The 144,179-nt window shown below is 41.3% G+C and overlaps 3 protein-coding genes across 10 annotated transcripts; 1 reads left to right on the top strand and 2 right to left on the bottom strand.

The window, feature by feature from the left end:
* Positions 1 to 4,130: 4,130 nt before the first annotated feature.
* On the bottom strand, positions 4,131 to 20,504 carry fam107b (family with sequence similarity 107 member B). Of its 2 annotated transcripts, none has more exons than XM_010883818.4 (4): positions 20,315 to 20,504; positions 9,598 to 9,772; positions 7,233 to 7,389; positions 4,131 to 5,120 (listed from the first exon to the last, which is right to left on the bottom strand). In XM_010883818.4, the coding sequence occupies exons 2-4, from the start codon at positions 9,723 to 9,725 to the stop codon at positions 5,001 to 5,003; spliced, it is 405 nt and encodes a 134-aa protein (XP_010882120.2). In that variant the 5' UTR covers positions 9,726 to 9,772; positions 20,315 to 20,504; the 3' UTR covers positions 4,131 to 5,000. The 2 variants fall into 2 exon arrangements, with proteins under 2 accessions (XP_010882120.2, XP_010882119.2); XM_010883817.4 differs by lacking the exon at positions 20,315 to 20,504 and adding an exon at positions 10,551 to 10,981.
* A 19,759-nt stretch (positions 20,505 to 40,263) lies between these two features.
* Positions 40,264 to 59,587, top strand: si:ch211-233h19.2 (uncharacterized protein LOC565175 homolog). The gene is made up of 22 exons (XM_010883820.2): positions 40,264 to 40,548; positions 43,425 to 43,548; positions 48,074 to 48,263; positions 48,367 to 48,514; positions 49,397 to 49,486; positions 49,686 to 49,791; positions 49,930 to 50,082; positions 50,416 to 50,504; positions 52,188 to 52,368; positions 52,453 to 52,581; positions 53,853 to 53,943; positions 54,010 to 54,112; positions 54,264 to 54,401; positions 54,479 to 54,742; positions 54,906 to 55,079; positions 55,169 to 55,355; positions 55,612 to 55,708; positions 56,905 to 57,006; positions 57,319 to 57,445; positions 57,921 to 58,099; positions 58,184 to 58,358; positions 58,583 to 59,587. Exons 1-22 carry the CDS (start codon positions 40,444 to 40,446, stop codon positions 58,649 to 58,651), a joined length of 3,021 nt encoding a protein of 1,006 aa, XP_010882122.2. The 5' UTR covers positions 40,264 to 40,443; the 3' UTR covers positions 58,652 to 59,587.
* Positions 59,588 to 60,849: 1,262 nt separating this feature from the next.
* On the bottom strand, positions 60,850 to 137,791 carry grm3 (glutamate receptor, metabotropic 3). 7 transcript variants are annotated; one of them, XM_020040445.3, is made up of 15 exons: positions 137,774 to 137,791; positions 130,010 to 130,110; positions 114,408 to 114,493; positions 109,211 to 109,276; positions 104,482 to 105,060; positions 104,070 to 104,213; positions 95,611 to 95,880; positions 94,837 to 95,458; positions 72,490 to 72,732; positions 71,304 to 71,493; positions 70,884 to 71,193; positions 69,594 to 69,787; positions 69,350 to 69,482; positions 63,270 to 63,447; positions 60,850 to 63,157 (listed from the first exon to the last, which is right to left on the bottom strand). In XM_020040445.3, exons 5-15 carry the CDS (start codon positions 104,800 to 104,802, stop codon positions 63,081 to 63,083), a joined length of 2,682 nt encoding a protein of 893 aa, XP_019896004.2. In that variant the 5' UTR covers positions 104,803 to 105,060; positions 109,211 to 109,276; positions 114,408 to 114,493; positions 130,010 to 130,110; positions 137,774 to 137,791; the 3' UTR covers positions 60,850 to 63,080. The 7 variants fall into 7 exon arrangements, with proteins under 7 accessions (XP_019896004.2, XP_010882123.2, XP_019896007.2 ...); XM_010883821.4 differs by lacking the exon at positions 137,774 to 137,791 and having other exon boundaries at positions 130,010 to 130,119; XM_020040448.3 differs by lacking the exon at positions 137,774 to 137,791 and having other exon boundaries at positions 104,482 to 105,057; positions 130,010 to 130,119.
* Positions 137,792 to 144,179: the final 6,388 nt, after the last annotated feature.

Here is a 144,179-nt window from a genome sequence, read left to right as displayed (position 1 = left end):
GGGATTCCATTTCTCTATAAGCAAACTGCTCTAAAAACAAAGCTACACAGTCGATATTGAATGTCCAAGAAATATATGGAGTGGATTTTCCTTCATTGAAACTGCAGACATATCTGTCATCAACCCTTGGAATCAAAAAGGATTTTTCCAAATATAACCGAGCTTAGATTGACTTTAGCAAGATTTGAACAAACAACATCAGGCAGTGGGCATATACTGCTCTACCAACTACATTTTAAAGTTAATTTAAAGTCACAAGGAAAGTATTTGCCCCCTTCTTAACTGAAAGGGATTTCCCAAATATTACTTAGACTGACTCCAGAAAGATTGGAACTAAAAACAGCTGGCAGTAGACACACACTGATCTACAAACTGAGCTACACAATCTACAGTGATCATGCTAGATATCTATGAAATAGATATAGAGTATTTAGTGGGCACAGACTCAGACAGCCACCGACTGGTGAAATCAATGTCCCCTGTCAATCCACAGGGATTTTCATTTTTAATTACAAATACTGTTCTGTATCTCTCCCTCCCCAACACTTTCAACAGGTTTTTGACATTCTGTTAAGCAATAGGGATTTAATAAAAAATATATATAAATGTATATGACCTCCTGTAAGATTTTAACTAACAACCTCTGGCAGTAGAAGCACATTGCTCTAAAAACTATGTTACACAGTCAAAAGTGGCCACACAAAAATCATATGGAGTAGAAATGGAGTATATAGGGAGCACATATTCTGCCAGCCGAAAACCTACAAGATCCATGTCCCCTGTCATTCAACAGTGATTTTTCCAGAAATGACTTACACTGTTTTGTGTATGTCCTTCACCTACACATGGAACAGTAAGTTGTTTCATTTAGTGCATCCTATGAGACATCCTATGGGACATCGTATGGGACATCCTATGGGACATCTTATGAGACATCCTATGGGACATCTTATGAGACATCCTATGGGACATCCTATGGGACATCTTATGAGACATCCTATGGGACATCCTATGGGACATCTTATGAGACATCCTATGGGACATCTTATGGGACATCCTATGGGACATCTTATGAGACATCCTATGGGACACCTTATGAGACATCCTATGGGACATCTTATGAGACATCCTTTGGGACACTTGCCTTTATCATCCAAAATATTTTTATGGATGCTTTTTTTTTTTTAACAACCGGAAAGGCAAGAGAAATGTGGAACATTTCAATACGCACCTACACCAAACCATTACACATATGTCGGAAAATACATCTGTCTGATATTTATTTCTAAACAGCAGATGTCCCTCTCAGGTAAATGTTTCAAGCATTTCTCTCAACACAAATGCTTCAGTTGTCTCAGTGTTTCGGAAAGCCTCGTTCTCCCCATCATAGTTACAAGTGGAGTGGAGCATGGGAGAAGTCAAGTGATTTTAGGATAATTATTTATTTATTTCCCATTCAAGTATTTCCCATTCAAGTTAGCTTAGCCAGTACAGGAATACAGAATCCATAATCGCTGTTGAAGTTCACACAAGAGACAAGATTTACACAGGTGTTAAACACTCAGTAGGCCTACTAACCCTAGGAATTCATGCCAATAGAGGAGAGCTTTTTCTCAAAAGGACAAAAACGCATATAATTCTACTCTATTTGGGAAACCTAAAATGTCATATTCTCCAATGGCACACCATTCTTCACATAGAAAACAGATCTCTGAAAAGCACAGACACTCAGGATTATAAAGGGAAAGCCTTGTCTTGACTACAATAAGCTGCAACTTACTGACAACCAAGAGAGTCAGTGTCCAGAGATGATGAAATTAGTCTTTCACTTTTTCTGTTCACATATTAAACCTATCAAAGTGAATGTCATTGTGAGTAGAGAAAGTGATGATTTCTCTCTACATTTCTGTTCGTTTTCACAGGTGGGGTCACCTAGAAATAAAACTTGTGACAAGGGTTACTTGATGGTGTAAATGTATGCTAAACTTGAGTGCCAACACCTACTCCAGAGTCTGGCTTTTTATGAACTTGCCTGTTTCAATGTTTGTTTCAATGTTAATAGTAATTTGCATAGAATACAAAATTGACAAACTGTATAACAAAATTCGACAGTGCGTTGTCAAGATTGTATGATCAAGGCGGGGATTTAGCACCAGAAACTGCCCAAACCATGATGTTTTTTATGAATGTTGATTTTCAGTAGATTTTGTCCTCCATCCATCCATCTTCTTCCGCTTATCCGGGGCCGGGTCGCGGGGGCAGCAGTCTAAGCAGAGATGCCCAGACTTCCCTCTCCCCAGACACTTCCTCTAGGTCTTCCGGGGGGACACCGAGGCGTTCCCAGGCCAGCCGGGAGACATAGTCCCTCCAGCGTGTCCTAGGTCTTCCCCGGGGTCTCCTCCCGGTGGGACGGGACCGGAACACCTTCCCAGGAAGGCGTTCCGGAGGCATCCGAAACAGATGCCCAAGCCACCTCAGCTGACCCCTCTCGATGTGGAGGAGCAGCGGCTCTACTCTGAGCTCCTCCCGGGTGACCGATCTTCTCACCCTATCTCTAAGGGATCGCCCAGCCACTCTGCAGAGAAAGCTCATTTCGGCCGCCTGTATCCGGGATCTTGTCCTTTCGGTCATGACCCAAAGCTCATGACCATAGGTGAGAGTAGGAACGTAGATTGACCGGTAAATCGAGAGCTTGGCCTTGCGGCTCAGCTCTTTCTTCACCACGACAGACCGATACATCGACCGCATTACTGCAGAAGCTGCACCGATCCGTCTGTCAATCTCCCGTTCCTTCCTTCCCTCACTCGTGAACAGGACCCCTAGATACTTAAACTCCTCCACTTGAGGCAGGCACTCTCCACCAACCTGAAGTGGGCAAGCCACCCTTTTCCGACTGAGGACCATGGCCTCGGATTTGGAGGTACTGATTCTCATCCCAACCGCTTCACACTCGGCTGCAAAACGTCCCAGTGCATGCTGAAGGGCTTGGTTAAAAGGGGCCAACACGACAACATCATCCGCAAAGAGCAGAGACGAAATCGTGTGGTCCCAAAACCTGATACCCTCCGGCCCCTGGCTGCGCCTAGAAATTCGGTCTACAAAAAAATATTAACAGAACCGGTTCTGATTTTGTCCTGTTTCTATTTATTGTCTACCACTAGCAGCACATTGACACTAATTCTTTATTTTATATAGGCACATATGTTCAATTATTTGATACAATTGATGTCACATCAATTACCTCTTAGTATATTTTGAAGAAATCAAACACAAATAATCTCAAGATGTTCAAATATTTTTTGTAATTCAGAAGCAGCCCTGCAGTAACTTGAATCACCACCAGAGGGCAGTTACTGACTAGAATTACCCCTAGAATGTAACGTAATATCCATCCTTAATGATTTTCTTTGGTTATTTAGCTGATGCTCTTATCAAGGGAGACTTACTAAAACAACTGACTGCATATTTTACAATTTTTGCAACGGGAAGGAGAGGGGAATAACAAGCCTGTGAAGGACTAGGTGGCCATTGGGAGATCAGAATCGACTCCTAAGTGCTTAAGTGCCATGGGCCTTTAGTGACTATATTACATCCCATCCAAAGGAGTCCGCTGCCCTGGAGCAGTGGGTTTAGATTTTTAGAGTACAGTGACACTACCTCCTATGGGCCAACCAGGAAACAGGTATAGTTGTTGAAGTTGTTGTATTTACTGAAACCTTGAAACCTGAGACAAGGCAATGCACAGAAAAAATGTCATTGTCATCGGTACAGGTTCACCACATCAGCTCACTAACAGCACTGCTGACAACTTCATTGGTTGCAAAGTGGCAACAGGAGATCTTCTACTCAATAAGACAATCTGGTCTGGTGTTAAAGCATTCATGTGTTGATGAATATGTCCTAATGCAAAGCATGAACAAAGAAACATATTTTGAAAAACAACACAGGAATTTGAACATTTGAAATTATATTTATTTAAAATAAGATTCAGAGGAGACTTTCAGATTTTCCAAGGAGCATATGAATGCAGTTTAGAACAAAATGGAATTGTTGGGAAACGTGTTACCCTCTGTGAAAACGCTGAACTCAATTCCAAAATAAGATTCATAAAACATTGCTTATTCAAAAAAGAAAAAGACTAGAACATTTGAAATTATTATGCTTATACAAATAAAAGACCTCTCACACCTATGGGCTTTTTAGTAAGGTTTCAAATAGCATTAGCTGAGGAAGTGGCATGTTGGAGATAAAAATAAAAAAACTTTTTTTTTCCTTTTGTTTTTTTTCCCTTTACACACACAAGCACTCATCCTCATCCTGACCTGTTCAGGCTTTAGACACTGAGCTGCAAAAGTAAACTGAGACGTCTCTCACGCTCTCCCTACATGGAACTAGAATTCTACAAACATAAATAATAACAGCACAGTCATTTGGCATTTTTACGAAACACAGCTTGAGTCCATCCAGTGTCGGTTTTCCCATTCTGTGCGCAGAAAAAGAAAACATCGTGACAACAATTACCAACTACAAGGGCAGCTCTCTGTGGCTTGAAAGAGGGACAGGCACAAGACAGAGGGAATGGAAACGTGTGTCAGACCTCTGCAGACTGACTGTCCTTCACATGCAGCACGTCCTGTGTTAGTTCACCTTTCCACCCATGGAGAGGCTGAGGTGAGGGGGGTAGAAGTGGTTTCTTCTGGCTGAGGTGAGGGGGGTAGAAGTGGTTTCTTCTGGCTGAGGTGAGGGGGGTAGAAGTGGTTTCTTCTGGCTGAGGTGAGGGGACAGACGAAGTGGTCCGTTGTACTGGCGCTCTGTGGTGGACTTACAGAGAGCCTGTAGTCTTCCTTTCAGTCTTTCTCAAGAGGGTTGGAGAAGTTAAGAGTCCACCTCGGATGACACACACCAGACTCTGTACACACACAAACACACACACACACACACACATACCCCTATGTACACAGTTGCTCTCACTCTTTCACACAAAGACAGCGATGTGGTCCCTAAGTAGTACGCTCCTCCCCATCGGCCTCCTGTTTGGTCCTCCTCAGGTTGCTTTTCATCTTCACAAACTCAGGGGTGTTCTCCTGTTCCTCCTCATCTTTTTGCTGGTCCAACTCCAGCTAAACACACAGAGACAGGTACGTTAGATGACATGCTAGTTACAATTCCACACAGGTCAATCAGAGCCTTGAGTATTAAAGTAAGAGATAAACAACAACATTCTGTGCATTACCTTGGAAATAGTGTGACAAGACAAGGCGTAGCCTGTGTCCCTTCACAGAGTTCCCTTTTCCAGGAATATGTACAGAACAGAGGTGTTTATCCTGCTTAAACCACAGTATTCATGCAGCATAATTATGACATAAGAGTAGAAATTGTGGTTTTGTGTAAATTTGTAAAAAAAAAAAATATATATATTATTGAATTAATGCTTTTTCATGTTTTGGTTGCTACAGAGGTAACCTGCTCGTTTGTTTGATCGGTACTGAAGTAGAAGTAATGGAACAAACTGTCTTCTGAGGCAATTAAAACACGAGAAAGCATAATCACTAATAAAACATAAATACTACTCATAAAGGGTTCAATAGGTAGTTGTTGGTTCCTTTTAAGCTTATAAATTGATCAAATTGTCAACATAAAGAGCAACATAATTGGTTTTAGTATCAATTGTTTGTTTCTATTTACATGTTTTAATAGTGATTATGCTTTCATGTTTTGGTTGCTACAGACAGCACCTGGTTGTTAAGTCCATTTGTTCAGTTCTTTATAAATACAGAATCAATGGTATGAATATCTGAGTGGTGTCTGTTGCACTAATTGAACATGTAAATATAAAGAAACCACATTAATTCTACTAATGTTTCTTGATGTTGTTTGTTGGCAACGGTGGTTGAAGCAGGATAAATGCTCCCATCATTTTTAGCATGTAGCACTTTCTGAATGTAGTGCTTTTGTAGACTATAATGGCATGATTACGTGTCCCGTATGTCTGTCCTGAAGACATCCAACTTTCCCGTATGTCTGTCCTGAAGACATCCAACTGTCCCGTATGTCTGACATGAAGACATCCAACTGTCATGTATATATGTCCTGAATACATCCAACTGTCATGTATATATGTCCTGAAGACATCCAACTGTCATGTATATCTGTCCTGAAGACATCCAACTGTCCCGTATATCTGTCCTGAAGACATCCAACTGTCCCGTATATCTGTCCTGAAGACATCTAACTGTCCAGTATGTTGTCCTGAAGACATCCAACTGTCCCATATGTCTGTCCTGAAGACATCCAACTGTCCCGTATGTCTGACATGAAGACATACAACTGTCATGTATATATGTCCTGAAGACATCCAACTGTCATGTATATATGTCCTGAAGACATCCAACTGTCCCGTATATATATCCTGAAGACATCCAACTGTCATGTATATCTGTCTTGAAGGCATCCAACTGTCCCATATATCTGTCCTGAAGACATCCAACTGTCCCATATATCTGTCCTGAAGACATCCAACTGTCCCGTATATCTGTCCTGAAGACATCCAACTGTCCCGTATATCTGTCCTGAAGACATCCAACTGTCCCGTATATCTGTCCTGAAGACATCCAACTGTCCCGTATATATACGAATAACATTAAGTGCATGTTTCACATTGAACCATGTAGTACGGCTATCTCAGTGCACATGTAAATTAAGAAAACACACTGGCCAGTTAACACAAGCTCCTCCCTCAGGGACCCCAGGGCCAGTTAACACAAGCTCCTCCCCCAGGGACCCCAGGGCCAGTTAACACAAGCTCCTCCCTCAGGGACCCCAGGGCCAGTTAACACAAGCTCCTCCCTCAGGGACCCCAGGGCCAGTTAACACAAGCTCCTCCCCCAGGGACCCCAGGGCCAGTTAACACAAGCTCCTCCTTCAGGGACCCCAGGGCCAGTTAAAACAAGCTCCTCCCCCAGGGACCCCAGGGCCAGTTAACACAAGCTCCTCCCTCAGGGACCCCAGGGCCAGTTAAAACAAGCTCCTCCCCCAGGGACCCCAGGGCCAGTTAACACAAGCTCCTCCCTCAGGGACCCCAGGGCCAGTTAACAGCCGTGTGTGTTGGGTGTGTATGAGTGTCCCTGTCTGCATGGAGCTGTGCGTGTTGGATGTGTATGAGTATCCCTGTCTGTATGGAGATATGTGGGTGTGTGTTCACCTGTTCTGGAGATATGTGGGTGTGTGTTCACCTGTTCTAGTTTCTGTTGTCTTTTCATGAGTTCTATCTCCAGGTCGCTCCTCTTAGTGTGGGCCTCCTGCTCCTCCCTCTGGGCCTTCAGGACCTGCTCCCTCTTCCTCTTCTCCAGAACCTTCTGGAGCTCTGGTTTGTTCTGGGGAGCCAAACCCCTATGAAATGCAACAATCACAGCAAGCTATTAGAACAACCATTAGCAGAGACCTTACTTGTTCCCCCTAAATCAGTTGTACGTACAGACACACACACAGACACAAAATCAGCCATTAACCTGATTACAGTATGTACTGGGACAGTTACAGTCCTACATTAGAACATCAACCCCTTCATAATTCAGAGAAAGTTACATAAAGCTGAACCATCCCAGATTAGCCCACATCCAGTAATCTGAGGCAGGCGTGGTGCCTTGGATGGACAATACTGGACATGGATGGATTGACACTTGGCAGGGGCGTCGCTAGGCCTGGGTGTCCGAATTGACAAAAAAAGAAATATTATTATTATTATTATAATAATAATAATAATAAAAGCCCCTGATCTATTCATCTATAATTCCGATCACACATGATGACAATGTAGACATGGTGACAATGTAGACATGATGACAATGTAGACATGATGACAATGTAGACATGATGACAATGTAGACATGATGACAATGTAGACATGGTGACAATGTAGACATGATGACAATGTAGACATGATGACAATGTAGACATGATGACAATGTAGACATGATGACAATGTAGACATGATGACAATGTAGTGTGCAGCAGAAGTCTCGTTGACGTCTGCTACACACTATAAGCTCTTCCTGAGTGAACAAGACACAACTGGAGGTTTTTACAACTGGGGCTTCTGAGTCAGATATTAAAACTGAAAAGAGGACAAGATCCTAGGAGTATTAATGCCAATTGAGATGAACACAATACTGAAACAGCTGCCGTTCCATAATCACCTCACCCACCCCCTGCTGTCAGCTAGTTATCCAATAAGGGGCCGCTGTATGTGGTGATGTCTGTGTGCACGTATTGTATAGCCTGACCTTCACCACAGTCCATTTTAAATGTGTGTTCAGTCAGAGACCCTCTGCGGGGGATGGTGTTCTAATCCTCCTTACATAATGTTCTCTTCCTTCCCTCCATCCAAACCATCCTCTCTCTCTCTCTCTCTCTCGCTCTCTCAACAGACCACTTTTTTCTCTCTCAAGTTTAGAAATATGGGATTATTGTGTGTTTTCGCACTAGACCACTACGCTCTTGTTAAATTGGATCACTTCAATCAGTTATTCAAGATGCAAACAAGGTATAAAGAGCTTCACAAGTAGGTTTTCCTCCCCAACGTTTGTCTTGCAAGCTGACATTTTATCATTATTGACCTTTAACCCTCTACCCATATTTCTAAAGAATTCCTCTCGCCTTCTTGTTCTTTCTAAACCATCATCACCATAACTAATCCAACTAGACGATCTCTCTCCCCAGAATCTCTCATCCTCTTTCACTTAACGTTTTCTCCCCCACACCCGTCTCTACATTGCCCTAAACCTTATCAACCCCATCACTTTTAAATCAATAGGGGCTGCTTTTTACTTTCAACCAACGCTGAAAGACCTCTAGTGCCTTAGGGCGCTTAGCTCAGCAAACAGTAGGGATAAAAGGGATATATACATATTTTTAAATAAGCCCTAAAAAAAGAACCACCCCATCTAGTTTCCCCACTCGCCACTACAGTATATCTCTGCCCCTCCCTCCGTCCTCCAGAGGCCTGAGGTGACATCTACCCATGATGCAGAGGAGCCGCTAATAGCCATGGATAACACCAGGAGGCTCTGTTACATTAGGTCATGAGGAATCCTTCTGTGCAGTGGGAGGAGGCTTTTATGTAATAAAACAGCAAACACCTCTATATTCACACAACACCAGTTACGACACAAGACAAGCACATTCTGCTACTGTAGGTTAGGACAAACCGCTCTCTACATTATGTGCAGGTCTTTATGTAATAGTCCTACAACAGTAGAATGCACTAAAAGGTTTGGTATAGTCCTTAGAACTTGTTCGGGCTTTAAAGTTTACATAACACCACTGTGATGCAACTCCCCCCCCCTGAGGTACCCAGATGAAGGATGTTAGAGCACAGTGACAAACTGCTGAGTCAGTTGGTTTATAATACCATCCCATTCCCAAAGAAGTTGGGACACTGTGTAAAATAAAATAAAAAACAGAAAGCAATGATGTGGCAGGTCTTGGCTATCCATAAAATATGTGTACAGTTGAATGTGAGCATTAAAATGGGAGTAGGAACTGAAAACAGAACAGGGATTAAGAGAACTGTGTGTGTGTTGCCTCCGGTCCTCTCACCTCTTCTGGTTCATCATGAGTTCTCGATGCAGGTCCTGGTGGTTTCTGGAGCCCTTTACAGGGTTTAGCAGCTTCTTTGGCTTGATCAGCTCCTCACAGTCCCCCTCCAGATAGTCCGGCTCAGCCATCACACTCCTGCCCCGAGACAGAGACAGACCTGGGTCCACACAGCGATCTGGTCAGAGGAGAGGTGGGCATCATTAGGACATAGGATTTCTGTACTATACATTTGAATACTTGCACACTGTGATGGTTAACTAGACACATACACCACATACAAAGACAACATCAATGCCTCTACACTAGACAACATTATATGTAGCCGTTTTAAGGCTCTGTGTTTGTGTGCCCAGACATTATGACTCCCACCAGACAGTATAACCCCCCCGCTCCACCAGAGAATTCTTACATTTCTCCACAATGAGACTAACGCCTACATACACACCAACTGCAAATCACTGCCAAAGCTGGGAACAACAAACCAACAAATAATCAAAATCAAACTGAATTAAGCTACACAATTTGACACACACACACACACACACACACACACATTTTAGTATATTGTATATTATTATTATTACTACTAATACTATTATTATTATTATTATTATTATATGATAAGCAAGGTATAAGATTAAAAGTTAAATATAAAGTTAAAAGTTGTCAATGTGATTGTTTAATGGGATGACTACAAGATGCCAGTTTGTTATAGGCTACTAGTTAAATAATATGTGCACATTAACGTAAACACAAAGAACGATAAGTTATATGTAGTTATCATTAATGTGCAACACAGAATTACTGTTAATAATTTTATAAAAATGAATATGTGAACATATTTCTGACTACAAAAATGAATCACATTGTCTATTCACCAAGTTCCACATCAACCAGTAAAAACATTTACGCTTAAAAGAATTGGTAAAAACGAAATCTAACAGTCAACTTACCCTGCAGGTGAGGGAAAACTGGTATTCTATACATTGTCGCCATGTCGACTGAAAATGTTTTGCCAGAATAAGACCAATTCTGCCGTAGATTTCTTACTTCAGAAATATCAGCAGTCTAAATGATCTCTGGAGAGAGGATAACTGCTGCTGCGGTCGCACAGATGCCCTGGTACTGATGAGCGAGCAGCTATTGAATGTGTTTTGATGCGCTGCCCAACCGCAGCTGACAACATACGCTCTACCCCACGCACACAATCTGAGAACGGTTTACAACGTTGCTAATTATCAATTGATGGAGGAATCAAAGCTACTCTTCCTCAGATTTGAAAAGTGAGTGTTCCACATCCCATAACCGTGTTAGTGAATGGTTGTAGCTGGCCAAAAGCGGCAAAAGTAAGACTACCCAAAGACATTATACCTAGATGAAGCTTATTTAGTTAGTGGTAATGTTGTATATCGCCTGATAAAATAAAAATTCTCAGCATTTTTATTCAGTATTATTACTCGGTCAAAAATGCCCAGCATCTGTGATATAAGCCTGCTACATAATAAATATAAAATAAGACAATGTAGCCTACATACAAAATAATTCGCTTCGATTTTGTCTGAGGAACTATACTGATGATTCAACAAGAGTACTAATACCACTGACAATGGGATGGATACAGCAGGCATGTGGCTGTCACATTGTATGAATTCAAAACAAGTGCAATGTTTCTATATCACCACTAAAGGGCGCCATTGCCTCGCATCCCAAATAAGAATCATAACAAAGAGTCAGTTGCATAACAAAGAGACCGATAAACAACCAAGGCAACCACACGTTTTGACTGGGGTCCTTTCAATAACGCCACGGTATACAGAAAATGTGCCTGTTTTCAGAAAGGTACATTAAGCAAAACAAAACATGCATGTTCTTTTGACCTATTTATGTCAAACACTGTGGCATCTATTGTGTTTAACAGCTTGGTAAATTTTTTTGCTGTCATTTTACTAAAACAATGTGATAGAGGATATCTTCGTGACAAAGTGAGCATATCCCCTAGTATCTTTCCTACTGATGCAATACGCTGTGTGTTGGTGTGTGTGTGTTCATGCATTCTGTGTTTAAGCGTGCGGCATATACAGTACGGGCTGACTGGGTACATCAAAAGCAGTACATACAAGTCAGAGCATCAGGGGTTAGTGTAGGAAGCATCCGTTCGCATAACACATCTGGTGCCAATTCCTGCTTGCCTTAGGGTTAAAGGAAGTAACATAGGGAGTTAAAAGGATATGCCATGTCCCTTTTCGAAGTCACAGATGATCTGCATTTGAATAAACTAAAAGTCAACTGTCCTCATGTCCTTCTCATTAGGACCAGTTATCAAGCGCCACCTGACCTGGCTGGGACAAACCACGGGAACCTTTTACACAGAATACAAGCAGTATAGAGGCTTGTTGCCTGGGACAGACTGACAGAGGTGTGACAGGACGGATTCCCTTAAAATAGTGGGAGAGGTATGTTTCGCTGTTTCTGTTTCTCCTGAGCAGTGACTGAAAATGTTTTCGCTCCATGGCCCCCCTTTTTTTTTTTTTTTTATGTATATGTGGTACATTTCTATAACAGTAAATTGAGTTGTGGACCAGAAGAGGGCAGTTATTAAAACACCTATTACATTATAGTTTCTACATACTCGCAATCTAGTTTTAGACATTTAAGAGTGAGCTGAAGTGTTTTTTTTACATCCCACTCACAGGTCTTAGTTTTCCCATTGAGGAATCCATTGGCTAGGGAGAATAAACACTCACATGCACCTTATCTGTCAACATCAAGACCTAATCACTGAGAGCTAATGTAAACAGCTTTCAAAGATGTGTGCGAGTTTGTACAGTACTAGACAGGAGTGTTTCCAGCTTTACAGGGCATTCCAATTAAAATAGCTCCATGTTAGAGGTTGGAACCCAACAGCTTTAATGAGTCGCCAGTTAGCCTCGACTACTTCAACAGAGGAAATAACACTCTGCTTCTCTACATCGAAATGCACAACCTAGATTCAAGCCAATGTCTTAGCTGAAACTGACATTACTACAACCATGTGAAAGTTAGACTGACATTTTTATTTTTGTAAAAAACTATTATAGCCTATTTGACTTCATTCCCTATTCAAGAGGAAACAACCACTAAACTTAGATTTTTGTAGATTTTTGTGCATGGGCTTAGCCAGCTTAGTTGCCCTGGACCTAAACGTGTGGTCAGGGATTTCTATTAGAGACACGTTCTGACCGTCTTCACACTAAACCATATTTGCCTCAAAGGCCATGACTTCTAAGAGACATTGGCTAAATTCATTTGAGATTACATGGAAACCAGGAGGTGGAAGAGAGGAGTGAAAGGTCAAAATGAGGAGATCAACAAGGCCAAAGAGCGACGAACCAGGCCATTTACATAGCTCAAAGCAAAGTCAACTGATGTGGGAGTATGTTCCAATTAGGTGTTCGCTTGTGATTCTAGTTCAAACAGAGAAGGAAATGGACACACACCCACACACACACACACACACACACACACAACCACACCCACAACCCCACCCACCCACTCTTCCTGTTGTTGGTCTAGAGTCTATACGGATGTAATGCAAGTGATGACTTCAAGTATCCATGACGAAGGACAGAAAACGTACAGTTGACAGGAAGTTGCAAGAAGATTGAAAGACAAAGAATGAGGGGAAGTACACTTTCTCCTTGCAAGGTCGTTGGTTAAGAGAAGCCCATCTCTCCTTGTCAGTTTCCCTGTCGCTCTAGGAACAGACGGTCTGCTTCACCATGTCATCCGTGACCACCATAACACATAATTAGCCCTGACGAAAACCCTGAAATGTACAGCCTTCTAACAGAACAAGAAGGTGTGCAGGGAGGAGAATACCAGTTTAGGACATTTTGTTTCTCACTCAAATCCTCACATAACACGCATCCACCCAGAATAAGAGTTTCTGAGGTCTGGTTTGGATTTCCTGTCCCAAAGCGGGAATAGGGGGGCGTGCTGGAATACGAGGGTCTCTGCCCTGAATAACTGCTGAGAGATCGTTCACACACACACACACACACTCACAAAAATTCAAGGCATGCTCTCTCAAGAATCCCTTCCGTTCCTAAGGAGACCTGGAACATCAGAACATTAGTAATATCGAAACACTCAAATGGAACGTCTGAACCCTAATCAGCCCTGATGTCATCCCACAGGGAACAGTGAAAACACTGAGAAAGTCCAAATCCAACAAACCCTGATGATGGGATGCAATCATCCCATGCAGCTACGAGCCAGGACACACACACACACACACACACACGTCTTTAGGAGGTGAAAAACACAGATCTTGTCACATGCAGAGTATGGCAAACTGGTGTTTCCTGGGAACAGAAAGTGCGGCGGCAGCATTTCAACCAGGACCTAAGCACATAACTCCCCATGGTCAGCGTGGACAGCACTTGATAGGAGATTGGCTCATTAAACGTATTGTATACTCAGAGGGCTGGATCAGTAACGCAAACAGATGAAGCCTTGTCTGTCTGCACTGATATGATCGCTCTCTGACTCGCGGTCACACCCTGGACTCATCCTGTGAGCCAATCTACAAACCATCGCAACTTCCTGTGGGTAGCAGCTCAACCCATCTTATACTAAGCAGTTAGCCTTTTCGGAAGTATTCAAATAACCTACCAACAGGTCCATCAGTTCTCCAAAAACACACAACATTACTCTGGACGGAAATCAGACATTCTTGTCTGTCAAACTCAGCATTCTGAAGCACTGAATGCGGTATTTGACTGTCATTTCCCTCCCCTGTCCATTAAGGGATGTAAGCAAGCTGTTTTCTAACACAGACAGACATGTTGCGGCAGGCAGGGCGAGAGGCAGATTACACACTGAATGGAGCTCATTGAAAGAGCAAAGACATCAGATTGAGTCACTCCATAGGAATGTGATGAACCTGCAGAACTATTCTAATAGGATTCTACTCCCTCCAGGGACCACAGGAGTGACATTTCCAGCAGGCTGTCTAACTAATCAAACCGCCCACCTGTCTTGACGTCCAGACACACGGGAAAATCAAAGCAGGCGCCCAATATCTAGCACGCACACACCCCTAACCCCCACTCCAACCATGCCTGGACACCTGCCTCTTCACAGATAATGGGGGTGGGGCAAATGGAGCAGTTTTGGTGACAGCTGCCCTCTCTCCTGTCCTCCTGACACAAAGACTGTTGTATGAGCCAGATCCATACCCTCACAGCTGGGACCAGCACATGCTCACATAGGAATGCTCAAGGTATCCGACCAACCACATCCCTTCATTTAGGTGAGATGACGGACATAACTTGAACACGCACACATACCAGACCCACCCACTGTCCCCTGCTGCTCTCTTATTGGCTGACGCCGGCGGCGATCCAGAGCCTGATTGGATAGAGAATACAATAGCGCGGATTAGATTTCTTTTGTTTACACACGGCGCTAAAAACCAACAGCAACTGTTACCTCTAGCAACATGATTGATATTGTTAAAGAAATACAGATATATACACATGGACCACATGGGCACGTCACACACAAACACACAGTCTAATAACTATCATCACACAAAGCCTCTTTTGTGGTTTCTTTGTCTAAATTGCAGTAAAAATGAGGAGCTGTAGCATAGCAACAAATACATGCCATACTTTTTGAAAACAACGGATTTGCAACAGACATACTACAAGACTGAAGCCCTTCCCATCACAATAAACACGGATGGTTAGCTGGGTCGCAAACGGACATTAGTTTCTGCAATCATCTGGTCATCCTAAACATTGACTGTGTGTGTCTTCATTCAGCCTCGCAGCACTTAATCCAATTCTAGTAACTCTGAATCCTAATCTCCTGCATACTTTATCCTGAGAGGCTCTCTTACAGCAGGGAGTGGTGTTTTCAGTCTCTATGCATGTGAAATCCATTTTCTTTGAAACACAGACCGTAATGGTCCTCTCCTCTGACTGAGGCTCCTGGCCGTATGAAGGGAAATCAATGCAAAGCTGTCGAGACAAGTGACTACATCTTTTTCCCAGGCTGCACCACTCACGTTTGGTTCGAGCGATGTAACTGAACAACATTCATGAGGTCAGTGATAGAAGACACATATAGAGCTGAGCGCTGGGGCCTATGAAAAACTATAGACCAGCCCTTTACACCAGACAGAACAGGCGGTTGCCATGGACGCACATTATGGGCGCAAAGCTCAGGTAAGATTTTATGTTTTTAAACAGCAGAAGCTCTTCATTATATGTTCTAGATATTCTGTCATAGTTTATTGACTCTGCAGCTTAGACAACACTCTTACACAGTCACAGGACAGAAGTAGGCGCATTCATCTATTACCTTTATTATTACATAATCTACATAATGCCATTTATCCAATGCGACCTACACGCAAACATGTTTCACATGCGTTTCCACCAACAGGAATTCAACCAAAGTTCACTGGCATTTAAATAGCCATGCTCAAAATCTGAGACACACCACGCCAGCAGATTCGTTTTCTCCAATGCTAAGTATGTGGACCGCGTAGCCGCCCAACTCAGTCATGTGATTTGATCTATATACATCTATATCTATGTATATATATAGGCATATAGATCAAATCCTAAAATAAATACCCATTCTATGCATCATATCGGAAAGATAGATGATCGAGGGCAGAACATGGCTTTACCAGCATGCACACCCCAACCACATAGACATCAAACACAGACGCACACAGACCCACACATCAAGATCAAAACGCAACAAAATGCGAAGATGGAAACATAGATGAGCAACAAGGTAGATTTCACCGCTCAAAAACAACTATGTGATGAAATAACTGGAATGGAGGAGAGATACAGGCGAGCAAGTACGGCAGTACAGAACTAGTGTGTCAGGACACAATGCTGACTAATAAACAAGGTTCCCCCCACCTCCACAGAGGTTTCACATTGACAGAGCAAGATGAAAGTCCCCGAAAACGCACGTGCACTTCAGGGATGTATCGAGTTACACAGGGACACATTCCAGTCCAAAATACCCCGACACAGACATCTCTTTGTAGGGTATTTCTGCGCGTTGTAGTTGGCAATGTACAGCTCATCACGGTGGAGGATGTCTGCATTCCAGGGAGAACTCCCTACCTCTGCGTGTCTGTGGTGTCCCTTACGGGAAACATGACGAACAGAGCAAGAGCAGCACCAAGGGACTAAAGAGAGAGCAAGACAGAGAGAGACACTAGAGAGAGAGGGGTAGTTCAAAGATCAGAAGACAGATGTAAAGCGTTTGTAAACTCCCTTGTAAATGACTACCACATGTGTTGGGTCTTTCCTCCCTACTCTCTCTGTTCTACAACACAGTGCTACCCACTCCTTCTTGGCTCACACACTCCCTTCTTGGTCACTCTTTATTGGTCTCCTCTGTTCCTCACCAGCAGTCACCGATGACCGAAAGTGAAGTTAAGAGAATTTCACGAAAACAATTACCTTTGTGACCCAATTACTTATTTACTTGGACTGAAGTCTATCTCGACGGACTGTTAACATGAACGTGAGATTTGGTTCTGGGTTTTTCGGTTATTTGTAGAACTTATTAGTAGAACTGAACTCTTCATGGACATCGGGATTGAAGCTCTCCAGTACCCATTAGGCGATCCCACAGGAATCGGGGTTCCGACTATTTTATCAGTATAGGAAACTGCACAAATGTTGGAGGCAAAGAGGTGGCCAAGTCTCACATGAGGTATTTCAGTCAATCGTATATAATGTCTAATACGGACTGACAGACTGGAACAGGCAATAAAACGACCATACAAGGTCTCAGTACAACATGCACCTTAAATGGAGACATACTCCAAAGAATATTGTGTCAATACAAATTTCATCAAGCGTTTGCAGGATCTATTACGGTTTCATTTCCACCCATTGTCAGTGTCTTTTTTAGAGGAGTTGTGAGTGATATCTGTAACATCGGGAACAGTTGCGGATGTGATTAATAATGATCTATCATACCTTCCGTTCAGAAGCTTGAAGAATAACCTCTTCTTTGTTTTTTCTAGAATTCATTCTTTACACTTTTACTGAAGGATTCTTGATATTTTGAAATGTGTATTCTAGTTCTTCTAAGAAAAATATGATGATGCTGGCAGAATATTTATTTATGAGGAGAGCACTAATAATGAATACTCAGAGACTTATTTTCAATGAAATGTACTGACTCCATCCATTCGTCAGAAAAGAGAATTAGCAGTATAGTGACAATATTTCAGAACAGTTCTATAAACAACTATAACAGGTGACATACAGTGTCATTGAAACATATTCAGACCCCTTCACTTTCTCCACATTATGTTGTGTTATAGACCTGCTATAAAAAAATTACCAATCTACACACAATAACGAATATTGACAAAGTAAAAACCTATTTTAGAAATATGTAAAAATTACAAAAAGGATTTCTAGATCTCATGTACATATGTATTCAGACCCTTTATTCAGCACTTTGTCGAAGCTCCTTAGACATCGATTACAGCTTTGCACACCTGGATTTCAGCAGTTTCTCCCATTCTTCCTTGTAGATCCTCTCAAGCTGTCAGATGGGCCGGGGAGTGTCAGTGAACTGTGATCTTCAGGTCTCCATACAGATGTTCAATGGGGTAAAGTCTGGGCTTTGGCTGGTCTACTCAAGAACATTGACAGGCTGGTCCTGAAGCCACTGCAGTGATGTCTTGGCTGTGTGCTTCGATTCGGTTGTGTGCTGAATGATGAATCTGTGCCCCAGTCTGAGGTCCTGGGCGATCTGGATCAGGTTTTCTTCAAGGACTTGTCTCTATTTTGCTCCATCCATCCTGACTGGTCTCACTATGCTTCACCATAGGGATATGAGCCAGGTGATGATCAGTACCTGGCATTCAGGCCTAATGGGTGCATTTTGGTCTCTTCCCACTAGAGAATCGTTTACCTCATGATCTGAGAGTCCTTCAGCAAACATGTCATCTGTCTTTTACTGGGGAGTGGCTTCCATCTAGCCACTCTACCATAAAGGCCTGACTGGTGGAGGGCTGCAGACATGGTCTGTTGAGAAACTCTGTTAGAATGGCCACTGGCTTCTTGTTCACCACCTGGCCAAAGGTCTTGTTGCTCAGTTACTTACCTTGGCCAGACGGACGGCTCTAGGAGTCTTGGTGCTTCCAAACTTCTTCCATTTCACAACGACGGTCCCATTGAGTTCCTGGGAACTTTTCAATGCTGCAGTTCTTGTTTTTACTATGCGTCTTTCTAAATCATGTCCAATCAATTACGTTTGCCACAGAAGGATACCAATCTAATTCTAGAGACGAAGGATGATCCTTTCTGGAATGTCATGTCAAAGGGTCTAAATACTTAGGTAAATGAGATATTTTAGTTTTACAATTGGAAAAAATTGGCACAAATTTATATACATTTGTTTTCGTTGTTATGGGGTATTGTGTGTAGATTGATGGCAGAAAATATTTCATCAACTACATAAATTGTCTTTAACAGAAAGAAAGGTAGAGAAAGTGAAGAGGTCTGAATACTTTCTGAAAGAACTGTATGCAAGTCTGCACTCAACGGGTAAAGGTACATATATACAATAGAAAAATAAACATTTCTGGTCTTGTATACAAGTTTTTGCCCTAAAAGGTCACACGCCTTCTAATTACCTTTTCAAAACTTTTCAAAAGAGCAAATGTGTTATGACATATTTTGAATGTGTTTATTAGTAAAGTATATCACATAAAATGGTTATCTCTGAATGAATAAAGGAAAACATTACAATGCTGTTTTTGTTTCATTTTGAGAGTTTGCATGCACATGCAATGCCAAGAATGCTGGAAGGGCCCTGGTAAACTGGCTGATAAAGGTCAAATTTGAGCCTGGTTATAGTTTGACTAATGCAGCCATGTTATTACAAGTTATTATTCAACTACTGACTATAGAGACAAAAATGCTTGTGTTGCGAGTGTCACATTACTTTTGGAGTAGCACCACCCTAAACCGAGCACAACCTAATGGTTATTGGCTTCATAACACACCTGACCATGGGTTGAACCACACAAAAAAGTTGATGTCCTCCACGACATTAAAAGTAAATTGTGGAGGGGATTTCGACATGCAGAAACACTGGTTGTCAATGACAGGCCTGTGTCAGCATGACTACGACCATGTGTTGCAGCCAGCAGAGCTGAGTGGTCCATCAAGGCCAGTTTTGTCACACAAGGACTGAGACACAACCCCAGTTGATTACTTAGATTTCAGCTATCCATATCAAAATTAACAAAAGGCAAAGCTGTAGGTATCCCACATCAGAAAAGCTATAGGCCTGTCTATGACTTCAAAAAAGTATAGAAAACACACACACACAATGCTTCATAAGATTTCAATATGCCATTAACATTAACTCAGATTCCACAGACAGATGGGCGAAACAACGGTCAGATTCTGAATCTCTGTTTCTTTATTCACCGTCCCGTTGGTAAGCGAAACATGCGCTTGTAGAGCACGAGTTTCTGTTTCGCAATCTCTCCGTTTCTATAACTGCAAGATGAACACTCCTTATCAGGGCGGCTTTGTTTCAAGAAAAACAAACAAAAGTAGATAGATAAATCGGGGACAACACGCGGCCGGTTCGATAGGCTGTAGCCAAAGCCTGCTTTGTGTGTGCGCTCAGAACAGACAGACAAAACGAAAACACTCGCACATACCTAAACTCGATCCCGACGCTACTTCTCCAACTGGGCTACTTTAATAATTAAAAGGACAAAGTGGTTTTCAGCCTCATCAGTGCGTCTCCAGATCACTTTTCCGTTTAGGTTTATCTGCGGTTCTGCTTTTCTTCTTGGAAACTGTTCTACTGAACACACATACACACACGGGACCCATAGAAAATATAAATTAATGGTGAATGGGCGGGACAATGTGATGTCATGCTCCTCCCTCACTCAGGCTCTTGACGGGCGAGACCCCTCACGCGCGGGGCGGGGCGTGGCAGAGGAGCGAAGGGCTGTGGCTAGGGGCGGCGCGCGCAACAGACTATACTGAGAGGAACACACAAAAAGAAAGGGAGCATCAGCTATTTCAGCCATTTTTTAAATCCATTAATCTTTTATCAATCTGCACTAAGTATATTACATGTGTTCATCTGAATATAACAACTACCAATATCTGAACACATTTGTATTGTGTCCTACTACTGAGCAGACTGGGCGTAGGGCTGGAGCAGGCCTAATCTTACATATCATCCAGCACTAGGTCTGCTTACAGACCTCCTCCAGTTAAAGCTGATGTTTGAAACCACTAGTTTTACTGGAGATATCCAGTGGCCACATGGTCAGCCACATGGATAGAGCTTAGGGGTCCTTGATTTTGTTTGTGTTGGGAGGGAGAGCCAAGGACTAAACATGTGGAGGGGGTCGAAGAGTAATTCATTAAGTCAAGTCAGACCATAATACCATGATGCTTTTTCACTATGGGTAGGGGGACCTATGACAGTCTGTGTGTGTCTCTAACTAAAATTGTTTTCTCCCACCTCTAAAAATTCCAATCGATCGCAATGGTTATATATTCCTCTGTATAAAAGAGACCATATAAAATTGCAAATTTTTTATTAAGGAGAATGTAGAAGGGATATAAATCTACTCCATATACATCTTTCTCATACATCTATCGGTTTAGCCTCCATGGTCATGTCCTTATATAACCCTTTCTAAGTGTCTCCTGTGAGTGTATAGTATTGTAAGTCTGTATTATACTGTATGAACCTGCTGGCTGTAAACCCTGTTCAGATACCCCTGCTGTTGCCTGGCTGACTGGATTTCTGTTGCGTGTTTGTGGGCCCTGTCTGTCTATCTCATAGGGCAGCTACAGCAGCTATTGCTGTTATCACATGAGTCTTTCCCAAAAACGAGCTGGACTATGTGTGCATGTAGTGTTCCTTACTGGAAGTGTGTGTGTGTGTGTGTGTGTGTGTGTCTGTGAGTGCATGGGTGTGTGTGTGTGTGTGTGCACGTGCGCACGTGTGTGATTTCAGCTCTAGCCGTTGCTCCTCTGGTTCCCAGGGGCCTTCTCTTTAAACAGGAATTGGCAGTTATCTTGAACCATGGTAACAGGGTTGTCTTCCTGACTGAGAGTGACTGTCTCTATTTTAATTCTAGAACCGTTCAGCTGATTTGTCAAAACCATAATGGAGTCATGACAGTTTGCATACCACCTTTCAAATACCACATTTCAAATACCACCTTTCAAATATCACCTTTCAAATATCACCTTTCAAATCAAATCAGTGTTATTGGTCATATGCTTTGTTAGCAACCCCTGCAGACAAATGGGGAAATGCATGCTAGCAACACATAAAAAAAAATCTGGCACAGGGGCAACAAAAGACTAGAAAGGTTTGTAGTGCTAAAAACAAAATGTGGTGGGACATCTTACAACTAAGTAGATCAATTGGCAACTGTTCAGTAGCATGATTGGGTATTAAAAGAGCATTTCAGAGATGGGAAGGGGTTCACCAATCTGTGAAAGGATGTGCAGGCATAAAGTGTAATCCTTTTAAAAGAAAAAATTGCAAAGAGTTTGGTGATATCATCATCTACAGTATATAATATCATTAAAAGATTCAGAGAATTTTGAGAAATCTCTGTACCAAGGGGACAAGGCCGAAAACCAACATTGATTGGCCATGATCTTCGGACCCTCTGGCAGCACTGCATTAAAAACAGACATGATTCTTTAGTGGAAATCATTGCATGGGCTCAGGAACACTTCTGAAAACCATTGTCTGTGAACACAGTACGTCACTGCATCCACAAATGCAAGTTAAAACTCTACCATGCAAAGAAGGAACCATATATAAACAAGATCCAGAACCTCCACATTCTCTGAGCCCAAGCTCATTTAAGATGGACTGAGGCAAAGTGCAAAACTGTCCTGTGGTCTGATGAATCAAAATGTGAAATTATTTTTGGGAATCATGGACGCGTCCTCCAGATTAAAGAGGAGAGGGACCATCCAGCTTCTTATCTGCGCACAGTTCAAAAGCCAGCATCCGTGATGGTATTGCATTATGAAACGAAAAATATGACAAAAGAGACCCAAACTGTTAAGCAGCTAAAATCCTATATCAAGGAAGAATGGGAAAACATTTCCCTTTCAAAACCACGGCAACTTGTCTCTTCAATTCCCAAAAGCTTACAGAGTGTTGTTAAAAGAGGTCATGAAACACAGTGGGTAATATGGGTATAAATCCTCATTGCACCTCATTGCATTCTATTTTTATTTGTATTGTACGCAACTTTTTGGGAAACAGTGATATATGTTAAAATCATACGCTCTCATGAATTTTCCATGAGAAAGTTTCTCAGGAAACTGAGGCAGCCTAAATGACCAGAGCTGAACACAGTAGCTTCACATAATGACTCATCATTTATGGGAAACCATTTTCTGACCGTCCCTTTCTGCTGTAGTGTCCCATACAACTGTGTGTGTATTGCAGTTTATGTTTATACATAGACAGTAAATAATGGTACATGCAGGGCACACAAACAACATTATGTGTGACCTACTTGTGATTGGAGGCCTGTTACATGGACATTATGCTTTGTATCTGATAGGGGCTCAATAACCCTGAGCTTCCCTTTTGACCATTTGTATAATACTTTAATGTTCTATACAATAGCAAAGCTTCACCACAACTTCTCCTCCCTCCCTCTTTCTTTTTTTTGTCTAACTCCTCTCAGACTAGTTCTTCTATGTCTATTTCAGTTATTTCCATCCAGAAATCCTTCCTCTGTGTCCAAACATTCTTTCCACAGCTTTTCCTCTCTGGTGTCTCCTCCTGCTCTAGTCCTGACATATCCTCCTCGGCATACTGGGAATTACAACAACACACGTCTGTGTTAGTCGGTCTGAGTATGTGTGTTTCCATGCATGTTGCCCTTCCATGCATGTAGTTTATCGGCTCTGTTCAGAGTTCTATACCTTGCCCTCTCTGTCCTTCTCTCTGCTACACTCCTCTCCCTCAGACTGTGCCTTACCTCTAGGACTTCAGCTAATTCAATCACCACTGGATGACTCATGCCACAAGTCCGCATCAGAGTGCACACTCAACACGCGCACGTACGCGCTAGCACACGCTCGCACACGCTCGCACACGCTCGCACACGCTCGCACAAACATTTGCAGGCTGCCACGGGCTGCAGTTACTGGTTGTGATACGGACACACAGAGTGAGAGAGAAATAGAGAGAAAGACTTACAGAGCCACACCATCAATAGCCCGTCCACTTAGCTTAATGGCTGCCCATGCATTCTAATGAACAAAGTCATCTCTCCGTGTCACTGTATTTCAAAACCACTGTACCTCACACAGTCCAGCTTAGACACACTAAAATATTGTTACTGAGGATAAAGTAAATCAATACTTACTGTCACAAAAAGGAAATAAACGTTTGGAAATTCTGAATATATATTAGACACAAAAAAATTTATGTTATATTAAAAGATATGTACTGTGTGCTGTATTCTTTTAGAATTATTTAAAGAATCAGTGACAAGGGAAAATATATAAGCATATATTAATTATTGGTTGTTTGTGCTTTACTGGCTGCCATTTTGTCATTGCATACCTAGCTGCGGTCCTCACATTGAATATACATAAATGTTTCACTGCTTGATTTAAAAAAATCTGTAATCTGTGAAAATCTGTGTTTATGTAACATAGTTAGTTATACTACATAGTTATCTGCTCCATATTTTCACTGCTGTACTTGTTGACTGCATTTTTTAAAATCACTTGAGACTATTTACCACAGAGCATTTCTGAATAGTCCTCGCTTCAGTAATAGGTTAAGATCTGTCCTTCCTGTGTTTTGAGGAAGAAAAATATTGTTTATGTTAAGCGCTGTCCTACCTTGTTTTGAGGAAGAAACACACTGTTTATATTAAGCGCTGTCCTTCCTTGTTTTGAGGAAGAAACACATTGTTTACGTTAAGCCAAAAGTTCCCAAACTAGGGGTCGCAACCCCACGTGGGTTCACCTGATATGAAAATGGGGTCGGGGGAGAATGTTTTACAATTGACTCTTATAGCCTCAAATAAAAAAAAATACGATTATATAATTTTTCTTCACATGGTTGGGGTCGTGGGAATTTTAAGAAATCGTTATGGGGTCGTCGGACAAAAAAGTTTAGGAACCCCTGCGTTAAGCACTGTCCTTCCTGTGTTTTGAGGAACAAACATTAACATTAGCTGATACACTTAAAAAACTAATTATTGTGCATTTACTGAATAAACTTACATTTATTTAACCTTTAATAATTTTGATTAATATTTTACTTATATAGGGGTAAATACGGGTGTTAGCCACACAGCAGGAAGCAGCAGAATAACACAGACTTACATACATGATCACAGTGAACTGTCATGATGGTAGTTAAATGTGAAAGGAGAACAGTTGAAACCCACAGGAGATAAAGAACAATAGTGATTTCTATACTCATCTGTAGTTCTGTGTCTGTGTGAGTGTGTGTAAATAAGCTGAATAAGCAGGATTTCCAACACAGGAAGGAGTTCATGGAGCAGCATTCCCTTCACATACGTACACCATGACCACAGGAAAAGACACGGGGAAACAAGGTCAGTGTGGGAATGGATGTCTGTGTGTGTATTTATGTATGTCAAGGTCCCTTTCAAAACGCTGTCATTAGCAAATGGGGAACACACTGTTCTAGTAACTTCAGGAAATAAAGAAATCCCATTGTGTCTTACATGAACTCACAACCTTTGAGACAGATGGGTCAAATAACCAACACACCCTATGACAGGGATAGACTCTTCATGCTGGATTTATTGTATGCTAACAGATGTACCATCTTTGAACATCTTTGTGTGTGTGACATACACAAATGTTAAACATCGTAATGTTAATACTGGCAGTCTGACCTGCTCTGGTAATTGCTAAAAAAAACACTTTAGGCAGCAATGCCATGCACACATGCATGCACGCACACAAACAGACAAAGGCTCATTTTGACATATGCCAATCAGTGTACCTCCCTTTGGATTGCTAATCAGGGCAAGGTGACGTCATCAGAAATAGAGAACAAAGAACAGCTGGGACAGCCACAGCCCAGTCATGCCCAGGCTTCATTACCTCTCTGTCCCTTGGGTACCGCTGGCACACACACACACACACACACACACACACAAGCACGTGCGCACACACACACACACACTCAATGATCAGCTTCCAATAGGCCCCACCCAGACATTGCCTCAAGACCCATCTCCTAGGAAACCGTCAGTGGTGCCTCCCTAAGACATCCTGGCACAGTACAGTACTCAAACACACACACACACACACACACACACACATGCATGTTTCTATTCTTGAGGGGACAGAGAAATACATACCTCAAAAACAAAACCTGTATATCTAAACTGAACCTAACCCAACCATTAATGTCTAAACCCAGGAGACCTCAAAGCCCTGTCTACTCTATTCTTTCACAGCAACCTAATCAGGGACTTGTTTGGACCTGGGAGACCAGGGTGGGTCCAATAAACCATGATGTAAAACAGAAAACCAGCAGGCTCTGGACTTGGTAGGGTAATTGTTGCTCTAAATATAATACTAATTCTAACTCTTTGCCCACATTTTTTCCCCTAATTCTAACCCCTAAGCCTGAAATTGTATTTTGTCTAACAGAGATAACTGCCCAAAATAAACTAGTGAGGACAGATTTGTCAGGTATTACTGTCTTTGCGGGGACTACGGATATTTCTCTCTTTCTCTCTCTCTCACACACACCCACATACACATGCACACACACACATGCACACACAATCTTTATGAAGCAGAGTCAGACAGAGACATCCAGTGACAGTGTACAGTGACTTCAGTTAGACTAAAGCTTGACATGAAGGCAAATGGACACTGCATCTGTAGTGTTTTTTTCTCCATTTTGACATTGACAGTAAACATTATCAACAACTTCAAGGCTCAGATTTACATTAATAAATACACTAAAACTGGAATGTGCTGAACTTTTGAATCAAAGCCAGACTGTTGTGCATGTTACAAATACAAAGACTCAAAACTGCATGATTTTGTGATGACACCATGAAAAGCAGTACACCTAAGCTGAGATCTGGTATTTAGAGGGTGTTCTTCTTCAGTCTGGATGTTTATATTGTAAAAAATCTTGTGGAAACTCCTTTCATGGTTTTAGTGTATGTAAAATGCATCACAGAGAAGAAAAACTATCATATAAAAACGTTTTGGGTGAAGCTGCTCTTTTTCAGCCTGTTCCAATAGTCCCTGGTATGGTGTTGTAAAACAATTGATTAAGTGGTATTGCAACACCATGTAATGTTTTAGGTCGTCTCTGCGTAATGGCGTGTTACAGTACTCAAAGTATAAGAAAGTTTTTTCACTTTTTAATTAGTGGCAGAAAAGTTGCCTTTCATTTTGGTGTTTCAAAGAACTTTGTTTTCACTGTGTGGTTTAATATAGAGAGGGAAACAGATTTGTTTTGAGGGACTGATTTATGCCTATATTTTCCACTGGCCTATCGCTGCACACACACATTTCAAGTAGTTTTTCCATTATGAGATCACAGTACGTGCCAGGGGTTTTCCTCCCGAATATGTGTCCAGGACTGAGGAGGATAGGAGGAACCAGAGAGCAGAAGAACAGACATGATGATGAAAGGAAAAAAGAAAAGGAAGTTGGAGTTCAGTACCTGATAACATCCTGTCCTCCAAATATTCCGACCTGTCACATGAAGCTTCCTGGAATTCGGGTTCCTGATGTGAAAACAGAAAAGGAACAGAAAAAAAAAACAACGCCAGTCACCTCCCAGGTCACACAATGAATATCATCAAAACATGTAATTAATGAAACAACAGCTGAAATTGTACTGGTCTGTTGTTCTGAACATTTCATAGTATTCCTGTTATTTGGAATAACATTTGTTTAAACAGAAATTGAAGTTTAAATCAATCTCCAGATGTCTTTTCTTTACCGGCCTATTCTGACCATCCAGTTTATTTTGATTACGGTACCAGTTAGACAGATAAAGCAGGTGGCCTACAAACACATACAGCTTTGAGGGTGGGTCAAAGATAAACCCTGGCACAAACAAAAACCCTGTCAACCACACACAGACACAGACAGATTGGCAGAGGAACGAACCCACAGGAAGGGTTGGGGTCACCAGAGTAACATCTGTTCTGCTGATGGCTTAGCAAGTATACTGTACAAACGATTCCAAAACTCACAAACATCTAAACACATTACAGGACAGCCTGTAACAAATTAAATCCATCATTTAATATTTTAGTAGTAGACATTTCAATCTGTACAGTTAACACAACGGCAAAACTGACACACACACACACACACATACTCCTATCTGGCCAATCGGATCTCTCCCTCACAGTGACACTCACTGAAGGCATTGAAGATCTAACAGCCTAATAGTGTTTTTACACTACCAGTAGATTATTTTGTGGTGCAAAAATGTGCTAGTGCTTTAGAGAAAACACTGAGAGAAAAGCACATACGGTAGCAAACATGTTATCTGTCTGTGCCTGCCAGTGTCTTTGTGTGGTTATGTGTTCGTGTTTGCGACAGGGTTTATCTTTGACACTCCTTCAAAGCCGGATGTGTTTGTAGGCCACTTCACGTCTGTGACTGAGGAAGTGACATATCGTCTCTTTAGATTATTACACCAGTTGGACATTGAGACCAATAAATAAAATAGTGAGCTGGAGATTGATTGAAACATCATTCTCTGTCTAAACAAATGTTATTTCATGCTAAATTAAGTGCCTCATCTTGGGTCCTTGTCAGAGGAGGTATTTATGGACTCCCAGAGAAGATCGGGGCCGGGGCCTAAAGTATCAGAAGCGATGCGTGATCAGGGAAGGCTGGATGAAGTAGATGAAGGAAGATGGTCAGGAACTGGGCGGTGCTGGCGCAGCCATCAAAGCTACGGCCATCAACACGCATTCTTCCCAAACCACCACTGGGACGCTATGCTAGAGTTGACGCCACCTCCCCAGAAACGGGGTTTGTCCTTCAGTTTTCCTTTCTCCCTCACCTTCACGACTCACCCTTCTGTTTCAGTTAATAAAATACTCTCTGTGGTCCTTACAACAGTGTTGGCTGTAGCCTTTTGAGGACCCTAAGCAGCCGAGGACATAAGCAATTGGGGGCCCTAAGCAACCGCATATGTCACTTATGCCTAGAACCGGCCCTGCCGGAACACAACCTTGTCACAGTTAATAAAACGCCCTCCAGGGCCCTGAACACAAGCTCTGTGTCTGTTCCCTGTTTCTCTCCCTGTCACAGTTAATAAAACGCCCTCCAGGGCCCTGAACACAACCTCTGTGTCTGTTCCCTGTTTCTCTCCCTGTCACAGTTAATAAAACGCCCTCCAGGGCCCTGAACACAACCTCTGTGTCTGTTCCCTGTTTCTCTCCCCGTCACAGTTAATAAAACACCCTCCAGGGCCCTGAACACAATTTCTGTGTCTATTCCCTGTGTCTTTCCTTGTCACAGTTAATAAAATGCCCTTTAGGGCCCTGAACACAATTTCTGTGTCTGTTCCCTGTGTCTCTCCTTGTCACAGTTAATAAAACGCCCTCCAGGGCCCTGAACACAACCTCTGTGTCCGTTCTCTGTCTCTCCCCGTCACAGTTAATAAAACGCCCTCCAGGGCCCTGAACACAACCTCTGTGTCTGTTCTCTGTCTCTCCCTGTCACAGTTAATAAAACGCCCTCCAGGGCCCTGAACACAACCTCTGTGTCCGTTCTCTGTCTCTCCTTGTCACAGTTAATAAAACGCCCTCCAGGGCCCTGAACACAACCTCTGTGTCCGTTCTCTGTCTCTCCCTGTCACACTTAATAAAACAACTTAACAATAAAACAACTTATTATTAATAAAACAACTTAATAAAACAACACTTAATGAACAACTTCTGTGTCTGTTCCCTGTCTTTCCCTGTTACAGTTAATAAAACTCCCTCCAGGGCCCTGAACACAACTTCTGTGTCCATTCCCTATGTCTCTCCTGTTACAGTTTTTATAGACTACAAAAGTTTACATCCAAATAGGTTCCATATAAAATCAAAATGGCTTATTGCTTGCTTCATGTCACCTCTAAATTTTCTCTAAAGATTCCTTGTGTAGGTTTGATTCACTGCGTAAAATAGCCTTTTTCCAAATGTATACTGGTGTGTCCAATGATCTTCTACTGCATATACAGTTAGGTCCGGACATATTTGGACACTGTCACAATTTTCTTAATTTTGGCTCTGTATGCCACCACAAAGGATTTGAAATGAAACAACCGAGATGCATTTGAAGTGCAGACTTTCAGCTTTAATTAAAGGGGTTTAACAAAAATATAATTTGAAACATTTAGGAGTTACAATCATTTTAATAGTCCCCTTATTTCAAGGCCTCAAATTTTATTGGACAAATTAATACAATTATAAATAAAATGTTCATTTTTAATACTTGATGACTGCTTGAAGTCTGGAACATATGGACATCACCAAACACTGGGATTCCTCCTTTGTGATGCTTTGCCAGGCCTTTACTGCAGCTGTCTTCAGTTGTGGTTTGTTCGTGGGTCTTTCTGCCTTAAGTTTTGTTTTCAGCAAGTGAAATGCATGCTCAATCAGGTTGAGATCAGGTGATTGACTCGGCCATTGCAGAATATTCCACTTCTTTGCCTTAAAAAACTATTTCACAGTATGTTTTGGGTCACTGTCCATCTGTAAAGTGAAGTGCCGTCCAATCAACTTCACAGAATTTGGCTGAATCTGAGTCGACAATATATCCCCATACACTTCAGAATTCATAAACACTGGTGACCCAGTGCCATTGGAAGCCATGCATGCCCATACCATCACACTGCCTCCACCGTGTTTTACAGATGATGTGGTATACTTCGAATCATGAGCCGTTCCAAGCCTTCTCCATACTTCTTTCTTCCCATCATTCTGGTACAGATTGATCTTAGATCATCTGTCCAAAGAATGCTGTTCCAGAACTGGGCTTGCTTTTTTAGAGTTTTTTTGACAATGTCTAATCTGGCCTTTCTAATCTTGCGGTTTATGAATGGTTTGCACCTTGTGGTGAACCCTTTGTATTTGCTACCTCCTGGAGAGTGTTCTTCACTTGGCTGGATGTTGGGATCATCTGTAGTCCCACTGTAGTCTTCCGTGGACATCCAGACTGTTGATTTGGCCACTCCTAATGTTCCTGCTAGCTCTCTGATGGAATTTATTTTCTTTTTTGCAGCCTAAGGATGGTCTGAAACTGATAGTCCTTGGGTGATCCCTTGAATCCCTTGATAGTCCTTGGGTGATCCCATGTTAAAGGGCTGTAATTCCTAAACCCTTTGTCCAATTTGGATGTAAATAACCTCAAATCAAAGCTGAGAGACTGCACTTTAAGCCCATATTCATTACTTAACTGTAAATTAAATATTTTTTGTAAACAGACAAAATAACAAAACTTGTGTCAGTGTCCAGTTATTTCTGGACCTTACTGTGGCTCTTATAATAATATTTAGCATCAATGTCAGCAGAATTACTGTACTAAGGAATTCATCATGGTATGAGGACCATGGTTTCTTTAAATACTTATCATGTATGAGCTTGTTTAGTCAGACTTGGTTTGGTAAAACAAAGAAGGTTAAACATTAAGCCATAACCATCTACCACATGTTTTGTGATAATATGCTGATTACTGCTCTATGCACTGTATGTCATTGAAATTGATGGTTTAACCTCCTAAGACCTGAGCTTTGATAATGTATGCATTTTTAATTTCACTTAAAAAATGCATACATTGCACTCTAAGCCCAATATTCATTATAACTGTAACTTGAATATATTTTGGTAAACAGCCAAAATAACGAAACTTGTGTTATTGTCCATTACCTTCTGGTTCCATTTGTAGGTTCCATAAAAAACAATTAGGCTTATAGCCTCATATAGAGCCTCTAAATGTCCTATTTAGATGCCTTTTGTAGGACTGTTTCACTGCATGAAATAGCCAGTTTTCCGATTTATACTGGTATGTTCAAAAGTCTTTTGTCATAACCATTTAGCCCGTGGCAAATTGTAATGAGCAAGGGATAAAAAAATGTGTCCATGTGTAAACACAGAGGATATACTTTCCGAAATGTCTGAAAGAATGCTGAAGATTATTGAAGATTATGTGGTCAATTAAACAGGGTAAATGAAACATACTTTCTCAAGGGAGACACTTTCAAATTCATCTGAATCTGAGAGCAAGTGTTGCTGTCATGGAAACAATTTGCAATGCAACACTGCCTGGCCATGGGTGTGGTTGTTTATGCAGTGGTTACAACGCATTACTGATTGGACTTGCTCATTAATGTTTTGCAGAAACAGGCGAATTTGCTACAGGGACAACACTTTTTGTGGACGACCCAGAGAACAGGAACGGCTGGTTGTCTTAAACCAAGAACATGGCTCATGTGGATCATTTGCGTGGTTGGTTAGGGGTTATTAAGGCAGAGGAAGAGCAAGTAGCCTGCTGCTTCTGGTCACCTATGTGTTAATAGGTGTCTGGATAGTGAATAGATATAGAAGAAATTATCAGGTAATGTTCACACAACACACTGTAGCCTTCTAAATGAAATACTCAAAATAGACAACACGGTAGTTACTTTAGGGAGATGCTAATGTGTGTGAGTCTATATGTCAAGGCCAGTGTCATGGGCCACACAGATCATGTAGAACATGAGCTGAGACATTAGCATTGACACACTATCCGCAGCTACAGGCAAGAGGATATCTGTGTGTGCGCGTGGTGGTACATCACACTTCAGAACACCCATAGGTCTGATGATGGTGACTGCTGCACATACAGCAGAGTATAACATTATCTCAGACCACCACAGTGATATATGGATGTCTTGCAGGCGTACACAACATACCTTGGGTTGTCTGATAATGATGGAGGGTCTGGGGATGATGGGGAACTTCACCTCGACCTCTAAACCAATCACAAGCTCAGGATCATCCTCAGAGCTGTCTGATAGGCTACACAAGGTCGGAGACGTCTTAAAGCTGTGATTCTCTCTTCCTGGTGGTTGGCCGTTGGAGTTGGTTCCGTTAAGAGTTCTAGTTCTGTTGTGTGTTGAGATGCAGCTGACAGTTCTGTGGTGCGGCTGGTGTTCTAGAGGGGCATCTGGTTTGGGAACCGGCTGGCAGAGTACCGGGCCCATCACCCCAGGGGTTTCGAGGTGGGTTCTGCTGCGTTGGGATGGGTCTGGGTCCAGGGACTGTGTAGAGTTGGTTGTAACATCTGGAGCACTGCCGAAACAGTGGCGCAATGCAGAACAGGGAAAACCATGCATGATGATGGTAGGTAGACACAGTGAACAACCAAATGCCCGGGAAACTCTAACACCACTGTCCAAGCAGTTCCCCACAGTGAGACTGTCACGAGTCCGAGTTGTCACACTTTAAGGCCTCGACACATCTGTCCTCATCTTTCATGCAGGTTCAAATCCTTAGTGCCAGACGAAGAATAATTCTAAGGCCATTCTTCACTTGCTTTAAAGTATTGTGGTACTCCTGCACATAAATATAAAGAGAGTACACGTGCCCAAAATAAGTACCGGCACCAATTTTAGTCCAAGTCAAGAACTAGCCACAGCACACCTTTATCCTCATGGGCCAGTAGATGATCTAAATACTTTGTAAAAAAAATATTTCTTCGAGTTTTAGTCTGTCCCAGGGTCCTGTTCTCAAATCCTCTGACTGGTTGGGACTAGTCCTTCTCTTCCTTTCTCTCGGGGACAGTAAACAGGCTGGAATGACAAAGTCTCTCACCAGCCCTGCAAACCCCTCTACCTGCCTACCTGCTGTGTACGATGCTGTGTGGCCCGGGTATCTGATTACCGTTTCATGTACTCCCCCTGCATGCCAGGTATTTGACGGGACACTGGGGATGGGCCTCTGGTTACCCAATGATTCAGAATCAGCTAGTTTAAAATCCTATTTCAATAATAAATATATATATACAGCTCCGTAAAAAATTAAGAGACCACTGCACCTTTTTCTTTCCTTCCCAAAAAAGTTGAAAAGGAAGGTTTTGAGTGAGGAAAAGAAGCGTTCAATTTGCAGTGGTCTAATTTGAACCCTTCTGTTCCTCACTCAAAACCTTCCTTTTTGGCTATTTTGGAAAGGAAAGAAAAAGGTGCAGTGGTCTCTTTATTCTTTCCGGAGCTGTATATATATATATATATATATATATATATATATATATATATATATAAATAGTTGTACAAATAAACACTTATCCAAATAAAATACTTTAGTTTGACTTTCAGGTGCCTAAGTCTTTTGCGAAGGACTGTATGTCTTGTGGTTGTGTGGGTATGGAGGTCAGTGACAGCTCAGGTTACAACAATGAAACTGATAGTCCTTGGGTGAGAGAGAGAGAGAGAGCTTGGCATATCTCCCCACAGAATGAGAGAAAGGAGAATACAGGGTCTGTTGCTATAGGGTGACTGACTGCTACTTAAATATTCATACAGGCGAATAAAGAGTTGGTTTATCAGTTGCTAATCCAACCCGACTATCGTCACTCGTGTATATTTTATACCTCCTTATAATGCTTTATTATGATGTGGGAAGAGGGAGATAGCTTCATATTACATTTCAATTTGGAAAAAATAAAATAACAGGGTCAAAATGGGTCCTTGAAAATGTACAATTCTATAGAACTTCATCCATTTTGTGAATAGGATGATTACGATCTGCAAGACAAATATGAATATGTTACAGATATGTAGTTGTTTAAGATCTTGTTCCATCTCTTTCACTAATTAAACAGCAAGTAGAAAGGATATACAGGACACACAGAAAAGTCAACAGTCATCACAGAAGACCAGATCTAATATTACACACTGACCTAAGTTAAAAGGTTTTCAAACTGTGGACCACCCCTGGTGGCTCATGGGGGTACAGCAGGTTATATATTTGAATGAAGTCTAATACGTACACTACCATTCAAAAGTTTGGGTTCGAATAGAAATGTCCTTGTTTTTGAAAGAAAATGGTTAGGGTTTTAGTGGAGATTTTGTGTCCTTTGAAATAACATCAAATTGATCAGAAATACAGTGTAGACACTGTTAATGTTGTAAATGACTATTGTAGCTGGAAACGGCTGATTTCCAATGGAATACATCTACATAGGAGTATGGAGGCGCATTATCAGCAACCATCATTCCTGTGTTCCAATGTCACATTGTGTTTGCTAAAAGGCTAATTGATCATTAGAAAACTTTTGTGATTATGTTGGCACTGCTGCAAACTGTTCTGCTGATTAAAGAAGCAATAAAACTGTGCTTTTTTAGACTGGTTCAGAATCTTCAGCATCAGCATTTGTGGGTTTGATTACTGGCTCAAAATGTCCAGAAATAAAGAACTTTCTTCTGAAACTCATCAGTTATTCTTGTTCTGAGAAATGAAGGCTATTCCATGTGAGAAAGTGCCAAGAAACTGAAGATCACATGGAACGTTGTGTACTACTCTCTTCACAGAACAGCGCAAACTGGCTCTAACCAGAATAGAAAGAGAAGTAGGAGGCCCCTGTGCACAACTGAGCAAGAGAACAAATACATTAGAGTGTTTAGTTTGTGAGAAACAGATGCCTCCCAGGTCCTCAACTGGCAGCTTCATTAAACAGTACCCGCAAAACACCAGTCTCAACGTCAACTGTGAAGAGGCCACTCTGGGCCTCCTAGGCAGAGCTGCAAAGAAAAAGACATATCTCAGACTGGCCAATAAAAAGTAAAGATTATGATAGGCAAAACAACACAGACACTGGATAGAAGAAGAACTCTGCCTAGAAGTCCAGCATCCCGGAGTCACCTTTTCATGTTTGACTGTGTCTAGGCACATTGCAAGGCATAGTGCTGAAGAATGTGGTATATTGGCAATATATTACACCGCCTTCTACCTTATTGCTTACATATTATATATATACACCGATCAGCCATAACATTATGACCACCTGCCTAATATTGTGTAGGTCCCCCTTTTGCCGCCAAAACAGCCCTGACCCGTTGAGGCATGGACTCCACTAGACCTCTGAAGGTGTACTGTGGTATCTGACACCAAGACGTTAGCAGAATATGTTTTACTGTAAGTTGCCAGATGGGGCCTCCATGGATTGGACCTGTTTGTCCAGCACATCCCACAGATGCTCGATTGGATTGAGATCTGGGGAATTTGGAGGCCAAGTCAACACCTTGAACTTGTTGTTGTGTTCCTCAAACCATTCCTGAACCATTTTTGCTTTGTGGCAGGGCGCATTATCCTGCTAAAAGAGGCCAATGACATCAGGGTGTTATCATGAAAGGGTGCACATGGTCTGCAACAATGCTCAGGTAGGTGGTACGTGTCAAAGTAACATCCACATAAATGGCAGGACCCAAGGTTTCTCAACAGAAAATTGCCCAAAGCATCACATTGCCTCCACCGGCTTGCCTCCTTCCCATAGTGCATCCTGGTGCCATGTGTTCTCCAGATAAGCAATGCACACGCATCCATCCATCCACATGATGTAAGAGAAAACATGATTCATCAGACCAGGTCACTTTCTTCCATTACTCTGTGGTCCAGTTCTGATGCTCACATGCCCATTGTAAGTGCTTTCGGCAGCGGACAGGAATCAGCATGGGCACCCGGACTGGTCTATGGCTACGCAGCCCCATACAAAACAAACTGTGATGCAAAAGCATGAACTTTTTCAGCAATTTGAGCTACAGTATCTCGTCTGTTGGATCAGACCACACGGGCCAGCCTTCGCTTCCCACATGAATCATTGAGCCTTGGCCGCCCATGACCCGGTTCACCGCTTTTCCTTCCCTGGACAACTTTGATAGGTACTGACCACTGCATACCGGGAACACCCCACAAGGGCTGTAGTTGTGTAGATGCTCTGTTCGATTCATTTAGCCATCACAATTTGGCCCTTGTCAAAGTCGCTCAGATCCTTGCGCTTGCGCCTTATTCCTACTTCTAACATCAAGTTTGAGGACAGAATCTTCACTTGCTGCCTAATATATCCCACCCACTGACAGGTGCCATGATAACGAGATTATCAGTGTTATTCACTTCACCTGTCAGTGGTCATAATGTTATGGCTGATCGGTATATATACATGTGCACAAACATATGCACATAGTTCTCATATTATTGTACATAATATGTTACTTATTTGAAAGATATATGAGAGCATTTAACTGTGATTTGGCGGTTCTGGAGCAAAAAACATTTGGAACCATGATTCTAGCATTCCCAAACTGACAGGCCATTCTGTTTCAACAGGCACATTGACAAATCTATTTGACTTTCTGTAATATGATATACTCTGCAAACAAACTGTACTTTGACTGAAATATCCTGATCCATAAATATGCCTTTGCACTCTCTCACCTTTTCTCTGTCCATATCTCTGTTTGTCTTTCTCGCTTTCTCTTCTTCCCTGCCTTGCCTGGTTAAGGCTTTGTGACAGAGGATTTTTCTACACGTGGACAAATTGAACAATGCCCTGGTGATGAAACATGCATGAGCTCTTTTGTCTGATGATGTAAACAGAGCTTTAGTTTACACTCTCTACCTAGCAGACTCGATTACACACTCGCACTAACACACACACACACACACACACACACACACACACACACACACACACACCATAATCTATGCCTAGGCTTTACTTCACATTTTTCCTAAAATAAATTAGTGTGGTTAAGCAGACGTGGAGCAGCAAAGGATTGCTTTTTGTTCTTATGATCTAATGTTAAAATGTGCTACCCTACAGTTGAGATGAACTTGGTTCTCTGTGTACTCAATGACTTGACTTCAGACTAGACTTGACTGACATCTAGTGGACAAATTAGAAAAGGCACTTGTCCTGTTAGTTAATCAGAAATATGTATTTATTGTTTTATTTATTTTATTTAACCATAATATAACCCGGTAAGTCACTTGAGAACAAATTCAAATTTTCAAGGATATCCTGGCCAAAGGCATTTACATGCAAGTCAAGACAGTACACAGACCAACATGAATAATGGAAGATACAATACCAGTCAAAAGTTTAATTCAAGGGTATTTCTTTTTTTAAACTATTTTCCACATTATATTACACTATTGAAGACATCAAAACTATGAATAAATGCATAGAGAATCATTTAGTATCAAAAAGTGTTCAACAAATCACTACCTATACCTTCATCCCTGATCTCATCATGCCTTCAGCTCCTACCACTTTTCATATTTGGACACTGACCTTTTTTGTCACCAGGTTTGTATTTTTTATTTTTTTTTTAGAATGCAGATAAAATAATAATAAACAAATAATAATGATAATAAAAAAAAGGTTGTACTCTAGGTAAAAAAGAAAGTTCCAATATATCCAGTACCAGTCATAGGTTTGGACACACCTACTCATTCAATGGTATTTCTTAATTTTTTTATATTTTCCACATTGCAGAATAATAGTGAAGACCCCCAAACTATGAAAGAACGCACAACATCATGTAGTAAACAAAAAGAGTTCCCACATATGCTGAGCTCTTGTTGGCTAGTTGGTCAGTGTCCAAACCATCTCTATTGGGTGACTGTGGCGGCCAGGACATCTGATGCAGCATTCCACCACTCTCCTTCTGGGTCAAATAGTCCTTACACATTCTAGGTTTGTGTTTTGGGTAATTGTCCTGTTGAAAGACAAATTATATTCCAACTAAGCACAAACCAGATGGGCTGATGTATTGCTGCAGAATGCTGTGGTAGCCATGCTGGTTCCGTGTGCCTTGAATTCTAAATTAGTCACAGACAGTATCACCAGCAAAGCACCATCACACCTCCTGCATGCTCACGGTGGAACCCACACGAGCAGAGATCATCCGTTCACCCGCTGTGCATCGCACAGAACTAGAAATCGCAAATTTAGTCTTATCCACCTGTCTTATCTTGTCCATTTCTCCTGTTTTTCTCAGCCTAAGCAAATCACTTCAGTGGTTTCTTTGCAGCAATTTGACCATGAAGGTCTGATTCACGTAGTCATCTCTGAACAGCTGATGTTGAGATGTGTCTGTTACTTGAACTCAGTGAAGCATATTTTGGGTGGTCCTCATGAGAACCAGATTCTTCATAGTGTTTGATGGGTTTTGTGACTGAAATGTTTTAGGCTGATCTTCATGTGTTGAAGTACAGATGGACGGTTGCTTCTATTTTCTTATTTGAGCTGTTCTTGCCATAATGTGGATGATTACAGTACAGACATGATGATGGTCTTCTGTCCACTAACCAGAAATTATTACAACACAACTGATTCCACAAATTAACTTTTAACAAGGCGTTCCTGTTAATTGAAATGCATTCCAGATGACTACCTGGTTGAGAGAATGCAAAAAGTGTGCAAAGCTGTTAAAAAGGCAAAGGGTGGATACTCAGAAGAATCTACAATATTTTATGTATTTTCATCTGTTTAACACTTTTAACACTCCTAATTGTCTCATTCACTTGCTTTTTGTCAGAACAGCCATGGCTAGATTATAACCCTAACACATTTTCTAATGGACTAGTCAAATATGATATTTTTCATTTTGAAAAATATATTTATTAAACACTAATATGTAGGCTAAATTGACAACGATGTTAAGGGCAAACGTATCGACTAGGTAGCAAGTGGCAGCAATGAAGAATTCAGTGTGCGCGTTCATGCAAAGTTGGGTAAGAATCTGGCAGGGAGTTGGTTTTCCAAACACCACCAATGCATGGTCACACCAGAAGATGCCAACAAAAACTAATAAAAAGCTTGCCAATACAACCGCGAGCCAGAATAGAGGATTCATACGGTCTCCTCGTGTCGCCTTAAAAACTAAAAGTCTATAATTTATTTAAGTTATGAAAATGGATAAAAATATTTTTAACATTACACATTTTCCCGATTCGGGAAGGTAGTTAAATATCGATAATTAATTACTTTTCAGAGCATTTTAATTGCACTTCGAATGTGTTAAACTGCATGACTACATTAACCGCATAATCATATACAATGAGGATTGAACATACAGAACATGTTGGACTATACAGCCTCAGCTACAGATATTGTAAATATGGGTTAAGCCCAATCTTTAAACTACTGAATAAGATAAATCTGCTAATTACAAAAGTTCTGTCTGTTAGCGCGTCATCAAAGGCCAAATTAAATTTCTAGGGTCCGTGTCTAGGCTGTTATGGACAATCACCTGTAAATTATCAGGATTAGGCTCTTTAGTTAGCCAATAATAGAAGAACCACTATTGGGAAAACATGTTTATCCAAAAGATCTAGCATAAGGCCTGGGACGCTAATTATATCTTCAGTCTTCAGATATTCCTGCAGTGTCACTGAGTACGCTTGATACCTAATTTCATGGGTGCACAAAAAAATCATTTTGTTCCGTAAAATAATAATCATTATTATTTAACAACTTTCCTAGTATTAAAAATGTGTTACGTCACAAATATTTTACAATCTTCATTGCTATGAATGACCGACGTTTATTTTGAAGGCGGAACTGGGAGACGCTAGGAATCCACAATTATGTCTCACGGCTACTGTGGCTAGCTTCATATACATTCAACCAACTGGAACCCCAAGCTGTTTATTAGCAGGTGGAACGGGGGAAAAAAACATTTTGAGCCTAGACGTGATTCGGATATCAATTAATTAATTATCACTTCTTGACTATGATCCACTGAATCGTTTGACATTGTTTTATGATTCCGATAATGCCGCCCCCGTCTTGGTTTATCGCTGGTAGCGTTTTATTCCTATCTCTTCCGATAGCATTCGGGGCGAAGGGACCACATCAATGCACTGAGGTGAGATCAGGACGCGGATGAAGGCTGCTGTGTGCTGTGCTGTGGTGTGAGATTTTTTTACGAGTTGTAGTAGGCTTATGTCCTTTACACATACAAATAGTAGCCAACATATAGGCCGGTAGAAGAAACACAAGCTCATATTTAGCAGACTGTTAATTCAATTACTTAGAAGAGGAATATAGCAAGCATGACTAATGTAGTTTGCATGTCTCAATGGGGCATGATAAGTCAGGCACATAATGGTACCACGAGGGCTGAACAGATTTTATTCCGTCGAATGGCTAATATTATTAATACTATTGACAGTAACGGACACGTATGTGTGTCTAAATATAAAACGCCCACATTTTACTCTCATTCTGTTTCTCGGGGCACCTGTCAGTGAAGCAATCAGCAAATCTTTTGGAATTCTTCGGGATTGTTGGTGGGTTTAAGAAACTTGCACAGTTTAATGACCGAGTAAGGTAAAGGTTCCAGAGTGTGCGTGCGTGCGTGCGTGCGTGCGCGCGTGCGAGCACGCACGATCGTTCTGTTTTGTGTTCTCTCACCAGGACTCCAGGGCTGTGTTATCAGTTTCCTGCATATGGAGCTGCCTTTCCTTCCTTTCATCTTTCTCGCTCTCTATCCTCACCTCTGTTCTGTAGTACACGGCAGGCACCAGCATAGCCTGGCCTCTGTTAAAGTCAAACTGACACCAACTCTAATTGTCTGCCCAGACCCAATCTCACCCCTTCTACTGTACCATCAAAAATAATTTGCAATGGTCATAATTATTTTGAAATTGAAGCTTTTTGTTCCTTTGGCTCTACACTCAAGAGTTTGGGTTTCAAAGCAAACAATTACGATTATGTTAATGTTCGTTTTCTAGCTTTTATTTAAGCATATTCATTTTGCGTATTGAATTTACCATTAAAAGATAACCCCATAGGGAAATGTTCAGGTATTTCTGAATGTGGAAGAAACGGGTGTGGAGTTTCTAATTTGTGAACGCCGCTAGGGGTTTCCCTAGCTCTGGGCTGCGGCGGCAGTGGTAACGAGACTTTAACAACACAGTTCTGTGGTTCAAGCCCTGGGTGGGCAGACAAAATGAAGTGGTTACATTGGTGCCGTGACCTAGATAACTCAGCTGCTTGGGTTGCAGGAGAGATCAAGGTCAAAGGGGGGTGAATATATAATGGCTGTGAAAAGGCTAGTCAGTTAGCGCTGCGGTTGGCACCGATAGCATTTCAATCAGTTCCATCACTCGCTGTGAGACCTTGAAGTAGTTGTTCCCAAGAGTCCGAAGACAAATGTCTGACGCAAATTGTGGCTTTGGTTCTACAGCTTCCTAGACACCAATCAAAAATGGTAAAGTGCAACATGTAGGCCACCAGCTTTTTTTTCCTGAGTTGGTTTGTTTAGCAAAGGAGAAATGCTCTCTAACAGGGATGTTTAAAAAAGCGCAACATTTGCGGAAACAAGGGGCCAAGTTGTTTGTATACAATTTGTATTCATTGTATCTGCCATTTTTGTATGTATCTGAGGCCCACATTATGATGCCGTGTGTGTGTGTGTGTAAAAAAATTAACACTCCATATTTCATTCGCTTGTTTGGTTTGGCAATCATTGATTTCAAATTCAACAGACATCTAAGTCATACTCTCTTTACATGTCGGTAACCCGGATGGTAAACCATGTAACCCACAGAATATTTGTGTGTGAAATTACACTTAAACAATGTTCTCACTGGGAAAATTATAAACTCAAAAATCTCAAGTCCCCCAAACTTCACTGCTATTAAGGACTGAGCTTAAGGACTGCATACAGTTGACAACTTCTACCTCCTACTTCCTTCATGATGAATGTTCTTAAAACAATATTTGTATTTAATTTTTTTTATTTTTTTTTATTTAAATAGCCTTGGAATGTTCCCATGACATGCAATACATTTTATGCAAAACAACCACCCAGAACAATACCCTATGATTCTTATAACATTTCCCTGGTAATGTGATATTTGGTCTGGACATGTTCTTTCAACCATACAGTGTTTTATATCTATGCTTTCAACATCAGGCAAATATTTATGTATATTCATCAGTAGCGCTACTGGAACTTTTGTCCCAACCTAATGAATGTTCTAGGAACAGTGTCAGAATGCATTCTGATTTGCTGGACAGGGACAGTCATCTACTGACCCACTCAGTGTTTTAGTGGAGAGTTTGCAGTTTACCAAGCTGTTTGTTTTTCCTAGCAGAATACCCAGCTTTGTGGAAAAATGCATTGAGAGTATAGGGAGCGTTACTTTTTCACTGCGACCACCTACTTATTTTATTAATAAATACTATTATTCTTTTATTTTTTTACCACTCCACCATTGGATATGAGTGGTTCCTTGGTTTTCCGTATCCATGGTGATGGAATGTTATGTGTACCCACTAGGTCAGGATGGTAGGCAGTGGACGTGGCCTGAGAACCTAGTGGAGGAAAGTGGATGATGACTCAGTGCCCTTGTGATCTTGATGTTTGCCGACCAACCTATCCTTATTTTGTCTCACTGTTTATCGCACGCACTGATTACTCACGCCCTGAACACTCACTCAATCAATTGGAAGGCTTTATTGGCATGGGAAGCATTTGCATTGCCAAAACAATTGTTTTTCCTACTTGTAGTGGTTTGTTACTGTGATTGTGTGTTTTGCCACTGTGTGTCTGTTAAGGGAAAAATATCATAAGATTTATTTTGTTCATTCCAAATAATTTTTTGTTCTGCGTGGCTCTGTTGGTCTTGTTTGGTTAATAAACAGAGCCCCAAAACCAACTGTTTTGGAGCCTCTATCTCTTTCTTTTTCCCTTCCTCATTGTGTAATAATTTCTGTCTCTCTCTCTGGTTGCAGAAGGATTATTACTATGAGTACACAGAATGTGACAGTACAGGGTCTCGATGGAGAGTAGCAATTCCTCAGAGGGGCCAAGGATCCTGCACTAGCCTACCAGAACCTGTAAGAGGAACAGAGTGCAGTAAGTATTTTCTGGGGTGGGTGTGTGTTTTCCGCACCTCTTATCTCATTGGCTCTCTGGCTCTGCTCCAACCAACCACAGGCGCAGAGCTGGCTTCATGTTGGGATAACAGGCCAATAACTTCAGAACGTTACAGACAACCACTTAATCCCAGTCAGAATCCCACCGCCACAGGACAGGAAGTGAATGGGAAATGGGTGCTGTATTTCGGAGGGGGCGTTTTACAGCGCTGTTAACCCTGGTGTCATTCCCATCACAGCTACCAGGGCCTCCCCTCTCAACCTCATGGCTAATGTCTGGTGTGTGTACTGCTGGGCGGATGACAGGAGTTTGCCCCTAACCATGCCAAAGCTCAGTAGAGCGGTGCTATATACGGCGCTCCAAGTCCTCATCGGTCATTATAGGTCGCTGACCGACTCTTGCCTGAAGAGATACTCTGGTCCTCCTCAATGTACTAAACGCTAACCCCAGGCCAAGGCTGCATAGGACAGCATGCATACTTGAATTGCAGTGTAGTTGTGGTCGTACTGTTACTTGGAAGGTTTTTAAGATTCTGACCTGTTTGTTTGATTGAGCCTGTGGGACAGACGCTGAGGGAAACAGCTGGAGAATTCTGGACAAGATTATTGTTTCGTGTGACGAGGTGGCTGTACTGCTGCACTGCGTTTAAGGCTGTGGTGTTTTACAGTCTTACCCAGACACCCAAAAACACGGGCATTATGCACACACACCCCTTCAACAGGATGTAGAGATTAGGGGTCTTGTCTCCGTGGAAACGTTGGGACATCATTGAAAGGCTGTCGTGCATCTCTGATCAGTTACCAGCCCAAATGTGGGCACATCCACTCGTGAAGGTGTTAGAAACTTTGGTATAAACAAAGGATCTACCAAATCTCTTCCATGATCTCGCATAAATGCCATAATGTGCTGCCTTGCCCCACCCTGACTCCTGGCAAGCTGCATTTCCTCTCTGGCGCTCACCCAAACTGTGGGAGAGTTTTGAAGTGTCCTTGTCTTTATTCCCCCGCATTGGAGCAAGAAGAATGGACAGGTGAAAAACACTTACAGGAGACTGTCTCTAGCTTTATGGAGGTGCCACCCTAGAAGTTGAATGTTTCCTTTCTGTGTGTTTATCTCTCTCTGTCTCTTTGTTTCTCAATTCAATCTCTCTCTGTCCCTTTCTCTCTTTCTGTCTCTCTTTCCCTCTCTCTTTCTGTCTCTATCAAAACTGTTTTGTGCTGAGTTTTGTCCTGGTCTCTGGTTGGTTCTCTGTTTTGGGTGAATATTTTACTTCCCAACTGTTTATATTTAGACCTAAGGTGTAGTCGTTTTGCTTAATTTTGTGTTAGGGGCAGCTAAATTGGCAATTTGGAAGACACAGAATAATAGAATTTTGGGCCTGGGATATATGTTTGAGAGGATGCTGGCAGCTATACTTCAATAAACTGGTTAGGAACCTTGAGCTGTTCATGGGCATCTGGGATAGTCAGGGATTTTTGTGATGACTTGGTGTTGTGTTACTGTGGTGGATGACTTGGGGTTTTTATTGTGGTGGATGACTTGGGGTTTTTACTGTGGTGGATGATTTGGTGTTGTGATACTGTGGTGGATGACTTGGTGTTGTGATACTGCGGTGGATGACTTGGTGTTGTGATACTGCAGTGGGTGACTTGGTGTTGTGATACTGCGGTGGATGACGACTTGGTGTTGTGATACTGCGGTGGATGACGACTTGGTGTTGTGATACTGCGGTGGATGACGACTTGGTGTTGTGATACTGCGGTGGATGACGACTTGGTGTTGTGATACTGCGGTGGATGACGACTTGGTGTTGTGATACTGCGGTGGATGACGACTTGGTGTTGTGATACTGCGGTGGATGACGACTTGGTGTTGTGATACTGCGGTGGATGACGACTTGGTGTTGTGATACTGCGGTGGATGACGACTTGGTGTTGTGATACTGCGGTGGATGACGACTTGGTGTTGTGATACTGTGGTGGATGACTTGGGGTTGTGCTTTTAAATTGTGCTTGTACTTGTTGTTTAAGTATTTGATGTGTTGTGGGCTCTTAGACCCAATAAAGAGCTTTTAAAACTCAAACTCTCTCTGTTTGTCTCTGTCTATTTCTCTATTCAGTTCAAATCTCTTTGTTGGCATGGAATGTGTTACTACATACTGTACATTGCTAAAGCAAACATAAAAATACAGTACTTTGCAAAAGTCCCAGGCACCTGAAAGTCAAAACAAGGCCATCCACCTGGGTAGGATGTTTTAATAAAAAAATTATAATATTATATTCATATAATCTTTTGACTAATAAACTCTTGCTATACAAATAAATGACTCTATTTTGACTCCCCGGTGCCCAATACTTTTAAACAGTACTGTATATTGAAATTAAAGGCCAAACAAACAAAACAGATCCAGTTCCAGGTATTGGAAAGGATGCAGGCATTCATATGATTGTCCTGATTCATTATTCAGTGTGGGAGGACGCTATATATTCTGAAGCTGATGTGGCACAGCTGGGTTTTTCTCCTAGAATAAGGTGCATTTTCTTGATTTCTGTTGTTCTTAAAAAGTATTTCATTTTGGTAAACATAGTTCTTGTATTTAGTTGGTGTTGGTGTTTTTCTAAGTCTTCTGTCTGTCACAGTGGTCAGATGGTCTGCTACTGTTGTCTGTTTAAGGCCAAATAAAAATGAAGTTTGCCTTGATTTTTATGTGTTTTTCCAATAGGCGATGTCATATTCTTTGTGTTTTGTAATAATTTGATTGGGCCAGATTGTCTGAGTGCTGTTGTGATTTTTTGTTTGGTTGGTATTGGTTTGTGAACTTCAGTATCAGCTGGCTGAGAGGGCTGTTCTCTATGGTTTCCTCCTGGCATTGGAAGGCTTTGTAGTGGTAGGAGTGTGGGTGGCTTGTTTTGATTATGATTATTAAATTTGGTGGCTCTTTTTTGGATTGTAACCAGAAGAGGGAATTGGCCTAGTTTTGCTCTGCATGTGCTGTTTGGAGTTTTTCTCTGGTCTCTCAGGATGCTCTTACAGAATTCTGCATGTAGGCTTTCAATGGTGTTTGTCCCATTTGTCAAATTCTTGTTGTCAGCAGGCCACATACTTCACTGCCATGTAATGAAATTGGTTCAATTATACATTCAAATATTTTGAGCCAGATCCTAATTGGTATGTCTAACTTATATCATCAAAACTACCTGCTCTCTGGATCCCCTTCTTGTGACTCTCATCAAGGCTTGCCTTGCTGCTTTCTGTCCATATGCCATTTAAGTGAGAACCTTCTAGTTAAAATTGAACTAATCTCTCATTTGAATTGTCAATAATGAGTTTATACCAATTTCTGATGTTTCTTTTGTTTAATTTGTCAATATGTTGAAAGACTTGGGCATAATGTTTACCTGATGTACCCTTTAAGCCCATGGGTGTTCCAAATTAGACCACATCAGATTTGTTGCTGTATGTGTGTGTGTGTGTATATATATATATAAAATAATAGTCTAGCCAACTGGTTGAAAGTGCAGATGTTTTTGTGAAGAGCGAACTGACTAAAAGAACAACAGTTTGCGGGTTCCACGCTAATTTTCTAAGGAGCGTAAATGAGTCAGTTTCAGGATTTCCATTTAAACAATAACTTATTGTCACTCTCCTTGTCTTCCGCTGGACTTGGGTAGATCACAATGTCCCTGTTGTGCATCGATGCTCCGCTGCTTCTTCACTCTGCCTCAGCCTCCTGTCTATTCCAGAACGCTTTGCCAGAAATGAGAGGCTGTTAAATAGGCTTGAGCTTAAGTCGTTCCCTTGTTTTATTCTGCACCCTTGAGAAAATAATTCTGGCTGTTCATCTCAAATTTTGGATGCAGATTTGTTATTTGTGTACATTGATTTAATAATATAATGTTTTTCCCTCCACACCACTTTCAGTTAGTTATAGTGAAATCCCTTCATGCCAAATTGAATCTCATGCTTTTTCAAAATCTTGAGAAAATCGTTTTGTTTTTATTTGTGTTTATTGATGAGGGTGTGCATGGTAATACAATATGATCTGCTTTTCGATGATTTGGTAGGAATCCAATCTGACTTTTGCTCAGGGACAGTGTGTTCACCTAGATAATTCATGTATTTGTTGTTTATGATGGCACAGAATAGTTTGTGTAGTTTGTGCAGTATGGTGGTGTTGAATTTCTAATCTTATCATTTTGTTTAATATCCCATTAATACCGCAAACTTTGAGTTTAAGGGCCTGTATTTTTTTCAGTTATCGGGAAATCTATTCGATTCTGGTTTTCTTTTATGGCATATTAAAGTTGTTTGAGTTATTCATTTCTTTTTGTTTCAAATTTATTGTCATGTTTCTGTATAGTTCTTCAAAATGGTTCTTCCATATGTCACCATTTTGCATAGCCGATTATTCTTGATCAGTTTTAGTAGGGAGTTCCAATTTTGCCAGAAAATGTTTGAATCAATATATTCTCTTTGTCTGTTTGTCTCTCTCTCTGCCCTCTAGCATTTTCCTGTGAGGCAGGGGAGTTTCTGGAGCTGTCTGCTCAGGAGTGTACTCAGTGTGCAGCAGGGACCTACTCTTTGGGCAGTGGTGTTCGTTTTGATGACTGGGAAAGCCTGCCCGCAGGGTTCAGTTCCCTGGCAACTGACCTCGACAACGGTCCCGGGGGTGACGACAACCTCAGCTGCAACAGGTGTGTGAGAGGGAGGGGTTTAGCTCATGGTTTGAAATAATTGTAGCCTTGCAGTTCTCACGTGTGTGTGTGTGTGTGTGTGTGTGTGTGTGTGCGCGCGCAGTTCGTCATGGATCCCTCAGGGAAGTTACCTGGAGTCTAATAGAGATGAGTGTACTGTCTCTCTGATCTATGCCGTCCATCTGAAGAAACAGGGATCAGTCAGCTTTGAATACCAGTACCCAGATGACAACCTCTTCTTCCAGTTCTTTGTGAGTCTTCACTCATTACTGTTAGATTCTTGTGAGTCTTCACTCATTACTGTTAGATTCTTGTGAGTCTTCACTCATTACTGTTAGATTCCTGTGAGTCTTCACTCATTACTGTTAGATTCTTGTGAGTCTTCACTCATTACTGTTAGATTCCTGTGAGTCTTCACTCATTACTGTTAGATTCTTGTGAGTCTTCACTCATTACTGTTAGATTCCTGTGAGTCTTCACTCATTACTGTTAGATTCCTGTGAGTCTTCACTCATTACTGTTAGATTCTTGTGAGTCTTCACTCATTACTGTTAGATTCCTGTGAGTCTTCACTCATTACTGTTAGATTCCTGTGAGTCTTCACTCATTACTGTTAGATTCCTGTGAGTCTTCACTCATTACTGTTAGATTCCTGTGAGTCTTCACTCATTACTGTTAGATTCCTGTGCGTCTTCACTCATTACTGTTTGATTCCTGTGCGTCTTCACTCATTACTGTTTGATTCCTGTGCGTCTTCACTCATTACTGTTTGATTCCTGTGCGTCTTCACTCATTACTGTTTGATTCCTGTGCGTCTTCACTCATTACTGTTTGATTCCTGTGCGTCTTCACTCATTACTGTTTGATTCCTGTGCGTCTTCACTCATTACTGTTTGATTCCTGTGCGTCTTCACTCATTACTGTTTGATTCCTGTGAGTCTTCACTCATTACTGTTTGATTCCTGTGAGTCTTCACTCATTACTGTTTGATTCCTGTGAGTCTTCACTCATTACTGTTTGATTCCTGTGAGTCTTCACTCATTACTTTTCCATGGTCTCCTCCGTAGCACTAGTAAACTCAATATATGATGAAAGTCTCAAACCAATTGTCAGATGTTCTGATTGCTCGGCAGATCCAGAACGACCAGTGTCAGGAGCTGGACCAGACAGCTGATAAGAAGTGGCTTCAGCTCACCACTCAAGGGAATTGGGCCACACACTCCGTAAGACAGGCCTGGAGAACACCAGTCTATTACTTTGTCTAGGAGGTTACAGCACCACCTTGTGTTTGGTCTTGGGATTCTCTCAACGACTAGATGGATATTCCAATTACAGCTCTCTACTCTGAAATGGATGGTGTAAAACACTGGTTGGATCATTTTGTGCGTTAACCCATGAGTTGATTGTGTGTTCTTGTTCCAGGTGAATCTGAAATCTGGCACTAACATCTTGTACTGGAGGACAGCTGGGATTGTAATAGGAACTAAAGTACTAAAACCTGTTCTGCTGAAGAACGTGCACATAGAGGGTAGGACCTGTCGTTTTTCACCTATCCAGCTCAGGCATTAGTTCAGTTACAGGTTAGATAATACAATCAAACCCGCCTCCCCAGATAGGGGTTCATTCCTGTTTCCCGCTGTGCGTCTGTGCTCTTCTGTCTCTGTAGGAGTAGCCTATACGTCTGAGTGTTTTCCATGTAAACCAGGGACGTTTAGTCCAACCCCAGGGTCCTCCAGATGTCAACCCTGCCCCAGGGACACCCACTCGGGTCACGGTGCCAGCTCCTGTACCCTGTGCAATACCAGCACACACTATGCACGTAGGTGCACGCTCGCGCGCACACACGCGCTTCTCACACACACGCTTGTTTCACGTGTGGGCACTTTTGTGGGACCAAAATGTATTAATATTTTCCCCCAACCCCTGACCTTAATGGTAACCCCCCAAAATCTCAACCTAACCCTAACGTTTTAATCCTGAACCTTAATTCTAACCCTAAAACTCACAAGAACAATAACACACACACACATTTTGTACTAGCATGCGGAGCGGTACAGGTAAACGCACTCACACACGAGTTGAAACGTGAGTGTGTAAAACATTCTCTCTCTCTCTCACACACACTGTCCCCCTCCTTCCCTCTGTCTTCCAGCGGAGGGATCAAGTGGGTGTAAAGCAAGACCGCCGTGTTCCACAAAGGATTATTTCCAGATCCACACCCCCTGTGACAAAGAGGGCAAGGTGAAAAGACCCTCCTCAGTTTACACGTCACTAGACGTTTCACACATATCTAAGGTTGTTTTGGGGTTCTCCAGAAGGGTCATAGCCAGGGTTAGTTGCTTGCTCCTGTGACCATTTAATTTCCAACTAAACCAGTAGCCTTGGGGTTTGTCTGCTCTGAGACAGAGGGTTTGATCATCTGCTTCAGTGTTTAATAAAGTCTAAAATAAAAAAATGTTTGCAACTGATTATGAAAAATGTTGCTTTGAAGAGGTGTGATTCAGTGTGAGTTGCTGTATTTTACACTGTCATGTGAGTCACTGTACAGTAGAAACATTTCGCCCTCAAAACTATCAGAATTATATCTAAATGGGGTAACTCAAGGAAGTCTTAGTCACAACATGTTATACCTTGCTGAGATGTGTGGTAAAGTATTTGTCAACTTTAATGTGTAATTTCAGTGCTGACTATGTTACCTCAGTAGATCGTGTATCTGTTTGTCTTTGTTTGATACCATGTCACGTTACATTATTAAGGGCCTTCAGAAAGTATTCTGGGTCCTTCACTTTCTCCACATTTTCTAAGTATTCAGTCTATAACAACAATGAACACAATATTGAATATAAAAAACAGAAATATCTCCAGTTTTCAGAACGTTCATGCAGTATTTAGTAGAAATGCTTTTGGCTACGATCACAGCCTCTAGGCTTCATGGTCATACCTGTACAAACTCCAGTATCTGGAGTTTCTCCCATTCTTCCTTGTAGATCCTCTCAAGCTGTCAGATGGGCTGGGGAGTGTCAGTGAACTGTGATCGTCCTGAAGCCACTCCAGTGTTGTCTTGGCTGTGTGCTTCGATTCGGTTTTGTGCTGAATGATGAATCTGTGCCCCAGTCTGAGGTCCTGGGCGATCTGGATCAGGTTTTCTTCAAGGACTTGTCTCTATTTTGCTCCATCCATCCTGACCGGTCTCACTATGCTTCACTATAGGGATATGAGCCAGGTGATGATCATTACCTGGCATTCAGGCCTAATGGTTGCATTCTGGTCTAATCCCACTAGAGAATCATTTACCTCATGATCTGAGAGTCCTTCAGCCAACATGTCATCTGTCTTTTACTGGGGAGTGGCTTCCATCTAGCCACTCTACCATAAAGGCCTGACTGGTGGAGTGCTGCAGACATGGTCTGTTGAGAAACTCTGTTAGAATGGCCACTGGCTTCTTGTTCACCACCTGGCCAAAGGTCTTGTTACTTACCTTGGCCAGACGGACGGCTCTAGGAGTCTTGGTGCTTCCAAACTTCCATTTCACAACGACGGTCCCATTGTGTTCCTGGGAACTTTCAATGCTGCAGTTCTTGTTTTGGTGTGTACCTTTCTACAACCTGTCCAACCAAGTATGTTTGACACAGGTGGATATTGTATTCATGATTGTATTGTTTTCAGTACATCTGTTTTCAATTGGTCAGAATGACTTGATCATGTGACTTATTTCCATTTTATGTTTATTAGCTGATCGCTCCTGATGGCTCAGGTGGTCATGTGATCATAACTGCTACTGGGTCTTATGCAGGAACCCCTGAATTAATTATACGGAAATGTAGTACTTGAACACGAACATGGTATAATGGCGTTGCCCATGCTGGAACAGCTGCTATGATGATGTGGATACACAGATGAGACCTCTTTCCATCTCTGTTACAGACACAAGTAATGTACAGGTGGGTTCAGCCTCAGATCTGTTTAGTCAGTGTGGCCGGGGCTGAAACACTACCCCCCTCTGGTGCCCGGGAACCCTGCCCCCCCTGCAACCCAGGCTTCTATAACAATGACACAGCTACCTGCTCTCCCTGCCCCCCAGGGACTTTCTCTGACGGGGTCAAAGGTGACAGTCTTTCTCTCTCATTACCAATGGCTCTGATTTGTTGTATTACCTACATTCTAATATGTGTTTGTTCCTCCCTGCCAGCGTGTGAGTCTTGTCCAGCAGGTACTGAGCCTGTTGTTGGTTACCAGTATAAGTGGTGGAACGTCCTTCCGGCCAACATGAAGACGTCCTGCTTCAATGTGGGGAACTCCAAGTGTGACGGCATGAATGGTGTGTGGGTGTAACTGCTCTCTCTGAGACCTAGGTGCTCTAACTGTTTTGTTGTCACTTTGGCTGCCGGTGCTACTGGAGTCTCAACGCCTTGTAAAACAGTTCATGTTTCGTCATGTTGGTGCCTCAAAGTTTAATGTATTTTAATTAGGACCCCCCCCCCCCCCCCCCCCCCCCCCCACCTTTCTACACACCACAATTTATTTTATTATTATTATGAAATTATATTGCATATTAAATATACAGAATTGAAAAAAATCAACATTAATAAATATAGAAATCTTAAATTTGCGTAACCTCTAACCATTCACCATCAAAATAACATGTGAGTTGGCCTCCCCCTGTGTTGAATTCGAGTGATTCACGCGATTTCAGGATAACTTCATCAGTTTCGGTGGGTTCCCTCTGTTGGGTTGTGAATCGCAAAGCGAACGCTCAACAATAAACACCATGGAGCTTTCAAAGTAAATAAGGGACAGATCTTTAGAGACACGGATCAGGGGATGCGTAATAAAGGTTTTAAAGGGTTTGAATATGTGGAATTATCGTTTGAATGTACGCTTTGTTATACATCAGAACATCCGCTTGTATTCGTTCACAGGAAGTTGCATTCTGTCAATGCTCGTGACTGTAATTAGCCAATGGGCTGAGATTAATTTGAACACCTACGAGACTACACATACTGCGATAAAAAACGATCTCCCTTGGCTCCCGGATACGTTCTTAGCTAAAGTGGCCACTATACATAATGGCTAATATCCTACAAATATTTCTTGCAACGCTGTCAAAACAATTATTAAGATGTGGAAGATGTTTGGCACCACGAACACCCTGTCTTAATCATCCAAACTGGATGAGAGACTGAATCCAAAGAGGGCAAAGGCACCTTCCCGCAAGACAACTATCCAAAGCACCCAGCCAAAGCTACAGGCAAGTGGCCAAGGATTCATATGGTAAATGTCCTTGGATGGCCCAGACGGAGACCAGACTCAATCCCAACTGAACATTTCTGGTATAACTTGCAAGATCGCTGCCCATCGAAACACCACAAAGAACCAGATAAAGCTTTAACCATCTCGTAAAGAAGAATGTAGCCTCCCTCCCCCTAAGATATTTCAGTTTTGTCTTTGTAATATATAATGTCATTTCACAATAATAAGAGGTCCGATGTGGGGCGGATATGGTTCTCTGGTGCAACAGAATGTGTAGGCTTCCAATAGGCTTTCTGCAGGCTGCATTCATGATGGTTTTGACATGTTTGTGTCTGTCAGGCTGGGAGGTAGCTGGGGACCACATCCAGAGTGGAGCAGGGGGCTCTGATAATGACTACCTCATCCTAAACCTCCACGTGCCTGGCTTCAAGTGAGTTATTACCTCACCACAGCTCGCTTTCCCCATTTCCCTCCGTTAACATGTCTCCCCCCGCAGGACTCCTACTTCAGTGACAGGGGGAGCCGGGACGGAGTTTGGCCGTATCGTCTTTGAATTCGAGATGGTGTGTTCTGCTGACTGTGAGCTCTACTTCATGGTGGTGAGGACAACAACCACGCTCCCTTCTAACTGTATGATAACGCGCTGACGTATGTGGGTGTTTCGAATCCTGTGATGCGACTTTTGTTATTGGCACCTGGGAACTAGCCGGATATATGCACGCTACTTGGGAATGTTGTCACTGTGTGCAGGATGTGAACAGGAAGAGTACCAAAGTGTTGGAATCCTGGAACGGCAGTAAGGACAGGCAGTCCTACACACACATCATGAACAAGAACGCCTCTGTCTCCTACACATGGGCCTTCCAGAGAACCAACCAGCCCTCTGACGTAAGTACACACTCACACACACTATACACACTGGGACACCACCCTAACGTATACACAATGCTATTTTCTTCGTCCAGGTGCGTCAGAAAGTGAGCGATGTGGTGCGTATCCACTCCATCACGGTGAGTAACAGTGTGGACGGGGTGTCGTCGGAGTGCCGTGCCTGTGCCCTCCTGGCCCAGCCCTCTGGCTCCCTGTGTGTGCCCTGCCCCCCGGGCCACTACATACACCCACACACCAGCCAGTGCACCGAGTGCCCCCCCAACACACGGCTGACCTCACACAGCTCCCCGGGTCCGGAGGCCTGCTCGCCCTGCGGGCCGGCCAGCAAGAGCACCAAGGTACGGTGTTACCGCAGACGTCCTGTGTGTGTGTGTGTGTGTGTGTGTGTGTGTGTGCGCCGTGGTGTAGGGCAGTGAATAAAGTGTGTAAAAGTGTGTGTCCATTGTCTTTAAACAGAGAGGCTGGGGCTCGGCTGAATAATGTTTGTGTGTGTTTTTACAGGACCACAGCCGCTGCTTTAATGACTGTGTGTTCTCGTACTCTGAGAACAACGTGTCTCTGAGGTTTGACTACAGTTCTCTGGGCTCGGTTGGAACACTGATGAATGGGCCCAGTTTTACCTCCAAGGGCACCAAGTACTACCATCTTTTCAACATCAGCCTCTGTGGAGGAGAGGTACGCGCGCACGCACGCACGCACGCACACACACATTGTATTTGTATCCACTGCTACACTTTGATTTGATTTTGGCCTCAATTCCTCAGGGTAGGAGGGCTGTGTGTACAGACAACGTGACTGACCTATCAAGTGCTGACTCGCCGAGGGAATCGGGGGAAATAACAAACGTGGTGGATACTTTCATCTGTCAGTCAACCATCATTCCTTCCAGTGGGCGTGGTTTTCGCACAGCATTGTCCTCCCAGTCCATCAGCCTCGCAGACACCTTCCTGGGTACAGACATGTCCAATGTTTTCATGACTAACATCATTTTATTTCATTGAAATCATTTTCTTAATAACACATCTTCTAGGCCTAAGCATTTACTCATGAACCTTATCTTAAACCTATAACCCTATGAAATAAGTCAAGACTGATAGAAAGTCCAGGCTTCTCACAATTTTTAAAAATCTTTTCATGTAGTGAATTTTAGACACGCGCGCGCACACACACTTAAGCCTGGTGTTAATGGATCGATTGATGTATGTAGGAGCGACTGTGGCTTTGAATCTGGATGGAGTCCAGGCGAGACCAGACCTGTTTCCGCAGACCAGCAACAAAATCCCAGATGTCAACTTCTACTACCGGTATGTTGCTCTAACAGCCTCGCATTATCGACACAGACTATAACATCCTTATCGCATAAATGACATTTCAGTCACTACTGCAGTGCTCTGTGTCTGCCTGTTGAAAGTCCTCAACGTTGATCCAGTCTAGGGCAAAAACGTCTAGAAAGGATGACCCAGCCCATCTCAAACCTATCATTGACCCCTTCCTTGACCCACTGCTGTAATAGAGTTAACAGGTCTATGGACCATCAACGTGGGCCTCCACCACATCCACCATCACCTCAACGACCCAGAGATGGATGCAAGGATGCTGCTTTTTCTCTCTCCCGACTTTAGCTTTGTATTCGACGCCATCATCCCAGAACTACAAGAGAAAGTGTTCGAGCTGAACGTGTTTAGCTCCGTCTGTCAGTGACTTTTTGACCAGCAGTGATCACGAAGAAGGCAATAAGCTGAAAAAATGAAACATCTCGCACACGAATCATTAAGTCCATCCTCCCCTCCTCCGCCACGGTCTGGTTTGGATCTGGGTCTGCCCACTGCACGGCTAAACTGCTAATTAACAGGACGATGCGTAGAAAATGTCAGCCGCCACCGTCCCTCCATCAATGTCCAACGTGACTCCAAGGCAAGGAATCGTGTAGGATAGACCTCTGACCCCTTTCACCTCAGTCACCCGCTTCTTCAGACATGATCCTCTGGCAGGCAGAAGGAAGACGGCCAGTACAGGTCCTAATAAACAAAACGGTCCATCCCCCATGCTGGTGCAATCATCAACCGGCCATCTGTCCCATAGAGATTAATAAGACTTAATGGCTCTGCATAGGGCCACCTCCAGACTGAAAACTAAATAGCTGTACTTAATCTCCCGGCGTCGAGATATAATCTACTGAAAATGTCTACATCAGCTGTAAATCCATGTATATTTTACACTCCCCGCTGATCACAAATGTAAATGTGTTTTCCTTGTTTTTATTACTGTGTGGTGCGTCATCCAAAGTGGTTGACTGTAATTGTATATCAGCTATGTGTATTGTACCTGTGTTCTGTCTCTATAGTTGTCTACCACTAGTAGCGCCCAAGTAACACACATTCAATGTGTGTAAATGTACTTGGAGAATGAATGCGGTTCTGACTGAGTTAATTGTGTTCTTTTTGGCCAATTGAAGGTAAATTTGGGTTACATTTGAATAAAAGGTTTTTTTATTGGTTAGTTCCCTGGAGGCCACCTCGTCATGTGATGCAGGCCGCAGTGTGGTGGTGGTGCTTCGCTGTAACCCAGACAGGAGCACACAAGGGGAGCTCACAGTACCAAGGTAATATGTCTGGTCTTTCCTCTTCTCTGCCCCCCCCCCCCCCGTCTTTCTCTGTAATGGTGGCCTCAAAGGAGATTACTACTCAAAGGAGAAACTTGAAAGAACTTCAAGCCTAAATCGAACGGCTAGCTGAATTCTCAGAATTCAGAGAATCCTCTTGCGACTCTTTTGTATGTAGCAGTTTGTTTTTTGCTTTCAAGCAGCTACTGTAGTTATCTGACTCTATGAGGTATGTGTGTGTGTGTGTGTGTGTAAAATAAAATGTAATTGAGACTGATGAATACATGGTAACAGTGTGCTTCCCTTTTGTAGTCAGTGCCCGGCGGGGACGTGTGATGGCTGTACATTCCACATCCTGTGGGAGAGCTCAGGAGCGTGTCCTCACTGTAGCCCTCAAGACTATCACCAGATAGAAGGAGCCTGCAAGGGCAGACAACAGGTGTGTCTTCTCGTCCAAAATGAATGGAAAGAACAGTGGACCTTATTGGCAATATGGGCAGTGTTGTACGACCCAGGAATGCATAACCTTTAGAGTAAAAGGAGAATAATAACCCGAGGAGAATTAGATGTAATCTGTGTGAAAGAAAATGTCTTCTACTTTGACATTGCATTTTGAGTAATACATGTTTGTGTTTTGTGGAGATTGTTGACCAAGAACCCCCAATTATATACATGTAAATAACAATTTGTAACGCTACTTCATATTAAAAAGTCTTTGGTGGGTGAGTTCTTTTGTAACGGTGTTCTTTTTGAAATATTTGTAGTTTTGTCCTTGAACTGTTGCTTGGTATTAATGTTGTGTATTGTCATGTTTTGCTGCTTTGGGAACACCTCATGGGGATCCTAATGAAAGACAACCTACAGTCATAATTTCTGTTCAGCTCTGCTTCATGTTTGTTTTTCCCCATCCCCAGGACAAGCTGTTTGTGTGGAACGAACCAAAGCGTTGTGTAGGAGGGGTGTCCCTCCCCGAAAAGTTGACCTTGCCCTGTGAGAGCCTGGATTTCTTGATAATGATGGGGGCGGTGATAGGAGTCTTCGCTGCCGCAGTGCTCCTCTCCATCACCTGCTACTTCTGGAAGAAGAACAAGAGGTTGTTTTTCTGTCTGTCTCCGTCTGTTTGAACTATAGATGTATTGTATATATTTTTAACCCCCCCCCTAACCATCTCTGATAGACTGGAGTATAAGTACTCGAAACTGGTGATGTCCTCCAATAAAGAGTGTGAACTACCTGGGGCGGACAGCTGTGCCATGATGGAGGGAGAGGAGAATGAGGGAGACATGGAGGACGAAGTGGTGTACTCCAAAAAAATCTCTCTGATCCGCAAACTCAAAGCCATTGCATTGAGGGTAAGGATCTGATATGTGTAGGGCTAAAACCAGTACAATGACCCATGGCAATTCTGGACATGTGAGGACCTCTTTCAGGTTTTATGTCAGAGGTTCAGGAAAGTAGGATTTAAATGGGATTTGTTTTGTCTCCAAAAGTACCCACAAATACAGTTACTAGTTAGTGTGTGCCCATGTTAATGCTAGGCCATGGACTGATGTGTGTGTTTGTGTTTTATCCACAGGGAAACCGAGATAACTATGAAAATGTCCAGTTGAACAGCTCCCAGTCAAATGGATTGGTGTGGGGTTGAAGAAGGAGTGAAGAACAGAGTGAGGGAGGTTAGGGACCTAGCTCTACAAAGACTAGTAACAGATCTCCACTGTTGAGGGATTAAACACCCCCTGAGAATGCACATTCAATTACCTCACCAACATGCCAAAGGTCTGGCCTTCTCTCTGGGTGGGACAGAGTAGTCCATCTGAAGGCAAGTGTGCATGGGGGTGGTGTAAGAGAATGTGGTGTACATAGGGTTGGTGTAAGAGAATGTGGTGTACATAGGGTTGGTGTAAGAGAATGTGGTCTACATAGGGTTGGTGTAAGAGAATGTGGTGTGCATGGGGGTGGTGTAAGAGAATGTGGTGTACATAGGGTTGATTAAGAGATTGTGGTGTGTATGGGGCGGTATCAGAAAGTGTGGTGTACATGGGGGAGGTGTAGGAGATTGTATTTGTCTGCTCAGGTAAAGAGAACATATCTTTGGAATGTTTTTGTTTTGTTGCTTTGTATTCACCCACTAAGAAAATTGTGATCTGAGGAAAGGCCCTTGAGAAACAGGTCCCACTGTTCCCTCTGATAGACCAGGGGATGATTTTAACCATGGGGGCACCTGTCTAATCCATTGAGATCTACAGAATTGCACACACAGCCCTAAATACCCAGCATGCACGCACACACATTAGTACAGTCTCATCTCAGTCTGACCTGCACCCCCCTGTGAGCCTTAACACATTTCTCTCCTCGTTAAGCGGGCTGTTTGGACTTAGGGTTGCCATGGAAATAGTCAAGAGGCAATGTCCCTTACCTGTCTGTTTCCATTCAGGAGTTGTGAAGTTACATTTTGCACTCAAAGATACAATAACATTCTGTCTGCCTTTCTGTTATTTAATGTGAAATAAACAAATTTATTTGTGTACAATATCAACTGGTACTTTCCCTTATAATAAAATGTCTGCACACACAAAAAGCATCAGAGACCGACATATATTTTGTAATTTTTTATTATGATGTCATGTCTTTGTTATTGCATACATCATAAGCTGTATTGCTTTTTCCAAAGAGGTCAGGTTTTACCTTTACCCCAGAGCAGAAGGGTTAAATTGTCCTTAACCACTCATCCAGGGTCAGATGCATTGTCTTCCTCTAATCGTTTAGACTAGGATAGAGGATAATGTGTTTCTAGAGCTGTGGGGATAGGACCAACTTCTATCTTAACTCTAGAATATTCTAGGTTGTTCTATTAGAAATCTGGTTACCACTGACGGATGCCAGTTAAGAATACGCTGTGAAAGCGAGCACATCATTAGTTAACATTATTAGACACCTTTAGACACACTTGGTACCATTACCATTGATACTTATAATGGTGAAACACTTAACTTCACTGTTCTGTTGTACTAGTCTACGTTGCTAGTAAATGATTAGTCACTTTCATAGCCTACTCCAATACTGTATATACACATTACAATCCCTGTCATTTGTTGAAGTTAACCGGCGCTGTAGTCTTTGTCCAAGGGGATAGGCACATGCCACCTCATCAGTATTTTAACAGGACGCCACCGCTTTAGATTGTGCACAGCTCACAAACCATCCCATTGCAAACCCAACTGTCTATCTCGGTCACCTGCAGTGACGGGCCATGTATCTTTCAGGCTCCGCGTCTGTGTGCTTGGCGTGTTAGAGTAGGCTCACAGAACCTTTGGCATGGGTTTCATTATTTGTCTTGGCTCAAACATAAACCAGTAAATGTGAGCGACAGGAGCCTGCTGTGGATCCCGGAGAAAGATGGGAAGACGGGTACATGATAGGAGAGGGGGGATGTGGTGACAAGGTCTTTTTGATTGGGACAACTTTTGTCAATCAGCATCTCCCTTATTCATACGACACCCCATTCCCACTCCATCAGCGCAAAAGGGAATCATAAAAGCAAGACGTGGTTGACCGAAGCAACATGCGGCCGGGTACAGTCTCAGATGGGGGTTGTGAACGCTTCGGGACAGCTGAGCCTCCTGGTCTCTGGGCTGTGAGGGTGTTACTGTGTGTCTGGGCTGAACAAGGCTTCTGTGCCTCTGGGCTATGGGACAATTACATTCTCCAGCTCCCAATGCAAAACACACTTTAGAATCTCTCAGTCACAGAAAATTCTCTCTCTGACTCTTTCACGCTGTCTTGTCTCTTTCACCATTACTAAGTCTTTGGGGAAAGGTTAGGGGCGGGGGGGGGGGGGGGGGGGGGGGCAGTGGTTTTCACACGCCAGTAACACCTGCTAGAAGAGAGAGATTTGACCTCCTTCTGCTGGGTAGACCCCACTTCCTGTGAGTTATACCACACAAGGGTTGGATTAAGGAAGGAGACAAGGAGGTGAGGAATAAACCTAAGACATTTGAGACGTATTCAAAATATCTGTTTTCACTCCCATCTGCTCTTATATCCACAGTGACAAATGAGGAAGCTTAAATTACAGCTGGATGACTTTAACCATGGGAGTCCAAGGTCAGTCTTTCAGTCTTTACCCCCAATGGTTAAGTTCAGGGTTTTGTGGACGGTAAACTGATAGTGGATCGGTGGCCTTAAGCACAGCCTTTATCTAGAGCGTTCAACCGGCAGACATGTTAAGGCACATAGCCATTAATACAACACCCTCACATGACTACAAAACAGACAGAGGGGTGCCCACTACCACACTGACTTAAAGGATGAAGAGCAGACAGGCTCTTTTAGGTTTCTAAATGAGAAATGAAACATGTACGAGGCATCGTATTGTGTCTGTCTACACTGTTCTTGACACTATGCTTATGTTTGAGCTAAAAAGAGTGTTTAAAGAGAGACGTTGCATTGTTGAATACTCTGTTATTATAGCCGTCAAAGAACCTGGTCACTTCTTATTTGGTGGCAGTTTCACAGACATAAAAAATAGAAAGGACATTCCAGTTCAAAACAATCATACATAATGGGTGAACTGACTGGATACACTACCACAGTTACTGGACCCTTTGAGGAAGATAATAAAAGATTGTTCATCAACTTGATCTTGCACTCAAAATATGAGAAATCTAACCTGTCGCTTGTTGGCTCTTCAGAACATTTCTCAGGTTTTCAATGAGTTTTAAGTCAGGGGACTGAGTTGGGCCATTTTAAAAGCTTGATTCTGTGTTTAGAGAGATTTTGTTTTTTCCTGTGCATCAGGAGAAATGCATTGGATGATTGTTCTACAGGAATCTCATGGTATTTGTCCATGATGCCAAAGAATCATAATCAAATTGCCTGGGCTTTGAAATCAAAACAGACCCACAATATCACCAGCATCTAAACTTCTTATCAATGAAAAGATACTTCTATTTGATACGTTTTGGTTCTTACAAAGTTCTTGGGGTGCCAATAATTGTGATAAAATATACTTTGAAATATTGTTTTCCCTTTCAACTATATTACTTTAATTTCCGAATAATCTCATATTTCGGTAGGAAAATCAAGACGATAAAGAACCATGACATTCTTTCATAACATATTTTGCCCATCTCAACCAAAGGATCCAATATTCTGGAGGCCAGAGTATGCTAGGAGTGTGAATGTGTGTTTCAACATATTATGTTCATTTCGGATACCAAGCCCATTCCAGGTCATTCTGTTCTTATGAGCAAGTCAACCCTCAGTTTCACACACAATCAGTCCACAGTAGTTCGGCTCTAACTAGAGTTACATGATACTGCCAACATTGTGCTGTTCCAACCATCAGTAGTATTATATACAGATATACAAATATACAGATACAACATAGAAATTAATACTGACAGGGTTTTAACAATTAGATCTACAAAAAAAGCACAGGAGTAGAAAGTCTGTGGGCTATTGCAGGTGAAGCTCTTGCAGCCATCACCCCTACGGAATTTTGCACACACTCCTATCACAACTTCTTCTAACACACACACACACACACACACACACACACACACACACACTGTTGGCAAACTATTAGCAGACATAACATTTCTGTTCAGATTTCAGCTGTGAATAGCTGTGAAGTAGAGGAAGATCTCACATGCTATAACTATTTTTGGAAAGTGGTCCAAACAGCAGTTGTTTGTAAAAAGTTGGAAAACAATGTGTTGATATGGTTAATAAGAACGGTCTGTTGTACACGCACACACACACACCCATCACGACCCAGTGCATGGTTATATGTACACAGCATCTTAACAAAGCTATCAAAAACAAAGTCTAAAAAAAATCCTCCTACAAAGTTTTTTTGTTGTTGTTGTTCTTTTGTTCTCAACATCAACGTTGATTGAATTCCATTATGTACAGCACTAGAAAATAATGCAACCATAATACATATTTTCTACAAATGTGAAACGGTACTGTGCTTGTCCATGTGGTGGCAGGAGGAGACACAGGAGCACAATGTGTGCCTATTGGCTAACAGTCTGGGGGTGTAAGGAGGGCAGACAGGCGGGTAGGTGTGGTCACAGGGAGGAAGTAGTGGAGTCCACAATCTCTCTCCCATTACACACAGTCGGCACGTACTGTGCACTCACTGATGCTGGAAACAGAGAGAAAAAGAAATGCACATATATACTTTCAACTCCAATTAGACTTTGACCTCACAGGTATGTCATCCTCAGTGGCCAGTGCGTCTCTGACCTTAACCATACCGTGTGAAGCGTACGCGGTGGCAGGACCGCTGACACTGAAGCGGTTGATGTTGAGTCGAAGGCTGGTGACGTTCTTCTGTGGTTGGAACAGGATTATGTGAACCTTGGGAGCGAACATACAGCCTAGCACCACAAACCCACTGAGGCTCACCGAGATACACATGGTTGTGGTCTGGACCTGCATAGGGACACAGAGAGCAGTATTAATCTGCAACGGTACTGCTGGAATTACAATTCACTCATTTCAAATGGTTTGCATTTTTGGCAATTAGCTGATATGCGCTTTGGATCGTTTCTCTATTGGAAGATCCAACGAGTTGGATCGGTATTTGCCTCCAGATCGCGAAATACACTTATGTCTCCTTATAAGGAGGTACGGCATAACTCCAGGTCAGTTCAACTGATTTATTACGGCCCTTATAGTGATGGGTGTTTTTCGGGAATGCGGCCATTTTTTACAGCCATTGCCAAATTTATGAAGATCAACAACATTATTCAACATACACTCTAATCTAAAGTGACTTACATTATTGACTGTATACAATTAGGGCCTATAGTGCTTTATATAATACACAACATTAGGGCCTATAGTGCTTTATATATTACACAACATTAGGGCCTATAGTGCTTTATATAATACACAACATTAGGGCCTATAGTGCTTTATATAATACACAACATTAGGGCCTATAGTGCTTTATATAATACACAACATTAGGGCCTATAGTGCTTTATATATTACACAACATTAGGGCCTATAGTGCTTTATATAATACACAACATTAGGGCCTATAGTGCTTTATATAATACACAACATTAGGGCCTATAGTGCTTTATATATTACTCAACATTAGGGCCTATAGTGCTTTATATAATACACAACATTAGGGCCTATAGTGCTTTATATATTACACAACATTAGGCCCTATAGTGCTTTATATATTACACAACATTAGGGCCTATAGTGCTTTATATAATACACAACATTAGTTTCATTACATGGAGTGGACAGCGGGTGAATGAGTCAAATAAAAGCCGAAGATGACAGCAGGATTAAAAATGGACCCGCAAGATCTTCAGTGACCATAGAGGGTTAGGACACCCATTTAATGTCAAAACCAAAAGACAGCATGGATGTGGGGCAATGTTAGCTTTACTGCCTTGAGGAACAGGGATTTGATCTGTGATCAGAGGGTAGTGGTCCCTACTGGCCCTTCATCACAGAGATTGCTCAGCCTTGGAGCAAGCCTGCAGTGGGATGCAGAATGCACCAAAATCCAACAAAAACCTAACGGCCGGTTCTGAAGCTAATGTAATGGCAGTGGGGTGTAGTGCATTTATGGTGTTTTTAACTCTGAACAATGTAGGAAATCACAAAATTAATAACAGAAAATGTATATTTAGAAAATGAAAAAAGTAGACGGAATTATAAAGACATTGAAATATGAGTAGCAGACCAGGAGCATGGGTTGGATATATTAACCTGAACAATGCAATTCAAGATCTTACACAAATTACACCATTCCAAAACCAAATTACATAGGATGGTCCCTGATATGGTTCCCTTCTGTGACAAATATCAAACTGCAGAGGGCACACTACTCCACAGATTTTCTTGTGCTCTAACTTGCACAACAACTATCTGGAATCTTTAGGATCCTTTCAGACGTCCTTGAGAGAGTTTAGCCCAGACCACTTCTGATTAACCTTGGAGTTTCAGAGGCTCTGAACAGATTACCCAAGCTGCAACAAAACATTTCTAACAGTGTCATTTTGGTAAAGAATTTCAGCATTTTGTATTTGCTTTAAATATATCCTCTGTATGTTGATTAAAAAAATATATAATAATAAAAGCAATTAAACAATTATTGATTATGCAAATCCTTAATTAAAGTAAAATAAAAAAAGGGACCCAATGTGAGGTGTATATTGGGCACATCGATTCCTAAGAAACATAATTAATTACATAGTGCATGCCCAGAGTAGTAGTATGTAAAGCCAGTGAATATATAGTTTTACTTTTACAGTTGTGCTCATAAGTTTGCATAACCTGGATGAAATTGTGGCATTGATTTAGAAAATATGACTGATCATGCAAAAATCTTTTATTTAAGGATAGTGATCATATGAAGCCATTTAATATCACATATATGTTTGGCTACTTTGTAAATTATAATGATAACATAAATCACCCAAATAGTCAATGAGTTTGTTAGCTATCACATGGATTTACTGAGCAGGCTAGATATTGAGAGCAGAAAAGAACTGTCAAAAGACCTGCGTAACAAGGTAATGGAACTTTATAAAGATGGAAAAGGATATAAAAAGATATCCAAAGCTTTGCAAATGCCAGTCAGTACTGTTCAATCACTTATCAAGAAGTGGAAAATTCATGAATCTCTTGATTCCAAGCCACGGTCAGGTAGACTAAGAAAGATTTCAGCCAAAACTGCCAGAAGAATTCTTCGGGATACAAAGAAAAACCTACAGGTAACCTCAAGAGAAATACAGGCTGCTCTGGAAAAAGACGGTGTGGTTGTTTCAAGGAGCACAATACGATGATACTTGAACAAAAATGAGCTGCATGGTGAAGTTGCCAGAAAGAAGCCTTTACTGCACCAATGCCACAAAAAAGTTTGGCTACAATATGCCCGACAACACCTTGACACGCCTCACAGCTTCTGGCACACTGTAATTTGGAGTGACGAGATCAAAATAGAGCTTTATGGTCAAAACCACAAGCGCTAAATTTGGAGAGGGGTCAACAAGGCATATAGTGAACAGAATACCATCCCCACTGTGAAGCATGGTGGTGGCTCAATGATGTTGTGGGGGTGTGTGAGCTCTAAAGGCATGAGGAATCTTGTGAAAATTGATGGCAAGATGAATGCATCATGTTATCAGAAAATACTGGCAGACAATTTGCATTCTTCTCCACGAAAGCTGCACATGGGACGCTCTTGGACTTTCCAGCACAACAACGACCCTAAGCACAAGGCCATGTTGACCCTCCAATGGTTACAGCAGAATAAGGTGTAGGTTCGAGAGTGGCCTTCACAGTCTTCTGAACTTAATATCATCGAGCCACTGTGGGGAGATGGAGGCATTTTGCCAAGACGAATGGGAAGCTATACCACCTGCAAGAATTCGGGGCCTCATAGACAACTATTACAAAAGACTGCACGCTGTCATTGATGCTAAAGGGTCAGTTCATTTTTGTTGCCATGTTTTGTTTTATGATTGCGCTTTCTGTTATGACCTACAGTTGAATGCCATAACTGTAGGTAAGAAGATGTGTTTTGTCTGCTCACTCATATTTTCTTTACAAATGGTACATACACTCACCTAAAGGATTATTAGGAACACATTCAATTTCTCATTAATGCAATTATCTAATCAACCAATCACATGGCAGTTGCTTCAATTCATTTAGGGGTGTGGTCCCGGTCAAGACAATCTCCTGAACTCCAAACTGAATGTCAGAATGGGAAAGAAAGGTGATTTAAGCAATTTTGAGCGTGGCATGGTTGTTGGTGCCAGACGGGCCGGTCTGAGTATTTCACAATCTGCTCAGTTACTGGGATTTTCACGCACAAACATTTCTAGGGTTTACAAAGAATGGTGTGAAAAGGGAAAAACATCCAGTATGTGGCAGTCCTGTGGGCAAAAATGCCTAGTTGATGCTAGAGGTCAGAGGAGAATGGGCCGACTGATTCAAGCTGATAGAAGAGCAACTTTGACTGAAATAACCACTCGTTACAACCGAGGTATGCAGCAAAGCATTTGTGAAGCCACAATACGCACAACCTTGAGGTGGATGGGCCTCAACAGCAGAAGACCCCACCGGGTACCACTCATCTCCACTGCAAATAGGAAAAAGAGACTACAATTTGCACGAGCTCATCAAAATTGGACAGTTGAAGACTAGAAGAATGTTGCCTGGTCTGATTAGTCTCGACTTCTGTTGAGACATTCAGATGGTAGAGTCAGAATTTGGCATAAACAGAATGAGAACATGGATCCATCATGCCTTGTTACCACTGTGCAGGCTGGTGGTAGTGGTGTAATGGTGTAGGGGATGTTTTATTGGCACACTTTAGGCCCCTTAGTGCCAATTGGGCATCGTTTAAATGCCATGGCCTACCTGAGCATTGTTTCTGACCATGTCCATCTCTTTATGACCACCATGTACCCATCCTCTGATGGCTACTTCCAGCAGGATAATGCACCATGTCACAAAGCTCGAATCATTTCAAATTGGTTTCTTGAACATGACAATGAGTTCACTGTACTGAAATGGCCCCCACAGTCACCAGATCTCAACCCAATAGAGCATCTTTGGGATGTGGTGGAACGGGAGCTTCGTGCCCTGGATGTGCATCCCACAAATCTCCACCAACTGCAAGATGCTATCCTATCAATATGGGCCAACATTTCTAAAGAATGCTTTCAGCACCTTGTTGAATCAATGCCACGTAGAATTAAGGCAGTTCTGAAGGCGAAAGGGGGTCAAACACACTATTTGGATGGTGTTCCTAATAATCCTTTAGGTGAGTGTATATTACCAATTCTCCAAGGGTATGTACACTTTGAGCACAATTTACATATATGTATCCACATATGGTTCATGTCTATGGTTCATGAGAAAATAGTGTTTTCCTGAACAAACCTACCATCAATAATGGCATTAATTCAGTCAACAGTGCAACTCTTTCAAATCTTGACTTTTTTACAAACCTGAAACCATCACCAAGAACAGTTGTACAGATTTGAAAAATGTTTGCCATATGCTGCATTTGCAAAAGGCCTATTGTCCACATTTTTGTTGGTGTTATTACAGTACAATGTGTCTATTAGGCCAGTGAATGAATGAAAACCAGAATAAACTCAATTAAAGCCACAGTCATGGTTCTTGACAGAAGATATTAAAAGGTAGCTCAAACTTGTATATTTCATATTCCACTTGATTTTGACAAGCACTAATTCTGATCATTCCATGAAGGAAGCCACCTTATGTCCTCTTATTCAAGCTGGTGTTCTGGCAGTGCACAGTACACAGTTTGTCTACTCATATGGCTTGGGGGTTTGGGCATTCAAAATTATTTCAATGACAATATGCATTCAAGAAGAGTATGCATAATTTGCCTCTGAAATAGGTAGTAAGAAAGTAACTTAATTAAGAAAGAGAGTGAATTCAGATTTGTTAAGTTTCAATAAATTTTCTGACAGATATATTTTACATTTGGACAGGTTTGGAGACACATCAGTAGATTGTTAAACAGTATTCCTTGTTATTGTATATATAGCATTGAAATAAAACATATTTGAAACACCAAAAATGTACACTATACAAATAGAACTGCAGGGTGACAATGAAAGTCAATACATTTTGTGAAAAAAAAAAGTATATATATATACAAAATATATATATAAAATATATTTAACACATATTCACACACGTTCACACGTTCATCTGTTCACACATTGTGTTCAATAGGTGACTCGGTGAGACATATAGCTGCACTAGGCAGATTTTTAACACTTCACACCACTCACTGCACACACACACACACATACACACACAAACTGGCAAGGCTTTTTGTGTTTGTGTGTGTCTCTACCTGACTAATCACAAAGTCAGATTAGCAAGGCCAAAGGAGCGGTTAATTCTTTCCACAGCCTTAGGCTGTTTCTGTGTGTGTGATTTGTAAGGATCAGGTAAACACACTCCCACCCTCTTGCTCTGTTTGTCAGAAGGATGTCAGTACCTGGCACTTCTGATTGTGAGGGACTGCTTCTTGGATTAAAATGATGAATCCAAGGAGTGCACATAAAACAGTTAGCATGACATGTCAGGTCAGCTATTCTGCAGTCAGCAACAGTGGAGATTAGAAAGATCATGCTCATGGTAAATATGAAGGTTGTGTATATATGCACATACATGTATACACTGTACATATGTGTGTGTTTCTCTATGTGTGTGTATATATACATATGTACTGTATTTATGTGTTCTTCCAGGTGTGTGTGTGTGTGTGTGTGTGTTTGTTTGTGTGTATCTGCATTAACCTAGCTCTCACCCTGTAGTCGCTGGATGTGACGTAGAAAATGGGTAGGAAGGCTAGCCAGATGATGCAAGTTGTATACATTGTGAAACCTATGAACTTAGCCTCGTTGAAGTTCTCCGGACACTTCCTGGTTTTGAAGGCATACCTAGGAGAATGAAATACGTAAACAATAGATAAACCTTCAAGTCCCATTTGATTAGTAGAAAAATAAAGTTCAAAAGTCTACACACACACACACCACCTCCGCAACACCTACACGGTACACAGGATGACCAGGAGCACGTCGTATCCTAGCGACAGCAGCATGCTGGAGTCACGGACGTTACATTTAAGGATCACTGTCTGTCGTCGCTCTGGTAATGTAAACCTCCTGGTACCAGGAACTTCTAGCAGCAACCACACGGACACCATCACTAACTGGACTGATATCAGACTGAGACAGATGAACACCTGGAAAACAACAACAACACCTTAATCATAACCTCAGTCAGGGATTTACAAATTGTGTCAAGAAACCCCAAATAGGTTTAGCTCCTTGCCAAGGACCCTCTATTTTAAAATACTGTCTTATATATATTTATAAATAAATTATAGATGTGTAGACCTATGTGGTACTACTTCTGCCTACACAGCATCAGTTCAGTTCAAATTCAATAAACTTAAATGTCTTGAGGGAATTTCATGTGTGGTGAAGAACAGTAAATACAAGACACTTTATTGTGGTAGGCTACTGTATACGGTGAGGAAATTGTCCACACAAAGTGTGCATTACCACTTTAAGAAAAACTCATTGTTTAGGCCATTCCGAGTCACAGTATGCATTGGCATTCAAATTATCATTACATTGTCACAATAATGTGGAAATTGTCTGAAGTAAATTGGATATAAACATTGTGATTACTGTATCATGTTTTTTAAATGAAAAAAGCTTTCAAAAACAGGATTTCTATTGTATTGGAACACTGTGTGAAAAGCTACGTTGAAGCCAACATTTAATATTGACATCTTTATAGTAACCATAAATTGTTTTACTGGGGCAAGTCCGAAAGACTGGCGCAACACCTGTCAAATGAATAAGTGGGAAACAAATGCAAGCAAAACCTTCAAAAAATGTAATCATAAAATAAATTACTGGATAGGAAATCAACTGTCAGAGGGTACGAATAGGATAGATAGAAACATGTATCATATTACCCAAATCATGTTCCACAGGTATGGTTGTAATTAAACCAATATTTAATTCTGTAAAAGACACCCTCAGGGGACAACAGTTGGAAAATCCCTGATCTAAATTATCCAACTTCATCTCTCCCCTCCCTCCCTCCCTCCCTCCCTCCCTCCACATCTCCTCCTCACATAATTTCCCGCTCACTCCATCTTTTCTTTCCCTCTATCTTAACCTATTCCTCCTCTCAATCTCAACCACACCGTCCCTTAACATTTCTTATCTTAAACTGTCTCTCACCCACACTCCATTGCTCCTTATCTCCCTCCCTCTTCCCCTAGTCTATTCTCCATTTTCTGTGAAACAAGGAGGACCTCTGACCTGAGACGTAGGGCTTATAAAGCGTGGCTTTGTGGTCCCACTCCCATCTTTCACCCCGCTAAAGATTCGGGCGATCCGATTGGTCTTGGTGAGAAGGGCAGAGTAGCAGACAGCAAATGAGGTACTGAGGCCAAGACGCCTCATTGCACAGATGGCCGGTGAAGGCTTGGCCAGGAAGAGGAACGTGAGGGAGTACGACATGAAGACCCCGAGCAGTAGGATGTAACACAGCTCCCTGCCTGACGCTTTCACCAGGGGTGTATTGTTGTGTCTCACAAACACCCAGAACACCAGCGACGTACATAGGAACCTGCAGATGGAGAGTACATACTTTCTTAACTTCACTAAAAATTAAGCCCAAACTAAAGCCTGCATTTTAAGCCAATGATCTCTCATTTTCTCCTTCCAGGAACATCTCACCCAACACACGCAATGCTGATTGGTCCAATTGCCCAGGCATCCTCCCACATGATGTAGTCCTCAGGCAGGTCATAACAGGAAGTGAGGTCTTCGGTTGGCCACTGGCCAGGGGCGCAGGGTGAGCAAGTGAACTCATCAGCCAGGTACTCATGTGCCTCACACGCTGTACAGATCCAACAACAGTACTCCCCTAGAAGACACAGGAATGGAGGAAGACAGGTTGAAAGGTTCAGACGTTGGGTCCCTAGCATCAGTTCGGTACCGCAAACAAAAGGTAAAGAAACAGAGGCTCTCACTTAAATTAATTTAATATGGCTGTAAACTATTTACACAATTGCATATATTTTTATAATGGATTCTACCTATAACTGAGTGTATGCCTGAGCTAGTGAACAAAAAATACATGGAATGGGCAGTACTACTAATAGTAGCTAATATTGACAATACATAATTATTTGTATTTCTTATTCATTATTTTAAAGAGAAAGCATAACTAAATATTTATCTTGTTATCTTGAAGCAAAGCTGAAGCAGTGTCACACTTCACAAGCATAAATCCTAGTGATAAAAAACAACATTGCATTTGTGAGGAAAATACATTACCTAAGACAGTATTTATGTTACAAAGAAAATATTACAGAGTCCAAAAATACATTATCGTAGGCAGTTATTTTGTTCGAAAGTACATTACCGTAGGCAGTATTTGTGTTGTAAAAGACATAATTTATGTAAAATAAAACATTACTTTAGGCAGTTAACATTCAAGCCAGGTGCTCCAATCATTAAATTCTTGTAGTTTACTAGTGCTATGGCTGGACCGCAATGTCCTATGTGTGTGATCCAGGTCTGTGTACCCACAAAGAAAGTAAAATTAGAAAATTGGTCCTCACAATATTTTTTAGCAGGTCCTCACTAGGGAAAATGCTATTTCTGACAGGGGTTAGGATAAGGAAAAATGTATAATAGACAAATGGTGTTAGAATTCGGGTTACTTTTAGGTTAAGGCATTACCAGTTAGGTTTAGGGTTACACTTTAAGGAGAGGTAAAATTAGGGAATAAAAATGGATTATTGATAAAGTTTAGGGTAAAATTTAGGCTTAGGGTAAGAGTTGAAACTACACATGGATTTCTAGGTCAGTGTTAGGTCTCAGGATAGGATGACGAACATGGGTGTGTGTTCCTCACCAGCCTGCATCTTCTTCATCTCATTGCGGGCACATGGATCGCTGCACTGGGATGACGGCACCACTTCCCTGGGCCAGCGAATCAGGTCACTGCTCATGCTCAGAGTCTCCGCCCATTCACCGATGGGTACATATCCGTAGCGATCAGCATTGCGCTGGTAACTGAAGATATTATAGCGTCCCATCCCATCACCATAGGGATCAAACTTCACCACTGTCTCACTGCCAGGAGGAGAGAAGGGAGCTGAGAGAGACAGAAGATGGGGAGAAAGAGACACAAAGAAAGACAGAGGGAAGTGGGGAAGCAGGGTAGTAGATAAGGATTGGAAGGTATTAAAGGAGAAAGAGAAGAAACAGAACAGACTAGTGAGTGGATTGGAAAAAAGCAGTGCCACATAGGAATGTATTGAATTACATTACGCAGAGATCTAATCCAGTGGCAGTTAGTGTTTTATTGTTTGTAGATGTTTGACTTGCCTCAGGATCTCACTGAGATGAACAAGCCGTACCACATCAACACCTAGCAGAAAATATTTCTACACTAGGGTTAACAGACTGGGTTTACACCCTGCAGAGCTAAAGGCATAGGGTTAGGGAGCTAACACAGAAGTTAGAGGAAAGGTCATGCATCGCACCATTACAAGATTCAAGTGTGACTGACAGTGGTTCGCCTTTCCGAGGAAGGCTAATACAAAGCTGAGACTGACGGACCCAGTAAGACTTTTACCATAATCAACATAGAGTTTTGGTGTGTCTTAACCAAGATAGAGTTGTGGTGTCTGAATCAAGTTATATAAGGACTATGCATGTACTGTACACTTTCTATTGCAGAGGAGACACCCAGGTCAGGTTCAGCATATCCCTGGGCTATGCATGCATGCGTGGAGGCTCTGTTGGGTCCTATTCTATATGCTTTAGAGCACATGGTTATGAGCATTGTGGCAGATACGCTGACTGGGACCTCAGCTAATATTGTTTTTGTGTGAGTGAGCGTTTGTGCTCGTGTATTTGTGTGTGTGTGTGTGTGTCTGGAGTCTGTTGGGTCCTATTGTAACTGGTTTAGAGCACATGCATTGTGGCAGATATGCTGACTGGGACTAAAGCTGATAATGTGTGTGTGTGTGTGTGTGTGTGTCTGTCTGTGTCCAACAGGACCAACAATTTCCACAAGGACAGTAAAACAAGGTCAATTTGACCTTGTTGAACTGTCTACAATTTTTCCCAATGAGGAAAACAAGTATTTTAGGCTTAGATCACAAGGGTGAAAAAAATAATAATGTAATAATAATAATAATTTGTAAAATATGAATAATCAAATAGAAAAAGTTTTGATTAATTAGATTTTCTTTATTAATTTAATTATTTTATTCTTGAGAAATGTCTTCACTTCGGCCATATTACATTGATACATAATATATATTACAATATTATATATATTGAAAAGATTTGTATTATACAACATTGTAAAATGCTAATAAAAACAGAATGCACTGATGTGCAAATTATTTATCCATATATTTCATTGAAAATAGTACACAAAAAACATATCAAATGTTGAAACTGAGAAATGTTGTTTTTGGGAAAATACAAGCAGCTTCAATTAGATGCCAGTGACTTCAAAAAAGTTGGGATGGGGGCATGTTTACCATTGTGTAGCATCCCCTCTTCTATTAAAAATACTCTGTATGTGTTTGGGAACTGAGGAGACCAATTGCTGTAGTTTTGAAAGTGAAATGTATTTCCATTCTTGATTGATATAGGATTTCAGCTGCTCAACAGTTCGGTGTCTCCTTTGTTGTATTTTCTGTTTCACAATGAGCCAAATTTCTTCAATGGGTGACAGGTCTGGATTTCAGACAGGCCAGTTTAGCACCCATACTATTTTACTGTGGAGCCCTGCTGTTATAATACACGCAGGAAGTGGTTTGGCATTGTCTTGCTGAAATATGCAAAGCCTTCTCTGAAAAAGACATTGTCTGGATGGCAGCATATGTTGCTCCAAAACCTGTATATATTGTTCAACATTAATGGTGTGCAAGTCACCCATTCCATGTGCAGTAATGCACCCCCATACCATCCCGGATGCTGAATCTTGAACTGTGCATTGATATGAAGCCAGATGGTACCTCTCCTCTTTAGCGTGGATGACGAGGCATCCATGATTTCTAAAAACAATTTACAATTTTTATTCACCAGACCACAGGACAGTTATCCACTTCGCCTCAGTCCATCTTAAATGAGCTCAGGCTCAGAGAAGGCAGCGGTTCTGGATCTTGTTTATATATGGCTTCTGATTTGCATGGTAGAGTTAACTTAGATTTGTAGATGCAGAAACATACTGTGTTCACAGAAAATGGATTTCAGAAGGGTTCCTGAGCCCATGCAGTGATTTCTACCACAGAAACATTCCAATTTTAAACTTTGCTTTACAGAGAATAGCGAGACAGACTGAAACAGTGGTGCTGTTGGAGGTAAGCTGCAAGGCAGAAAGAGGTGAGAGAAGTTACAGTAGTGCTTTGGTAGTTCAATTAATATATTTTGTTGTTAATAAAGGCCTACATATGTTTCCCTAGTCCATTGAAGTGAGTAAATAAAGGAATTGTACACATATATTTATTGAATATTGGTTGTTAATGATTTCATGTGACAGTTTAGAACTCTATAAATAGTTTATTACCACATGCTGTATATTGACACTGGTGCACTTTTGCATTTTTTAAAAATACATATTTGCAGTGCAGCTCTAATGAAATCATAAACATGATTAAAACTTTAACTTTTAAATATGAACATTTTCATTGTATTTTCATGTCCTTTTTGTGAAATTAGTGCCTAGTTAATGTGAAGTATTTTGGGAGGAAAGACGTGATGTGGATGTATTTGAATTGTTTAGACAATTACACTAGACCTTCCCTATTATTGCCCAGTATGAAAATAAATCAATTGAAATGTAATATGTTTTTGTTCATGTTGATGATTTTTCATTTAATCAAGTTAATCGTTTACAATAATTTTTTCCCACTACATCACTGATCAAAATTTCCTGGTACTGATAGTGTTCATGATGCCGTTGACCTTAATAATGGCCCCTTGTCTAGTGGAAGCAAAAATCTACCAGCAATTACAAAGGTCATACTTTACAGTAAGTATGAGATTATTTTCTACATACGCATAATTCTTCCGATGCCAAAGCCAAAGGGCTCCATTGTCATCGGACCACAGCACCTGTTTCCAATCCAAGCACCAATGCTAAGTAAACTCCAGGTACATACAGTATATTGTTTGGTTGGTCTCAATAAAAGCTTTCCTGGCAACACGTCTAAATAAACTACTGACATCAAGGTAATATCTAACTGGAAATTTGGAGACTGTTTGGCGCCAAAATGCAACCCAATATTTCAGGTTTTTTTTGGTCTAGGTAAGGTTTTGGGTAAGGATTAAGTTTAGATTGGGGGTTTGGGGTTAACTGAAAAATGGTTAGCGTTACATTTAGGGTTTAGGGAAAATGGGGGGGATTTTTACCCCCCACCCCTCCTCACTTTACCAATTTAATTAAATCAAATTGTATTTACAGCCCTGTTTCATCCCAACTCTACAAATATTCACCAACATTTTCTGATATTTGAACCAAGCCATTCTGCTTTTTCCTACACTTCTCTTTCAACTTAGAAGTCACTTATGTCAATTCGAATGAGGGCACGCTCAATCACCTGATGACCTCAGTTAACTTTGCAGGGGTTGCCAGAGCAGAGCATGTGTGTGTATTGGTTAGTTTGTATGTGCTGACCAGGAATAAAGCTGTGATAACTGTGAAGGCTCAATGAGTTGAGAGAAGAATGGAGTGTCAGACCAGAGAGGGTTTAAGGCTTATGAAATCCATAAATCACAAAGACAACCTACGTCTCTTTCTCCCCCTCTTTCACACTCTCATCCTCTCTACCCCTCTCACACGCAGGTTATTGGCAGAGTTTAGGCATCTTATAGAGATAAAAGTTAAATTATTTTGAAGAAAAGCTGATAATATCTTTAGACTGAAAATAGATCTGAGTTATTAAAACTGCACCAGATAGTGAGTCTCTATAATAAAGCAATAAACCACATAAACCTTCTATATTATTTTAGCAGTACCTTATTAGCATATCAGCTACATTTTTAGGAGATCATTTTAGGTAAGAACTGGTTTGCAAATCAATCCATGAACCCCCTACTACCTACCGTTTACTCACTACATGCTATACCTTACACCATACACCCCCTACTACCTACCCTTTACTCACTACATACTATACCTTACACCATACACCCCCTACTACCTACCCTTTACTCACTAAATACTATACCTTACACCATACACCCCCTAACACCTACCCTTTACTCACTACATACTATACCTTACACAATGCATCACATACTACCTACCCTTTACTCACTACATGCTATACCTTACACCACACACCCCCTACCACCTACCCTTTACTCACTACATACTATCCCTTACACCATACACTCCCTACTACCTACTGTTTACTCACTACATGCTATACCTTACACTATACACCCCCTACTACCTACCCTTTACTCACTACATACTATACCTTACACCATACACCCCCTACTACCTACCCTTTACAACACTACATACTATACCTTACACCGTACACCCCCTAACACCTACCCTTTACTCACTACATAATATACCTTACACCATACATCACATACTACCTACCCTTTACTCACTACATGCTATACCTTACACCATACACCCCCTACCACCTACCCTTTACTCACTACATGCTATACCTTACACCATACACCCCTGACTACCTACCGTTTACTCACTACATGCTATACCTTACACCATACACCCCCTAACACCTACCCTTTACTCACTACATACTATACCTTACACCATACACCCAATACTACCTACCCTTTACTCACTACATGCTATACCTTACACCATACACCCCCTACCACCTACCCTTTACTTACTACATACTATACCTTACACCATACACCCACAACTACCTACCCTTTACTCACTACATGCTATACCTTACACCATACACCCACAACTACCTACCCTTTACTCACTACATACTATACCTTACACCATACACCCACAACTACCTACCCTTTACTCACTACATGCTATACCTTACACCATACACCCACAACTACCTACCCATTTCTCCCTACATGCAACACCATACAACCACTACTACCCACCCTTTACTCCCTACACAGACTACTACCTACCCTTTACTCACTACAAACTGCCTTACATCTCTTACTACCTACCATTTACTCCCTACACGTTACAACTTACCCCATAAAGCCAATCCAAGCCAATCGAAATGTAGTACCAGGTTGCAACAGGGATTTTGTAGTGATTTTGGGTAGGGTGTCAGATTTATAGTAATGGTTTAGGGTAGGGGGTCAGATCTACAGTAGTGCATTGGTGTATCAGGGGCCATATTCACAAAACATTTTATCTTACCACTAGGAGGACCCCTTACAGCACTAAAAACTCCTAGCTAAGCGTTTCCTCTTAAAACCTATTCACAAAGCTGCTAAAACCAACTTTTATTAAGGAACCGGGAGAAATCTTAAGCTAAGAGAAAGGGGGGGTTGACCCCGTTACTATGGATGTTCCACAAACAAGCTTACTTACTATGCCCACAGTGATTGGCTGATAGGGGAGGGGTCTCTGTCAGTGAATTTATCATAGCAATACTGTAGAAAGAAGTTTCATGTTGCCATATTGAAATAAAGATATTAAAATAAACATGTAGTCCACCTGTCCACAGAAGCAATCAATCAATCAGATTCCAAACTCTCCACCATGGCCAAAGAGCTGTCCAAGGATATCAGGGACAATATTTTAGACCTACACAAGGTTGGAATGGGCTACAAAACCATCACCAAGCAGCTTGGTGATAAGGTGACAACAGTTGGTGCGATTATTCGCAAATGGAAGAAACACAAAAGACCTGTCAATCTCCATCGGTCTGGGGGCTCCATGCAAGATCTTGCCTCGTGGAGTTGCAATGATCATGAGAACGGTGAGGAATCAGCCCAGAACTACATTGGAGGATCTTGTCAATGATCTCAAGGCAGTTGGGACCATAGTCACCAAGAAAACAATTGGTAACACATTAAGCCGTGAAGGACTGAAATCCTGCAGCGGCCGCAAGGTCCCCCTGCTCAAGAAAGCAAATGTACAGACCCATCTGAAGTTTGCCAATGAACATCTGAATGACTCAGAGGACAACTGGGTGAAAGTGTTGTGGTCAGATGAGACCAAAATCGAGCTCTTTGGCTTCAACTCACCTCGCCATGCTTGGAGGAGGTGGAATGCTGCCTATGAGTCCATGAACACCATCCACACCGTCAAACATGGAGGGTGGAGACATTATGCTTTGGGGGTGTTTTTCTGCTAATCATGGGTGAGAACCTCCTTCCCTCAGCCAGGGCATTGAAAATGGGTCATGGATGGGTATTCCAGCATGACAATGACCCAAAACACACGGCCAAGGCAACAAAGGAGTGGCTCAATAAGAAAGACATTAAGGTCCTGGAATGCCCTAGCCAGTCTCCAGACTTTAATTCCATAGAAAATCTGTGGAGGGAGCAGAAAGTTTGAGTTACCAAACGTCTGCCTCGAAACCGTAATTACTTGGAGAAGATCTGCAAAGAGGAGTGGGACAAAATCCCTCCTGGTGGCCAACTAGAAGAAACATCTGACCTCTGTGATTGCCAACAAGGGTTTTGCCACCAAGTACTAAGTCATGTTTTGCAGAGCGGTCAAATACTTATTTCACTCATTAAAATCCAAGTCAATTTATAACATTTTTGACATGTGTTTTTCTTGATTTTTTTGTTGTTATTCTGTCTCTCACTGTTCAAATAAACCTACCATAAAATGATAGACTGATAATTTCTTTGTCAGTGGGAAAACATACAAAATCAGCAGGGAATCAAATACTTTTTTCCCTCACTGTACATGCCTGGCAGCTCGTAAAAAAGGTGCACTGTCTGATCGCATGCCCTTTTCGAAGGCCGACTGCAGATGTGAAACTCCCCATCTATTGCAAATAAACGATAGCTAAGTAGGTTAAGTTGGTAATTAGTTAGTAATCTGAAATCACTGTCCAGTCTTAGTTTGTTATATGTGAAAGCAGACTTGAAATAACCCATATAAAAATAAATATTATAATGTTCATATTTTGTTGTCCGCAGTCTCAATAATACCAAGGATTTTCAATAATTATACCAAAAAGAAAATACCAAAACATTCAATAATTCTAGATCTGGAAATTGAACAAAATTATCAGAGGTTTGCTTTCAACCCATTCTGACCCATGCAAATGGGCTGGGGCCGGCTGAGGCTTGCATGTGTGTAGCAATACCACGTGATGGATGATGTTGAAAGCATTGTTTGAGCACATGCTTTTTCCAAAGCCTCTTTGGTAAAATACAGGCTTCTATGGTTGTTCGATGCTTAAGACTTTCTAACACCGACCTCTACTGGTCACATCATTTAGTAATTTAGGGGGGAAAAGTTGCTAGCATTTTAGAACTTTCAATCCAGCGATTGTGGACTCATGATCACTAATGTAGTGGTGCGAAATCATATCCAGATATAGCAAACTTTTAGAGTTCAAACAATACTGATTATTGTTGTTTATAAAATACATGTCATTTAGTGTATCTTATGACACTATTGACTAATCCAAAACATTACAACGGATGCACAATTTAAAAAAAGCTATCTGGAAAGGCAAGAAGAATGTTGTATATAAACACGCATTTTGAATCCCCTTTGCAATGCACACACCTAAACATTGCGGCCCAAAGTCTTATAAGATACATAGAAAAAGACGTCTATATAAGATTAAATAATCAAAAGCCTTGAGAGATTTAACAGTTTTTTGGGCCAATTTGACAAAAGCCTTGAATGCTTCAGAAATTGTTGATTTCCCATCACTACAGAGAACTGATTGGTAGAGAGCTGCAGAGATGGTTGTACTTCTGGAAGGTTCTCCCATCTCCACACAGGAACTATTGTGCTCTGTCACAGTGACCATCAAGTTCTCCTGGTTTTTGGTTTGACATGCACAGTCAACTGTGGAACCTTATACAGACAGGTGTGTGCATTTCTAGATTATGTTCAATCAACTGAATTTACCATAGCTGGACTCAAATCAAGTTGTAGAAACATCTCATGCATGGAAACAGGATGCACCTGTTCAATATTCAAATGTCATAGCAAAGATTCTGAATATGTATTGCAATGTGATATGTTTGCTTTCAATTTACAAACATTACAAACATTATGGGGTATGTTGTGTAGACTGACTAATTACGAAAAAAAAATTATGAATACATTTTAGAAAAACAACTGCAATGTCTCAAGAAGTAGAGCAGGACACAGGTGTACAGGTACGCAAACAAAACGGAATTTAGTTTACAAACAAATTTAGTACTTACAAACAAGGAACAATAGACGGAACACGGAACAATAACCAACAACCAGACAAGGAACTGGGGAGACTAAACCAAGGAACTGGGAAAATGAGACACAAATGGGAAGACTAAACTAGTCACATGTTAAATCAATGAACATAGAAACTGAAAGACTACAGCTTAAGCACACTGAACACTGAAATGCACCAACCTGGGCCATGCCCGGTTATACAATAACAGGAAGGTGAAGGGGTCTGTATGTTCTTCAAACGTGTAGGCTGCCACACATCAATAGTGGTACATTTAAAATTGAAGAAGACCCATCAAAGCTGTCCCTGTTAAACCCCTAGCTTACCCATTTGAACAATTTGTCCTGGTGGTCCTCTAGCTGTACCGTTCAAGCCAGAACTTGAAGATCCCACCATAAGCAACAGCTAGCCACAGAGTTAATTTCCTGCTAACTTGCTAGCTACTAGCTTCAAGTGTAAACCCTGTACCATTTGGTAAAGAAAGTAATTAGGGAAACATGGGTTGAGAAACACCCCTGGGTAAGATGGCCCCCCTCCCGAATTATCAAAAACAAAATCTTCACTATTGTTTAAACAAAATATATTTTCTCTATAAGTTGAAGTGACGAAAGTAGATCGTTTCATCTACTGGAGAGTAATTATTTTGGCCCCATAAGAGTTTTATAAAAATATAATTACAAAGTTAAAGTGTTTAAAGGCTGCTGGAATTAAAAATCCATACCTATTCAAATGATAATCAGTTTTATTTAACTCTACATAATGGTAAAAATGAACCAAGCAAGCCTAGTTCAGCCAGGCCACAATTACAAGTGATAAATATTCCTGCCCACACTGGATTTGAACCAGGGTTTCCCACATGAGTGGATGAGTTGTCAACCACTACACCACAGTGCTCTACATTAGCCTGGTGTTGGTATAGCATCTTGACATTAGATCATTTTATCACGCATTAACATTAACATTCTTTGTTTCCGTGTTTCCGACTTATCTTATCCTAGTCTGTACCTTCACATGAGCATTTTGACACATGCACTTCTATTTTAGAGTTTGCCTGCTAGTTTTCATAGTTATGTATATTATTGCTACACTTCTTATATCTAAAATATTCAATACTTCATATATTCAATATGGTCATATTCCCCATCTTACTGTATGCTTTTTAAAAATTGCTGCTAGTTTACATTGTTATGTATATTATTGCTATGTTTTTTGCAATATTTTTGCTTTATATATTTTTAATTCTTACTAAGTAGATGTTGTGTGCCATGTCACAAAACTTTCATTGTTCTGGATGACGCTGTGTTATTTGGTGCATTTGACAAAAAAAACGTAGAACCTCTGATTTCCTTTGTTTGTATCGATGTCGACTTCTGCCTGCTCATATGCCTGCCTGTGGGTCTTAAGTTGAAATTAAATTCTACCCGCTCTGCAATTGTGACAATACCTCTGCCTCTTCTGAATCATATTGTGGGAGAATCAATGGAGAAACTTTGCTAACGAGACATACAATTGTGAGGATTGTGACCCACGTTCCCTTAGAAGAGGATTAAGGGAAATGCAGTTCCATCAAGTTGCCCAGTTCAACCTGTGACAACAAGACAGACTGTAAGTAATACTTCCGATTGCTTTGTTATAATACACAAAGTACACATTGCCTCTGAATATTCTGGGCTGGGGTTGGGGATTAACATGTTCACCACTGCCCTCTAGCTGCTTTCCAAGCTTCTATTCAGTCAATTCATCATCTGTGTATTATGGTTCGAACAAGTAAGGCTCTATCCCCCAAATAAATGTATTCCTGGTTGTATTCAGAGTCAGACATAATATATAAGTCAGACATAATAAACATTTATTTTTCTTTCTCTCTCAAGCAAATAAAGTAATATCAAAGATGAAAAAGGCAACTTGCTTCTAGCTAGAGAATACTAACTTTTGTTGACTTTGATGTATACACTCACTCTTCCCGAATGAATGGGTGGATACATAACATGAACAAAACTGACCAGTAAACACAGGAAGTACCCATTTATTTGAAATTAGAATTATATCGCGAAAATTAAAACTTTATTTAGAGGAACACAACATCGTCATGTTCTTTGAGGTAAACAACTCCACTTGTCTTACACTGGAGTGTTTTAGAGTAGTTTTCCATTCATTAATTTGTACAATGCTGATAACGCTAATTACTGACTGAGACAGAGCTGAATAATGGATTGTTTTAAAAAATAACTCTATGTGCCTGAAGGACCAACTGGGGGAAAGGGGACTGTCTCCGAAATATGATTTTTTGGTGACAGAGAATTCTAAAACTTATAAAACCTAAAAAAATTATAAAAATGGTTGGATTCTTTGCATGCAAACTTTACACAGAAAATAAAACACAGGACAGAACTGTAACGGCATCATAGCACAGGTACCAATAAATCACAGTGACACTTTGTTAAGCAATATCTATTTGTTAGATTATTAAGTGAAGTGCAGTCATTTTCAATTCCTGACACAAATGTGGTTCCAAATTTGTCAGACGTGTCAGTTTTTTTTATCTGCCTCCAAAAGCTTTGGGAATCAATGGATCCAAAACAGCTGCTATTGGGATAGGTCTTGATCTTTAAATCACATTATCGCCCAGTCCAACCCCTGCTGCTAGGGCAGAGTGCCTTTCTCCATACTCCCGTATTCCCCTCTGTTGGGATTCAGGGCCGGAAAACCGTACCCGTACCCATGACCGACAAACCCAGGAGATCGGAGATGGACGCTCTGCAAGGACTCTACGCCAGAAGCTGCTGTAGGAGAAAAAACAGGTTCTTTGGTCGTAGGGGGTGCCGGCGACTTGTGGACTCACTTTCTGGGAGTACGGATAAGACCATTCACCCCTGCAGTTGTTCGGAGGAGAAGAATGCTCTGCCTCACAACCTGGTTGTCAGTTTTGGGAAGGTGTCTCTGCCGGCCCTTCCTGTCCTGTTTTCAACAGGAAGGATGGCTCGGTTTTTGGCGGCTGACCACTGTGGACTCGCCGTGCTGTGCCTACATCCAAGTACGGCAGGCCTTGGAGGCCATTGAGAACCGATGTCCTCTCTTCTTCATCTAGAGCAGGGCTGCCCAACCCTGTTCCTGGAGATCGACTGTCCTGTAGATTTTCTCTCCAAATCTAATTCAGCACACCCTTGTTGAATTTTGTTATGTCTTATCTCTTTTTATTAAAATATCTCCATTCTCCCTGTGCCTGTGTCTTGCCTCCTACATGCCATGTTAAAACTAGAGAGCAGCAATTCCGAAGAAGGGAAGGTCAGAAAAGAAAGAAACCAAGAGAGAGAACAAGATATATTCAGTTCTGAGAGCAGATGCATAGTTTAAAAGACATGCATAACTTTTAGTTGGGAGAGGCTTTATTATTCTGGATTAATTAAAAGTGTGGTGGAAACAGGGTTTTCATTCAGAGATTTCAAAATTAATTATGCTGTTGGCCATGTCAGGCTAACGCACTGGTCGCAGGGGATGCTGGGTATTACAGGGTGGGGGGGGGGAGCAATCCCCTGTAATCCAATGACGGGGGAAGAGAGGTAATATCTGATAGCACAGAAAGAGAAGGGGGAGAGAACGGGGAGTGAGAACAAAGAAAGGAACAGAAAGAGCCTGAGAGCTGGCTGGCTGTTGATTAGCGGATTGACACACCCACTTGGGGACAGGTAACATTTAGACAGGATAGCAAAGCTTTGTGCTACATATGCTCAGATAATCCTTCTCCTGTACTCACAGTAGATGGGGGCGGGTAAAATATCTGGAGGTCCCAGAGGCTGTCTCCCTCCTTTCCCCCATTCTCTCTATTTCTGGTTCTCTTTCTATGTCATCGTCTTTCTCTCCTGCCCTCCCTAACATCTTAAGGGCTACAATGTAAAGTGATGTGTGTAATATGCATTAGGCACAGTGTGTGTGTGTGTGTATTACTGTGTGTCTATGTGTGTGTTTGTATGTGTGTATGTGTACGTGTTTGTGGGACGTGGGGAATGTTCAGTCCAATCAGGCGTGTTTTGGGTGATGAGCACATACAGCTGTGTCCCAGGGATAGCGTGAGAGTGTCTGTTAGAGGGAAAAACACACATGTCAGAAATAACACCAATACAGCCACACAGCGCTGCAGGGTGCTACACAACATGCACACACAAGTATCACCCATGAACACAAACATATTAACACACACACAGAAAAAACAACTATGAGCTGGCTATATGTGATCTCTCCCTGGTCCTTCTCTCCGGGGGGAATGACAGAAGACGAGACAGAAGACAGAAGAAAGGAAAGCTAGAGCAGGAAAGGAGAGGTGATGGGAAAGGAGATGAAAGAGGAAACAGGAAAGGAGACGGGATAGGAGACAGGAGAGTAGTGGTAGAGGAGACACCAGAGAGAATAGCAGGGGAGGATAGAGCAGATAGAGGAAAGACAAGACAGTGGCAGAGTAAGTAGTGATAGACAAGATAAGAGAGGAGAATGACAAGAGAAAGGAGGATCCAATTAGCAGAAATAAAGAGATAACATCAAGAATAAAGAAGAACCAGGAGAAGTGATAGCACCACAGAGAAGTATGTCAGAGAGAAGAGTGACATGATCTCCAGAAAAGGATGATCTCCAGAAAAGGAAAAAGGAGCACTAGAAGGGAGGAACGATACAACAATATGAACAATAGCAGCCAGGGAGGAAGCTTGTCAAGTGTTTATGAGTGGCACACTGTTTCCTAGTGTGAGGAGGTCTGAAGCAGGAGGAAAGAGGAGGAGAAAGAGATGAGTTAGAGAGAGTGAAGGTTGTTCTCTGGTATGTTACAGTTACAGTGAGGTCTCAGTTCATAACGGCCTAAAGGCACAACGGTGAACACCAGCATGCTCTTGCACACACATGCAGTGCAAATGCACATTCCCTCATAAACATCCCACATTAATCACAACATTTTGAACAGGAGGTTGTCTGTGTGAATGTGTTGACTGATCTGTTTGGCGCAGATGGGGGACGCTAGGTGGGAGTTGAATGATGGCTTCGAAAAGCGTGTGGGTTGGGGGTGTCTGTGATTTCATGGCAGCAAAAAACAAATGTCTCAAGCTGTGGTTTTGTGTAAAACCTAGTGTGTGTAAGTGTGTGTACATTTGAGCAAGTGCGTCCGTGCGTGTGTGTTCAGCAGTTGGCATTGAGAGAAGCTCACATCTACTGAATTACTTCAACAATTGGCCGTAGTGTCAGCTTTATTATTCATAGCAACAGCATAGCTTCAAAGAGAGCTGTGGTCCAGAAGAACATTTAGATTGTGCTAAATGATACATATTGCATGCATATTACATGTCTTTGGGACTAGAAGGTAGTATTAAGCATCAAAGATTCCACATCCCAACCTGTTAATTTTTCAGACAGGTCTAGTAGAAAATGTGCCCACTAGCATGTTGGCTTGGGAACCGTGTTGTCTGATTTTAGAACCGGGTTAGTACAACATTTCACAGGCTAGATATTTTTTTTTGTGATTTTGGACCCAGGCGCATGGCCGAGGGATGATGTTTTGAGCAGGGGGTGCTGATAATGGTTGATCGCGTGGTGGAATTGAACGGAAATATTCAACGGATGGGAGAAACGTGCATAATGACACGTGACAACCTAGTGCAACGACGGAGGATGCCTCTCCATCTAAATGATGTGTGTCTCGCTGAACTGCAAACAGACTACCCGAATCTCATCATGGTGTACTGAGGCTTAGTCAGGAGGGCTATGCCTGGGCTAGTAAAACATGTCACATATTTTGAAAGAAAATGATGTGCTCCAAAATGAAGTGAACTTGTAATTGTAATTAAAAAAAGACATGCCCATTTTCAATTTGATGCCAGCAACTCAATTCAAAACCATATTTAGAAAACAAATGCAAGGTTCCAGTAAGGGCTCGGCAGGAGATGTAGACAAAAATCCAGAAACCCAGTTGGTAACAGGAAATCCAAGAAAAACGGCTATGGTTCAAAATAACAAAGGCTAGGCAAAGTTGAGAACAAGCAGGCTAAAGTATTTTACATGGGAAAATCTAGGTACCATGGTGTTTTTTGTAGGAAAACTAACAAAAGCTCAGTATGTTGGCGAACAACAAACAATACCTCACAGGGAACTGAGTGCAACTACTGAATAAATAGGTCCACTAAACGAGGAACAGGTGGATCGAATAACACAAATTAAACCAAAACAAGCATAGAATACAAAACCTAGAATGTCCGAAACTATGGAAAACAAACCACTAAAGAACAAACAAAATCATAACGAAACCCAATGAATAAACAAATCCCCCCAAAACATATACAAACAAAATTATAACGAAGACACATAATCCCATTCAAAAAATTAATAATAAATTTATTCATTAATAATACATACAGTTGTGCTCATAAGTTTGCATGCCCTGGCAAAAATGTTAACATTTTGGCATTGATTTAGAAAATATGACTGATCATGCAAAAAAACTGTCTTTTATTTAAGGACAGTGATCATATGAAGCCATTTATTATCACATAGTTGTTTGGCTCCTTTTTAAATCATAATGATAACAGAAATCACCCAAATCAAAAGCCCTGATCAAAAGTATATATACCCTTGAATGTTTGGCCTTGTTACAGACACACAACGTAACACACACAGGTGAAAATGTCAATTAAAGGTGAATTTCCCAACCTGTGAATTTCAAATAGTGCCTGTGTATAAATAGTCAATGAGTTTGTTAGCTCTCATGTGGATACACTGAGCAGGCTAGATACTGAGCCATGGGGAGCAGAAAAGAACTGTCAAAAGACCTGCGTAACAAGGTAATGGAACTTTATAAAGATGGAAAAGGAAATAAAAAGATATCCAAACACTTGCAAATGCCAATCAGTACTGTTCAATCACTTATTAAGAAGTGGAAAATTCAGGGATCTCTTGTTACCAAGCCAAAGTCAGGTAGACCAAGAAAGATTTCAGCCAAAACTGCCTGAAGAATGGTTCGGGACAAAAAGAAAAACCCACAGGTAAACTCAGGAGAAATACAGGCTGCTCTGGAAAAAGACTGTATGATTGAGTTGCCAGAAAGAAGCCTTTACTGCACCAATGCCACAAAAAAGCTTGGTTACAATATGCCCGACAACACCTTTACATACCTCACAGCTTCTGGCACACTGTTATTTGGAGTGATGAGACAAAACCATAAGCGCTAAGTTAGAGAGGGGTCAACAAGGCCTATAGTGAACAGAATACCATCCCCACTGTGAAGCATGGTGGTGGCTCAATTATGTTTTGGGGGTGTGTGAGCTTTAAAGGCATGAGGAATCTTATGAAAATTGATGGCAAGATGTTATCAGAAAATACTGGCAGACAATTTGCATTCTTCTGCATGAAAGCTGCACATGGGACGCTCTTGGACTTTACAGCATGACAATGACCCTAAGCACAAGGCCATGTTGACCCTCCAATGGTTACAGCAGAAAAAGGTGAAGGTTCTAGAGTGGCCATCACAGTCTTCTGACCTTAATATCATCGAGACACTGTGGGGAGATCCCAAACGTGCGGTTCAAGCAAGACGACCTAAGACTTTGCATGACCTGGAGGCATTTTGCCAATGCAAATGTGAATCCCATAAGGAATAAAAGACGTGTTTTACTCACTCATGCTTTCTTTACAAATGGTACACAAATGGTACATACAGTGAGGGAATGCTGATTTTGTAAGTTTGCCCAATGACAAAGAAATTATAAGTCAATAAATGGTAGGTTTGTTTAAACAATGAGAGACAGAATAACAACAAAACAAATCCAGAAAAACGCATGTCAAAACGCATGTCAATCAGAAAGATATCTGGCTCACAGGTGTCTTTTATACAGGTAACAGGATGAGATTAGGAGCACTCTCTTAAAGGGAATGCTCCTAATCTCAGCTTGTTACCTGTATAAAAGACACCTGTCCAGAGAAGCAATCAATCAGATTCTAAACTTTCCACCATGGCCAAGACCAAAGAGCTGTCCAAGGATGTCAGGGACAAGATTGTAGACCTACACAAGGCTGGAATGGGCTACAAAACCATCACCAAGCAGCTTGGTGATAAGGTGACAACAGTTGGTGCAATTATTCGCAAATGGAAGAAACACAAAAAACCTGTCAATCTCCCTCGGTCTGGGGCTCCATGCAAGATCTCAACTCGTGGAGTTGCAATGATCATGAGAACGGTGAGGAATCAGCCCAGAACTACATTGGAGGATCTTGTCAATGATCTCAAGGCAGCTGGGACCATAGTCACCAAGAAAACAAGGTCACCCTGCAAAGTCACCCGCAAGGTCACCCTGCTCAAGAAAGCACATGTACAGGCCCGTCTGAAGTTTGCCAATGAACATCTGAATGATTCAGAGGAGAACTGGGTGAAAGTGTTGTGGTCAGATGATGCCAAAGAGCTCGATTCTGGTCTCAACTCAGCTTGCCGTGTTTGGAGGAGGAGGAATGCTGCCTATGACCCCAAGAACACCATCCCCACTGTCAAACATGGAGGTGGAAACATTATGCTTTGGGGGTGTTTTTCTGCTAAGGGGACAGGACAACTTCACCGCATCAAAGGGACGATGGACTGGGCCATGTACAGTCAAATCTTGGGTGAGAACCTCCTTCCCTCAGCCAGGGCATTGAAAATGGGTCTTGGATAGGTATTTCAGCATGACAATGACCCAAAACACAGTGCCTGTAGACTTTTATCCCATAGAAAATCAGGGGTGGGAGCTGAAGGTTCGAGTTACCAAACGCCAGCCTTGAAACCTTAATGACTTGGAGGAGATCTGCAAAGAGGAGTGGGACAAAATCCCTCCTGAGATGTGTGCAAACCTGGTGGCCAACTAGAAGAAACATCTGACCTCTGTGATTGCCAACAAGGGTTTTGCCACCAAGTACTAAGTCATGTTTTGCAGAGCGGTCTAATACTTATTTCACTCATTAAAATGCAAATCAATTTATAAAATTTCTGACATGTGTTTTTCTGGATTTTTTTGTTGTTATTCTGTCTCTCACTGTTCAAATAAACCTACCATTAAAATTATAGACTGATCATTTCTTTGTCAGTGGGCAAACATACAAAACCAGCAGGGGATCACCGCCTCACTGTATGTTACCAATCCTCTAATGGTATGCAAACTGAGCACAACTGTAGATATAAAAACAAGTAAGATTGCACCTCAGATGAAGTTAGACAAAATCTGCTTTAGCTTCAGCTCTGCTGTTCGTGGAATGTCTTAATTCAAGATGGAGGGGGGTGGAGTTATGGAGGTACGAGGTTTAGTTACAAGCTCTTTTTAATACTTTTCAAAGGTTAAATATTTGTAAAACCCACAGACCACAAAAAAAAAGAAATGACAATATGTCGATACGAGGTTTCCGCCCGGCAGCAACGATTTGTAAACTACTAATGGCAGTAGTACTGTTAGTATTCTGAATCATTTTTTAGCAACCTTCAAAAATAGTTTCATTTTCCTGAGGATTACTTCACTTTTTGTGTCAATAAAACAAACATTAACTATTAGACAACGCTTTGTGTGTAATGTCTAAATATGTTCCCACAAATAATGAATTCCAATGCTGGCAAATTTAGTAATGGACAAAATAAATTTGTGAAAAATAATTTTATGAAGGTTAAGTTCAGCTTTTTTGGCAAATCTAAATGACCACTGAGGTTCTAAGAGTGACCCATTTATATTTGGTTGATTCGGATAAACAAACATGGCTGGCCCCGCAAACTTTAGCTGCCATCGGGTTAGTTAACTTCTAGAAAGGTTTTGCACAAAGCATTCGTCAGCTCACCCGTGAGGTGATAAGTAGTATATACTTGTTGCTAATTTAATACACTTTTGTGCTAGCCGTATTTTGTTTATTTTTACAAAAAATGACCACAGGCACAGGTATTGATCACGGTCAGAGCTAAGATGAACGTATATCTGGTTTAGAATAATAGAATCATGGATAAGAAGACCTCTGTACTGTTCTGTATGTTTGAACATCTTTTATATGAATTTAACTTCTCACATTCAGGACAAAGTTATAAAGATTGTTGGAGCTAAATATAAGTGAATAACTGCATGGTCAGACCAACCCTTTATTGTTGCGTCATTTATAAGCAGATATTTCCAATCAGTGCTCCTAATAATAAAATACATTTTTTTTCCCAATCCTGAAGAAATTGGAATGAAGTTCGAGGTAAAAGTAGAATATATATAGGGATTGCTTTGGAAAGATCGAGGAATAAACAGACTTAATTATTGCGCTGAGTTGGCCATGTTTCTACTCGACAGTTAAGTAAGTTACTAAGGACTGTAGCAAGCTATTAGTTAGTAATAATATAGCTATATTAGTAGCTAACTTTGGCTGCCATTTAGAATAACACGCATTGGTCAGGAGCTGATAACATTGAAGGGGGCTGTTTATGTTCTCATTTAAATTACACTCTGTGGGCTTGTAAATACAATGATTTGCTAATATAGACACTTATTTAATGCAATGCAACATTGCCATGATAATTTCATCAAAAAGAATAGCTAACTGTCAATAAAAAATAACTAACATTGCTAACGTTAGCGATAAATACTAACAACGTTAGCCAGCTAGTAACATTAATTAACTCAATTGTGGAAACTTGCCTCAGCCTAAGCTATCGTTAATCCATCTAATATCATTCTGTTGACTTGAATATTATAAATAAAAGTTTCAAGCGTCAGTAGCAAACGTATGCTCAGTAGCAGAGTTAATCGTCTGTTTTAAGGTGTTTAATGACTTGCTAATATAGACAAATAGTGGAATGTATAGTTGTCATGATTATTTAATTAAAAAGAATAGCTAACGACACCATTTCTGAGTAGCTAAATTATTTATCTGTTTTCATTTGTTTCTACAATTCCAATTCTAACCGACAGGGGGGATAAACTTATTAATATCACTTTTAAATTCTGGCCATGGCAGTTAAATTAAAATGAAATCTGAGTTGGCATATAGCCAACAGTAAGATATTTTCACAGTAAGAATTAGGAGGGTATTCTTTCTAATAAATCAAAATCTGAAAATAATAATAATGAATTTCTCTTCCACCCCATCATTATCATACAATACACAAACGGTGAATTAATGAATTTACTCTATGATGGGGAACACTGGTAAACTTCCATTCAGTTATATTTAGCATACAATTAGGCTACATTTATTACATTCTGAAAAATTAAACTACCTTGTTACATTGTTTGGTGCTTATGGTATTTGACTTCCCTGATTGTGTCAGACTTGTAGCTCTATTGGTTTTGTAGATCTTAGTTGTCAACTCAAAGTTTCTGAGTTGTCTGGTTTGTTTTTACAACAATTTGTTTTGAACAATTTGTTATTTGACATGCAATGTACTAAGTACTGTATTGTGGTTAAAGTTTTAAATTATGATGATTATGTTTCAACAAGATTACCTTTAGATGTAAAGTAGTCAGCATGTTTTAACACTGATAGGTATTTTTAAAACTGTGACTCTATCTAAATATGCTAACAATGAGCCACAACAACATTGGGGAAAAGTGATGTAACAGGAAAGTTGTGTTTCTGTAAGTCAAAATGCAGATCAGCCAATCAAAACAATTGGTTTACTTTTACTTAATGGAAACTTACATTACAGTAAGTCAAAGCAAGTAACAGGCTTCACCACTCTCCCAATCTCTGCAAAATGGCCTAAATAACGTTGTAAAAAACACTTTAAAACCTAACCCTACCCTATGGTTAAAATTGAAGGTTCTTTACGTAACCTGATATTAAGTATCCATGTACAAAGTTGTTTACTTTCATATGAATTAAAAAGCCAGAATATCATAAAATATCTCAGGTATGGATGAATAAACCTAAAATGAAGTGGTTTTGCACATATCCATATTTATCTGATGCAGATAATTGTATTACATTACCAATTGAAGTAAATGTCCTGAACACTATTGAAATGTAACATTCAGTTAGGCCAAAAACTGGCACCACCAGTTGTTCTGTGTCACTCAATCAAATTTCAATCAAATGTATTTATAAAGCCCTTTTTACAACAGCAGTTGTCACAAAGTGCTTTACAGAGACACCCGGCCTTAAACCCCAAGGAGCAAACAACAGTAGTGTTGAATTTCAGTGGCTTTTCAATGTAACCCAGTGTGATTACATTTTGGTACACATTCTCAAGCTGATGAGTCTAATTAATGCATAAATTATGTTTCCAATTGGCCACATGATCGAACTGTTGGAAAGGAAAAATGATATATGTCACATTCTTTGCAACTATGGACATAAGTTGTATATGTGTGTCATTGGAAAAAAAGGCAATCCGGCGAGAAGTAAGAGCTGGATGTTGAAACCCGCTAAATCAATCAATCAATCAATTTCTTTTATAAATCCTTTTTACATCAGCACTTAGGAAGAAACCTAGAGCGGAAAATGTAACGCTGCACCTAGTGGATGAAAACTGGCAACGTGAACATTCTAATTCTAGAAAAAGAACTTAATAGAGCTGGGCTTGGACAAAACCACTACGAATTCTATCAAGACTCACCATTTATTTTTTACATACAATTATTTTGGGTTGGACAACACAGACTTGTGTGACTAGATTTCAGATGTACCCTTCTTGCACTGAGTTCAAATGTGATTGCAGGGATACTGGGTTTTCGCCATCATTGTCATCATCATCAGATTGGTGCTACATCATTGGTGCTGGATGGGTTCCTCCTTTCAATATTAAGTGATTTGAGTTGGAATCAAAGTGTCATCAACATTTTCTTTTTCAAAATCATTTTCCTTACTAAAGCAACATTATTTTCTTCTTAATTTTCCTTATTCTTATCATTACCAATGTCCCACATCTGTTCCTAACATATAGAATATTTTTCAGTGCTAGTTAGTGAGTGAGGGAGAGATATGAAAAGGAAGGAAAGGCAGATGGAGGGAGAGAGGGAAGAAAGGAGGGGACCAGGAACTTTGTGGATGCTAACGGATCAGAGTGACTCCTCCATCCTCTCTTTCTATCCAGCCCTGTCTAACTTTTCTGTCACATTTCCCTCTACTCATACTCTTCTCCTCTCCCCTCTCTTCCCCACTGTCCCTCAGACAGCCTTGCTAGGAGCCCTTTGATTTGCAGCTTGAGAAATGAAGATGTGGAATTTCAAAGAGAATCCTCTTCTGCTGACGCATACTGTCCTACTCCACCAACAACTCTAACTCACTGCCACAGCCTCTCTCTTCCTTCTCTTTGTCTATCTATCTTTCCCTCTATCTCTCTGCTTCACTCCCTCTCACTACTGCTTCTCTGTTTCAGTCTGCCTGCCCGTCTCGCCATGCCTGAACCTCCCAGTTCTCTCTCTGCCTCTCTCTCCCCTCTATCTTTCCCCCTCTCCCTCTATCTCTCTCTATATCTCTCTGCCTCACTCCCTCTCACTACTGCTTCTCCATTTCAGTCTGCCTGCCCGTCTCGCCATGCCTGAACCTCCCAGTTCTCTCTCTGCCTCTCTCTCTGTAAAACTGTTGAGGCAGTACTGTTTGTTGATGTACTTGATGTCCCCTATTGGTCATGGTTAGAAGTGGATTAGCACCTCAAAACCTGTCTGTCTGTCTGTCTTACAGCAGTGTATTTATACCTATGTCTTGATATCAGCAGGTGGTCTACAGTAATGACCTGTGAGGCTGATGTTCAGTGAACAGTCTACAGTAGCGACGTGTGAAGCTGATGTTCAGTAGTTGGTCTACAGTACTGACCTATGAAGGTTATTTTCAGTAGATAATCTACAATACTGACCTGTGAAGCTGGTGTTCAGTCAACAGTCTAAAGTACCAACCTGTGAAGCTGATGTTCAGTAGGTAGTCTCTGTAGAGCTTCCGTCCGTCCAAAGCCTTTATGCTGTCACAGAGCTTGGTGGTGTTGGAACACAGTGTTCTCTGCATCTTATGGAGAGCGTGGGCCATAGCGTATACCGCATTCACCACAAACATGATCTTAGACTCTGGCTCAAAGTTATTTTGATTCACTGATACACTCTTCTCACAAGGAGGGAGGGAAAGAGAATCCGTCGTCAGAGAAACCACCCCGCCTGACCCTACTCCTCCGCCAAGCGAGCACTGAAACTTCTGCTCCCAGAATTCCCGGTACCAGGGGTTGCGACGGTTGTTGACAGGATCCAAAGACATGAAGTAACGGTTGAATTCCGGGACAGGATTAGCAGCCAGCTCCAGGGTGATGGCCCCATCAGCCGTGCCCTCGTTGCCCTTGACGATGCTCTCCTGCGCCCCCCAGCCATCGCTAGCCACCCAGATGAAGGTGGCATTGAGCCGAGCAGCAGCAGAGAGGAGTTCCCGAGCATCATCGCTGCGCAGAAATAGGACAGCCACACGGGCATTGGGTTTCTGGAGAAGTTGCTTGATCACTGCCTCGTAAGACTTCTTAGCATTAGAGCGACCCACCTGACAGGAGTAACAACATTCTATAGTTATACAAGGGTAAACACACTTCAGGAAGAGTCACAGGTAAAAATGCACACTACCATGCTGTGCGGTTAATCTTAACCTAACCCCCTTCATTTTCTCAATAAGTCTGAAGTCTGGACACCACCAACCTTCTCAGAGGTAGCGATGCAAATGTTTCTCATGCGTGCTTCCTGTTCAAAGGCCTCAATGCCTGTCTCTCCATAGTCTCCCTCTGAAGCCACGGTGGACACGTAGGTCCAGTTGAACAGGCGCAGGATCTCTGCCATGGCTTTGGCCTGGTAGAAGTCAGGGGGCACAGTGCGGGCAAAGTAGTCATATCGCGTCTTGTCGCTGAGCTTGGCACTGGTGGAGGCATAACTTATCTGAGGAATCTGGAAAAGGCGTAGTAGGTTGGCAACCTGGAAAAAAGAGGCAAAGCGTCATGAAAAACAATCAGATACACTACTGTTCAAAAGTTTGGGGTCACCTGAAATGTCCTTGTTTTCCATGAAAAAATACATGCAGTTATTGCATAGTTTGGAGCTGTTTGGTCATCGTCCTGATGTAAGAAGAAATTGGGTCCAATCAAGCACCGTCCACAGGGTATGGCATGGCATTGCAAAATGGAATGATTGCCTTCCTGCTTCCAAGATCCTTTTTACCCAGTGGCAAACCTTATTGGAGTTAGGCCATCCATAGGGGAAAAAGACCTGACGTCATACAAACAGAAAGAGATCTCGGATGCCTGACTTGAGACCTTTCTTTTGCAGATGTAGGAGAAGTAATTATTTGATGACTGAGTCAAACGGTCCTAAGCCACGCCTCGGCTGAGGCTCACAGAAACAGCAAACGTACACAACAGTTGCTAATATCGATAGCAGAAAACACATTAGAAGAAAATACGGTTGTGTTGTTTCAAATAAACATGTGCCAAAAAAGTCACTCTAACAGTGGCAGAATATATTCAAACACACAGCCACTCACAACATTTCAAGACCACGGACAGTATATTTTCTCAGAGAGAAAAAAGTTGTGCTGTATTCGATGTCCAGCATGCAACACAACACAAAATGTCATGTACCCAGTACTCCCTTTTGCAACGTCATTGCCTTTGTTTTTACCACACAACAAGTTATCTAAAGTTGAAATAACATTTTACACATTGTATTCAGATGTAATGAATGAGATGGCAACAAAAAGCAAAGTGTAGATGAAAACAAAATGTCCACTCACCATTATGATTATCATTTAAAAACAAGGTCCATTCTCCTGTCCTTCCTTATGAAATAGATAATGGCAGGTTCATGTAGCATGTCTTTATTTTCGATTGAGATCAAAGCCTGGGCTGACAGCCGGCCATTGCCATTCTTATGTACACTCACTGCAAAAGCCAGCTAGCTAGGCTCAAGCCAGCTCAATCATGAGAAAACAAGATAAGACTCGCTAGTGGATGGGAATTAGTGATGTATGAGGGCCTTGAGGCATCATGCAATTGCCCCACCTATTACAAGACAATTTGTGATTTGTTGATTCATCTGTCATTCCAAAATGTTGCTTTAATTGAAGTCAATGTCAATGATCTTGGCTCGTACCTTCTATTCAAAGCCTGAGGGCCTAGCCAATGAGCCCTGAGCAACGCTAGATAATTCCTACCGAGATACTACCAAAGGAAAATTCTGATTGGATATTTTTCATTTGGATATTAACCCCTTTTTTCAAACACAAACTGAAGAAATTAAATAAGATGATCATTACAATTAAGACAAAAAAATATTAAAGGAAAATAAAATAGCAAATTATAATATATAAAAATAAATACAGATTTGTATATATCCTTAGGCCCTCTCTGAGGGCATAGAGGGCCATGATGGTTCCCCACAGTTTTTACCCTGTACAGATCTCCCACCTTGCCACTACCAAAGTACCCCCAGACCATCACATTGCCCCCACCATGCTTGACAGATGGTGTCAAGCACTCCTCCAGCATCTTTTCATTTGGTCTTCGTCTGATGAATGTTCTTCTTTGAGATCCGAACTTAAACTTAAAGCTGTACTAACGTAATTTCAAAAGGGTTTTCTGATGATAAATTAGCATTTTAAAATGATAAACTCGGATTAGCAAACACAATGTGCCATTGGAACACAAGACTGATGGTTGCTACTAATGGGCCTCTCAACGCCAATGTAGATATTCCATTCAAAATCATCAGTTTTCAGCTACAACAGTCATTTTCTACATGAACATATATATTTCTGATCAATTTGATGTAATTTTAATGGACAAAAAAATTTGCTTTTCTTTTTAAAACAAGGAAATATCTATGTGAGCCCAAACGTATGAGCAGTAGGGTATACATATGCAGATACACAGATGCACTCATATTACCCTCCCACACACAAATACACACAAACTAAATAGAAATTAACCTCTAGGACATTTGTGTGCTGAAAAGCTACCACTAGCTGGCTAATGGCCCAGTGCTCTGCCTTGCACCTTCAGGGTCCTCTAGCATACAGACTTCCACCACTAGCTGGCTAATGGCCCACTGTTCTGCCCTGCCCCTTCAGGGTCTTCTAGCATACAGACTGTACACAGTGTATTTATAACTGTTCTACAGTCTTCATACTGTTATTGTTTATTTATATATATATATATATATATATATATATATATATATATATATATATATATATATATATTATTTGATACACAGCCGAATTTGTAGGTATTCCCACTTACAAAGCATGTAGAAGTGACGGAATCTAAAACAAAAATCCAGAAAATCTAATTTTTAAGTAATTAATTTGCATTTTATTGAATAACATAAGTATTTGATACATCAGATAAGCAGAACTTAATATTTGGTACAGAAACCTTTGTTTGAAATTTGTTTGAAATGAGATCATACGTTTCCTGTAGTTCAATACGGTATTTCAGCTCCCTTTTCTATTGGGTTCAGGTCTGGAGACTGGCTAAGCCACTCCGGGACCTTGAGAGGGTTCTTATGGAGCCACTCCTTAGTTGCCCTGGTGTGCTTCGGGTCGTTGTCATGCTGGAAGACCCAGCCACGACCCATCTTCAATGATCTTACTGGGGGAAGGAGGTTGTTGGCCAAGATCTCGCAATACATGGCCCCATCCATCCTCCCCTCAATACGGTGCAGTTGTCCTGTCCCCTTTGCAGAAAAGCATCCACCTCCATGCTTCACGGTTGGGATGGTGTTCTTGGGGTTGTACTCATCCTTCTTCTTTCTCCAAACACGGCGAGTGGAGTTTAGACCAAAAAGCTCTATTTTTGTCTCATCAGACCACATGACCTTCTCCCATTCCTCCTCCATCCAGATGGTCATTGGCAAACCTCAGACGGGCCTGGACATGTGCTGGCTTGAGCAGGGGGACCTTGCGTGCGCTGTAGGATTTTAATCCATGGCGGCGTAGTGTGTTACTAATTGAGACTGTGGTCCCAGCTCTCTTCAGGTCATTGACCAGGCCCTGCCATGCCGTTCTAGACTGATCCCTCACCTTCCTCATGATCATTGATGCCCCACGAGGTGAGATCTTGCATGGAGCCCCAGACCGAGGGAGTTGACCGTCATCTTGAACTTCTTCCATTTTCAAATAATTGCGCCAACAGTTGTTGCCTTCTCACCAAGCTGCTTGCCCATTGTCCTGTAGCCCATCCCAGCCTTGTGCAGGTCTACAATTTTATCCCTGATGTCCTTACACAGCTCTCTGGTCTTGGCCATAGTGGAGAGGTTGGAGTCTGTTTGATTGAGTGTGTGGACAGGTGTCTTTTATACAGTTAACGAGTTCAAACAGGTGCAGTTAATCCAGGTAATGAGTGGGCAACAGGAGGGCTTCTTAAAGAAAAACTAACAGGTCTGTGAGAGACGGAATTCTTACCGGTTGGTAGGTGATCAAATACTTATGTCATGCAATAAAATGCAAATTAATTATTTAAAAATCATACAATGGGATTTTCTGGATTTTTGTTTTAGATTCCGTCTCTCACAGTTGAAGTGTACCTATGATAAAAATGTCAGACCTCTACATGCTTTGTAAGTAGGAAAACCTGCAAAATCGTCAGTGTATCAAATACTTGTTCACTCTACTGTAGCTACTGTACCTTTACCTTGTGCACTTAGTTCTTTCTAAATTCTGTATTATATACTATATCATGCTCACTATCGTATATACATTTTTCTCTTGATTTTTATACATACAAGAACGTTTTCTTTACACACAAGCATTTCACTACAACCACCATTACATCTGCCAGACAGGTATATGCAACCATTACACATTGATTTGGTCTAAGAGGTTCTGCTGAGGTCTTTGTGACATAACACTAAAATGGTCTTTTACATTAAGTACACATACATATCCTAAATATAATCATGAATGATGTGTTCAGTTATTGTGGAGTATTATCATGCATGTATAGTCGTGCGCTACTGTATGCATGACAAGTCATTGAACATGTTACAGAGGAAGAGGAAGCAGTATAATGTTATGGCCTTTATAAGATTACATGGTGCTAAGCGCCCAGAGACAAGATACAGCGTGCATTTCAGCGTATTATGTGACCTTATTATCCTATAGAAAAGAGTACTGGAATGATTTGTGTGTGATGCAAATGCTGTGGACTCTGAGCAGTTCAGGGTGCTACCAAGATAGAATCTGGGGAGATTTTTATTTTATTAAATTATGCCTAAATGTTGATTAAAACATGGAGTCTGTATGCATTTTTGCTACCCAAATAGTGGAATCTAACAGATGTGACTATATAGCAGTGTTGGTTTAGCTCATGTTTTATCCACTTAGGGCTTGCTACTGTTACTCATCTATATTTCATTTTATTCACAGCACAACTCTGTGATGTTTTGACAACATGTCAGCATCTTATTAGATGAATAATCCAAGAGATTAACACACAAACACACTCTCACTTCAGGTGTGTGGGTGTATGAGAAGAGTGTGTAGCAACAGTGTGTTTTTATGTCAGATGGGGTTATTATACAAATGGCTGCCAGGCACCAGTATTTACCTGGAGGGTTGAAAACTAACTAAATACCCACAGTATTAAATATGTGCAGAAACAGATAACTTGCACTGGAGACAAAAACTAGAAAGTACTTTCCCTCTCTCTCTCTGTCTCTCTTTTACACACACACACACACATACACACACAAACGCACATGCGCACACATACACAACACGTCCATAGAAAAAATAAAGACTTTGTCTATTTTCTAAATGAAAACTAAATACATAAATGAGATAATTTGAACATGACCACATCATCATAAAAACATTACAGATAAGACTTGATTTAAAGTAACTTCAAATTGCTGTGCCCCCTGAGTCACCTAACGTTCGTTTTTTAGTTTCTATTTTGCAGTACATAATCCATGTTCTGGGGCTTGGACTAAAATGGCTCCAGATAATTACTACCATCCATTACAGTTTTACCCTTGAGCAAGACACTTAACCTCCAAACTGCTCCAGGGGGACACTACACTGCAGCTGACCCTATGCTGCCTCCACCATTGTGTGTGTGTGTGTGTGTGTGTGTGTGTGTTGGAAGAATTTTCTATGCTATGGACAATTAAGTCAAAATTGGAATTTGGAATACGTGGGTTTAACTGGCGAAAAAACAAATACTGCATTGCACAGTAAATGCCCCATAATTACAGTCAGGCATGGTGGTGATCGTGTGATGGTTCCAGAATACTTCAAAACGTTCGAGGATGTCTATAACTGACAGACATAATACAATTTCTGCCTGGATTAAGCCCTGATCAAAATGAAAATGGATGACGGATGCACCGAGGGCTTTGCTGCCATTCTGTCAATCATATTTGTAGTTATCTCATGATTTTGACCAAACAACAGAATATTTTTTCATTCATATGTCCTCTCTGGACTTCTGTATATCCCTGATGAATACAGATGAAAACAGATAAAACACTTTTGACAAAACCTTTACAGTAAACTTAATCTTAACCCTCAAAACCTCACCCTAAAGGCTTTTTCTCATCAAGTTGATCACGTTTTTATTTGGCCAAATTCAGAAGTGTCCCCACAATGTTCCACAGTGTTACTAAACAATTCGTGGTACCAGCATATTGCAGGATTTGCACTCAAATGTTACCAGTGGTTGGGAAATAGTTATAAACTGGCTGTTATTTTTTTTACATGCTAATAACCAGAATGATAGTAGTAGTGAACTGAAATTTATTCATCATTTAAATGTTTTACCCCCCCCCATCATACTGAATGCAGAAGAAGGTCCCTTGTCGAACAGGAGCAAAAAAGACTTGTGATATTAGAATCCCACTTGTCTTAACCTTGTATTGTTGATCCTGGATTAATGCTGCTGTGGTCATTCTCAATGGGAACATTGGTCCAGGTGGACAGAGAATAAGCAATGAGAGGAAAATAATATACTATACTACTTCTTTTGTTTGTCCTGGGTCTGTTGGAAATATTACAGGATATATCTAGACAGGAGCTTGGGTGTATTTTATTCAGTTGCATCTTGCCTCCCATTCAATGAGAGGAAACATTAAACTGGCACCTGTCATCATTCCTTGCATATGCTGACCATCACGATGATGCTTGCTGCTTACAGTTCACTTACTAGGCCTATCTGATTAAAGAGATAAAGTCCAGACAGACTAGGCCTATTTTAAGAAACTTTCTGAATGGACAGGTATTAGCAAAATACATACATAAGGACTTATCAATCAAAGCCACCAGCAACGCCTCTCTATCAGACAGATGGCAATTAAATCAAACTTCTCATTTCCCGAAATTGCACTATAAACCTTGCTTTAAATCCTTTCTGTAAGAAATACCTATCAAAACCCTGTTATGCAGACACTAGCCTTTATTTGAGTGAGTGCAAATTGTGTCCAAACAAATAATTAATAGACAACATCTATATGGTGTTAGGAGAGAAACTTTGATCTATCCTCTTGCTAGCTAAATGGCTGTTAAATAGGCTAGAGCATTGGCTTGCAGGGTTGCCAGATTTAATTGCCAATAAACTACCCAATCGCAGCTTAACTACCGCTGACTCCACTAAAAACTAGCCCAAATTCTATATCTATAATTCAACCCACCCAAGCCCATTTTTCATTCATAGCCCAAGTGGACAGGAAACCGACCCATCTAACAACATTATTGACATGGTCTATTGGGGACTTAATGGGGAAATTGAATGGTGAGTGACAATAGGCCTAGATGGTATAATGAATGAATTAATTTCTTTATTCAGACAACAAATCTCACATTGACAGTGTGACAGCTTGTGAGCGGCAGGACACAGATATTCAGAATGTGTGAATATCATCATAAACAAGACATACTTGTAATATTAACACTACTTTTACAACAGACTTGGTAAGAAAGGACTGTAAATCCTGAACCTAATGCCTAACCTTCACCAATTCTAACTTTAACCCTAAACATAACACTTGACTAGCAGGAGGTACCCACTTGTCTGAACTTTACTTGGTGTACTATTCTTGTGAGGAGGCCTTTTCTGGTCCTCACAAGCATAGAAATATATAAGACACACACACACACACTGCCCTGAAGGCACACAGACCAAACATAAAAACAACTGTCAGCACAGAGAAAACAAGGACTAATTGTGCGTGATGAAGGGATGAGGGATAACAATGCCTTTCTAAGAGAAGAGAAGGGGGCTGAGGTCAGAATACACTTTCCCTTCGGAGTGAGGTAGTGATAGCTTTAACAACAAAAACACATGGAGAGACAAAGCAAAAAGGGCTATGAAAAATGTTTGTTCAAAGACACAACACATATTTAATCAATACATTTTTCCTCCTCAGAAACATGTCTCAATTATTGAAAACCCTGCATTCTGCAACATCCACTGACCAAAATAATGGCTCTAAGTATTATACTGTTTGATGAGGTGGGAAACCACATGCCAAGGGACCTGAGACAAAGTATCCATGCAGAATGTCTCCAGATCCTTCAGAGGGATTCAAATGATTTCAGGATAAATTCATCAGTTTCTATAGTTTGTGAATCTCAAAGCAATCCCTTAACCATTAGCACCAAGAGCAGCTTTCAAAAGGGACACAGTTGTGGAAAGATCAGGGGATCTAGCTTTGCAAAGCTGGTAGAGACCTATTCCAGTAGACTTACAGTTGTAACTTCTGCCAAAGGTGCTTCCACCAGGTATTAACTCAGAGGGATGGAGACTTATAAAAACAGTGGTATTTTATACACAGTTTCTTTTATTCTTGCCTTGTTGCACTACTCCCTTTATACTAACCTGACATTGCCTTGTAAAGTCTGATGATGGTAGTTTTCCGTTGTTACAGGTACGCGTCTACCTCGGAAACCTCCCCGCTGCCATCCCTTTCAGTTGCACATGCGTCTTGCACATCCACTTTGCCTCTTTGCACACTTAGAATTGCCATCTTACTTGCATTTTTACATACACAATTACTACATACACACGCCTACCTCGGGGACCTCAGTCAGTGACTCATGTTTAAGGGGAAATAAAGGCTCTATTGGGACGGTATAAGTGTGTATATAAGTGTGTACTGTTGTCCTGTTTTACCTGTATAGAAACGCTGCTGTAAGAGCCTCCAATGACTCCAGCAATTGCCAGCGGACTGTCATCCTGTAGAGCATAGGATCCATCAGGACAGATAAACTCTGTATCGTCAACCTTGGTTAGAGACGCACGCACAAACTCCAGTGCCTGGGGAGTACACACATACACATAAACACGCACACACACACACGTACATACTCAATAAATACCCATTAAAAGCCTGGAAATGTTGTATTTTTTAAAGTTTCAAAAGAGAGATTGCAGTTTTATCTATGAGCTACAGTAACGGTTACTATTGTTATTTCAAGGCCAAGCTTATTATAAAACATTGTGCATTTCCACAGCAAGTACACCGATAAAAATGCAGAAACTGATAAAAGGTAGCGTGTGTGTGTGTTATACAGTGCCTGCCTACCTGTTCCAGTGCATAGGTATCTCTAGAGCAGGTGTCCAGTATGTGAACTCCCACAGTGACTCCAGGCAGTAAGGTGGGGTCAGAGTTGATCCTGTCTATAGCAAACAGCATGGCCTCCAACCTCTGGATTCCTCTGTCCTCATTCACCCGCCCACACTCCTCCATCCCTACCCCCTTCTCATGGACCGGGAACAGCCCCCCAAGAACCAGGTCTCCCTCAATTCGGATCTCCCGGCGGGGGTGAGGGGGGTCCATGCCCAGAGACACTAGTGCACACCAACATAACACAGCCAGGAGGACCGGAGGGGCATGGGGCAACATGGTGAAATGGGGCTTAATAGAGACCGATAACAGGAGCAGAGGAGAGATAAGCTATGGAAGTAAGGGGAAGGGTTAGGAGTGAGGGGAAGAGTATGGGCCAGTGGTGAGGGGTCAAAGGTAAGGGTCAAAGGGTCAGGGTGAGGTAGCTGTGAGTTGTTGTCACAGTAACCGCCGGGTCTGTTTGTAGTCCATCTAATGGTCAAGGAGAGTTCCACTGGACCCTACATGGAGGATCACCCAGTCTGGACACCACAGCTTCTAGGGGAGAGAAGAGCATGAGATCAGTCATCTTTACACATCACTACCAAATACTGTACAAGTGACACAGTCCCTGTTTCCATATGACATCAAATATGTTAGATTCATGTCACAGGTGGAGTTTATTTAGTGTTGTCATGGTTTTTCCTGGCTCAAAATTAGGCAAAGGTGGTACCCTAACCCCGCTACCCCACACTGATATACTTTATATAATATCTGGCTACACACTTGATAAAAGATGACTATTATAGTGTTAGATCTGCCCTGTTGTCCAAGTCCACTTGAGCAGCTAATGCACGCTACAATGTCCTCCCTAATAGCAACCAAATACAATAAATATATTTTTACAGATTTACATGTTTGAATTCTTGTTATATATGTAGGTTTTTACCCTCGTGTTTTTTTTTTCATTCTACCTGTCCAGTACTAGTAGACCTTTTATGGGATTTAAGTGCATCCAACCTTTAGTTTCTACTTGGCTGTTTAATTAGAGCCCCAATCACATTGGCTCGGCAACGCTTCTAGCATACAGAGCATATCATTCAAATTTATTGAAAATAACAAAAACTGAATTATCTAATGTACTCTATAAGTATTCAGTCCCTTTATTCAATAATTCTTGCTTCAACAAGCTTTGACCTGCTGGACTTATGGCAATTTCCCACATTCTTCCAAACAGTCAGTTTGATTGGGGAATGTCGGTAAACTGCAATGTTCAGGACTCCTCCGAAACTTTTACGTTTTTTCAAGTGTGGGCTTTGGAGGGTCACTCAAGCCTTGCCCCAAAGCAATTCCAGCGTTGACTTGGCTATGTGCTTTGAGCTGTTGCATGCTAAAATATGAATTTTCATCTCACTCTGAGGTACTATGCTTTCGTAAACAGATTTTCAAGGACCTGTCTTTATTTTGCTGTGTTAATCGTCCCCTTAATCCTGATCAGTCTCCCAGTCCCTGTTGCTGAGAAGTATCCCACAATCTTGCTTCACCATAACGTCAGTTATGGCCAGTCTGTGGTTCCAAATTTCTTCTATTTCACAATAATTGGAACCCTCTGTGCAACCAGGAACTTTCATGCTTTAGCAATTTTTTGTGAGGATCCAAGCCTCAACATAATTCATAAATCTCTAAGGTCTACAGAGCATTCCTGAGACTTCATAGCTTGGTTATTGATTGCCTATTAGCAACTTTCAAAAGCTATAACTTAAAAGCTGGTATAGCCTCATTGTTTATTTATCTGAATATTTTACCCAGATAAATTAGTCAAGAACCAATTCTCCTTTTTAATTATGAACTGAGAATAGGCTTTCAGCTGAAAGAAGACACACAGAACCACATAATAAAAAAATATACATAGTTTGAATAAATCCAGCAGGTGCATTGATAGCTCCATGTTTAGTTTATTTCTGAGTGAGAAGTGAGGTGGGATAAAAATGTCAAGCTAAAAGGTCTAAAGCAATTTGTTTCTGTCATAGGCAGAGGTTAACTAGAATAAATCCGTCAAAGAAAGTGTTGGTTTAGGTGTTTTTCCTGTAAACGCGCATTGGACAAAGTTGTGTTAGAGTTTGTCCTTTCTAATCCATTGTGAGATAGACTAAGACTAAAGGTCTCTCTTTGTCTGTCTCTCCCCTATTTCCTTTCTCACTTTTCCTACTCTGTACTGCACCCTCACTGCCACTCGCCCTGCTCTCCTAATTTCTCTCTACTGCAGCAAACTCCACTCTTCCCTCTGCGCAGTACTGTGTGCCTGTGGCTGTATGAGGATAAGTCTGTTCAGATGGCAGACTGATATAGAAGCCCAGTGTTCTGATGCCTCTGCTCTGAAAATCTTCTTTAATCTGATCTCTGTTTCAGTGATTCCCAAATCACCCATGCCTTACACCCTGACTGCATATGTGTGTGATCCCACACCTCTGTCTCACAGACGCAGCCAGAGCAAAACATTGTGTGCGTGACTGTGTGTGTGTGTGTGTGTTTTTGTGCTTGTGTGTGTGTGTGTTTGTACTTGTGTATGTGCGTGTGTGTGCGCACGCTTAAGCTGATGCTATCTGCTCAACTCCTTAACCAAAGCTCCCCCTCTGTCTCTGAAAGCCCAGACCAGGCCTATATACCCAGTAGCAGAACTAATACCACTGTCTCTTCAAAACCCACAAGCTAATGCCAGTCCACTGAACCCCTTCAAAAAATTCTTTACAACACATCTCTTCCTATTACACAAAACACAGGGGGAACGAGAGAGAAACAGAGATGTATGCACACTCTGGGTGCTCAATTCTGTCCCATCAAAATCAATCGGCACAGAATACAGAGAGAGAGCGGGTTTGTATGCAGGTGTCTGTGACATGCAGTACATGCGAAAGCATGAGTTTGTGTGCATTATGACGTATGTATGTCAGCATGAGGAAGGATGAACGCTTCTCTGAGACACAGTCAGCTCTGAGCACAGGCTGTTGCTGCATACACACTTCTCAGCAAAGGAGAAACATTCCGAGGACATAAACCAGCTAGTTTTTATTGAGCATTACAATGATAACATTCCAAAACAAGAAAATGAATGAAAATGTTTTTGTTAAGTTTTTTGCCAAATGTTTTCATTGAAATGTTTCATTAAAATGTTTCATCAAAATGTTTTGGAAATCATCTTACAACATGTTTTTTTGCCTCCACTGTACTGTATATCTTCTAGCACAACTGGACAGCTTCTGTATTATGAGAACATTTATTGCAGCCTAAAGAACTTTTCCAGGAACTTTCACATTACCAGTTTTAGTTTGCTAAAACAAGTCTTGGTACTCATTCTCTTTCAGCAGGGACAATTTCAATTTTTTTACTAGGATTTCTGGGGACCCTGTTTATGGGGAGCAGAATGTATTGCCCCAACACACCCTAAGTTAAACAACATTAACATCAATACAATTCTATTTTTACATTGAATAACAACCTTTAAATCATTATTTTCATCGCTCATGAATCGAAACAGAAATAAATTAACAAATGTTCTCAAAAATGCTTAATATTATCTAATTCAATAAATCTGCACACATAATATTTGATTTTTATTTCATTATTATTCCCCAAAAATTTGAAGCACTTCTTTTGATGACCCCACAGCAATTCCCAATGACCCCACTAGAAGTCATAAACCCACATGAATACAACTGTTTGCATATAGTCAGTGACTTTGATATAGGAACTACTATATACTATACTTTAGGTAGACTCAAATATTATTTTTAGACTGTCTCATCAATGGGATTCTCCTGCAGCTATTTTAGGACTGTATCCCCACTAGGGTCTGTGCTTATGAATGATTCAAGCACACTCTTCCAAGCTGACGTTACACCATAAAGGTATGTCTTCATTTGGGTTTTTGTGTGTGTTGGTGTGTGTGTTGGTGTGTGTGTTGGTGTGTGTATAAGTGTGTACATTCGTGCATGCATGTGAATAAAGAGCTGCCCAATTCTACAGGGAGTTACTTTGCAGGAAGAAAAGTGTCCAGAGCTACCTTTCACGATCGATTAACAACTCAAAGCAAACTATTAACTATTTAAATTCTCCCTCTACAGACAACAACATGAAAACATCTCCAGCCCTCTCTTCCTCTTTATCCCCATCTTCCCCCACTCTCTCCCCTCCTTTCTCAATTTCTACCCCCCGCTTTTATCTCTCTCTTCAAGTCACAGCCCTTGCAGCACAGCTCTGTAATTAACTTCGATGGCCAGTGTTTTGATGAGTGCCCAGTGCCCTGTTTTTTGTGTGTATGTTTGTGTTTTGTGTGCAGATAGCATTTGAGAGTATCTGCCGTTTGACCCAGGGCTTTTCTTTAACAGCACGCTGTAATCTAATTGGCAACTCATAAAATCAATTTCCAACTGATGAGCCAAATAATATTATCTTCAAACATTTTTGTAGTACACATGCTCACTTGTTGGAACATAAGCATAAACAGGCGGCATTCTTACACTAGCCAACTATACCGTCTTATTAAGCCTTTAAAATGATCATTAATCATTATACAACTATTGATTATAACTATTCATTATTATAACTAATGGACAGTATTCACATTTGGAATTTCTCTAGGATACATAGTAGATTATGGTGTTTGAATACCTCACGGTAACATTCCCTCCTAAATAGTGCAGTATCTTACCTGACAGGGAGTAGACAAGCCAAAGAGCTGCTGGTTTGTGGTACATAGCTACATCTCCAGAGAAACCTAGAGAGATGAGGGCAGTGGTGAAAGGTCAGGGGGATGGGTGAACAAACAATGTTTAGAGTCATACACACACAGACATTTTTATTGCCCTTCATCACATTAGTCTTGTTTACATGGTCTACACAACAGGGGAGTTAAAGGAAAATTTTAAGGAAACCAGAAGAATAAGGGAAAGATAAAAAGGAAAATATAGAGCTAATAGAGTAGCCTGTTAATGAGCAACAGTCACTAACCACGATGTGAACTTACAGCCCATAGGTCAATCAGTTTCTGCCCCATCCTTCACTTTCACAGCAGTCTCAGCTCTTTTTGCTCTTCTACTGCTCACCTCTTCTAAATACTCCTACAGTATGTATTTCTACTAATTCTTCTGTCTCCTCCCTCACCTCCCAGATACATTCCATTCCGGTCAAATGTGTTCTCTGCTCACACCTACTTGCAGTTTAAACAATAACAAAGCATTTGATGAAAATATGATAGACGGAAAATTATCTACACAGCTATGTATGCAAGGATTGACCATCCAGCATATCAACATGCTAGCATGTCCGTTTTTGCAGTGCAATATTAGGATGAGATACGTTAAACGAACTGACCCCTGTAAAAAAAAAAAATCACTTTTATGACAGGTACCTGGGGCCAGTTGCACCAGTTGGTCATACATACACAACCGTTCAAAAGTTTGTGGTCACTAAGAAAGTTGCAAATTGCACCCTCAGACCATCACATTGCCTATACTATGCTTGACAGATGGCATCAACAACACCTCCAGTATCTTTTCATTTGGTCTGCATTTCACAAATGTTCTTCTTTATAATCCGAACATCTCAAACTTAGATTTTTCTGTCCCACTGTCACACTTCTTGTTCCCAATCTTCCTCTGTCCAGAGTCTGTGTTTGTTTGCCCAGCTTAAACTTTTCTTTATTTTGGCCAGTCTGAGATAATGGCTTTTTCTTTGAAACTGCCTAGAAAGCCAGCATCCCATATTTGAGACTGGCGTTTTGTGCATACTATTGCTGATGCTCCAGATAATCAACTAGTCTAAAGAAGGCCGGTTTTATTGCTTCTTCAATAAGCGCAACCGTTTTCAGCTGTGCTAACATAATTGCAGAAGGATTTTCTAATGATCAATTATCCATTTGAAAAGATAAACTTGAATTAGCAAGAAAACATGCCATTGGAACACAGGACTGATTGTTGCTGGTAATGGCATCTGTACACCTATGTATTCAATAAAAAAAACTTTTTTTCATTTCTAAGTGTCCCCGCATTTTTGAATGGTAGTGTAGGGGTTTGCTCTATGACTGACATAGAATGTGCTCTATCACCTTAAATGTATCCTTGTATCTGCTGGGCATATGCCCTTGAGTTCTGCTTGGTTGTAGATTCTACGCCCTAGAAGCTAGGAGGAGCAGTCTGAGGAAAGCACAGACTCATGAAATGTGCCCATTGTAACACTATTCTAAACAACAACTAAAAAAGCACGGAGCTTACTGTACATTGTTGTCAAAACCAGCATGCTTTTAGAAGGGAGCAAATTATGGGAGATAGGAACAACCCTCTGGGGTTATGTTTTTAGAGGTTCTGTTTTTCTCATTGCAACTGGCTCATGTGTTGGAGTGAAACAATTTCCTGTCCTTAGCGTTATACACTCTACAGTAAATGATGCAAATGGTGAGAACATGGTGGGGGACATTATCAATGTTAGTAGATCCATAGCATGCAGGGCAATCTGACTGATGTACTGCTGTCCGGGCTTCCTAACTTTTGATTAGGATAAGTACATTTTCCATTTTTGCACGCACAATGGACCCCACTGCATCAACATAGTAGCTAGTTATCCTTTTAAAAATGGATAATAATGAAGCAACAAGCTCTGTATCTTCTCAAAAAGGTGCATTGCTTATGTTTAAATATGTACATTTTGATCCTGACATCGGAGGCAGCTATATCTGACCTAGCATTTAAGAACTGTTAAAAAGGAACAGAACCTTGGAAAGTTATTTTGAATCAGAAAATGGTTTTACTTGTTTAACCCAAAACTAAGGACTTCAAAGTCTGCTCTGTTGTTTGTGGTTTTACAGACATGGAGGAACATAAACTTTTTTTTGGTGACACTTTCTTTTGGATGAAAACATGTTTCATGGTTATTGGCACTCCTGTATTTACAGCTTTGTGCCAAGATACAGTTGTGCTCATAAGTTTGCATACCCTGAAAGATTTTTTTAAAATATGACTGATCATGCAAAAAAAATGCATCTTGAAGGATAGTGATCATATTTATTATCACATAGTTGTTTGGCTCCTTTTTAAATCATAATGATAACAGAAATCATGCAAATGGCCATTTTAAATTGCAATTAGTGTCTGTGTATAAATAGTCAATGAGTTTGTTAGCTCTCATATGGATGCACTGACCAGGCTAGATACTGAGCCATGGGGAGCAGAAAAGAACTGTCAAAAGACATGCGTAACAAGTTAATGGAACTTTATAAAGATGGAAAAGGATATAAAAAGATATCCTAAGCCTTGCAATGCCAGTCAGTACTGTCCAATTACCTAAAAAAAGTGGAACATTTGGGGATCTCTTGATACTAAGCCACGGTCAGGTATACCAGGAAAGATTTCAGCCCAAACTGCCAGAAGAATTGTTCGGAAATACAAAGAGAAACCTCAGGAAAAACCTCAGGAGAAATACAGGCTGCTCTGGAAAAAAGACGGTGTGGTTGTTTCAAGGAGCAAAATTTGACGATACTTGAAATAAAATGAGCTATATGATTGAGTTGCCAGAAAGAAGCCTTTACTGCACCAATGTCACAAAAAAAGCCTGGTTACAATATGCCCGACAACACCTTGACACACCACACAGCGTCTGGCACATTGTAATTTGGAGTGACGAGACCAAAATAGAGCTTTATGGTCACAACCATAAGCGCTATGTTTGGAGAGGGGCCAACAAGGCCAATAGTGAACAGAATACCATCCCCACTGTGAAGGTTGTAGAGTGGCCATCACAGTCTCCTGAACTTAATATCATCAAGCCACTGTGGGGAGATCTCAAACGTGCGGTTCATGCAAGACGACCAAAGACTGTGCATGAGCTGGAGGCATTTTGCCAAGACTAATGGTCAGCTATACCACCTGCAAGAATTCAGGGCCTCATAGACAACTATTACAAAAGACTGCACGCTGTCATTGATGCTAAAGGGGGCAATACACAGTATTAAGAACTAAGGGTATGCGGACTTTTAAACAGGGTTCAGTAAAAAAAAATATTTGTTGCCATGTTTTGTATAATTGTGCTATTCTGTTATGACCTACAGATGAATGTGAATCCCATAAGAAATAAAAGATGTATTTTACCTGCTCAATCATGTTTTCTTAACAAATGGTACATATATTACCAATTCTCCAAGGGTATGCAAACTTTTGAGCACAACTGTAACAGCCGCAAGCCCTGTCCTATACTGTTTAATGAGGTGTGAGAACAAAGCACGGTGTCTGCAACCATTCATCCACACAGGATAAAAGCTCTAGAAAGAGACATATGGTACAAACATTTTTAAATCTAAAGACATTCAATAACTAGGCAATTGGCAAACTGCTTATAACCTTGATGCATATTTGCTGCTCTGTTCCCAACTTGGCAACGTGTTCTCAAGGAACCTCAACATAATATGGAGATAAAAAACATAATATTTACATAGATTTTATCTTTTTCTTACACAACATTTTAAACAAAGGTGGTATTTGCCTATATATTTTGGTTTTAAATGTAAAAAAAAATTCTCATGATTCTATTAGCTGTTAGTAGACAATTTTAATCATGCAGGAACATGATTAAAATTGAGGTGAGTAATGTTTTGAGGCACTATAATTAAACTATTTCTGCAGCTGTATTAACATTTTCCTATTTTGCAATGTAACATGTTGACACAGTTTCAATTTCCTAAAGTGTAACGAACCTTTTCCCTCTTGTCAATGTTCCAGAAGTTGACACTTCCATGCATACATGCACACAGATACTGTAGGCCACCGTTATTTCTTCAGGCATTATAAATCATTGGTCTCACAATTTCTGATTTCAGCATTTAGAGACTTGGGTCCATACCAGTGCTCTTCAGGAATCTTGGCACCCTTGGAAAGGGCAACTAAGTTTGAGCTGTATTTTTATAGCCTGGGTGGTGGCCAGCCGAAAATGAACTTAAATACATGCAAAAACCTCTGTATTTCCTTCTTAGCTCAAATATTGTCAGAAACCAATATGAACTAGTGATGTCACATGTGAAGGCTAGATGGTGTCAACTAGTGATGTCACTGAGGCCAGTGAAGGCTAGATGGTGTCAACTAGTGATGTCACTGAGGCCAGTGAAGGCTAGATGGTGTCAACTAGTGATGTCACTGAGGCCAGTGAAGGCTAGATGGTGTCAACTAGTGATGTCACTGAGGCCAGTGAAGGCTAGATGGTGTCAACTAGTGATGTCACTGAGGCCAGTGAAGGCTAGATGGTGTCAACTAGTGATGTCACTGAGGCCAGTGAAGGCTAGATGGTGTCAACTAGTGATGTCACTGAGGCCAGTGAAGGCTAGATGGTGTCAACTAGTGATGTCACTGAGGCCAGTGAAGGCTAGATGGTGTCAACTAGTGATGTCACTGAGGCCAGTGAAGGCTAAATGGCCTACCTACAGTGCTGCTTGAAAATATGTGAAGCCCTTTTTGGAACCACCTGGACAAGTCTGAATGTTTGACGAAGTCCATTCTCTGGACAGATGAGTCCAACATGTACCTTTCTGGACAATATCAAAACACTTCCTAACACCAAAAGAACCTTGTCCCAACAGTCAAGCATGGAGGAGGGAATATCAAGATCTGGGAATATCAAGCTTGGGAATGTCAAGCTTTTCCTCCTCTGGACCTGGTTAACTGCACATCATTAAGGGAACCATGGATTCTGAGGTATACCATGAGATTCTTGCACAGAACATCAGGTCATCAGTCAAGATGCTGGTGTTTGGCTGCTCTGAATGCTTTCAACTAGCCAATGACCCAAATCATTGAAACAAACCAACCAAACAATGGCCCAGAAGAAAGTACATTTGTGATATAGATTGGCCAAGACAAAGTACTGACCTTAATCCAACTGAGATTCTGTGCCAGGACCTTCAGCAGGCAGTACATTCCAGACATCCCTCAAACCTCACTCAATTGGCTGAGTTCTGAAATCCCACACAAAAAAGAGACTGATTTGTGGCTATAGAAGACGTTTACTCCAAGTTATCTCTACTAAAGGTGGTGCAACAAGCTATTAAATGAAGGAGTTCACATATTTTTGCACACATGAAATTTGAGTTTTTGTTAAAAAAAACACTTCTATTAAATATCCAATAAAATATATAATGTTTGTGTCCTTTATTTGGAATGTCTTTGTTACAAATTAGGGATTAAAATAAGGATTTTATGAGTTTATTTAAAACTTGTATACAAAAATAATAACCATCACTGTAGGGTTCATATACTTTAAAGCAGCACTGTACATATGCAGTGTAGGCTACAGAATTAAAATTAAAAAATGATGACTTATCATGGTTCCTGTCAATGAGCAGAGTACATTTTAATGATAGGTTGCATCTTCAACCCATTACATTGCATTACAGTGCTATGTAGCCATCCAAATAAGTCATATCTGGAATATAAATGATCTAAATTAAATTCACTGACAATTTTCTATTAAATGCCTGTGGTAGATTACTAAACTGTTTAAATTGATATGCTAATACTTTTTTTACCAAGTGAATCTGGTACAATTGCTTTCTGGTCGCTAATCAAGATATCTGAAGCCACCTTTGTGTGCCAATGCTGCCAAAAGGTGTATCTCAGAAACCAGATCAAACACGTGTGATAGTTATCCTGCGCCCTCATCTTCTCTAAATTTAAAAGTAAGATAATCATCTACTTTTTCAACTGTTTCTGTAATCTGATTAGAATATGTTTGCCAGCACCGTGATCAAAAACAGCTACTGTTTTTTGTAATTCACTTTCAAATTGAATCCAGGCCGAAGAACCAAAAGCAAACATATTTTACACTGAATGCACAGAACCCCACAAAACCCCATCCCCCATCTCCCTTTTCCTTCTCTAACAGGCCAGGATGTTCTTGATGACACGTACCCTGCAGAGAGAGGACATGCAGGGTCGATGGACCACAGTACTCACCCCACTCCGCAATGTGTGTATGTGCATGTGTGTGTGTGTGTGTTTGTTTATATGTATCTCTGGGTGTGCAAAAAAGCTCCACCACTGGAGCAGGTTTCTCAGTCTAAGAGATATACAGACAGCTCATTACAGGGTCACACACTAGCAGAGCATTTCTTTGTGTTCATGCTTTCATACTGTAAGGACATTATCTAGGAAGTAGATATACACTGCACATATTGCATACTTAAGGTAAGTGTGTATGTGTGTGTGTCAGTGAGTGTGCATGTGCACGCATGCATGTAAGAGCTGCCCGAATCAACAAGGAGTTGCTTGTGCCACATGTGAGTAAGCATTTTTTTGGGCACACTTCTGCGGTATATTGGGTGAGATGGACAGTTCATCCATTATTTACAGTGTATTTTAGGGAGGGAAGGCTGTCCATCTACAAATAGGACCAAGGGTGTAGCAAAACATCCAACGGTTGATTAAACATTTTGGTTTCAGCTGGAAAACTACATTTAACATTTGCATTTAAGTAATTTAGCAGACGCTCTTATCCAAAACGGGTTAGAGTAGTTAGTGTATACATTTTCATGTATTTTTTGGATGCAGTAACTAGGAACCAAAGAGTGTTCCCCTACAGCAACTGCGTAAGAACCCTTAGGGAACCATTTTTATTGGAGTGTAGGGCCAACATGGTATTCCTTGGCTCACAGCTCTAGTGACTTGGTTCATGGCAGGTCAGGTGACTGCATCCTTTCTGAGTTTAACTGCTAAGAAGTGTCTCCTCCAAAACATTGGTTCAGTCTACACCGATCAGCCATAACATTATGACCACTGACAGGTGAAGTGAATAACACTGAGAATATCGTTATCATGGCAGCTGTCAGTGGGTGGGATATATTAGGCAGCAAGTGAACATTCCGTCCTCAAAGTAGATGTGTTAGAATTAAGAAAAATGGGCAAGCTTAGGGATCTGAGCGACTTTGACCAGCAAGGGCCAAATTGTGATGGCTAGACGACTGGGTCAGAGCATCTACAAAACTGCAGCCCTTGCAGGGTGTTCCCGGTCTGCAGTGGTCAGTACCTATCAAAAGTGGTCCAAGGGAGGAAAAGCGGTGAACCGGCGACAGGGTCATGGGCGGCCAAGGCTCTTCGATGAACGTGGGGAGCAAAGGCTGTCCAGTGTGGTCCCATCCAACAGACGAGCTACTGTAGGTCAAATTGCTGAAAAATGTTATGCTGGTACTGATAGAAAGGTCTCAGAACACACAGTGCATCGCAGTTTGTTGCGTCTGGGGCTGTGCAGCCGTAGACCAGTCAGGGTGCCTATGCTGACCCCGTCCACTGCCGAAAGCACCTACAATGGGCTCGTGGGCATCAGAACTGGACCACAGAGCAATGGAAGAAGGTGACGTGGTCTGATGAAACAAGTTATCTTTTACATCACGTGCGTGTGCGTCACTTACTTGTAGAACACATGGCACCAGGATGTACTATGGGAAGGTGGCCAGCCGGCGGAGGCAGTGTGATGCCTTGGGCAATATTCTGCACATACCACCTACCTAAGCATTGTTGCATACCATGTGCACCCGAATTCTCTGATTGCATTGGCCTCTTTCAGCAGGATAATGCTCCCTGCCACCAAGTAAAAATGGTTCAGAAATGGTTTGAGGAACACACCAACGAGTTCAAGGTGTTGACTTGGCCTCCAAATTCCCCAGATGTCAATGCAATTGAGCATCTGTGGGATGTGCTGAACAAACAAGTCCGATCCATGGAGGCTACACCTCGCAAATTACAGGACTTAAAGTCTTGGTGCCAGATACCACAGCACACCTTCAGAGGTCTAGTGGAGTCCATGCCTCAACGGGTCAGGGCTGAAAAAGGGGGACCTACACAATATTAGGCAGGTGGTCACAATGTTATGGCTGATCGGTGTATATGCATGTTTCGGGAAGAGGCGTGTTCAAATCTTCGTCCTTCTGAACCTGATGGGAGTTGCCACAATGAGTCAACATTGTAACTATAAACCCTCAAAATGTGAGTCTTATTGAGTACTTGTAGAAATGACATCCTATTCTAATGTGTAACTACCTTTCTAGCAGCCTTTTAGATAAGACAGATACACTAGCTACTCTAAGGTTACTGCCTGACATTGCTTGGTGGTGTCATGGTTGAGATCAGGCAGGACACGTGGAGCAGAGCAAAAATACATCCTTTTAATTGTATATAATTAAAAAAACTGACAGGTATCAAACTGATGAAGATGGATCTGACAGTTACGGTCTTAAATGTTCCTGATCAATTGTAATCTCAGAGACTCAAAAGACATGAGCTAGGCAGGGTGCATATAACCCTGCACTATTACAATGAAGCACACCCTTTCGTCACATGTTTATTATCAACACCCCAGCTGTGCTAATGTTAGCTTACAAAAGAAGCAGACATCTTCGTGCAGTGATCAGAAAAAAACATGAATGTATTTTTGTATATAGATGAAAAGACCTGGAGCTACTCCAAAAAGACCCGGTTTGGAGCCCGGAAGCCCAGGCCTAACAACGACACTACTTCTGGCACTCTTGTTCATCTGTGCAAATCCACCTTAGTTTTTGGCGCCATTACGCAACTGTGTTGTTGTTGGAGAAAGAGAGAGCGAGACATGACTTCATTTTCAGGAAGGACCATAGCCTTTGCATATGTTTCTTTTTTGCCCTTTCAGTAAAAAAAAACATAACCTGAAAACAGTGAAAACAACATACATTTTGAAACATAGAAGCCAAGGACAAAGATATTGTATACACTACCGGTCAAATGTTATAGAACACCCCTATTTTCCCAGGTAAGTGAATAACCTGAAATGGTACAAAAGTAAGCAGTAAACTGCCAGAGAGAAAAAAAAAAGAAGTTTAGGTTACCAAAAACTGAAAAATAATGTTTTCAGAATTTCAGAGTCATAAAAATGCTTTTATCAAGGAACAAGTAAAGTGTTAACAACCTTAATGAAGGAAGACAAACATACCATTAAAAACAATAAAAGTTAGGAATTGCAGAGAAAGCCAAGGTATCAGTGAGTGCAGAATTTTCCTCTAGTTTCAAAAGGCACTTGAAAACTCTGGAAGAGGTCTGGCAGACCCAAAGCCACAACAGAATCAGAAGACAAGTTTCTTACAGTCAACAGCTAGCATCATAGGTGGCTCATCAGACAACAGCATCAAGCAGAGCTTAACACTGGGCGACGTAAGCAAGTCGCAATTTCAACTGTGAAGAGAAGACTTTGAGCTGGAGGTTTGACAGGTCGAGTGGCAGTAAGAAAGACATGCTAAGATGGCAAAATAAGAACAAGAGACCTGCCTGGGCCAGGAAGCACACCAAAGGTACTACTGATGACTGGAAGAAGCTCTTATGGACCAAATTTGAATCTTCTGTTTCTCCACGCCATCAAGTAAGCGTTGGATTGTTCCTCAAACATGGAGGAGGTCTCGTGATGAACACATTTCAACACATTTGTGGGAACTTCTGCAACAGTATTGGGAAAAACTTTGCAAACAATATCTGATTTCCATTGTGGAAAGGATGCCATGAGTACGTTCGGCTGTTAGGTCTGCAAAAGGTGCTTACTTTGATGAGTTAAAAATGTAGATTACATTTTGTAAAATAAAACGACTTCATGATTTATTTGTTCTCCAACTGTTTATTTGTTCTATGCTTTAATTGCAATATAAAGACATAAAAATTGTGTGAATTTCAATATGTGCGTGTTTGTGCACAATCATTACATTGAATTAACAAGCAACGGTTTCGAAACATACACTTTTCACGGTTGATGAGGCATGGACACAAGCACACAGAGAACAGAGGACATTTAATAACAGAACATGAATTAAAACAAAAGAAACACCACACCACAAGGACACAACAAAACAGCAAAAAAGGCTAAAGGCAAAAAAAGAGGCATTCGCCTAACAAAAAAGACAAAACAAGAAACACTGGGAAAGAGGGAACTTAAATAGGAACAGTGATTAAGGAAACCGGTGAGGGCGATAAGCAACAAAACAAGTGTCCGTGATCCAAAGGAGGGAGAGAGGGCACTGGATCTCACTGGCAAGCCTGCCGTGACAGGACGTGACAACAGTGCCTTCAGAAAGTACTTCCTCCATAGTTTCTTGTGCCATGGACTCAACTTATGAAATGCTTAAATTAATTTGTTTGCCATCAATCTACACACAATACACCATCCTGACACAGTTTGCCGATTTGTGTGAATTTATTGAAAATTAAATATGTCATGTACAACCCCGTAAAATGCTAATAAAAACTGAATGCAATGATGTGCTAATCATTTATCCTTGTATTTAATTGAAAATAGTACAAAGACAACATATCAAACGTTGAATCTTTTAACAATACTCTGTATGTGTTTGGGAACTGAGGAGACCAATTGCTGTAGTTTTAAAAGTGAAATGTATTCCGATTCTTGTTTGATATAGGATTTCAGCTGCTCAACAGTTCGGGGGTCTCCTTTGTTGTATTTTTCATTTCATAATGTGCCAAATGTTGTCAATGGGTGACAGGTCTGGACTGCAGGCAGGCCAGTTTAGCACCCAGACTCTTTCACCATGGAGCCATGCTGTTGTAATACGTGCAGAATGGGGTTTGGTATTGTCTGGTAGAAATAAGCAAGGCCTTCCCAGAAAAAGTTGTCTGCATGTCAGCATATGTTGCTCCAAAACCTGTATTTATTGTTCAGCATTACTGGTGCCTTCCCAGAAATGCAAGCTGGATGGTCCCTCTCCTCTTTAGTCTGGAGGACACGATGTCCATGATTCCCAAAAATAATTTAACATTTTGATTAGTCAGACCACAGGACAGTTTTGCACTTCGACTGAGTCAATCTTAAATGAGCTTGGGCCCAGAGAAGGCAGTGGCGGTTCTTGTCTATATATGGTTCCTTCTTTGAATGGTAAAGTTTTAACTTGCCTTTGTGGATGCAGCGACGTACTGTGTTCACAGACTTTTAATACCCAACCATGTTACTGACCTTTTGCCAACTGACCTATTTAGATGTGTGATATTCCACCAGGTTTAGTTTCTAGTATAGCACAACTTTTCCAGTCTTTTGTTAACTATGTCCCAACTTTTGTGTTGAGGCATCAGTTTCAAAGTAGACATATACACTGATCAGCCATAACATTATGACCACCTGCCTAAATATTTTGTATATATTGTGTAGGTCCCGCTTTTGCCTCCAAAACAGCCCTGGTTCCACTAGACCTCTGAAGGCGTGCTGTGGTATCTGGCACCAAGTTAGCAGGGCAGAGTCCTGTAAGTTGCCAGGTGGGGCCTCCATGGATCGGACATGTTTGCCCAGCACATCCCACAGATGCTCGATTGGATTGAGATCTGGGGAATTTGGAGGCCAAGTCAACACCTTGAACTTGTTGTTGTGTTCCTCAAACCATTCCTGAAAATGTTTTGCTTTGTGGCAGGGTACATTATTCTGCTGAATGATGCCAGTCCCATCAGGGAATACCATTGCCATGAAAGGGTGCAAATGGTCTGCAACAATGCTTAGGCAGGTGGTACGTGTCAAAGTAACATCCACATGAATGGCAGGACCCAAGGTTTCCCAGCAGAATATTGCCCAAAGCATCACACTTCCTCCGCCGGCTTGCCTCCTTCCCATATTGCATCCTGGTGCCATATGTTCTCCAGGTAAGCAATGCACACGTACCCGGCCATCCACGTGATGTAAAACCAGGCCAGGCCACCTTCTTCCATTGCTCCATGGTCCAGTTCTGATGCACGTTCATCAATGAGCCTTGGCCGCCCATGACCCTGTCGCCGGTTCACCGCTTTTCCTTCCTTGGACCACTTTTTATAGGTACTGACCACTACAGATTGGGAACACCCCACAAGGGCTGCAGTTTTGGAGATGCTCTGACCCAGTCGTCTAGCCATCACAATTTGGCCCTTGCTGGTCAAAGTCGCTCAGATCCCTAAGCTTGCCCATTTTTCCTGCTTCTCAACTTTGAGGACAGAATGTTCACTTGCTGCCTAATATATCCCACCTACTGACAGGTGCCATGATAACAATTATCTGTGTTAAGAGATCAGGGCTAAGACAATCACAAACACAAGGACATAATGTAAAGATAAACTTCATTATACACAATCTCACAAACCCAGTGTAAGGCAAAGGAGACCAACATTTGGATTCCTGGAGACACACACCATGAGGCTAGAGTTCATGAAACACAAACAAACAGAGGTATTTACAGACCCACCAACACTTACAGCAGTATTCACATATAACGTGACAGACCACTGTTTCCAGGCAGTTTTAAGCCATTGCTTTCAGTTTCAGTGTTAATCTTGTCAGAATGATGAAAGATATGACATAAAGATAGTATGTGTGATGAGTAAGGTTAAAGTACAGATATAAAGCTTAGAATTAGTTTTTGGATGCCGGAATTTAGGATTTAAGTCTTGAATTGTTGTGGAACCACACACATGCACACGCTCTAAAACCCCTGAAAGAGGACAGTTCTTCCTCGTGCTCCCTTTCTGCAGTTCAAGAGAGGTGAGTTTGGTAATGTGGTGCAGCCTTATTTTGAGAAACACAGACACTACCAATGACAACAAGTCAGAATGATGGTTGTCGATGCCAAACTGAGTCTCCTCAATGTGTTCCACAAGCAGTAAAACATCCTCCGTTCCAATCTCCTCCCGGACGATGTCTGAGACTGTCGACACCTTAGGAGCTGGCATTGGTGAAGCTTGGCGGATCACCCTCTCTGCAGCACTCAGCACCTTATTAAAATAATAATAATAATACATCATATTTATATAGTGCTTTACACAGGTGAGACACCACACCGAACCATCAGGCGGCGGAAGATGGCCTGGAAGTGCCGATGGATTGTTATTCCAGCCTCCTTATATGGAAAACAGGCACACAATACATACATTACTGACAAGACATAGATATTCATTAGGTATATTTTCAAAATTGTAATTAAAAGAACACCAACCCTACCTGACGCTCTGATTGAATTAATTAGTAGCTCCAAGTGATCTTGGCTGAACCTGTAGGTGAGCACATACCGCTGAACTAAATAATAAGTTTGTTTGAAAACCATTCTACTATCAGATGTTCTGTTGCCTTTATTTTAAGTGGGATGGGTATGAGACATGAGAGGTAACTTACTTTTGTTAGGGTGAATTACACGTGAATAATACACAGTGTTGGGCAAGTTACTTGGAAATTGCAGTGAGCTAAGCTATTAGTTACTCGCATGAATAAAGCTTCACTACACAAAAGCTACCACCCAGTCAAATGTAGCAAGCTAAGTAACACAAACACAGCAGTAGGCTAGTTCATTACATAGGAAGCTACTTTAAGTTGTGCTAATTTCACATGACAATAAAAGTAGCTTGTGTGGCCAAGCTACTTGGTAAATATAGGAGTTTCTACTACTGAAAAGTTACTTGATTCTGGAAATAGTGAAGCTACCACCAAAATACTAAGTTACTAGCTAAGCTAGTACTGCCCAACAATGATAATACCGTCTTTTATTTATATAAATATATAATTAGCTGGCCAATGTTATACCAGTAATATTTGCTTTATTTCTACAATAGCATTCTTGAGTCAGTTGTAATCTAAGTCAGTGTTATAGAATATGACTTATCAAGTCCCAGTTCGCTGGGTGAACACCGGCTAGTGCCGGATGGCAGTAAACATAGCCTAGCTAGCTGGATACGATTTCAGTACAGTAATATCAAAGATCCTTGCTCATTCTCAACTCTCTGGTAATATTCTAGACACAAAATACAACCAATAATACGGTAAGGTAAATCTTACTTGTGAAAAGTAATCCCCCGAGCCCTGCTTTCGATGGTCCGCCGATTTGAGCAGGAGTATGCTGCACAGTGCTCTGGCATCGTTGCTTCTGCTGCTACGCAAATAGGAGTATGACCGGTCAAAGATGGCGGCCGTATTTCTCGCGCCCCAGCAGCCAATGCGGCGTCTACTCTTTATTATGTCTATGGTTGAGAAGCTTCCCCATAGCAAAATGCTACCATACTTCACCAAGTGATGAGCATAACCTTGTCGCCAGACTCGTTCAGAGTATTCAGGCCTAATAATGAAATAAGAATTTCTCATGCTCTCAGAGACCTACAGACGTCATGTCATTTGCCTTTTTTCTCAGGACTGGCTTTCATTTAGCCACTCTATCATATAGCCTGATTAATGGAGTGCATCAGAGATGGTAATCTTTCTGGCAGGTTCTCCCCGTTCTCCAGTGAAAATCTGACCCTCTGATAGAGTGGCCTTTGGGTTATTGGGTTATTCATGTTTGTCTGGATGGCCACCTCTTGGAAGAACCTTGCAAGACACCTCAAAGACAATCAAAGGGCACAGGATGCATATGTGCTTAATTAGGAGTGTCATGCCAAAGGTTCTGAATACTTACGTGTGTGAGTCAATTAATTGTTTTTATATAAATTGGCCCAAATATCTTGACATTTGTTTTCGCTTTGTCATTATGTGGTATGGTGTATTGATTGAAGGCAATTCATTATTTATTTAATAAATTACAAATGAATTACACAATTACATTTTTTTTGAGAAAGTGAAGGGGTGTGAATACATCCCAATGGTAACATATATTATCCAGGTAAAAGTAAAATGCTACATTAATTAATAGACAGTTATGTAAAACATTGCTTGCTCTGGAAATGGCTGTTCTTCATTTGATTGCTTTCAATTACAATTAGATTACTTACATATCAAGAGACATTAGAAGACAAATATAACGAAATGAAGAACAGCTATTGCCAGAGCAAGCAATGGTAAAAGTACATTACCCAGGTAAAGTTAAAATGTTACATTAATTAATAGACAGTTATGTAAAATCTAACATTGCTTGCTCTGGCAATATCTGTTCTTCATTTGGTTATATTGCGATTTGTCTTCTAATGACTCTTAATATGTAAGTAATCTAATTGTAATTGAAAGCAATCAAATTACGATACAGAGTTTGAGTTATCCAAAAGTAATGTTACTGATTACAATTGTGGACAGGTAACTTGTAAATGTAACTGATTACATTAAAAAATAACCTATCCAACCCTGTATATATGTTTTAAACTATTATTACTTGTGTACAGTATGGTTTTGGCTTCATATACTCCACCTTTAAATTTACAATCCTATGGGATTATGCCAACTGCTGACCATTTAGAGAAAACAAATCAGTATTACAAAACATATATTATGATCGATTTGGTGAAATTTTCCCAAAAAGCTGGACTACTTCAGGTAAACTATGCTTCTTCTTTGCATTGTTTCTCCATAAAGAGAAATGTTCTCATAAAGAGAAATGTCTGCTTTTTGAGTATAAAGTACCCCAAAGGAATACTATACACACAAATGAAAAGTGTATTTTCTATTTGTCCAGACATTAGAATTGTAATTTTGTGTGCAAATGTAACCTCCATAACCCTTGTATTGCCTAATACCACCTTGGGAGAGTTGTATAAGTCTGCAGAACTGTTATTGAAAAAATCCTGTTGTTTCAGTGGATTTCCAGGTGGATTTGATAGAAATATGTTTTCTGACTCCATATCATTTTAGAGTTAAATAGAAACACTGAAAAAATACAGACCAAATCAACTCCAAGCTGGGTGGAGACTTCAGCAACCCTCAGGTGTGATAGGCATTCCAGTGTCAGACATAAACAGATACATCTCTGTCACTACTACTACTACTTTGGCAATATGTCACCACGTCCATCTAATAACACTTGATAGTTATAATGGCCATCATTTATCATAATTTGCCAGAAGAGATCAATAGTCAATCATGTGTGCTGTGAACCTCACCAACCTACTGACCCCAACACAAAGCAGAGCTTGTTACAGTAATGATCAGGCCGCACAGTCAGCGCCATTTGGGTCGCAGGTCCAAAGAATTAGAAGTAATTCAAATGTAATCGGTCTATCACTGTCACCCAGTGGTGCAATATAGTACTCTTTTCAGTGTTACACTTCTGTCTGGAAAAGTATGAAGGTGTATGACCAGTAAGTTAACAGTTTGTGGTTGGCGTTGTCACTGTGTGTGTGTGTCTGTGTGTGTATATCATGTATATATATATATCAAAAACAGAATTGAAAGATTGTAGATTTAAACCTGGGTCATCTAGACATCACTATGCCATGTCTCTGTAGTGACACTGTCTGAAGTCAGGACCATGACTGGCTGAAGGGTTCAGTCCTCAGGTGAGTGTGAGAGGTTGGCGGCTGGAGACAAGAGATGTTGGCTTTTTACTGTAAGATACAATTCATGAGAAGTTTCCTGCTAGCTCCCCTGGCTATATGTGTGTGTCTACGTGTGACTGCTCACGGCCAGTCCCCAGTCCGCTTACTAGACACTGCACAACCGGCACAGAACATCTTTCCTGCCCTCCTTCTCTCTCCCTTTTCTTTTCCTATGTTACTCTCTTTCTCTCTCTGTAGCCTCCTCATCATTTATTAACAGACCTGATCTCTCTCTGAGTCTCACCGGCACAGCTGTACACCCTACTGCCCTTTCACTGCCTCACCCCACAGAACGTGTTTATATGTGTGTGTGTGCGCGTGTGTGCATGTGTATGTGTTGTTAAGCTACATGCAACAGCAGTGGTTTGTAGCCTATCCTGTTTCTTCAACAGAGCAGAATGTTGTGAAAGTGTTACAGAGAGACATCACATTTAGCAGAAATGAAGGACACTCGCGCATGCACACACACACACACACACAAACACAAGGGTGTGAATGCACGCTCGCATACATGCACCGTGCAACATAAGACTTCTGGTCAATAAACCCTCCCACAATTCAGATACATACATATACACTACACTAGAAAAGCATGACACATTTACACTGAACCTACCAGCAGAATATGTCTCTTATAATCAGAATCACACCCAGAGCAAGCTGTGTCAATATCAATCTGAGTGATTGCTCAAACTAAACCTTATCCTCGATCAGTTTACTTTAAAAAACACTACAACCATACTGCAACAGTATCACAGGGATACATTCTTTAATCCGAGAAGATAAAAAGCACCATCATCGGTGCTACAGGTGAACACACACATATACAAACAAACAGTTGAGAGGGCTAATCTCCCAGTAGGTAGAGCACTAACAATGTGTTGGAGGCTCTGTACAACATTCAACCTGTAGCGCTGACAATGTGATAGAGGCTCTGTACTGCATTTAGCCGTGGCACTAATGATGTCACAGAAGCTCTGTACTCCTTTCAGCCTTTAGCGCTAACGACGTGATATAGTCTCTATACTGCTTTCAGCTTGTAGCGCTAATGATACGGCAGAAACTCTGTACTGCTTTCAGCTTGTTGCGCTAATGATGAGGCAGAAACTCTGTACTGCTTTCAGCTTGTAGCGCTAATGATAAGGCAGAAACTCTGTACTGCTTTCAGCTTGTTGCGCTAATGATGAGGCAGAAACTCAGTACTGCTTTCAGCTTGTAGCGCTAATGATAAGGTGGAAACTGTACTGATTTCAGCTTGTAGCGCTAATGATAAGGTGGAAACTGTACTGACTTCAGCTTGTAGCGCTTAGGATGTGATTAAGGCTCTACACTGCCTTTAGCCTTTTGCACTTATGATGTGATTGAGGCTCTATACTCCTTTAAGCTGTAAGGCTAACAATGTGATGGAGGATATTTACAGCTTTCAATCGTAGCGCTGGTGATGGGACAGTCTGCATCGCTAACACTGTGACAAAGTTTCTGTACTGCATTTAGACTGTAGCGCTAATGATGTGATGGAGGCTATTCTGTATTTAGTCTGTAGAGCTAATGATGTGACAAAGTTTCTGTACTGCATTTACCTGTAGCGCTAATGATGTGATGGAGACTATTCTGTATTTAGTCTGTAGAGCTAATGATGTGACAAAGTTTCTGTACTGCATTTACCTGTAGCAGTAATGATGTGACGGAGGCTCTGTACTGCATTTACCTGTAGCACTAATGATGTGACGGAGGTCCTATACTGCATTTACCTGTAGCTCTAATGATGTGACGGAGGCTCTGTGCTGCATTTACCTGTAGCGCTAATGATGTGACTGAGACTCTGTACTGCATTTACCTGTAGCTCTAATGATGTGACGGAGGCTCTGTGCTGCATTTACCTGTAGCGCTAATGATGTGACTGAGACTCTGTACTGCATTTACCTGTAGCACTAATGATGTGACGGAGGCTCTGTACTGCATTTACCTGTAGCACTAATGATGTGACGGAGGCTCTGTACTGCATTTACCTGTAGCACTAATGATGTGACGGAGGTCCTGTACTGCATTTACCTGTAGCTCTAATGATGTGACGGAGGCTCTGTGCTGCATTTACCTGTAGCACTAATGATGTGACGGAGGTCCTATACTGCATTTACCTGTAGCTCTAATGATGTGACGGAGGTCCTGTACTGCATTTACCTGTAGCTCTAATGATGTGACAAAGTTTCTGTACTGCATTTACCTGTAGCGCTAATGATGTGACGGAGACTATTCTGAATTTAGTCTGTAGAGCTAATGATGTGACAGAGGTTCTGTACTGCATTTACCTGTAGCACTAATGATGTGACGGAGGCTCTGTACTGCATTTACCTGTAGCACTAATGATGTGACGGAGGTCCTGTACTGCATTTACCTGTAGCTCTAATGATGTGACAGAGGCTCTGTGCTGCATTTACCTGTAGCGCTAATGATGTGACGGAGGCTCTGTACTGCATTTACCTGTAGCACTAATGATGTGACAGAGGTCCTGTACTGCATTTACCTGTAGCTCTAATGATGTGACGGAGGCTCTGTGCTGCATTTACCTGTAGCGCTAATGATGTGACTGAGGCTCTGTATGGTATTCGGTCCGTAGCACTACATGGAAAAGAAAGTCTAGAAGGCCATAGAAGTATTCATGGATCATCTATATCATCTACAATAACAAATATATTGCCTATACAAGCCACAAGGCCATCCATTCACACACATGCTCAGCAATATTGTTTCCTAACATACAAACACACACAGTTATTTGTCCTTACTCTCTTCAAACAACCAACTAGGCAGTTTTCTGATTACCGATCATCCCTTAGCAAAGCTACTGAGGGTAAACATTTACCCTATTCACTGTGAGCTGCTTGATTCATAATAGTGAACTATTTCAACTAATCTACTACTACTATTCATTAAGACAGATGTGTAATACCAATTGATTTACGGAGGCCATGCAAGCTTTAGAACCAACCGACAACCCCAAACACAGATTAAAATTCTGTACAGACAGCGGGGAATAAATTATGTATCATCTCATACACAGACATACTGTACAGTACAGATGCACATATCCATTATCCAAGCACACACAGAGACACTTACAGACATGCATGTGTGCGCGCACACACACACACAGACACACATATACACACAGTAAAGCACTCAAGAGAACCAGGTAAAGCTCTGTGATGTGAAAGAGACCTTTTAGGAGAGACAGTGACACACATAGACAACTAAGGAGCGAGAAACATAACACACACACACACACTGTGACACACCTAGTGAGGCAGGAGTCCTGAGACATTGCAAATAAACTGTCCTAATACCCGTTCACTGTCCAGTTGACTTTACTTAAACAACCTCTATTCAGTCTACCTCCAACTCCAACATTACATAAATGAATTTGTGTTGATCGACATCATGAACAACCGCCTGTCCGCCCGCCAAATCCCATAGCCGCGTGGGAGAAAAGACAGGTATACAGACGCGCGTCCGCATGCTCACCTGCGGAAGAATACGGTACGTTCGCGGAACACACTGCAGTTTGTTGGTGCGTAAATACATTAGATGCGTTTTAATGATGTATGTAGGCATACAGTTTTCATATTTTTATCAAATAATCTGTTACAATACCAATATAATGTGTCACCGAGGTTAGAAAGCAGTTATACATACCCCTTCACGTGTTATTTCTTACTTCGGTTTCGTGGAATCCTCGGTCCTTTCGGTGTCTAGTAGCGTACCGAATTATATAACACTCAAAATAACTTCTCCACGCTGCGGAAAACACTGCCACTGCGACGCAAGGAAATCTGACTTTTTTTCATTTTTCTTCAATAGCCTACGTCCTAGAGACATTCTGAAACTCCAACTCAATATTCGTTTCTTTGACAACTTGTTTTGCGCTAGCAGAGAAGAAACAGGATTGAGGCTACTCCAAATATTATCAAGCACATAGGCTATCATATCTGATTATGTTGACGGATGCAGATAATATTGCGTGTTTGCAAATGCAAATGAAACCGCAACATACAAAATGTTTATTTCACTCACGTCATAAGCCATCAGCTGAAAACATTTAATTGAACTTGCCTTCGCGCGCATGTAGACTTGTCAGAAATTATGAAAATAGATGATTGCCAAAAGCCACATGCACATCTTAATTTCATACATTAAACATTCAAATGATTTACCTTTTGTAGAATGTGAAGGACGTAAATCTTGCAGCTATTTGAACACTTATGATGAGTTTGTCTTACTCCTGATCCCTCAGAGGAGTCATACTGAGAAAGAGCTAGGGAGAGCGAAAGCGAGTGACAGAGTGAGAAAGAGAGGAGAGGGGAAAATAAATCTAGTACCAGAGCGCGGGCAGCCCTTGCAAGAGGATGCTTCAGTCTCCTAGCAACAACAATCGATCTGGCAACCAGTTTTTTTTTTTTTTTTTTATTGGATAAAAAGAAAACTTGGCCATTCACCTCTTTTACAGGCTTACCAAAATAACATATCCTACTCTTCTTTAGCACATCGAGCAAACAAGGAGAGGGACAAAGAGATTACAAACCTTCTAGATAAAATGATATGTAAATTCATTCTGATACACATTTGATTTATTAAATTCCTATTCGTGAATTAAGTGAGATTTTGTTCCCCTTTATAGTAAAGATTGAGAATAACAATAGTTTAAACATGACCACTACTCAACTTACAGCCAACAGGTACTGGCCTACGCCAGTAATATGCAATGAAAACAATACAGAATGTAAGCTATTTGGTAAACGTTTTCAGTTGTGGATACAACTTATGCTGGGATATTTTGACCTAGTCAACTGGACTGGGCGAAAAACAAACATGGGCAAAAACAAACATGGGCAAATCAGACAATCACTAAAGTATTTTGGGCCCCATTCTCACCTGACATTTTAGTAATCTATTCAGAGTGCATCCATTTTAAGATTTGTGAAAGGGTGGTGCTTTGAAATTGTTTCTAGATACTATGGATAAGTCGCTGGGGTTTGATGCCTCGAGAGATGAGCTCAACTAACAGTGAGCTGTAGTAGTAAAGACAGGAGATGATGTGCCTGGATTAGGACCCCAGAGCAAGAGCAGCTCCAACTTATTTTGAGGTGCTGGGCCCGACATCCAAGTAGAAATGTCGGCCTGGCATGCAGAGATTTGTGTCAGAAGAGGGGAAGGAGAGAAGTAGATAAGTGTCATATTAATTGGCCTATTAATGGTAGAGATAGTAGAGACCATGTGTGGATATGTCAAAGCCAAATATCTTTGTGTATAGAGCGAAGAGGAGCGAGCCGATCAAACTGAGCTGATGGGGATGCCAGTAGGAGAGTGCGTGGAGCAGACACATATTACATATTCTTTCTACATCACCAGGGAGGATCAGCATGCAAGGTACGATACATTTGTAATCTTAAAATGTTCACCCGGCATGGCCAGAAGAGGCCTGGCCACAACCTCAGAGCCTGGTTCCGCTCTAGGTTTCTTCCTTTTAGTTTCGACCACTTTTAAGGAGTTTTTCCTAGCCTAGCCACTGTGCATCAACACTGTTGTTGCTTTCTCCTTGGGGTTTCAGCCTGGGTGTTTTGTAAAAGCACTTTGTGACAACTGCTGATAGAAAAATGGCTTTATAAATACATTCGATTGATTGAAGATCTAAAAGGATAAGAACAGAGGAGAGAGAGTTAACTAGGTCAATGCCAACCACTTTTCTGACCCAGAGTAGAGACATATAGTTTGAGTGACCCATCTTGAATGCTCATTGGTTAGGATCAAGAAAATTGTTCTGAGAGAGATAGTGGGGCACTTGGTCAGAAAAAGCAATCTCAACTGTCACCTAGACATTTCTGATTTCCAGGATGACATTGGAGAGAAAATGGAAAAAAAGAAGATAATGCATGCAGATAAAGGGATGGATGGAGCAGAGGAGGTGATGGATGAGGGAGAGAAGAGATGGTGACAGTTTCTTAGAAAGAACTAGATATTTGGAGTGATAGAAAGTGACTTTCGCTGTTGATAAAGGAAGATAAGGTGGCCAGTAGGGATTAAAAGGATGATAGGTCATCTTGATGTTTTTTTTCTCCCTCTGTATTTGCTGGCCAGAGCCCTGTTCTGTGAGCTCGCAATGAGTCACTCAGTCACAGTGTAGAAGAGGAGGGTCAAGGTGGCTAAGCGGAAAAGGGACTATGAGAGTCGTAAGATGTGAAGAGGGGGGATAAACGAGTTTAAGAGGCAGAACCAGAAGACAAAAGGGAGGATTTAGCAGAATGGGGGGATGACAGGATAGGAGGGCTGAATGGATAGCAAATCAAGTTTATTTTTCAGTTGGACAAGATCAATAATGTTGATTGTCTACCTTCTAAACTGACATCAACCAACCCTACCCTGCCAGCTGCCGCAATTAGCCAACTAGCTAGCCACTAATGTTAACCAGCAAGCCAAGTAGTAGTGTTGTGACTCAAAAAGTTGTTCTTCTCACATGTGACTAAAGCATATTTAATGGTTTTGCACACTTCATCTGGTTTAACAAACATTCTTCATCCCATCTGTTATGCTAATGTTATCACCTATCTTGTCTACTACTGTCTGGATGGTCTAGGTTGGACATATTAAGTAATCAGTCAGAGACAGAACGGGCACACAATAACAGAAATCTAGAGATCTACACATTTAATCATGTGGACCATCCCGTTTCTTTTAGCCAGTTTAGGTCTAATATTATCCAGTCAAACATTGCTTGCATATTTCCAAACACATTTATGTTTGAGTGCAGAAGCAAATATATAGAGGATGAAGAAATCCACAATCATGCTTGCAGGCAATATCATGATCAAAATATGTGGCAGAAATCCTTGGCAGAAACACATAATTGATTTTAACAGTGTCATGCAGAACATCTAAACAAAGACACTCCTTTAAAAAGATTGCGTCAGTTTGCGTCTTTAACATGTTTGTTGTAATAACAGTTTCAGGTGAACAAGACATAGGGATGAATCTACACTACAGTTTAAAGTTTGGGGTCACTAAGCAGATTTATTTCCCCATTTAAATAACATAAAATTGATCAGAAATACAGTGTAGACATTGTTAATCTTCTAAATGACTACTGTAGCTGGAAACAACTGATTTATAACTGATAATATCTACATACAGTGGGGAGAACAAGTATTTGATACACTGCCGGTGTTGCAGGTTTTCCCACTGACAAAGCATGTAGAGGTCTGTAATTCTTATCATAGGTACACTTCAACTGTGAGTGACGGAATATAAAACATATGTAAGAAAATAACATTGTATGATTTTTAAGTAAATTCTAGGTTCGATTACAGGCTCAAAATATCCAGAAACAAAGAACTTACTTCTGAAACTCATCAGCCTATTATTGTTATGAGAAATTAAAGCTATTTCATGCTAGAAATTGCCAAGGAACTGAAGATCTCATGGAACGTTGTGTACTACTCCCTTCACAGAACAGCGCAAACTGGCTCTAACCAGAATAGAAAGAGGAGTGGGAGGCCCCTGTGCACAACTGAGCAAGAGGACAAATACATTAGTGTCTAATTTGAGAAACAGATGCCTCACAGGTCTTCAACTGGCAGTGTAATTAAATAGTACCCGCAAAACACCAGTCTCAAATCCAGGATGATGGCCTTCTAAGCAGTGTTGCAAAAAAAAAGCCTTATCTCAGACTGGCCAAAAAAAATGAAAATGTGCAAAATAACACAGACACTGGACAGAGTAAGATTGGACAACATCTGGGCATGCTCCTGATGAGATGGCGGATGTTGTCCTGGGGGATCTCCACCCAGACCTGGATCAGGGCATCAGTGAGCTCCTGGACAGTCTGTGGTGCTACTTGACGGCGTCGGATGCACCGATACATAACATCCCAGAAGTTCTCAATTGGATTCAGGTCTGGGGAATGTGTGGGCCAGTCAATGGTATCAATGCCTTCGTCATCCAGGAACTGCCTACACACTCTGGCCACATGAGTCCGATGGGTCTGGGGATTTCATCCTCGTACCTAACAGCAGTCAGGGTACCCTTGGCTAGCATGTGGAGGTAACCAGTGTTATGGGTTACAGGTTTGTGTTTACCTATTGTTTTGGTTACTATTTTCTTCTTTGGTTTGTTTCTTGTTTGGTATGAGCACAAGAATGTTGCAACATATGAATGTGACGCTACTCCTACTAATTGATTTTCCCGGCTTCAGCACTTGATTTTGGGTAGAACCATAAAAGGAGGTCCTGTTTGGAAACAAGGGTGGGGGTGGGAGTGTCAAGTGAAGAGAGAGAGTGTTTGTGACAAACGGGGTTTGATCGTTCACAACTACATTACAAGTTTTTGTGCTTTGTAGTGATTTCAGTATTTCAAGCTACCTACTGTTTTTGTTTTGTTTAGACAAGCTGTGTGTAGCTATCTTTCGACACCCTGTTTTTGTATACACTTTTGGGGACACTTCCTACACCTCTTCACCCCACAAGGACTATTTTGTTTAGTGATGATATATATCCTATATACACTCACCTAAAGGATTATTAGGAACACCATACTAATACTGTGTTTGACACCCTTTCGCCTTCAGAACTGCCTTAATTCTACGTGGCATTGATTCAACAAGGTGCTGAAAGCATTCTTTAGAAATGTTGGCCCATATTGATAGGATAGCATCTTGCAGTTGATGGAGATTTGTGGGATGCACATCCAGGGCACAAAGCTCCCTTTCCACCACGTCCCAAAGATGCTCTATTGGGTTGAGATCTGGTGACTGTGGGGGCCATTTCAGTACAGTGAACTCATTGTCATGTTCAAGAAACCAATTTGAAATGATTCAAGCTTTGTGACATGGTGCATTATCCTGCTGGAAGTAGCCATCAGAGGATGGTGGTCATAAAGGGATGGACATGGTCAGAAACAATGCTCAGGTAGGCAGTGGCATTTAAACAATGCCCAATTGGCACTAAGGGGCCTAAAGTGTGCCAAGAAAACATCCCCCACACCATTACACCACCACCACCAGCCTGCACAGTGGTAACAAGGCATGATGGATCCATGTTCTCATTCTGTTTAAGCCAAATTCTGACTCTACCATCTGAATGTCTCAACAGAAATCGAGACTCATCAGACCAGGCAACATTCTTCCAGTCTTCAACTGTCCAATTTTGGTGAGCTCGTGCAAATTGTAGCCTCTTTTTCCTATTTATAGTGGAGATGAGTGGTACCCGGTGGGGTCTTCTGCTGTTGTAGCCCATCCGCCTCAAGGTTGTGCGTGTTGTGGCTTCACAAATGCTTTGCTGCATACCTCGGTTGTAACGATTGGTTATTTCAGTCAAAGTTGCTCTTCTATCAGCTTGAATCAGTTGGCCCATTCTCCTCTGACCTCTAGCATCAACAAGGCATTTTCACCCACAGGACTGCCGCATACTGGATGGTTTTCCCTTTTCACACCATTCTTTGTAAACCCTAGAAATGGTTGTGCATGAAAATCCCAGTAACTGAGCAGATTGTGAAATACTCAGACCGGCCGGTCTGACACCAACAACCATGCCACGCTCAAAATTGCTTAAATCACCTTTCTTTCCCATTCTGACATTCAGTTTGGAGTTCAGGAGATTGTCTTAACCAGGACCACACCCCTAAATGCATTGAAGCAACTGCCATGTGATTGGTTGATTAGATAATTGCATTAATGAGAAATTGAACAGGTGTTCCTAATAATCCTTTAGGTGAGTGTATAGTGATGTACAGTATCTCACGAAAGTGTGTACACCCCTCACATTTTTGCTAATATTTGATTATATATTTTCATGTGACCAACACTGAAGAAATGACACTGGCCCAGTCTTTAAAAAAGTGAATATTTGCTTACCAGTGTTATAAGCAATCGAAAGCTCATGTTACTACAGTGTATTTGTAAAGTATTCTCTTTTTCCACATTATGTTACACCCATATTCTAAAATGGATTAAACTTGTTTTTTCCCCTTTGAAAAAAATTTAATACAGAAATATCACTTTTACATATGTTTTCAGATCCTTTTCTGTGAAGCTCTAAATTAAAGCTCAGATGCATCCTTTTCCATGGATCATCCTTGAGCTGTTTTTACAATGTGATAGGAGTCCACCTGTTGTAAATTCAATTGATTGGACATGATTTGGCATGTGACCACCGAGCCATGAGGTCTAAACTATTGTCTGTAGAGCATCATCAGAGGATTGTGTCGAGATACAGATCTGGGGTAGGGGTACTATAATCTGCAGTGTCGAGAAAACATTGGACTCTGTCATTCTTAAATGGAAGAAGTTTGGAACCACCAACACCTTTCCTAGAGCTGGTCCGAAAGTGACCCAGAACCCATTATGAGAGAGTTCCATACTTCCTGTGTGTATGATCTGAGAACTTTCTTGAAAGTTAACCATCTCTGTGGCACTCGACCAAACAGGCCTTAATGGTAAAGCGGCCAGATGGAAGACACTCTTCAGTAAAATAGTGTTTGGAGTTTACCAAAAGGACTTTCAGACCATGAAAAGCATGATTTTCTGGTCTGAGGAAGGCAAAATTGAAGACTTTGGCCTGAATTCAAAGTTTCACATCTGGTGGAAACCAGGCACCAAACTTCACCTGGCCCATACGTAAAGAAGGTTGGTGGCAGTATAATGTTTTCAGGATGGTTTTCAGCTGCAGGGACTGGGAGGCCAGTCTGGATCATGGGAAATATGATTGGAGAAGAGACAGACAGATCTTTGTAAGTATAGACAGATCCTTGATGAAAACCAGCTCCAGATCGCTCAGGACCTGGGGTTAAGGGTCAGCTTCCGATTGAACACCGACCCTAAGCATGCATCTAAGATAACCCTGGAGAGGCTTTGGGATATATACATTTCCTTGAGTGGCCCAGCCAGATCTTGGACTTCTCTGGAGAGACCTGAAATTGGATCGATGTTCCCATCCAACCTGACAGATCTTGAGAGGATCTGCAGAAAAGAATGGATGAATCTTCCCAAATACAGGTGTTTCAAGCTTGTAAAACAGACGACTCAGGGCTGCAATCACTGCCAAAGGTGCTACAGCAAAGTACTGAGTGAAAGGGTCTGAAAACCTATGTGAATGAAACATAAAAAATAGTTTTATGTTGTAAATTGATGAGGAAACATACATTAGAATAAGGTTGTAACACAACCAAATGTGGAAAAAGTGATTTTCCAAATTTTTTTCCTGAACATAGAAATAACATTTCTTTCAAGTTTATTGTGCATCATTTAAAAAAAAAAACTTGACAAATAAACTAGCTATGCCTGCTGAAACCAAAGCACAACATTAGAAATCTTTCATACTTACTTTTTTTTTCTTCTGCTACCACTTGTACACCTGTGTAACAAACCTCATGCTTTACATTTGTAGGATGATGTTAAAATATTACTCTTTGGCTATGCGCACCAGCATTGTTTTGGTGTTGAAATGAGAAAGTATGAGCAGAAAAGACTCCCATGTTTACTGTAAAATATGGTGGTGGATCATGGGGCGATCTGGTTTCATGGGGCGATCTTTTATATCATGGGGCGATCTGGTTTCTTCTGGTTCTAGGGCATTTATTATGGTCAACAGCATTATGAACTTTGTGCAGGACAAGGATATCTTGTACCAAAACCTTATTGCTTCTGTCAGGAGGCTGAAACGTGAAAATATTCTGTATTGGGTAATGGTCTAAAACCCTTTACAATGTGTTATTCAATTTCTTAAAAACATATAGGAAAAGGCTCAGTGTCATTATCCTTATGAAAGGAGTGTGGATAAATACTGTAAAAACAAGGGTGCCAATAATTGAAACGGTTGGTACTGTAGCACGGAAGGCAGAGCAAGGACACAGGGACAGGCAGAGGGTACAATGCTCGATTTTTACAAAACAGGACAGAAAGCAAAGGAACTCAAGCTGTTTCACCAACTCACAGTGTCTTGTCTCCAGTCTCTTCGGGCAGCGTCTCCCACTCATCGTTGTCGCAGTCTGTGTGGGGCAAAGAAACAAACAGGCCGTCAATCTCATAGCATAGTCAGCTTACTCCAGGGAGACTCCTGTCCCCGCCTTTATGGCTGCTATGATTATCCCTTACAAGAGGCAGTTTTGAGGCGTTTGGGCTGGTCCTCCCAGCTGCCTCCAGAAGGTTCTGGAATGTTCTCACACTCCCCCCTACAATTGCTCTGTCTTCTCCGGAATATTCCTGCAGTCTACAGGTCCGCTCTCCCCAGGGTCATGAACCTGTTGCTGTCGTCCTCCGAGAGCGAGATGCTGGTAGGACAATGCACCACAGTACATATAATTTAGAATGTGAGAAGTGTGTCATTTCATTTAATCCCTTGAATCAATAAGGAAGTAAATATAACAAATATATAATGTTGAAAACTTACAATGTAGTTTGTTACCAGTGTCATACAAAATGTTCAGCTCTTCTTTATGATAGAGAACTCCATCACTATAAGTAATTATCTTTTATTTATTGAAGCAGCTGCACTGCCTGTTGTGCCGCAAGTCTCTTGTTAGCATAATGTTATAAGTGGTTGCTACACAAATACAGAATATTTAGCTCATAAAACGTTACAATCAAGGATGAACACTGACCTGATCTCCGAACTGGATGTAGGCTCAGAGTCTTAAACTTAAGAGATACCGAGCAAGCTGGTCAATGAAGTAGAGCTAGCCAGGTGCATTAGCTAACTGTAGCAGCTTATCCTGTTACTGGCCGCTCAAATGCTTGCACATTAATTTGAATTGTATAACGGTTCAAACTTTTTGGTTTAATTTCTAGTTTAATATTGAACAATGTTTTGTTAGTTTTCTAATGAGCCCAAAACAAGAAAACAATCACAACTAATTGCAATCCTGCTTGTTGCCAGGTGTCATAAGGTGGATACGCTGAAGATTCTGGTTAGTGGGGTCACTCCCATGCCTAACTCCCCTTTTCACCTCCTCCTTCTCCTCCTCCATCCCTTTCTCTCCCCCTCTTTTGAATGCTCACGTCTGTGTGTGTTTGTGTGTGTGCGCATGCGTGTATGTGAGTCATTAGAATTCCAGTATGTGTGCAGCTCCTCTTGTACAGAATGCAAAGGCTCTCCATGCATGACTGGGCCTGAGAGGGCACTGTCTACACACACACACACACACACACACACACACATAACCAAGCTCACCGGTGTTTAAAGCAGAGCTTTCATTAAGCAGATCTCTGTGTCTGTGTATTGGGAAGTTAGCCAAGCGTACAGAGACATTTTAGACAAAGTCATATTTGATTGGGAATGTAATCGCAGCTTTATTGGAAACGGTGGAGCTGGTCTGTTTTGTATGCATGACGACATGACTGGGAGATGTTATACTGGTGTTAGGTTCCCTGTTCCTCTGCATTAAGCCTGCAGCATACAGCACACACACGCATGTGTTTCCGCACACGTCTTCACAGACACACACACACACACACACATCTCTTCTGTCAGTCATAGAAACCCCATTGCTCCAGTCTTCCCTAGCCCCCAATAAGCCATTGTGTGTGTGTTTGTGTGTTTGTGTGTGTGTCAGTGTGTGTGTGTGTGTGTCAGATGCTGGCCTCCTTAATAAAGGCCTCATTGTCTGTGTAGCAGGCATGTATGCAGAGAGCCCAGAAAGCTGCTTTGTCCCATAAGGGTCCCTCAGCACAACAGCTTTGTCCCCTACTTCTCCCCATGGACCCCAGCACAGCACAGCGGAAAGACCTAGAGAGAGAAAGGAGAGTGGGATGGATGGGTGGATGGAGAGGGACATAGAGAGAGGCAGGAAGGAAGAGGGAGATAGTGTGGACCTTCTGTCTTCTTATGTTCAAGGGTTCTGTGGGTAAGTTGGTAAAAAAGGGTGCAGTTGTGCTCCTGCATATCTGTTTAGGGACTGAAGCTCCCCCCTCATGTGTTTTGAAACATACTTGGTGTGTATATTTATGCATGTTTTGTGTGTGTGCGTGCGTTTGTGTGTGTGTGTGTGATGGTGCGTGTGTGTTAGGAGAGCTTGTGCGCTGCGGTCTAACACTTCCCATATGGAGAGCCGGCTTGTTCATGTGGCAGGATGTTAGTCCGCTGGGATAGTGCCCCCCACACCCAACCAATGCCATGTCTTTGATTCCCCACAGAGCATTTGTGTCCCGGTGCTAATAGCATTAGTCATGCTCCATTACCCTTAGTCCTCAGCCCAGTCTTAGCCTGGTGATGGATGGACCCTCACACAGAAGGGCCAGTGTACTAAGGAGTGTGCTTCAAAGTGTGCCCAGTGTCCTGTACACAAGGTAGCTCTTTAAAACCATTGACTTTGGTCAACAAGGATACTTGCAATAAAGTGTAGTAGACAATTGGACCAGTTAGAACTATAACGTAACATTAGCTTCGGTCAATACAGCTACTGCTGCATGAACTCAAACACTCGCAACATTTGATCTTTATTCGTGTTTCATGCGTATGAAGGTGCTCTTGTCATGATCAGTAATCCATGTGTCTCTGTGAGTTTATGTGTGCGTGTGTGTGTTTGTAGCTCCAAACAGGGGGTATGTCTGTAATTATCCAGGTTACAGAGGCGTGGCCAACAGACTGCAGGACACACACACTCCAACAGACAGCTATTGACCTGAAGAGTGTACGTCTGCTTTCTCTCTCTCTCTCTCTCTCTCTCTCTCTCTCTTTCTCTCTCTCTCTCTCTCTCTCTCTCACTCCCATGTGGACACATTATTCCATGAAATATTCCCTATTTTCCCTAGCAACCCCAGAAACCTAACCTTCATCATAAATCTAACCACGTAACTTGTAACTTATTCTGATCACTATTGTAACTCCATTTCTTATGCCTGGCCCCAGTGCAACGTTCATTGTTTCCAAGGTAATGTGAAGAATGTTGTTCATCGCTTACATAAATGCTATGCTACCAAATTCTGCCAAAAGAAAACTAAATGAGATTAAACCCTAGAATTAACCCAGCGCTATCACCTGACACTCTTAATAGATAAAACATCTGTCTTGTGTCTTTTAACTCCCTAGAACAAAGATTTTTACTACTGCATTATACCATATTGTTAACGTTCTTTCATATGTGCTGTGAAAGTGAGCAGTTGACAATATCAGGAAAAGCAGAATGGACGTTTACAATCCTTATTTATTTCTAAAGTTATTTCCCCCCAGGCTGTGACTGACAATAGGGATCACAGAGAGAGCTAAAGTGGAGACTCAGTGGTGGAACTGAGACAAGAACTGACCCTTTGTCACATCTCCATCTGAGGCCACTCCTTCCTCCGGTCCATCACAGCCACAGTGTTCAATGTCTAAAGCTGCTACCGTTCCCCAACGCTCTGAACTTGAACATAACCCGTCCTGTTCTGTCTTATTGCACACACCTGTTCCCAGTTCCCTAACCATTAAGTGTCTTCATGTTCCCTCTGTTTTCCCCTGTTCCTTGTCTAGTATTGAGAAGTCTGACACAATGTGCTGCTGCATGTGCAGTCCGTTTATGTTAAAGAATAAATATTCCGGTGCTGCATTCCCTGCGCCTGGTTCCTTTCTTCTTGTGATCACCCTGACACCCCTGGTCTCTATCAGGGAGCCGCATATGGTATGTTAATGAAGCCAGGAGTGTTACCACAGGTCCATGGCTATGCTATTGGTATGTGGTTCTATTCACATGTTATTTTGCAGTGAAGAAGCAATAAAAAATGTTTGCGCTGCAATAAAACCTGTTATGTAATAAAGACATTGTTTCCTACATTATTTTATTGTATTACCGTCTTGGCTAACATTGAAAGACAACTACATATTTCATTTTCATTAGTTCATAATGCTGTAAGCTATGCCATTCACATGTCCAGAATCAAATTTTCCTTACAGAAGGTGTGTGTGTGTGTGTGGTGTGTGTGTGTGCGTGCGTGCGTGCGTGCGTGCGAGCGTGCGTGCGTGCGAGCGTGCGTGCGTGCGTGCGCGCGCGCACACATCTTTTGGTTTTATCTGGAGGAGGAACAAAGAGAAAATCCATTCCCAGGTAGACACAAACTAACTTCTGATAATGTCAGTCTCTGTCATGGTCTCTTTTTCACACACACACACACACACACGGAGAGGAAATCACAATCACACACAAGCACACCTCTCTGATAACGTCCCTGTCCCAGGCAGAGGGGGAGATGGAAGGAGGAGATACATTTCTATCACTTACACAGGAGAAACAGATGGAATGGAGAAAATGTCAAGTGGAGAAAACAAAATTTTCATTCCTCTTTGTTTTTCTCCTTTTATACCCTTCCTTTAACATTGCCTCAAAAAAACAGTCTCCATCCAACAGACATCAGTTACCCCTATCTCTGCCTCAAATTTGGTCTAACTTGTACACACACGCACAAACTCTTCAGAATGTGGATAATGACCGTAATCTCAGGGTGAATGTGATGTGTGCATCTGATTTCTGATGTGTCAATATTGGTTGAGGACTAAAAAAGGGAGAGAGACCTAATCACTGTGAGAATAGGAAAAGATGAGGGATTATAAAGAGGTCCACTGTCAGAACTGATGAAACTCGGAGGATTCTGTCTTCAGTGTGTTTGTGTGTGTGTGCTCGTCAGCAGCTGATGACATTCAAGTAGGATTTTAGTTCATTTTCTCACATCTTAATATTTCATTTGACATTTTTTTATTAATAAATGTTTCATTCATGAGGTTTTCCATTTGAGACCTTCATCCATTTCAAGTTAGTACAGTGAAACTTTTCTCTGTCCATTTCATTGTTGATAACTTGCTTTTTGTCTATTCCTTTTCTCATTACTGTATGCTGTTTGCAACTACACATAGAAGTGAAAAGGAAAATAACAGCGACCGAGCCAACAGAGTTGGGGAGTAACGGATGACAAGTAATCTGTTTCAGTAATCCGTTACGGTACCAACTAAAATATTGTAATCGAATTAAAGTGTGATTACTTTTGGATTAGTTGAAAAAGAATAGGTGAGTGAAATAATTGACACGTTGACTGTTAGAATATTTGTACATTTAAAAACATTGTTATTTCAACCAAAATTACGATTGTGTGTGTGTGTGTGTTTCATCATCATGCGCGCAAATGTGGCCGCGCATAACCAGATTAGTTACTGATGAAGCGCTAGTTTTATTGGTAAAAACAAAGCCTACTCATATAAAATGTGATTTAGTTATCCACTCGACACATCTTTCTCAGAACAATGCAAGGCGATATGCCTACCTGGTGTTATATATTTTTCAAGTTTCAAGGTTTATTTTTCAAATGCACGCGAACAACACCGCCAGGAAGAGTTTCACTGAACAACTCAGACAGGAATTGTTTAGAAGATTTGGCAACTAATTGTTAGATAGCTGTAACGTGGCGCTACCTTCAAGAAAAAACATTATACGGAATGTATCACGATATTTGAGGAGAAGAGGTGTTGGGAAGCACTCTGCCGAAGAATGATGATTTGCATTTGACGCAGCCACTCAACTCCATCCATACAGGTAGGCCATGTGATCCAGCTTTTGCTTTGCATCTCAGAAAGTTTTGTTTATTGGTTATCATTGGCTGCTGACAACCATTTAATTTAAGCTAAGAGTGTAGGTGTATAATCAGTTTTTCTTTCATTTGCATTTTGAAAATCCATCGCTGGTGGCCCTAATAATCTCAGGTTACATTCACGTGGTAAAATGTATGTGTGCGGGTGTTCACGATTGCAAACGTGCATTCGCGTGCTGGGGGCTTTTGCAACATTTTGACAGTTAGTGGTTGTGAAGCAAAACATCCGACTACTGCAGATTTAGTGTACACGCGAAAAGCTATGGATATCTTCATTTTTGTATTCAACAATGTCAATACCCTGTTTGATAAACTGACAGTTAATGTTTTAATGCAATTAAAAACATGAATAAAACACAAAAACAGAAAAGGCTAACATTCTTAGATTTTGGGTTACGTTCAAATAAACAGACAGTTTCTGGAAGATTGAGGGTTATTGGATTAATTATAATGACTGAATATCTGACAGACATATGTAGATGTAGCTCAATCATATTGAAATAGTAAGCAATGGTTTAGAAACCCTTTCCAAATGCACTGTATATAACCCATAAGGTAAAATGCTAATTCTGTTTACGGCCAGCTATGTAAACTCTAACATTGATTGATGCCACAAAATGTTTTCACTTGGTTATGGGCTCTTCCTATTTGTATTCTAATGCCTCTTAATATTAAGTAATCAAAAAGGTACATTACTGATTACAAATGTGGACAGGTAACTTGTAACTGTAACAGATTACATTTAAAAAGTTACCTACCGAACCCAGTGACCCAAAATGTTCATGTTTGTT

Source organism: Esox lucius, chromosome 19 (assembly GCF_011004845.1).
Source record: "Esox lucius isolate fEsoLuc1 chromosome 19, fEsoLuc1.pri, whole genome shotgun sequence".
NCBI lineage: Eukaryota > Metazoa > Chordata > Actinopteri > Esociformes > Esocidae > Esox > Esox lucius.
This window is presented reverse-complemented; position numbering and strand designations above follow the sequence as displayed.

Coding starts and splice junctions, on each gene's coding strand:
- fam107b (XM_010883817.4), bottom strand. CDS start 10,593: ATGGCGACAATGTATAGAATACCAGTTTTCCCTCACCTGCAGG. Junction 9,773..10,550: donor AGTTTTCCCTCACCTGCAGG/GTAAGTTGACTG, acceptor TCCTCTGACCAG/ATCGCTGTGTGGACCCAGGT. Junction 5,121..7,232: donor GACAACAGAAACTAGAACAG/GTGAACACACAC, acceptor CTGTGTGTTTAG/CTGGAGTTGGACCAGCAAAA.
- si:ch211-233h19.2 (XM_010883820.2), top strand. CDS start 40,444: ATGATTCCGATAATGCCGCCCCCGTCTTGGTTTATCGCTGGTAGCGTT. Junction 54,743..54,905: donor CGGCCAGCAAGAGCACCAAG/GTACGGTGTTAC, acceptor GTGTTTTTACAG/GACCACAGCCGCTGCTTTAA. Junction 58,100..58,183: donor TTCTGGAAGAAGAACAAGAG/GTTGTTTTTCTG, acceptor CATCTCTGATAG/ACTGGAGTATAAGTACTCGA.
- grm3 (XM_020040445.3), bottom strand. CDS start 104,802: ATGTTGCCCCATGCCCCTCCGGTCCTCCTGGCTGTGTTATGTTGGTGT. Junction 72,733..94,836: donor ACTGAACATCAGCTTCACAG/GTTGGTACTTTA, acceptor TGTCTCTCTCAG/CTCCCTTCTCTCCTCCTGGC. Junction 71,194..71,303: donor ATCAGCATTGCGTGTGTTGG/GTGAGATGTTCC, acceptor CTCCATCTGCAG/GTTCCTATGTACGTCGCTGG.